Source organism: Triticum aestivum, chromosome 3B (assembly GCF_018294505.1).
Source record: "Triticum aestivum cultivar Chinese Spring chromosome 3B, IWGSC CS RefSeq v2.1, whole genome shotgun sequence".
Classification (NCBI taxonomy): Eukaryota; Viridiplantae; Streptophyta; class Magnoliopsida; order Poales; family Poaceae; genus Triticum; species Triticum aestivum.
In genome coordinates, this window is record NC_057801.1 from 92024264 (window position 1) to 92168442 (window position 144179).

Consider the following 144179-nt stretch of genomic DNA (forward strand, 5'->3'; position numbering starts at 1 on the left):
TGGAAGGCAAGCTTGGCGATTCGGATGTGTAGATCTCCTTCTCTGTAACCGACTCTGTGTAACCCTAGCCCCCTCCGGTGTCTATATAAACCGGAGGGTTTAGTCCGTAGGAGGAGAACAATCATGATCATAGGCTAGCTTCTAGGGTTTAGCCTCTACGATCTCGTGGTAGATCAACTCTTGTAATACTCATATCATCAAGATCAATCAAGCATGAAGTAGGGTATTACCTCCATCGAGAGGGCCCGAACCTGGGTAAACATCATGTCCCCCGCCTCATGTTACCATTAGCCTTAGACGCACAATTTGGGACCCCCTACCCGAGATCCGCCGGTTTTGACACCGACACCCATAAGCATGTGGGTAAGTTCTTGCTGCTTTGCTACACTGTCTTTGAAAACATTGATCAATTGTTGTTCCGCACGAATCTACACCTCTGATTCCTCCACCATTTCCATCATTGCTTCAGCCATTAATTGGTTCACAAACATACATTTTTTCCATTGCATTCGAGACAGAGGGTACTGAACAGATTCATATGGTGATTTTGGCAGGCTTGTATTATTGATAGTGGAGAGTGTCTCGACTACTGCATCATAACATAAATTAGGAGGGGAACCAAATAGATTAATCATGAGTTATTGCCATATTACCTGGCCTAAATTTATTGGAAAGAAACAATGGGGTTGCCTTGCTGTTTTCAGAGTTTGTCTTCTTATCTTCAACAACCTGCACCAAATTAACACATTAGCATTGCTATCATTGGCCAAGTCAGATGATATGAAAGCAACATTGACAAAATGAATGTTTGGGCAACTAGCCTACACCAAATTAACACAATATGGCACAGCTATCATCAGCCAGGTAAGGTAATACGATAGCAACATTGACACAATGACGCAGTTGCACACACCCAGCACACAACACACCCAGCACGCGTGTACACCGGTGTTGCCACCGGTTGAGATGGATAGCGAGGCAGTCAACAAGTGGAGGCAGCTCGAGCCAAAACCACATCCGACGAGCCTGGACTTCATCAGCAGCCTACCCAATGACATGCTGCTCATCATCATCGGCCTCCTCCCCACCAAATCTGCCGTGCAGACCGGCCTGCTCTCCCGGCAGTGGCGCCCCCTATGGCCCCGTGTCCCCCTCAACCTCACCGTTGACAGCTGCCTCTGCAATAGGGATTGCAAACGCATGGCCGCAGTCTCCAAGATCCTTTCATCGCACCCTAGGCCAGCCAGACGCCTTGACATCCGCATGTTCAGTACCAACTGCAAGGTCCAACCCAAGTTCGACAAGTGGTTCTTATCCCCCGCCCTGGATTAGCTCAAGGAGCTCAACTTTGAAGCTGGACGATGTCGCTCTCTGCCGTCCGTGCTCCACCTCATGCCAACGCCGTGCCGCGCCAGCTTTAGCTCCTGCTATCTTCCCCAAATTAATGTCGCGCCCGCCCTTCTTCTCCCTCAACTCAAGCAGCTCGACCTCTTCGACATTGTCATCTCGAAGAAGGCTATGGAGCACCTGCTCCGCAGCTGTACTGCGCTCGAGTACCTTCATCTTGAGCAGATCCATGGGTTCATTAGCCTCCACATCACCTCGAGGAATCTCCGATGGATTTATGTGTCTTGCTGGCCCTGCAACAAGACATCAATTGGGAAGAGATCACTCCAGCTGTTCCATGTTATGGTCATTGAGAATACGCCTTTCCTTGAGAGATTGCTTGTATCAGATCTAGAAGGTCCAACAAAAATCAGGGTCATTAACACGCCAGAATTGACAGTGTTGGTGTACTCGTCTACCAAATTCTCCGAACTCTTTATTGGATCCGTAATCGTTCAGGTACAACAGTCATCTTCTTCTCCGTATTCTTGAAATTCACATTTTTAAATTTCTTCTTGATGTATTTACGACCGTCTTCCAAAAAGTGATTCCCACAAGCTTGACCCAGTCTATGCGCACACTGAAGATCTTGGCAATAAAATCTACCAGCCCCAATCTGGATCAAGTTGTTGGATTCCTTACATGCTTTCCGTGCATGGAGAAGCTACTCATCAAGGTAAAACTTCTTTCCTATAAGTGAACTGTAATCACAACGTAGCTCAATTTTTTTCATAATTTTCCCAAATTACGATGACAAGTGTAGTGTTCAAAACTGCATCTACGCACTGCACGAAAGAAATGTTTTTAGTATTTTTTCTCACGTGATCACCTGCATCATTTTTTGTTGTACTACTATAGTAGCCTAGGCTAGTCATAGTGGAAAGTAACTTAGACTAGTAACTCTATGGTTACCCTAAGAGCAAGTACTACCTCCGTCCTGATTTACTCTTCCTATTTTGTAGTATCAAAATTTGACCATAGATTTAACTGACAAAATGTTAATGCATGTCACTAAGAACTATATCGTTGGATTCGTATTTGAACATAATTTCAAATGGTATAATTTTTAGTGACATGCATTGGCATTTTCTTAGGTAAATCTATGGTCAAAATTTTATACTAAATACGAGGTAGTACAAAATTGGGCTATAACAGCCCTCCACTATGTAGGCCAAAACACGTGCCAAATTCACTTGTGATGCATTTGGCATCGATGCCCCTCCATTGCTCACCTGGCGCCCCAATCTGGATCACCTACTTTGCTCCGATGCCAAATTAACTCACGCAATGAGAAAAATACTTGCGTGGGAGAGAGAGGACTGAGGCAATAAGAAACACTTGTTTGGGAGAGTGAGAGGCTGTTGTAGTTGGTTTGATTGATTTGTTTATACATGTGAATCTGTGTGCACAGCGGTGCCAACGCTCTCACATCGCGAGAGTGGTGCCAAAATCTTTTGATTTGACATCGTTGCGTATTATGTGGCATACTTTTGAGAAATATGGCATCAGCCACATAGTGGAAGGCAACAAATGCCCAAGCTCTTCACGTGATCCTAGGTAAATGAGAGGAAAGAGAAAGAGAGAGAGAGAGAGCGAGTGAAAAAATATCACTAGCCAGCCAACCCTATCGTATGAGTGAATGATATTGGTACCTCTTGATGACACGACAATCTTATAAAGCCAGCTGCTCTAATATGTTCTCTTCTTTTGCAGATAAAAAAAGACCCGAAAGTGAAAAATGTGCTGCACTATAACAATCTCATAGAATGCCTTGATCTCCATCTTACAGAAATTGATTTGATTGACTACTGAGGCAACACATCTGAGATTAAATTTGCCAGGTTCTTTGTTCCGGAGGCAAGTGTGCTCAAGGTAATGAGGTTTGGCATTCTCTGGCGCAACAATGAATTGCGTGCTGATCACCGCAAGCATTTAAGCCTAAATGACAAAGTCTCCGCAGAAGCTGAATTTGTTTCTGAAACATTAAGTGGCCAGAGACTTGAAAACTTATTTTCCCATTAGTGACTTGTCAGGGCGGTGGATTTTAGTTTGTACGATAATGCTGCATCCACCTAAAGTAACAAAAGTTCTTACGTAAACTTCCTAGTAATTCCCTCTTCGTAGGTGCAGCATTACTTCTAACATTTGTAATATCAGTTTGAAACTTGTAATATTGCCGTGTCCTATTCCTGCATTTTCAAAATCCTGTGAATCAAACAGGTCCTGAGTTGGTGATGATGTTGTGCCTGCCATCTCTCACCAATAGCCGTCGGATTTAGATCTGATGCATACAAACCAAACTTCTGTAGTTTTGCAAAAAGATGCCCGCACTTGTTCCCTATTTACAAACAACTCCTTGTCTGTCACAATCAACCTTATCTCCTCCCCACCACATCTAGAAGGCTATGGAAAAATCTGGCGCGATGGTCGCTGCCGGTGCCATCCACCCCCCAATCCTGGTGTTCCGTGCAATGCACGGGCATCTACGCATGGGAAATTATGTCGAACACGACTAGTTGTAAGTAGGCTAGCTGTACATCCATGATGATAGTGACTGCAGACAGTGACGCTGACTATGGTATGCCGAACACGGCGCCTATACTCAGGTGTCATCTCCGGCACAGGGTCTTGTCACTTCACTGCAAGGAGCAACACGTAATAATTTGACCAATGGGTAGTACAGTGCTACTACATTGGTAGTACTACTACTAGTACTAGCACCACCGTCTGGATTTAGTAGTACTACCACGTCCATCTGGATTTTAGTATTTGACTAGCAATATCTAGTAATGCATGTCACAAAAAATGTACTACTCCCTCTGTAAATAAATACATGGTGTATTGTTTTATTCCTATCGGCGAGAGCACTTAATGTCTTTTTGCTAATTGATAGGATTACATGCAATGAACTAACCACTTCATGTCATGTTTGGTAGTCTCAAGTCATTGAAAGCATGCACGACCCACATGTCTCATTGGTTGATATCTCACGAAATAAGAAACAAGGAGGGAGTTAATGTACCGTGCCTAAGTGTTTTGGGATTATTTGGTTTTCGTAAGGTACTTACACAACATTTTTTGTTACATGCATTAACATTTTATTAGTTAAATCAAAGGTCCAAACTTGGCGCAAAATGCAAAGGGGACCAATAAACCAGTAAACATCAAACTTCTCTCGTTTGGCCCCAACTAGAGGTCCGGTGAGATGACTATACTGCACCGGTACAGAGGGGGACGCAACTTCATTGACTTACTGCACCTGCCTTTGGGTGCATGACACGTGGGCCCAACGGGTGGCTGGCCCACCTGTCATACAACCAAAGGCAGGTGTCGTAGAGGGTTGAGGAGTAGATGGCCAACACGCACGTGAATTCAACACAGTCTGCACTTCTCATATAAAGGCTCCCCGCCAGTCCAATCTAGTACGAAATCCTACGCACCTACGCATGCTAACCAAGGGCAAGACTGATCACTCCAATCGCAAGATCAGTTGACTAGAAGCTAAGCTAGACCCATGGAGGCGATGAGCGCGAGCATCAGCCGACTGTGCCAGATGGTCCACGATGCCGGCCTGCGGCCCGACACCGAGGAACGTCTCCAGGTAGTGCTTGAGACCGCCATGGCGAGGGGCCACTTGGACGACATCTTCGTCTCCTTGTTCGATGAGGTCCTCGTCGGCTTCCTCGACAAGTTCACCATCGTCAAGAAGCTCGCGGACGACCTTGACGTACGCCTCCAGCTGACGCGCCCAGGCTCTGCGATGCCCGCCACCCTCAACGGCCACTATGGTGACAACCTCTCCGATGCACTGGTGGCCCCGCGACTGCCTGCCGTTGCACCGGAGAATGTGCACCTAGAGGTCGCGCTCGCCACGCAGCGCCTGGCGCAGCAATACACCATCGATATAATCACCCACGTCTATGCGCAAATCGTCCACAAGGACTACTACATGCAAGAGGAGGACGATGGACGCTGGCCTTCTTGGTCCGTAGGGCAACCTTGGATGACATTGTTCAGAAGCACGTTGAGCTCGCCGCCAACGCTGCTGCTCCTCACACGCTGGTTGGTGACCTAGCGCACTAGGGCGTGAGGATGTCGTTGCTGGATCCGTATGTATTTTTATCTTCCCGTCAAATCCATGTAGTAGTATATGGTACCACTAGTAATTATCTTATCTTTCGCATCAACTTCATAGTTTTCGTAGGTACTCCATGCATGAACCGCGCTAGAACCAAACTTCTCATTACTCTAGGGAAAATCGTTATTTCTATCTATCAGTCGCGCCAGGGAGCAGAACCAAATTTTACAAGTTACAAGTTCAAAAGGAAAAAGCCTACCGTGTTCGTGTTGCACCCCCACACGGTTGGTCCGGCACACCGCTCAAGGGGGAATGCGTGCGGTGTTGCATTTTCACTTACAAGTGGGACCGCAGTTAAGCAAACCGACTATCGGCAAACCCCCACCCCGCCCACCACACGATGGCAGAGAAAACAGGAGGGAGAAGAGATGGTTGTAGCACGGACTCCAAGAAAATTGGTGTCGGATGGGACTCATGTGGGTGGCGTGTGCCGTACTGCTAGACGTGAATGCTAGTTATGGCCCATGCCACCCCACTATATCGAGCCTATATCAAGGTGCTGGTTATGTAGAACAAATTTCCTGGAGTCCGTGCTTAGCCCTCCTCTATCTCTCTTCTCAGCCAGCCAGCAGACGCACGGAGCCCATCATCTGTTTGCTCATATGCGGTCCCACATGTCAGTGAAAACACAAGATGACCCACTGAACCCGCACATCTTTCACCTCGACGTGCTAGTGATGAAAAACAAATCCAATAAAGATCTTCGGTGGCCGCTTTTGGAGTTACTCAAGAGTAGTAAGATTCTATTTACAGTTTAACCCAAGATGCACATCACGTGGCTTCAACTACCACTCTATTTTCTTGCATGACACGACCTGGATGTTGGATGTCCCACGTGTCGGCAAAAGGAGGAAGAACTCGACCAAATCTTCGACTGTTCTCTCGGATTAGACTAGTTGTGCTAACTTAAAATTTTATTGTGTAGAATGGATGCAAGTTTTGGTATGGGAAGAAGAGTACATCGATATATTGATAGAGCGCAATTTAGTAGATGTTCTAGCACTTTTAGCTAGCATAGAGGCTAGATATGAGACTAGTGCACTTGTTGATAGAATATAGGCTAGACATGAGACTAGATGCAAGGAAGCAACATCTACTTCTTTACACTCGAAGAAGAAAGAAGCACGCAAGATCGAGCCTTCGCAGATCAACAATGAATGCATTGAGAAGTCACTAATCCAACTTACAGGAGCAGTTATGGAAGTTGGATATCTTCTAAAATGTATTCTTGTGGTTCTTGTTTTCTTTGGTCTTGCTTTTCTAGTCAAATTTTGGTGATGTATTTCCATGTACCAAAAATCAATGATGAAAAAAAGATATGTGTTTGCAAAGAAAAATGTACGCGTTCAGGATGCGTCCGCGCGTTGGGCGCATGGCCACCGCATCCGAGAAATGGCCCGGACACGGCCCCATTACCCTACCCAAACGGACAGAATCCGGGCAAAACGGAGGTCTGTTTGGGGTCGTGCATTGGAGTTGGCCTTACAAGTGGGACCGCAGTTGAGGAAACCGACTATCGGCAAACCCCCACCTTGCCCGCGTGCGATGGCTGAGTCAGAGAAACAATGAGGTTGAAGAGATAGTTGTAGCACGGACTCCAAGAAATATGGTGTCAGATGGAAGTCGTGCTGGTGGCGTGTGCCATACTCCTGGACGTGAATGCTTGTTCTGGCCCATGCCACCCTACTATATAGTAGTAGTATTGAGGATTCGAGGTGCTGGTTATGTACAGCAAACACATTAACATATGGCCCACCTCACACTATGGCCAAATTTCCTGGAGTCTGTGCTTGGTTAAAAACTATTCTTTGTGAGGGTGGGTGGCTGCTCTCAAGTTTAAAACTTGTTGTATTACGTATACATAGACGTAGAGATAGTGCAGCAATTCTGAAAGTTTGAACCCAAACATCAGAATGCAATTTCTACCGGGCTCATCCGAGGACCTAAGATAATGGGATTCGCAGCTACAGTAAAAACACCCGCCCGATGTGCGAAGCAAGTGAATCTAGTACAAATAGTGTTCTATTGTGGATTGGCCTCATCAGAATGCACGTACAATTATGTATTCAGAAAATATTTTTTTGCCTCATCGCAACACCCACTCAGAGAAGCGACTCGAAAGCCATTCATAAATTTAATAAGTTTATCACAGGCATATCATTTTATTACATACAACAGGTCATCAACCCACAATGACAACGAGGATACATTATAAATACTAAAGTTTTCATCACACAACAAATAACAACCCAATCTCCATTTGTGCCTGCCCAAGCCTTGCCCTCAAGCGATGGCATGTTAACATCATGCGTATCATTATCAAGCGGCATCAACTTGCACAAGGCGAGGCCTCTGTCGTCCGCGCCCATGCGAACATGCTTATAGTAAAGAAGACAAGGGAGATAAAACCGCTCCTGGACCCTTGGGTTCCTTGTAATGATGTTATTAGTTGAGTCGAGAATGGTCTTGAACGAACCTGCCATGCTAGCCGAGGTGATGACGTTGCACCGATCAATGAGTTCCTCCACCATGTCATCTTTTAGATCGGGGCAAGAATAATGGGGTCGTTTCCAGCCTGTTCCCTCCATGGAGAAGACGATCGAACAATGGCAGAAGGAAAGGGTGAAGGCAAATGGAGGAGGGAGGAAGAACATGCGGCAGTAGTTCCAAATTGAGAGGGAAAGGCGAAGAGTCAGTGAATGGTTGCCAGTTTGCCACGGTACACGAAGAGGCATCCCGGCCTACACTTCCGTTTGGAAATAATAGAAAAGGACCCACCATCGTCTCACTGACATGTTGGAATGGGTCCACATGTCAACGAAACATGGTGTGTAATTTCTCGTGCAAAATGCGATCTAGCCGCGTTGGCCTGAGGTGCCACATTAGTTATCAACCTTTATTTTTTTAACATACAATCTGAGTGGATAGCTCCTGTGGTCATCACACGTGAGCGGATATATAGGTGGGCTAGGTGGGCAGGCGGCAACAATCTAAGTGCTAAAAGAGTTGATCCAATGTTTGGTTTTGTTTGGATTTTCCAACTATGACCATTGGATAGAGTGAATCAATGGCTTACGTTCAAAGTTATTCTCATACTATAGAATGGTATAGGAACGTGGAGAGATTTGGTTGGTTTTATATCGCTAAATAATACAAAATATTATCAGTGCAGACGCTCCACCACGAGGTTTGTTGCTCCTTCTCGGTCATCGGGAATCTATGTTCTTCTACTCTTTCATTTAAGACATGAGCTTTGTTCATCATTTTGCCGACACGCGGGACATCTATATGCCTCCATTTTAAAAATCATACTATATGCCTCCATGACACACGGGACATCTAGCATCAAGGTGGTGTGTCATGCAAGAAAATGGAAATATGCAGTGCGTAAGTGAGTCATGCACTTCGATGGCACCTAGTACTACGCAATATTTTTTCTCCTCGATGGCACGTGAATAGTGCACGTACTCAGTGGTAGAGCACGGGATGGTAGCCATGGACATGGTCAACCCTTTTTGAAGAGAGTACTAATCAATAACTTTGATGTGTCCCATCAACTCGCAAAATGACGAGAAGCTTGCTTACCTTCTCCCTCGCCAACGCGTGCACGATGGCTCGCAACACGAGGAGAAACTTTTGCTTACAAGTGGTGGACATGCAACAGTTCATTTGGTGTCAGATTGCCAGAAGTACTACTGTAGTACCATCATTATTGTTCGACTTCCAGAAGAGGATAAGAGCCAAGCGCAAGGTCACCTACTAACCTAGTACAGTACTATTATAGCCAAAGTTGGTCCACCTTTTTAGAGCATTGTTAATTAATATAGGCGGCTCTTGCAGCGGCACATCATTTAGAGCAAGTACTCTCTTCGTAGGAACAAAGGAAGTGAAACAAAAGTTGGAGTGGATGCTAGATTGCCAATTAAAACATGATTACATATCAAAAAAAATACTATAGCATTCTATCCTATGAATCAAACAACCAATGTAGGAAAATTATGAGGGGCGTCTCTCCAACAGTGTTCCTCAGCTCGCACCTAGTATCATGGTGGTCGGACTTGGAGTCATTCGTATGGTACACGTGGCATCTCAGATTTGGACACAAGGTGACGCGACCTCTCACTTCGGCTGCCATTTGAAGCGGCGCGCTAGTGGAGGACTAGCATACTCCAATATTAGGTTGGCTCTATGTGATGTGGCAACTTCATATACTAACCGGATGCTGGCTATACTACTACCGTACTACGGTACTCATACTCCAAGAAGTGACTCGAAAACCATTCATAAATTGAGTCTATGACATGCATTTGCAAATGTACCATTCATTACATACAACAAGTCATCAACACACAATGACAACGAGGATACATGTTGGATTATTCATTATTTCCAACAAAACATTCTAGTAAATACTAAAGTTCTCATCACACAACTAATAACAAGCAATGAAATGAACTTCAACTCAACCAATCCTCGGCGTTGGAAATGCTTGCTTTGAACCATAGGTGCTCTGGGAAAGGCCAGCTATTATCAATATCGAGAGCAATGCACGACTAATCATCCAGGTTGAAGCGGCATATATCAGGAGTAGGGTAGGGAACCACCACAATGTCTGAGGTATAGATACAATTGCTTCTCATAAATGGTAGTAACGTTGTGTCAACAACAGCTGGATCACCTTTAACCATCATTGGATAGTTTGGTCCAAGGAAGAGCGACTTTTCTCCAAGAAATACTGAACCATGGAGAAGGTGCTGGCGCTAGCACACTAGTATCCACCCCGAATACCCTGCAACGAGTGTTGGAATAGGTCCGGAGGGGGCGACTGTCGGTGTCAAAACCGGCGGATCTCGGGTAGGGGGTCCCAAACAGTGCGTCTAAGGCTAATGGTAACAGGAGGCGGGGGACACGATGTTTACCCAGGTTCGGGCCCTCTCTATGGAGGCAATACCCTACTTCCTGCTTGATTGATCTTGATGATATGAGTATTACAAGAGTTGATCTACCACGAGATCATAGAGGCTAACCCTAGAAGCTAGCCTATGATTATGATTGTTCTCGTCCTATGGACTAAACCCTCCGGTTTATATAGACACCGGAGGAGGCTAGGGTTACACAGAGTCGACTACAGAGAAGGAAATCTACATATCCGAATCTCCAAGCTTGCCTTCCACCCAAAGGAGAGTCTCATCCGGACACGGGACAAAGTCTTCTATCTTGTATCTTCATAATCCAACAGTCCGGCTAAAGCATATAGTCCGGATGTCCGAGGACCCCCTAATCTAGGACTCCCTCAATAGCCCCTGAACCAGGCTTCAATGACGATTGAGTCTGGCGCACAGATTGTCTTCGGCATTGCAAGGCGGGTTCCTTATCCGAATACTCCAAAGTAGATCTTGAACACAAGAATCATGTCCGGCTCTGCAAAAAAAATTCCACATACCACCGTAGAGAGTATAATATTTCACGAATCTAATCTGCTGACAGTTTCTTCATAGCGTGACATCACACCGCGGCCCAGTTATTATTCAAACCGTTTTATCAGCCTGCCATGACCCATTTTGCGAGGCAGTTTCATTGGAACATCTTGTCGAAGCAGAGATCATGTCCCCTTATCACGGGATTCTCATCAATACGGGTGTGGGTAACCCAACCGAGCCATCAGCACGACACTTGGGGAATAAGCGAGTTTTAGGGCATGTGGGGAGGCACATGATCTGCCTTTATAAAGGGATAAGGATTTCCCTCTCTCACCCACGCCTTCTCCTTCCTCTGCTCATCCATTCTCGAGCTCCAACGCTCAAGCTTTCGCCTTCTCCGCAAAAACACTCTGAACATGTCCGGCGTGGGAGGCAAGTGGATGGCCTCCTCTGTTAAGAAGGAGGACATCAAGAAGCTCCTGGAGGCTGGATATTTGTCCAAGGACATCGCACATCGGCTTCCGGCCAAGGGGCAGGTTGTCCCTACCCCGGAGCCCCGGGAAAGGGTAGTATTCCTCTCCCACTTTCTCCGCGGGCTGGGATTCTCCCTCCACCCATTTGTCTATGGACTAATGTTCTACTACGGGCTAGACTTCCATGATTTAGCCCCCAAATCCATCCTCAACATCTCGGCATTTATTGTCGTGTGTGAGGCCTTTCTCCGCATCCCACCTCACTTCGGCCTATGGCTGAAGACTTTCAACGTGAAGCCAAAAGTGGTGAGCGGCCAACAAGCGGAGTGCAGAGGCACCATTGTGGGCAAGATGGACAATGTCACCTGGCCCGAATGCTCCTTTGTGGAGACCGTAAAGGGGTGGCAATCGGCATGGTTCTACATCACCGAGCCGCGCGACACCAACTGGGCGGCGACCCCCAAATTCCGATCCGGCGTCCCCATGTGGCTCACTTCCTGGAAGGAGAAGGACCTATCCTGGGGCACAACGGAAGAACTGACTGGACTCCAGACATGTGTCCAAAACTTGGTGAGCAAGAAAATCAAGCTCGTCAATGTGATCCAAGTCATGCTCTTCCGCCGGATTCTTCCGTGCCAGAGACGGATTTGTAGTTTGTGGGAGTTGACCCGGCCAAACATCAGACGCTGCTAGAGCTCTTCGGCATGACACACGAAGACATCTGGAAGGTGCTTTTCAAGGCTAGCGAGATACCCCCGCCCATGACCGAAGATTGCGTGCTCAGTGCAAAACGCTGAGCTAATCCGGTAAGTTTTCATATTCGCAAGACATGCCTTTTTACTAACATGTCCGCAGGAGGAATCTAAGCCTCCATGCCAATCCTTCAGGACTAGGTAGTGGTAGCAGAGCAGATCAACTGTTCGGCTTTGCAACCTGAAGATCCAGAATCACCTCTCCTGACGAGGATGCTATTTCCGGCGCCCTATGAGGTACCGGAGAAGAAGGCCAAGAAGTCGGCCACGGGGACCAGAGATGGTCTCCGGTTCAAGGGTGCTTCAGACATTACGTCCGAAGACACCGAGACGAACTCCTCCACCGAAGATGACGAGGAGGAGGAGGAGAAAATCCACCCCCCCACTGGGGGGAGGAAGAGGACGACCTCCACACATGGGGAGGCCGAAACGTCCAAGAAGGGAAAACTCTCCTTCCGGACTACTCCACGTAGCTACCAACAACGGCGAGGAGTGGGAGCCCAGGGTCAAGCCCCTGGCCAAATCGTAAGTATCCCTGGTCTATTTGCTTTATCACTTCTTACCGTGCCAGACATGCACCTGCAGTCCAGCCAAATCTAACATCAAGATATCCTCCTCTTCGGAGGGATAGTTGGACCCGGCAGCGATGAACAACGAGTCTCTTCCGACGGCTTCATCCCCCAAGGCTACGGACAACACCGAGGTGTTGTCTCGAAGGATACCGGACCAAGGGGAGACCATTCTGGAGATGCCGGAGGGTGAAACCCCGGCTGCCGAACACTTGGGGGGCAAGGCCCCCACGGACACCAAGATTGGGGGCCGCAGCCAGTTTGGCCCCCAGCCGAATTCAGCTCCTGAAACCCAAGTGGTTCCGGATTCAGGAAAGTGGGCCCTCCCTTGCAAGGGGGGCGAGCCGTCCATACCGATGACCTCCGTCCATCCCAAGGCACCAGACAGGTTGCTGGAAGCGCTTTGTGGCGCTTCCATTGATGAAGAACATCATACTCTAATGAGTATGGTGATTGAGAAGATCCAGTCCGCCAAGAGCGGACTGACCGAAGCCTGCGCTAGCCTTCTAATAGGCTTTGAGGTATGTAATAAAAATGTGAAAAATGTGACAGTGTAGACAGTAGCCCCTGATGCTCTGTTAGGTGTTCGGAAATAAAAGCTGAATAGAGGATCAAATAATAGTCGCAGGAGTCTAACAAAAGATGTCTTATGTGAGTAAGCAGGCGTCGCTGCTAGCTGCTGCCGCTCGTATTGCGGAAGTCTCTGGACTAAAGTAGAGCCTGGAGCGGACCGAGGGAGAGCTCGGCCTCGTGAAGAGGCAGCTGGAGGAGAGCCAAGGTATATAGTACCCTGCCTGTATACCTATGAATGATAAATGGTTCGTGCCGATGAAAGTGTTATGAACTGTTGTAGGGGCCACGACCGAGGTGGCAACCCTGAAGAAGGCGTCAGCCAAGGCTGAAGACAAAGCGGCCAAGGAACGCGCGGCGTGCGAGAAGCAGGAGGTCCGGGTCTGCGAGGTGCAGCAAGAGCTCCAGGATGCCGTCAAGAAGTACGAATCCTTGGAGCGTGACTCGAAGACTCAAGAGTCTGAACTTGCCAAGGCCCTCCAGAGCATGCAAGACGCCAGACCCGAAGCCCAGAGGGCCCTCTAGGAAGTCTAGGCGGCCCAAAAGATTGCGACGGGTAAGGCTTTTCTTATGCAAAGCAAGCATGTGAAGGAAACATTCTTTTTACTTACCCGACTTCGGAGTTCTCCAGGAGCGTTTGCGGATCTGCCGCGCAACATATCAGATGCCGCAGAGTTCTACCGAGCCGAAGAAGGGAGCTCAACGAAGAAGTTGTTCTGGTCTCAGTACCTTGGGCCAGAACATCCGAGGCCCTTGAGCGACCAACTGGAACAGCTAGTCGAGCTGCACAAGGCGGCCGAACTGGCCATGAAGGACCTTATAGTCCAGTTATGGCCTACCGAGCCCCTGCCTAGCAGCTACTTCAGACTCGTGAAGTGGCTTGTGAGTGCGTGGCCACGACTTGATGTCATAAAGTGGTCGGTGTGCATCGAGGGTGCGCGGATGGCATTTGCCCATGCGAAGATGCATTGGGCAAAGATGGATGCCACGACGGTGATGACTGAGGGACCGCCAAAGAGCAAGGAGCACCGTCGTCCTGAACTGTATTATGACAGTGTCCTAGAGGGATCTCGCCTTGTGGCGGAGCAATGTGCGAAGGATGTAATCTTTGAATGAATACATTCATTTTATCCTATCCTGTAATATAAAACAAGTTCGCTACGCAATATATATTGCTTGTTTATTCAAATTGTCCCTCCTGTGCGTCCGTTTATGAAATTTGAGAGTTGGCCAGTCGTCGGCTTCCGCCCCCATGTAACTAGTACATGGGTGTTCGGGATAAATCTAAACACTCTTTATCCAATTCTTCAGTCCTTTAAGGAGGTGTTTAGCGCAACAAACAAGGCAATCGGACTATACGGCTTTATCACTCTCACTTAGCCATAGGAGTTCTATAACTTTAAATTTTGGCGAAGCCCCTAGTATTCAGAAGGCCGAACTTGGGGCGCTATACACGCCTAAATCGGGCAAAACCCGATTCCTTGCATGAAGCGGAAAAAACCTTTAAGGATTTTGAGACCTCTCGAACAGCGACCAGCTCTCGCCGCATCATGGCAGTCAGTTTTCGGCTTTCTCTACTGAGGTGCAAGTCCAGAAGAACCGGGACACAATCCCAGTAGTTCTCCCTGTGCCACCTTAGCCGATATAGCGTAATGTAATGTAGCAAAACATGGGAGTCGGGCAAACCCAACATTTGACCAAAGACATGATTCACAGCTAATGCATATAATGCTATAAGTTTGGGGTGCCGAACTATACTACAAAGTGTTCGGACTTTCTTGCCGTGTTATGGGGTACACTGAAGCCCCTAGTGAATTAAAGCGTACCAGATTGTACGAATGCAGAAAATACAAGGACAAGGAAAAAGTTGAGTAAAGAGCAAACACTTCAAGTTATTTTCCATTGTAATTTGAATAATACGTCAAAGTGAATTTGTACCACTAGTGCGAGAAGCGAATAAGGCTATTTAACATGCCATTACCAAGAGCGGGCTGCGTGCGGGTATGTAAACATGAATAACGATCATTAGCAGAGACCACCTGGGACTTCCCTTATACGTCAAAGCCCCTGTCTTCTCTTGGTGTATCCTTCCACGATGGGTCTGATGATCAGGTTATCAGAAAAAGCCTCAAAGAAGAGAAAACCTGAAAGGAGAAGAAAAAGTGAAGGTATGCGGATCCAGGAGCGGTTGAGGCGCGGTGTGGACCGTAATTTAGCTGTGCCTCCGTCTATGCCCATGGTATTTTAGGTGCGTAGTTGTGTACGCGGGGCATGAATTTTGTCGCTTGATTGGGACTAGAACGGAGGCCGAATTGCTAGGTGAGCTCTAGGCGAGCCAGACGGTTCTGCTGCAGGGTAGTTCAGACTCGTTTGAGGTTGTCCGGGGTCTTTATTGCCGAATTGAGGCTCTGCCTAAGAAGGCTGCTCTGCCTTTAAAGGTGGTTTTGGTGGGCTTGATCCTTGAGGGATCAATGCCCATTTTGCACATTGTGTCTTGATAAAGGAGGTTCAGACTGCTGCCACCGTCCATAAGGACTCGCGTGAGGTGGAATTCATCGATAATGGGGTCAAGGACTAGTGCGGCTGAACCGCCATGACGGATACTGGTCGGATGGTACCTGCGGTCGAAGGTGATCGGATGGGAGGACCATGGGTTGAATTTTGGGGCGACCGGCTCCAGCGCGTAGACGCCCCTTAGTGCGCGCTCCCGCTCCCGCTTGGGGATATGGGTGGCTTATATCATATTGACCGTTTTCACTTGAGGAGGAAATTTCTTCTATCCCCCTATGTTCGGTGGCCGGGGCTCCTCATCGTCATCGCTATGCAGCCCCTTTTCCTTATTTTCGACATTTAACTTACCGGCCTGTTTAAATACCCAACACTCTCTGTTGGTGTGGTTGGCTGGTTTATCGGGGGTGCCATGGATTTGACATGGACGATCGAGGATGCGGTCCAAACTGGACGGACCCGGGTTGTTTCTTTTAAATGGTTTTTTCCGCTGATCGGACTTTGAGCCACTGAATCCGGCATTGACGGCCGTGTCTTCGGCGTTATCGCCATTATTTCGATGCTTGTGTCTGTTGTGTCAGGATTTGCCGTTGCCATCCCTGGCGTCTGAAGCACTAGGCTTTCCTGATGTGCTGTTGCTACGGGCTAACCAACTATCCTCGCCCGTGCAGAAGCGGGTCATAAGTGTCGTAATGGCTCCCATGGATTTCGCCTTCTCTTGGCCGAGGTGTCGGGCTAGCCACTCGTCACGGATGTTATGTTTAAAGGCCGCTAGGGCTTCGGCATCCGGACAGTCAACAATTTGGTTCTTTTTAGTTAAGAACTGAGTCCAGAATTTCCTGGCCGACTCTCCCGGCTGTTGGGTTATGTGACTTAAGTCATCAGCGTCCGATGGTCGTACATAAGTGCCCTGGAAGTTGTCAAGAAATGCGTCTTCCAGGTTCTCCCAACTGCCAATGGAGTTTTCGGGTAGACTGTTCAACTAGTGCCGAGCCGTCCCTTAAGTTTTAGTGGGAGATACTTGATGGCATGAAGATCGTCACCGCGGGCCATGTGAATATGGAGAAAGAAGTCTTCAATCCAAACCGCGGGATTAGTTGTCCCATCATATGGTTCAATGTTTATGGGTTTAAACCCTTCTGGGAATTCATGTTCCATTACTTCGTCAGTGAAGCATAGGGGGTGTGCGGCGCCACTGTGCCGAGCTACTTCATGACGCAGTTTGGATGTAGCTGGTCTGCTGTATTCGGCCCGGGCGGATTTGTATGTAGTGTATTCGGCGTGACGGTCATCGTCACATGTTGAGTTGCGCCCCTGTGATTCGTAGATCGATCTTGGCTGTCCTGCTTTGTCTTCCAATTCGTACCGCAGGTCATGTGTGTATCCCCGAGCCTTTGTGTTTCTATTTGTTCAGTGACAGGATGCGGGCTGGTGTTCAGACTGATAGGCCGCTTTATCCTGGCCATGTGGTGGTCGGTCAGCCGCATCATGTGCTGGTAGCATGGGCTCTAGTGCCTCGTCCTTCAATTGAGGTAGCAACCTGTGCCTGGGGTAACTTTTGGTTGGGCGCTCGAGTCTGTATTCCTCGGCTGCCAGGACCTCAGTCCATCTATCAATTAGCAGATCTTGATCAGCTTGAAGCTGCTGCTGCTTCTTCTTTAGGCTTTTTGGAGTGTCTATAAGCCGACGCTTCAAGCGTTCCTGCTCGGCAGGATAATCAGGCACGGTTAATTCGTCATAGCCGAGGCTCACCTCGTCATCGGAGAGAGGCACGTAATTATCATCTTCCGAGTCTTCATTCATGGCCTATTCATCAGGGATGGCTTGCTCGTCCTCCCGTCCGACCTGTTTGAAGCTTGGCTGGGCGGGGTCGTCTTCGTTATCTTCGGCATCGTTCGGAGTGATATTGTCTCATGTGCAGGTATTGCTGTTTTTACCATGGCGTGGTTTAGAGCGACGCCGCTGACATTGGCGCTTCGGCTGCTTCTTCGGAGGTTTATCCTCACCTGTATCCTTTTTGTCCTCGCCATTATCTTCTTTGGGGGTATCCACCATGTAAATGTCATATGACGAGGTGGCTGTCTAGCGCCCTGTGGCGGTGGTTCCTCTTCTTCTCCCGCATCGTCGTCCATACCGTTGATGTCTTCGGAGTCGAAGTCAAGCATGTCAGTTAAGTCATCGACAGTGGCTATCAAGTGGGTGGTGGGTGGGTGACAAAGTTCTTTGTCGTTCGCTTCCAACTCAAGCCGGACATAGTTCGACCCAGAATCTCCTGACAAGGAGAGAGATTTCAATGAGGTTAACACATCACCCAAGGGCGAGTGTCAGAAGATGTCCGCGGAGGTAAACTCCAGGGACGGGCGCGGGCACACGCGGTTCGGATCCTGTATCCGGAGATGAGTACGAGGGTTCGATGGCACAGACCTCGTTAGAGGTTAGATCTGTGTTTGGCTCAAGCGCCATAAAGTACGCGACCTTCATGGTAGGGTCCAGCCCCCCGTCCCCAGACGACGCGATCTGTTCTGGATCTAGGGCCAGGACAGTCACAGGCGCTGTCTCCTGAGCATAGTCCGATGACATATTTAAGTCATGGTCATCGTGGCTACAGGGAGAGGCTGTCATAGGTTCGAATTCGTTACAGATTAAGTCTCCGCGGATGTTGGCGATGTAGTTCAAGCTTCCAAACCTGACCCGTTGGCCAGGGGCGTAGCTGTTGATCTGCTCCAGATGGCCAAGCGAGTTGGCCCGCAGTGCGAAGCCGCCGAATACGAAGATCTGTTCGGGGAGAAAAGTCTCGCCCTGGACTGCATCGTTGTAGATGATTGAAGGAGCCATCCAGCCTTATGACGACGTCATAGTGGAACTCTCAATGAAATCACCAATGTCGGTGTCAAAACCGGCGGATCTCGGGTAGGGGGTCCCGAACTGTGCGTCTAAGGCTAATGGTAATAGGAGGTGAGGGACACGATGTTTACCCAGGTTCAGGACCTCTCTATGGAGGTAATACCCTACTTCCTGCTTGATTGATCTTGATGATATGAGTATTACAAGAGTTGATCTACCACGAGATCGTAGAGGCTAACCCTGGAAGGTAGCCTATGATTATGATTGTTCTCATCCTACGGACTAAACCCTCCGGTTTATATAGACACCGGAGGGGGCTAGGGTTACACATAGTCGGTTACAGAGAAGGAAATCTACATATCGGAATCGCCAAGCTTGCCTTCCACGCAAAGGAGAGTCCCATCCGGACACGGGACGAAGTCTTCTATCTTGTATCTTCATAATCCAACAGTCCGGCTAAAGCATATAGTCCGGCTTTCCGAGGGCCCCCTAATCCAGGACTCCCTCAGCGACCATGGGAGACAACACGTGCTCCCTCAATAGTAACAATCTCAGTGCACTATATACAGACAAGAAGAGGTGATCCATCGGAATTAGTTGCCAGGCGCCACTGAGTATAAGTCCTGCTCATTTTCATGCTCGTGATCATCACCATCGTCATCTCCCCCTTGGTTATAATTTTTTCTAGTATAGGTGGTGGAATGTTCAGAGGACCTTGGAAACACAAGAAGAAGGTTAATTAGTAAAGGGAAACTTGCTAACCTGCATGCATTTGGATGAAACAATTATAATTACGATGGAAGATAAACGTACCGAAACTACGAGGATCCCATGCAAAAACAATGCCACGAGTGGTGGAAGCAAACACAAGATCCTCGTATTCAATTGCATCATAGTACTCATCATCCATGCACAAAAACTGATTTTTGAGCAATATCCATGGACGAACCGTGGAATCAGTAACGACGGCAACAAGCTTGTCTAAGATAGCAACAACTTCATAGTTCTTGTAATTCCAAGAGCGGTTGGGAACTCGACAAATTGCTATCTTTTGTAGACGACAGCCACCATGATCATATTTGAACGTATGTGGATCATCTGTGTGCTCAACCTCAGGGCACTCTGAGATTTTTGGAAGTGGAATCCGCTGACGAGTGTACACATTCACAAGTTCCCACTCGCAATTGTACCCAATATAAACAACCCAACCTCCATTTGCACGAGCCCAGGCCTTACCCTTAAGCGATGGCATCTTAACATCACACGTATCATTATCAAGCGGCATCAACTTGCACAAGGCGAGGCCTCCGTCGTCCGCGCCCATGCGAACAGGCTTATAGCAAAGAAGATAAGGAAGATCAAACCGCTCCTGGACCCTTGGGTTCCTTGTAATGATGCTATTAGTTGAGTCGAGAATGGTCTTGAACGAACCTGCCATGCTAGCCGAGATGATGACGTCGCACCGATCAATGAGTTCCTCCACCACGTCATCTTTCAGATCAGGGCAAGAATAACGGGGTCGTTTCCAGCTTGTTCCCTCAATGGAGAAGACGACCGAACAATGGTAGAAGGAAAGGGTGAAGGCAAATGGAGGAGGGAGGAAGAGCGTGCGACATCAGTTCCAAATCGAGAGGGAAAGGCGAAGAGTCGGTGGACGATTGCCAGTTTGCCATGGTACACGAAGAGGCGCCCCGGCCTACACTTCCGTTCGGAAATAGTAGAAAAGGACTCTCCATCGTCTCACTATCATGTTGGAATGGGACCACATGTCAACGAGACATAGCGTGTAATTTCTCGTGCAAAATGTGATCTAGCCGCGTTGGCCCGAAATGCCGCATTATTTCTCAACTTTATTTTTTAATGGCGTGTGTTGGTGTCAAAACTGGCGGATCTTGGGTAGGGGGTCCCTAACTGTGTGTCTAAGGTTGATGGTAACAAGAGGCGGGGGATACGATGGACACCAGAGGGGACTAGTGTTGTACAATGTCGGTTACAGAGAAAGGAATCTACATATCCGGTTGCCAAGCTTGCCTTCCACGCTAAGGAGAGTCCCATCCGGACACGGGAGAGAATCTCCAGTCTTGTATCTTCATAGCCCAACACTCCGGCTCATGTAACATCGTCCGGTCGTCCGAGGACCCCTTAATCCAGGACTCCCTCAGTAGCCCCCGAACCGGGCTTCAATGACAAGGTGTCCGGCGCGCAGATTGTCTTCGGCATTGCAAGGCGGGTTCTGATGTCTACTACACAACCTTCTTCTTGTAGACGTTGTTGGGCCTACAAGTGCATAGGTTTGTAGGACAGTAGCAAATTTCCCTCAAGTGGATGACCTAAGGTTTATCAATCCGTAGGAGGCGTAGGATGAAGATGGTCTCTCTCAAACAACCCCGCAACCAAATAACAAAGAGTCTCTTGTGTCCCCAACACACCCAATACAATGGTAGATTGTATAGGTGCACTAGTTTGGCGAAGAGATGGTGATACAAGTGCAAAATAGATGGTAGATAAAGGTATTTGTAATCTGAAATTATAAAAACAGCAAGGTAACTAACAGTAAAAGCGAGCGTAAACGGTATTGCAATGATAGGAAACAAGGCCTAGGGTTCATACTTTCACTAGTGCAAGTTCTCTCAACAATAATAACATAGATAGATCATATAACAAGCCCTCAACATGCAACAAAGAGTCACTCCAAAGCCACTAATAGCGGAGAACAAATGAAGAGATTATGGTAGGGTACGAAACCACCTCCAAGTTATTCTTTCAGATTGATCTATAAAAGAGTTCGTACTAGAATAACACCTTAAGACACAAATCAACCAAAACCCTAATGTCACCTAGATACTCCATTTTCACCTCAAGTATCCGTGGGCATAATTATATGATATGCATCACACAATCTCAGATTCATCCAACCAACACAAAGTACTTCAAAGAGTGCCCCAAAGTTTCTACCGGAGAGTCAAGAACGTGTGCCAACCCCTATGCATAGGTTCATGGGCGGAACCCGCAAGTTGGTCACCAAAACATACATCAAGTGGCACATGATATCCCATTGTCACCACAGATAAGCACGGGAAGACATACATCAAGTGTTCTCATAAAAGACTCAATTCGATAAGATAACTTCAAAGGGGAAACTCAATTCATCACAAGAGAGTAGAGGGGGAGAAACGTCATAACATCCAACTACAATAGCAAAGCTCGGGATACATCAAGATCGTGCAATAGAGGGAACATGAGAGAGAACACGAGAGAGAGATAAAAAACATAGCTACAGGTACATACCCTCAGCCCCGAGGGTGAACTACTCCCTCCTCGTCATGGATAGCGCCGGGATGATGAAGATAGCCACTGGTGAAGGATCCCCCCTCCGGCAGGGTGCCGGGAAGGGCTCCCGAGAGGTTTTTGGTGGCTACAGAGGCTTGCGGTGGCGGAACTCCCGATCTATCTTGATATTCGATGGTTTTAGGGTACGGGGGAATATATAGGCGAAAGAAGTCGGTCGGGAGGTGCTCGATGGGTCCACGAGTCAGGGGGCCGTGCCCTATAGGGGGGGGCGCCCCTCTATCTCCTGGGCTCCTCGAGGATCTTCTGACTTGATCTCCAAGCCTCCAGGATGATATTCTTCCAAAAAATCACGATGCCGAAGGTTTCATTCCGTTTGGACTCCGTTTGATATTCCTTTTCTTCGAAATACTGAAACAGGCAATAAAACAACAATATGGGCTAGGCCTCCGGTTAATAGGTTAGTCCCAAAAGTAATATAAAAGTGTATAATAAAGCCCATAATCATTCAAAACAGGTAAAATAATAGCATGGAACAATCAAAAATTATAGATACGTTGGAGACGTATCAAGCATCCCCAAGCTTAATTCCTGCTCGTCCTTGAGTAGGTAAATGATAAAAACAGAATTTTTGATGTGGAATGCTACCTAGCATGATCCTCAAAGTAATTTCACTTTATTGTGGCATGAATGTTCAGATCCAAATGATTCAAGATAAAAGCTTATAAAATATAAAAAATAATAATACTTTGAAGCATACTAACAAATAATCATGTCCTATCAAAATAGCATAGCCAAAGAAAGCTTATCCCTACAAAATCATATAGTTAGGCCATGCTTCATTTTCATTACACAAAATACTCCCATCATGCACAACCCCGATGACGAGCCGAGCAATTGTTTCATACTTTTTAACGCGCTTCAGCTTTTTCAACTCTTACGCAATATATGAGCGCAAGCCATGGACGTAGCACTATGGCGGTATATGGTGGTGGTTGTGAGGACAAAAAGGGAGAAGATAGTCTCACATCAACTAGGCATATTAACGGGCTATATGGAGATGCCCATTAATAGATATCAATGTGAGTGAGTAGGGATTGCCATGCAATGGATGCACTAGAGCTATAAATATAAGAAAGCTCAACAAAAGAAACTAAGTGGGTGTGCATCCAACTTGCTTGCTCACGAAGACCTAGGGCATTTTGAGGAAGCCCATCATTGGAATATACAAGCCAAGTTCTATAATAAAAAATTCCCACTTAGTATATGAAAGTGACAACATAGGAGACTCTCTATCATGAAGATCATGGTGCTACTTTGAAGCACAAGTGTGGAAAAAGAGATAGTAGCATTGTCCCTTCTCTATTTTTCTCTCATTTTATTATTATTATTATTCTTTTTTTGTTTGGCCTTTCTTTTCTTTTTCTTTTTGGCCTTTCTCATCATTTTTTTTCTTTTCTCATTTTTTTCTTTTGTAAAGTCCGAAGTCTCATCCCGACTTGTGGGGGAATCATAGCCTTGATCATCCTTTCCTCACTAGGACAATGCTCTAATTGAAGATCATCACACTTATATGGATTTACAACTCAAGAATTACAAATCAAAGCTAGAACAAGATATGACTCTATATGAATGCCTCCGGCGGTGTACCGGGATATGCAATGAATTAAGAGCGACATGTATGAAAATTATGAAGGTGGCCTTGCCACAAATACGATGTCAACTACATGATCATGCAAAAAGCAATATGACAATGATGGGACGTGTCATAATAAACGTAACGGTGGAAAGTTGCATGGCAATATATCTCGGAATGGCTATGGAAATGCCATAATAGGTAGGTATGGTGGCTGTTTTGAGGGAGGTAAATAAAGGGTTTATGATACCGGCGAAAGTTGCGCGGTAATAAAAAAGGCTAGCAAAGTGAAAGGATGAGTGTGCATATATCCATGGACTCACATTAGTCAAAAAGAACTCATATACTTATTGCAAAAGTCTACTTAGACCTTGAAGCAAAGTACTACTACGCATGCCCCAAGAGGGATAGATTGGTAGGAAAAGACCATCGCTCGTCCCCGACTGCCACTCATAAGGAAGACAATCAAAAGAGCACCTCATGCAACAAATTTGTCACAAAACTTTTACCATACGTGCATGCTACGGGACTTGCCAACTTCAACAAAAGTATTTCCCAATTTCATAATTACCCACTAGCATGACCCTAACATTACTACCTTTATATCTCAAAACAATTATCAAGCATCCAGTTGACCAGAGCATCCAATTCACTTCCTATGATAGTTTTCATTCAAATTACCATGCTGTTTTAAGACTCCCAAAATAATATAAGTGAAGTATGAGAGTCTAGAAATTTCTTCAAAATATAACCACCGCCGTGCTCTAAAAGATATAAGTGAAGTACTAGAGCAAAATACAAACTACTCCGAAAGATATAAGTGAAGATCAAAGAGTAGCTAAATAATTATGCAATTATGCAAAGACTCTCTCTCATTAAAGAATTTCAGATCTTGGTATCTTATTCAAACAGCAAGCAAAGCAAAATAAAATGACATTACAAGGATAGCACAACTCATGTGAAGAAGCAAAAACTTAGGCTCAACCGATACTAACCGATAGTTGTTGAAGAAGAAAGGTGGGATGCCTAACGGGGCATCCCCAAGCTTAGATGCTTGAGACTTCTTGAATAATTATCTTGGTGTGCCTTGGGCATCCCCAATCTTGAGCTTTTATGTCTCCTTAATTCCTCTCATATCATGGTTTCTCTTGTTTTTATCAAAAGCTTCATTCACAACAAACTCAACAAGAACTCGTGAGATAGGTTAGTATAAACCAATGCAAAAACTTATCATTTTCTACTGTAACAAATCACTTAAATTATTATTCAACATTGCATACTAAATGCCTCTGCATATTTAATATTCCTATCATCAAATAGAATCATTAAACAAGCAAACATATGCAAACAATGCAACCATAACAGCAATCTGCCAAAACAGTACAGTCTGTAAAGAATGCAAGAGTATCAATACTTCCCTGACTCCAAAAATTATGAACTAAAATTCCCACTGTAATAAATTTATCAAAGCTTAATATGCAAAAAGATTCAACGTTATACCATTCTCTGAATTTTCTAGGGACTTTTTGCAACAGTGGTAAACTTTCTGTTTTCAAACAGCAACATGTATACTAGCAAAATAAGCATGGAAAAGGCTATCCTTGACATTTTTATTGAAACTAAAGATGCAAAACATTATTCTAACTAACAGCAAGCAAAAACTAACAAATAAATTGACGCTCCAAGCAAAACACATATCATGTGGTGAATAAAAATATAGCTCCAAGTAAAGTTACCGATGAACGAAGGCGAAAGAGGGGATGCCATCCGGGGCATCCCCAAGCTTAGTCTCTTGGTTGTCCTTGAATATTACCTTGGGGTACCTTGGGCATCCACAAGCTTAGTCTCTTGCCACTCCTTATTCCATAGTCCATCGAATCCTTACCCAAAACTTGAAAACTTCAACCACACAAAACTCAAAACAAAACTCGTAAGCTCCGTTAGTATAAGAAAATAAAACCACCACTTAGGTACTGTAATGAACTCATTCTAAATTCATATTGGTGTTAAACCTACTGTATTCCAACTTCTCTATGGTTCATACCCTCCGATACTACTCATAGATTCATCAAAATAAGCAAACAACACAATGAAAACAGAATCTGTCAAAAACAGAACAGTCTATAGTAGTCTGTATAAAACGTATACTTCTGTAACCCCAAAAATTATGAAATAAATTGGTGGACCTGAGGAATTTGTCTATTAATCATATGCAAAAAACAAATCAACCTAAAAGCACTCTCCAGTAAAAAATGGCAGCTATTCTCGTGAGCGCAAAAGTTTCTGTTTTCTACAGCAAGATCATATAGACTTCACCCAAGTCTTCCCAAAGGTTCTACTTGGCACTTTATTGAAACAAAAGCTATAAAACATGATTACTACAGTAGAACAATCATGTGGACACACAAAAACAGTAAGGGTAAATATTGGGTTGTCCCCCAACAAGCGCTTTTCTTTAATGCCTTTCTAGCTAGGCATGATGATGACAATGATGCTCACATAAAAGATAAGAATTGAAACATAACGGGAGCATCATGAAGCATATGAATAGAACATTTAAGTCTAACACACTTCCTATGCATAGGGATTTTGTGAGCAAACAACTTATGGGAACAATAATCAACTAGCATAGGAAGGTAAAACAAGCATAGCTTCAAAAATTTTAACACATCGAGAGGAAACTTGATATTATTGCAATTCCTACAAGCGTAAGTTCCTCCCTCATAATAATTTTCAGTAGCATCATGAATGAATTCAACAATATAACCAGCACCTAAAGCATTCTTTTCATGATCTACAAGCATATAAAATTTACTACTCTCCATATAAGCAAAATTCTTCTCATTCGGAATAGTGAGAGTATCATAAAAGACTTGGACACTAAAAATTGTTTCCACATTAAAATAGTAATGTTCAGAAAAAGGGTAATCATAATCATGAAAAGTTTTGTAAATATAATCATCACTACTTTTTATAGTATAAGTTTCATCACAATAATCATCATAAGTAGCAACTTCGTTCTCATCATAATCGATTGAAACCTCTCCCAAGATAGTGGAATCACTAAATAAAGTTGACACTCTTCCAAATCCACTTTCATATTCATCACAATAAAATTCAACATCCTCCAAAATAGTGGGATCACTAATTCCTAAAGTCGACACTCTTCCAAACCCACTTTCATCAATATAATCATCATAAATAGGATGCATGCTATCATCATAATAAATTTGCTCATCAAAACTTGGGGGACAAAAAATATCATATTCATAAAACATAGCTTCCCCAAGCTTGTGGCTTTGCATATCATTAACATCATGGATATTCAAGGAATTAATACTAACAACATTGCAATCATGCTCATCATTCAAAGATTTAGTATCAAACATTCTATAGATTTCTTCTTCTAGCGCTTGAGCACAATTTTCCTTACCATCATTCTCACGAAAGATATTAAAAAGATGAAGCGTATGAGACAAACTCAAATCCATTTTTTGTAGTTTTCTTTTATAAACTAAACTAGTGATAAAACAAGAAACAAAAAGATTCGATTGCAAGATATAAAGATATACCTTCAAGCACTCACCTCCCCGGCAATGACGCCAGAAAAGAGCTTGATGTCTACTACACAATCTTCTTCTTGTAGACGTTGTTGGGCCTGCAAGTGCACATGTTTGTAGGACAGTAGCAAATTTCCCTCAAGTGGATGACCTAAGGTTTATCAATCCGTAGGAGGTGTAGGATGAAGATGGTCTCTCTCAAACAACCCTGCAACCAAATAACAAAGAGTCTCTTGTGTCCCCAACACACCCAATACAATGGTAGATTGTATAGGTGCACTAGTTCGGTGAAGAGATGGTGATACAAGTGAAAAATAGATGGTAGATAAAGGTATTTGTAATCTGAAATTATAAAAACAACAAGGTAACTAATCGTAAAAGTGAGCGTAAATGGTATTGCAATGATAGGAAACAAGGCTTAGGGTTCATACTTTCACTAGTGCAAGTTCTCTCAACAATAATAACATAGATAGATCATATAACAAGCCCTCAACATGCAACAAAGAGTCACTCCAAAGCCACTAATAGCGGAGAACAAACGAAGAGATTATGGTAGGGTACGAAACCACCTCCAAGTTATTCTTTCGGATCGATCTATAAAAGAGTTCGTACTAGAATAACACCTTAAGACACAAACCAACCAAAACCCTAATGTCACCTAGATACTCCATTGTCACCTCAAGTATCTATGGGCATGATTATACGATATGCATCATACAATCTCAGATTCATCCAACCAACACAAAGTACTTCAAAGAGTGCCCCAAAGTTTCTACCGGAGAGTCAAGAACGTGTGCCAACCCCTATGCATAGTTTCATGGGCAGAACCCGCAAGTTGGTCACCAAAACATACATCAAGTGGCACATGATATCCCATTGTCACCACAGATAAGCACGACAAGACATACATCAAGTGTTCTCATAAAAGACTCAATCCGATAAGATAACTTCAAAGGGGAAACTCAATTAATCACAATAGAGTAGAGGGGGAGAAACATCATAAGATCCAAGTACAATAGCAAAGCTCGGGATACATCAAGATCGTACCATAGAGGGAACACGAGAGAGAACATGAGAGAGAGATCAAACACATAGCTACTGGTACATACCCTCAGCCCCGAGGGTGAACTACTCCCTCCTCGTCATGGATAGTGCCGGGATGATGAAGATGGCCATCGGTGAAGGATCCCCCTCCGGCAGGGTGCCGGGAAGGGCTCCCGAGAGGTTTTTGGTGGCTACAGAGGCTTGCGGCGGCGGAGCTCCCGATCTATCTTGATATTCGATGGTTTTAGGGTACGGGGGAATATATAGGCGAAAGAAGTCGGTCGGGAGGTGCTCGAGGGGTCCACGTGACAGGGAGGTGCGCCCTGTAGGGGGGCTCGCCCCTATCTCCTGGGCTCCTCGAGGATCTTCTGACTTGATCTCCAAGCCTCCAGGATGATATTATTCCAAAAAATCACGATGCCGAAGGTTTCATTCTGTTTGGACTCCGTTTGATATTCATTTTCTTCGAAATACTAAAACAGGCAATAAAACAGCAATATGGGCTGGGCCTCCAGTTAATAGGTTAGTCCCAAAAGTAATATAAAAGTGTATAATAAAGCCCATAATCATTCAAAACAGGTAAAATAATAGCATGGAACAATCAAAAATTATTGATACGTTGGAGACGTATCAGGTTCCTCCTTCGTATACTCCAAATCTTCCTTCGAACACAAGAAATGTGCCCGACTCTGCAAAACAAATACCACACACAACCGTAGAGAGTATAATAATTCACGAGTCCAATCTGCTGACAGATTTTTACAACATGACATCACGTCGACGCCCGATTATTATTCGAACCGTTTTTTAGCCCACCACTCCATATTTCAAGGTGCGGTTCTATTGGCACGTCTTGTCAAAGCAGAGATCATGTCCCCTTATTGCGGGATTCTCATCAATACGGGTATGGGTAATCCTACCGCTCTGTTTGCATGGCCCTCGGGGATAAGCAAGTTTTTAGGGCAAGTGGGGAGGCACTTGATATTCACTGCCTTTATAAAGGGATAAGGATCCAACTATTTCACCCACGCCTTCTCTCCGCTTCCCCATTCTTGAGCTTCAGTGCCCAAGCTCTCATCTCTTCCGCCCCCAAAAATCACTCCATCCATGTCCGGATCCAGAGCGCATGGCAAGTGGATGGCCTCCTCTGTCAAGGAGACAGATATCAAGAAAGTCCGGGAGGCCGAGTATGTAGCCAAGGAGATCGCACACCATCTCTCGACCGAGGGACAGATCGTCCCCATTCCGTAACCCCATGAGAGGGTTGTATTCCTCCCCCATTTTGTCCGCGAGTTGGGATTTCCTCTCCACCCATTCATTCGTAGACTCATGTACTACTACGGGATAGATTCCCATGATCTGTCCCCAAATTCTTTCCTCAACATCTTGACATTCATCGTCGTGTGCGAGGCCTTCCTCCGCATCCCTCCACACTTCGGACTGTGGCTAAAGATCTTCAACGTGAAGCCGAAGGCGGTGGGCGGCGGGCATGCCAAGTGCGGAGGTGCCATGGTGAGCAAGATGCCCAACGTCTCATGGCCTTCAGGTACTTTTAATGAGTCCGTCAAAGGGTGGCAACAATAGTGGTTCTACGTCACTGAGTCACGCGACACCACCTAGGTCACGGCTCCCGAATTTCGATTCGGAGCCCCAATGCGGCTCATGTCCTGGCCCAAGAAGGGCCTAGACTGGTCTTCGTCAGACGAACTGGCTACGCTCCAAGCACGCATTAAGGGCATGGCGGACAAGAACATCAAGCTTGTCAACGTGCTCCAGGTGATGCTAGTTCGCTGGATCCTTCCATGCCAAAGCCGGACTTGCCATCTATGGGAGTTCGATCCGGCCAAGCACCAGACCCTGCTGGAGTTCTTCAGCACAACGCACGAAGACATCTGGAAGGTGCTATTCAAGCCCAGCAAGTCATGGCTGGACTCGACCGAGGATCGTGGATACAAATTGACCCGCCCCACAAGTTTGACAAGTCTTTACATGTTTTAAGGCGTATCCTTTACTCGCATATTTGAGGGAAAACCTAATATTTCCCTAATGATTCTCCCAGGGCTGGGCGAAGAAGGTGGAGCATATTTAATGTCCGGCTCCGCTTCCCGAAGAATCAACGGGCCCACTTCTGACGAAGATGCTGGTTCCCGCGCCCTATAAGGCACCTAAGAAGAAGGCCAAGGAGACCAGGGGCGGTCTCTGTCGCAAGGGCACTTCGGACGTGACATCCGAAGACGCCGAGGCTCACTCCTCCGCCATCGAAGAGGACGAGGAAGAGGAGGAAGAAAAAGAAGAAAGCCCCCCCTGTGAGGGGGAGAAAGAAAAGGACGGCCTCCACGCGTTTGGAGGCTGAAGCGTCCAAGGAGGGGAAAGCTTCCCTTCCGGACAATTCCACCACAACCACCAACAACAGCCCGGAGTGGGAACCCAAGGCCAAGCCCCTGGCCAGATCGTGAGTACTAAGAAACCCGGACACATTCATATATCCAGCCTTACTATTGCATAATATTAATATGTTGAGTCGCACATTTTGCAGTCCGGCCAGGTCCAACGTTGAGCGATCCTTATCGAGGACTCGCTGGACCCAGATGCGATGGACAGCGGGACCCTCCCGATGGCCTCCTTGCCCAAGGCCATGGATAATAGCAAGGTGTCATCCCAAAGGAACCCAGGCCAGGGAGGGGCTCAGGAGACCGCCCGGGCGGCGCTAGAGGGTCAAACCTCGGCAACCAGACACATGGGGGAGCAGACCCCCATGGACACTGATGGCGGGGGCCATACTGAATTCGGCCCCCAGTCGAACACAATTCCGAAGACCAATACAGCTCCGAAATCAGGCAAGCAACCTGCTTCAAAATAAGGGGGTGTGCCTACTCAGCTGGTGACCTATGTCCACCCAGAGGTGCCGGATACTTTGTTGGAGGTGCTGCAATGCGCTTCCATCATTGAAGAGCACCGTACCCTTATGGGCATGGTGATTGAGAAGATTCAGTCCGCGAAAAGCGGGCCGACCGAAGTCTGCACAAGCCTTCTAACAGGCTTTGAGGTAAGCAATGAAATTAAACATAAAAAGAATATCACAATATAGATAGTAGCCCCTGATACACTATTCGGTGTTCAAAAATAAAAGCCGAACAGAGGATCAAATAAGTTCTGTAGGAGACTAACTATAAAATTTCTATGTGAATAAGCAGGCGTCGCTATTAGCTGCAACCTCCCATGCTGCCGAGGTCTCCTGACTGAAGCAGAGTCTAGAGTGGGCCGAGGAAGAGCTCGGCCATGTAAAGAAACAACTGGAGGATAACCAAGGTATGGAATAACCTTTTTTGCATGCAATACAGATGAATAATTTATTTTGACTAAAAAAATGTCATGATATATATTAGGAGCGGCTACCGAGGTCGAGGCTCTCAAGAAGGCGCTAGCCGAGGCCGAGAAGAAGGCGGCCAAGGAGCAGGTCACTCGTGAAAAGCACGAGGCCAGGGTCTGTGAGGTCCAACAAGAACTCCAAGAAGCCGTGAAGAAGTGCGAGTCGTTGGAGCAGAGTATTGCGGATAAAGAATTCGAACTCACCAAGGCTCGCCAATCCACACATGATGCCCGGGTTGAAGCCCAAGGCGCCCTCCAGGAAATCCAGGAGGCCAGAAAAATCGCGGCGGGTAAGGCCTTTATTATGCAGAGCAAGTATGTGAAGAAAAGGTTCCTTTTACTGACCCGAATTCAGAGTTCTCCAGGGGTGTTTGCGGATCTACCACGCAGCGTGTCTGACGCCGCAGAATTCTACCGAGCCGAAGAGGGGAGCTCTACGGAGAAGCTATTTTGGTCACAATATCTTGTGCCAGAACATTCGATGCCCTTTATCGATAGCTGAAACAGCTGGTCAAGATGCATAAGGCGGCCGAACTAGCCATGAGGGATTTAATAATCTGGCTATGGCCTGCCGAAGCTATTCCCAGCAGCTACTTTGGACTCGTGAAGCGGCTTGTCAGAGCCTGCCCACGGCTTGATGCCATAAAGCAGTCGGTCTGCATTGAAGGCACGCGAATGGCCTTCGCCCGTGCCAAGCACTACAAGAAATATGTCAACTTGTGACCTTGACTATTGGTCACTAAAAGGTCATTGTTTTTCATTTGTGACATTTTTGTGACCAAAAACAGAAGGTCAAAAGCTAGCGGAGAAGGTCAAAAGCTGGCGGTCGTAAGCTGAAATTAAGGACCTTCTCTGTGAGAAGGTCGTAGACGTTTACGACCAAAACAGAAGGTCATTGAATCCATGACCTTTTGTTTTGGTCACTGGCTTTGTGCCCAGGCCATGTCGGATCCAACATGGCAGTCTGACGTGGCAAAACTACGACCAATTGAAAAGGTCAAAAATTAGAATCAACCCAGTCCATTTCGGTGGTTTAGATGGGCCGAGCCCATTAAATTAGCCTTTTTACATTTTTTTCCTATAAATTTTAGTCAACCACATGGGCCAGGCCCATCATTTTAGCCTTTTTATTTTCAGGGCCGTGATCCTTTTTTAGACCATTTCTTTTTTGGGTCGCATCTATTTCTCAATTGGGCTTCGGCCTTTTTACAGTCCATTTCCTTAATTTTTAGTTTTCCCTTAATTTTAGTCTTTTCCCTGTGAATATTATTTCGAAAATGCCCTTTTTATATGCAAAATACAATTAGGTCCCACTTGTCAGGTTCTAATTAAAGACAAACCAAGTTTCAATTTCCACACAATTATTTCAGTGAGAACATCAAAGAAATGAAAATTGTCAAACCACATGCCAATTTTGGCTAATAGCACAATCTTTACATAATTCATTTCACCATCACATGCGATACTATCACAACATATAACTACTACTACAAATATACTCCAGACTTCGTCACTTTCAAGCCAGAGCTCCTTCAATGAGAGGAAACACCAATTCTGGATATGTTCGTACAGGCTGAACAAAGGCATCTAACAATAAACCAAAAGAGTTAGAAACAAAATAAAAACAAAATATAGAAAGCAGTTAGGAACTAAATCATGAAGCATCTCTACATGTAACATGTAACAGTAATAACCACAAGAACCAGCTCACAGAAACAACACAAAGACAAGAACGCACAGTTGTTGCATGAATACCAAAACTCCCAGAATGGTTCTAGAAGTTGAACGCAGAAAATGATTCAATCTTAGATGGTTCATTGAGCATGGCACGAACAAATTAAGATAATAAGATATATGTTCTACACTAATTTTACACAAATCATTATCAATTTCAATTTACAACAGACTCAAAACAAAACACCATAGCTTCTGCGTTACACAGGGAATCAACACAATAATATATGTGGCTCATCGACCAAGTAACAAAAGAAAATAATGGGATGGACCGTAGACTTATCTAGTCGGAGAAGATAGCGTTGATGCAGTTGCAGCACGGCTGCCTCAAGACTGTGAATGTGGTGCCATGGTCGGGGTTGATGTGCTCCAGCAAGGTAAGCATCATGGCCTCATCAGGATTGTGAGAACAACCGAGCAAGGTGTGGGTCAGCAAGAATGAAGGGAATGTCATCAATGCTGGAGCATTAAACTAGAAATGAACAATTCTACTTTTATATCGAACCAATGATCATGTTCAGCCAGCAACAAATGTATGGAAGACCACAATATATAATAATATAAACAGGCCATATAGAAATGCGAAGTTACAAAAACTACATGACAAATATGATTTGCCTCTGGTGTTTGCCAAACAACAACAACAACACTAGTACAAAGGTGTTGTAGTGTACATGTGAACAGAGATATTCTACAAAACTAGTCAATTTGAGGGAACCACAACTAGTAGATACGACAATAGCAGTAGTAAAGATTGTGGTAATAAGTATGCAAGGAATAAAAACATGGGACAAATATTGATAGCAACAAAACATGTCCAGGAAGGTCATCCAATGGTTTCAGCCACATCCTAATAAACATGCGGCATTCTAATACTAATTCTCTCATTGGGTTGCAATTTCAACATACATAACAGAAACTTCATGACCAACACCAGCAACACCAATACATATGTGATCATCAACCACATAAGCACAAGCATGCAAACACACATCTCATCCAAACCTAAAACTAGAAACAGTAGCAACCATTCATTTTTTACAAATGAAAATGGTCAAATTCTTGGGAGGATTCTTCATTTGGTGAACAAGGAGGCTATGCTCACAAACACTATTGACTAGTTTACTGAACAACAAGCGAATTGCAAAAAAAGAGCAGCGGTAACTTGACAAAAAATGCTTATTGGGTGCAAGCAACCTTGTGCGGGGTTGACAACATCGCCGTCGAGGTCCAGGTCGTTGTCCTCCTCATCCATGGAAGGACGGCACCTGCTGCATCCAAAGCAAACAAATAAATAAGCAAGGATTAATAAACAGAGCAAGCAAGAATTTAACTTATAATGCTATGTATTGCCCTGCTGCATATACATATCAATTGTGTCATGATGGGGGGTTCAGAATGTACACAACATATTTATGTCAAATGGTTGATTGTTTAGAGAAGTTAAACTAAGTGCAGGTCACCCAAAACTGTATTTCTTGCAATTCAAACAATACAAACAACATGGAGATGGTTGCACAGATACAAATCAATGTGGTAGCAGCAAAATTGACCAATCTGGAGCTCATCTTCTCTCTCTCTCTCTGTGTGTGTGTTTGGTAGTAACTAAATAAATAAATAAACTGGACTTGTTCATACAAATCCTTCTTGAATTCCTTGACACAACCAGGATTTGCATCAACTATTCCTCAACTTTGCAGCAATAGCAAGCAAAGGAAGATGAGAGGGAGATGGAGATGCTACCTCTCGTGGTGGGTCGGCATGGACATGCTTGAGCTCAAGGCAGGACCTCTTGGTAACCCTAGGAGCAGAGGAGCAAACCCCTCCTGCCCCTCCTGTTCGAGCAAAGCACAACACAAGAACCCACCTCCTGCATCTGAGGTTGGTTCTCCAAAACCCACCTCCTGTAGCAAGATCCATGGGTGTCATGCAGAACAAGAAGAATAGAGCAACATACACTGCGGTCAGTGTTCATCCATGGCTGCAAGATCGGATCGAATCAAAGAGAGAAGGGAAAGGGAAGGGCTACCTTGAGGATCAAATATAATCAGCACCGCCACCTTGAGCTGCTACTGCTGCTGAGCGTCATCGTCCTCCCCTGCATGGCTGCATCTGCTGTGGTCACTGCTGCTGCTTGTCCTTAGGCTGAATGGAAGACGATGTTGTTGCCGCTGCTTGTCCTTGTGTTGGGACCCTGAGGAATACTTGGCGTCAGGGGTAGCTTGTCCTCCTCTCCTTTCCTCGTCCGTGGAGGTCACCTACAGCCCCAGATCGAATCAATTGAGCAAAGGGGGAAATGTTGGAATCAGAGATTGAATGAAGGAAGGGGTTTGGATCCAGGAAATAGAGAGCTCACCATGCCATGGCCATCGATAGAGGTTACAGGAGGGAGGTCGTTGCTGCCGCACACGAGGACACAACTAGCCCAACAACATCACCACCATTGGAGCCCTCACCACTGTCCAAGCTTTATTAAGCTCCCTGCAAACTGCATTTCGCGTTCAAGAATCAATAATTGGAGTTGCAAAGTGAATATCCTAGGGCATCGAAGCCGAGGAGTTATTGAAGAAATTATGTACGCTTGTATTTACAAGAACAACAATTGGGCGTTTTGTATGAGTAATGAAAGCATAGATGATTTTTTTAGATCCACAAACCCAGGCACAACAAGTTTGTTTTTACCAGACTGTCAACATATATACAATATTGCAGTTATGTTTACAATCAGGTAGACAAACTTGGCATATGCACAACAAATAAAATTTGCCAACATGATTAACTGGTGATTATGTAGGAACAGTAGTAGTAAGCGGCACGACGACGCGGTGAAAGGAAACAATAACTGGTGATTAACAATACAGTACATGATCTACACAGTTAACTGAAGTGTTGCTATCTGAATCCATACAGTTCACTGAATGATGATCCAACATTGATGGGCTTATGCCATATCAAGTAGACAGATGACTGTATATGCCATACCTAAAATGATTCCTCCATACAACATTTATGGGCTTACACACCATATCGGTATATAAATCTACCACGTTTCCAAGAATGATCATGTACAAATTGGTGGTACTAAGCACAGATAGATGAATTCCATATGAGGCATGAACTCAACACTACAGCAGGCCAAAATTCACTAGTTCATGCTAGATTTCTCTACAATAGCAGTAGCAATGGCACAAGATGCTGAAACATTGGACTAGCCCAGGGGTCCCCAGAATATAATTTAGCAAGCCATACACAGCAAGGGCGTCGAGAATCAAGAACTGCTAGGAGCTTCCCGAGAAGTGCTGAACAAAGGGAGAAAGTGCAGGAGCGTAGGCTGTATTACCTTGGACGGGTCGCTGACGGCGTGGGCGAGAACGTACTCCCAGAACCAGCACGGTCCATGCGGTGCACCGTCATCTGCTTCTCCACCATCACCTCCCTGCCAATTCCCGGAAGCCCACCCCACGAATCGCATCAAATTCAGTTCGGATCAGTCCAAGGGTTGGAGGGATCCGGCCGGAAAAGGTGGGGGCAACGAAAATCGGAGGGTTGTAGCGTGGAGATTACCCGGAATCGGAGAGGAGCAAGATGCACTGCAGCATTCCACCACCCTTTCGCGGCTGGGCGCGGCGGGGTGGTGCGAGGATCTTAGGAGCGACCGACGGAAGACGCCGTACCGGAGAGAAGAAGCAGGAGCAGTGGAACGAGGGCGAACCTGAACATGACTTGGCTACTGCTGTAGGATGGTGGGAGGCCGTGGGGAGGTCGTCGAGGTGGGATGGGCATGAATCAGGAGGGGAATGGAAGATACAGAGAGCTGCGCGGGCTCGATGCGGTCGAAGGGCGGGAAGTCGAAGTGGGCGCGCAACGGGTTGCTGCTGCTGTAGGCATCCGCCATGGCGTCGGGGGCGGCTGTGGATTAGGCGGAGCAGGTGGGGGCGGCGGCGGGTGGATGGATCTGAGGTTGGGGAGATAAGGAGGTCGACGGCGGCGAGGATGGGGGAGGATGATGGCGAGGTAGGGGATGGATCTGAGGTTGGGGCAGAGAGGGAGGTCTGGGTCGGGGAGAGGGAGATCTGGGAGGAGGTGGCGGCGGCGAGGAGCCAAGGAAGGAGGAGTGTGGGTTAGGGTTTCAGTAGTTGGGCTGCAGTTGGCTGAGGGGGTGGGGGCTGCCGTTCGATCCGAAAGCATCTGACGGCGGTTGATGCATGATCCGCGTGATATGCTCGTGGACCAATCAGAACGTAGCAAATCATTTGATGACCTTATGACCATATAAATTGGTCATGGTTGATTCAAGATAAAAATTTTCATTTTTCAGTGCTCAAAATGAGTTTTTTGTGAAAGTCCTATCAAATATTTATCCAAATTATATTATATTTTCACAAGTTTACATCTTGGTTTTGCAAACAATATTGACAAAGGGAGTTTTTATTTCCTTTGCACAAAAAAAATCAATTTTCCATTTTCCGAGTGCCCAGAATGAGTTTTTTTGTGAAGGACCTACCATATATTTGTTGTAAAATTGGACCAAATAAATTTCATAAAATACTAGGACATATTTAATGCATAATTGACCAAAATGGTTGGGTGTAAAAAGTTTTGATCCACCTCTGGTGAAAAAGACAAATTCCCATCGATTTAGTAGGAAGCGGGTTAAATTTGAACTGTAGCTACCTCGTAGTTTGCTCTTTATTTTTTCCAAAAATCATTTCTAGGTACATAAGTATCTATTTAATCATAGAAACACTAAAAAAATTCCAAGATTCAACCACTAGCTAGGAACGGTCATTCCCGCCGTTTTGACCGCATTTTGAAACGGGCATAAAAAATTCAAAAAAAAAATCAAAAAATTGGAAAACCTCCGCATTGTGTCATTATATGTGACCAAGTTTCCAGAAAAAATAATAAACTTGTAATATGATAATTATTTTAAAAAAGTGTTCTCAGAAATGAGCTATCATGCATGAAGATTCATGGCTTTCAAGCCAAATGATCAATCTTACGGCCACATTCATGGCATAGTTTGTTCAAATGACCTCATATCATGGAAAAGGGTGCATCTTGAAATTCCAAACAATGTTGCCTAAGGAAGTTTTCATTTTCTTTGCACGGAAAATTCATTTTCCATTTTTTCGAGTGCCCAAAATGAGTTTTTTTTGTGAAGGACCTACCAAATAATTGTTGCAAAATTGGACCAAATCAATTTTATAAAATACTAGGCCATATTTAATGTACAATTGATCAAATGGTTGGGTTTCAAAAGTTTTGATCAACCTCTGGTGAAAAAGACAAATTCCCGCCGATTTAGAAGGAAGCAGGTTAAATTTGAACTATGGCTGCCTCATAGTTTCCTCTTTATTTTTTCCAAACATCATATCTAGGTACATAAGTATCTATTTAATCATAGAAACACCAAAAAAATCCAAAGATTCAACCACTAGCTAGGAACGGTCATTCCCGTCGTTTTGACCGCATTTTGAAACGGGCATAAAAAATTCAAAAAAAAATCAACAAACGGAAAACCTCCGCATTGTGTTATTATATGTGACCAAGTTTCCAGAAAAAATAATAAACTTGTAATAGGGTAATTATTTTAAAAAAGTGTTCTCAGAAATGAGCTATCATGCGTGAAGATTCATGGCTTTCAAGCCAAATGATCAATCTTATGGCCACATTCATGGCATACTTTGTTCAAATGACCTCATATCGTGCAAAAGGGTGCATCTTGGAATGACAAACAATGTTGCCTAAGGAAGTTTTCATTTTCTTTGCACGGAAAATTCATTATCCATTTTTTCGAGTGCCCAAAATGAGTTTTTTTTGTGAAGGACCTACCATATATTTGTTGCAAAATTGGACCTAATCAATTTTATAAAATACTAGGCCATATATAATGCACAATTGACAAAATGGTTGGGTGTCAAAAGTTTTGATCCACCTGTGGTGAAAAAGACAAATTCCTGCCGATTCAGTAGGAAGCGAGTCAAATTTGAACTGCAGCTGCCTCATAGTTTGCTATTTATTTTTTCAAAAAATCATTTCTAGTTACATAAGTACCTATTTAATCATAAATACATGGTTTTGTGGCGATACGTCGAGGTTTGGACGGTGGCCGAGGGCCCCAACTCTAGAGCGCGTAAACTCGCATGCCCGCCGCATGGTCACCGCGTGACCGTGGCGTTGCCATGTGTTTTGGGCGGCCTAGGCATGTCTAGTGGGTTGGGTACTCCCCAGGTAGGTGCTATGAAGAAAATCACAACATAAGATTCTCATGAGGAGACCGATCGATGCTCAAACATGAATAAGCAGCCAAGTGTTTGATTAGCGGTACAGGAAATGCACATGGCTGATGGGTGTGAGTTTTGGCTAAGGATGATTAGTTACTAAGAAGACCGTCTTCGCAAATTTTCAGCTCAAAAGGAGGATCCTAGGTGGTACTTGCTTTGGAAAGTACCACACAGGACATAAATACGAATGTTGAAGCTGGGCTCAAAATAATGAATGGATTGAGCTGGCATTTGGTGGAGGATGGTTATTTGGGCATAGGAAAGCACTGTAGAAAATGGATACCATTTGGACATGCCAAAGTGGTACTTCCTTCACAAAGTGTTTTTTTTGAACAGAATAGGAAAATGAATATTTTTGAATTATTTTTGAACTAGGCAAGGAAGGGTTTTTACATATTTGACGAAGATATGACCCAAAGAATTTATGAGATTTTTTGGGGAAATTTAGGAATGACAGAAATATAGGTTGCTTCACAACCTAGGGCATAAACTTCCACATGGACATGACACATAGGCAAAACTGATGAGGTGGCGCCTAGTCATAGCAACCCACTACAATTTACAAGGTTATGACCATCTATATTGGTCATGATCAGCTAGAAATAAGGCAGCGAACCAGTGCTTTCTGCTTTATGACCATTTCGTGTAAGGAAATTATGACCTTTCTGACCAAAATGGTCGTAATGGTTTAGGGTTTGGAGCCCCCCGAACAGCTTTTGACCAATTGGTCTCAGATGGTCATAGATCTATGACCAATTCTTCCAGGGTCACTAACAAAAGGTCACTAGTTGACATATTTCTTGTAGTGAAGATGCACTGGGTGAAAATGGATGCCACGAAGCGGATGACAGAGGGACCGCCCGCAGGGAAGGAGCACCGCAAGCCCTAGATGTACTATGACAGTGTTTTGGAAGGATCCCGCATTGTGGCGGAGCAATGTGCCAAGGATGTTATATTTCCATGAATATATTCATGTTATCCTGTGCTGTAATATGAAACGAGATCGTTATGTGATATAATTATTGTTATTTTAAAAATTTACCTCATGTGCAGCCGTTTTATATTAAATATGAGAGTTGGCTAGTCATCGGCTTCAGCCCCCACGTAGGAAGTACGGGGGTGTTCGGGATAAATCTAGACACTCTTTACTCCAGAGTTGTTCCTTAAAGGAGGTGTTTAGTGCAACGAACCATGCAATCGGACTATAAGGCTTATCACCCTCACTTAGCCATAGGAGTTTGACAATAAAAATGTAGGTGCAGCCCCTAGTGTTCATAAGTCCGAACTTGGGGTACTACAAACACCTAATCGGATAAAAACTGATTCGTCGGATGATGCATTAAATATCGCGCAATGCGGAAGAAATCGCTAAAAATTTTGTGACCTCTCGAATAGCTGACCGGCTCTCGCCGCATCATGATAGTCAGTTTTCGGCTTTCTCTACTGAGGTGCTCGTCCGGAAGAACCGGGACACAATCGCAGTAGTTCTCCCTTTACTACCCTAGCCGATATAGCGGAACATAAGGTAGCAAGCACAGGAGCCGGGCAACCCAACTATTGACCCAAGACATGATTCGGAGCCGATGCATATAATGTTATAAGTTCGGGGTGCCGAACAACCATAAAAGTGTTCGGACTTTCTTGCCGTGTTATGGGGCACAATGAAGCCCCTGGCGAATTTAAGGCATACCAAAGTGTACAGTTGCAATTGACAAAAATATCAAAAAATGAAACAACAAGTTAATGTCATATAAATAGAGCTGCAAATTGTTTTCATTGTAATTGAATAATACGTCAAAGCGCATGTGTACAAGTAGTGTGATAAACAGTATGACTTCTTAACCTGCTGAGACCAGGGGGGAGCTTCGTGCAGGTCCAAAGACAGATAGAATGATCATCGAGAAGAATATCTAGAGATTCCCTCATGCGTTCGAGCTACTTCCCTCCTTGGTATGTCCGTCCTTTGATAGGTCCGGCAATCAGGTCGCCAGTAACGGCCTAGACAAAAGTAACCTGAAAAAAGAAATTTTAAAATAATGTGTGTCCAGGGGCGGTTGAGCCGCATTGTGGAACCCAACTTAGCTGTGCCGCTGTCTATCCCCATGGTATTTTGAGTGCGTAGTTATGTACGTGCGGTACGAAGGCCGCCGTTTAGTCGGGGTTGGGACGGAGGCCAAATTGCTAGTCAAGCTCTTGACGAGCTAGACTGTCTTGCTGCAGGGTAGTTCAGACTCGTTTGACAGTGTCTGGGAGCTTGGCCGCCGAATTAAGGTTCGACCTGAAGAGGTCGCTCTGTGCTTTTGCTGCGAGGGCAGCGGTGTGCTCCTCAATACGGAGGGAGCGTTCCGTGTTTCCATTGACTGTTATGATAACGCGTGGACTGGGCATCTTGAGCTTGAGATAAGCATAGTGTGTCACCACATTGAATCGAGCGAATGCGGTTCGTCAGAGAAGTGCATGATATGTTGGAAATATGCCCTAGAGGCAATAATAAAAGCATTATTATTATATTTCCTTGTTCATGATAATTGTCTTTATTCATGCTATAATTGTATTATCCGGAAATCGTAATACATGTGTGAATAACAGACACCAACATGTCCCTAGTGAGCCTCTAGTTGACTAGCTCGTTGATCAACAGATAGTCATGGTTTCCTGACTATGGACACTGGATGTCATTGATAACGAGATCACATCATTAGGAGAATGATGTGATGGACAAGACCCAATCCTAAACATAGCACAAGATCGTATAGTTCGTCTGCTAGAGTTTTGCAATGTCAAAGTATCTATTCCTTAGACCATGAGATCGTGTAACTCCCGGACACCGTAGGAGTGCTTTGGGTATGCCAAACGTCACAACGTAACTGGGTGACTATAAAGGTAGACTACGGGTATCTCCGAAAGTGTCTGTTGGGTGACATGGATCAAGACTGGGATTTGTCACACCGTATGACGGAGAGGTATCACTGGGCCCACTCGGTAATGCATCATCATAATGAGCTCAGAGTGACCAAGTGTCTGGTCACGGGATCATGCATTACGGTACGAGTAAAGTGACTTGCCGGTAACGAGATTGAACGAGGTATTGGGATACCGACGATCGAATCTCGGGCAAGTAACATATCGATAGACAAAGGGAATAGCATACGGGGTTGATAGAATCCTCGACATCGTGGTTCATCCGATGAGATCATCGTGGAGCATGTGGGAGCCAACATGGGTATCCAGATCCCGCTGTTGGTTATTGACCGGAGAGTCGTCTCGGTCATGTCTGCTTGTCTCCCGAACCCGTAGGGTCTACACACTTAAGGTTCAGTTACGCTAGGGTTGTAGGGATATGTATATGCAGTAACCCGAATGTTGTTCGGAGTCCCGGATGAGATCCCGGACGTCACGAGGAGTTCCGGAATGGTCCGGAGGTAAAGATTTATATATAGGAAGTCCTGTTTCGGGCATCGGGACAAGTTTCGGGGTTACGGTATTATACCGGGACCACCGGAGGGGTCCCGGGGGCCCACCGGGTGGGGCCACCCATCCCCGGGGGCCACATGGGCTGTAGGGGGTGCGCCTTGGCCTGCTTGGGCCAGGGGCACCAGCCCCACTAGGCCCATGCGCCTAGGGTTTCCAAGGGGGAGGAGTCCTACTAGTGGAAGGCACCTCCTAGGTGCCTTGGGGGGGAGGGAAACCCCCTTGGCTGCCGCACCCCCTAGGAGATTGGATCTCCTAGGGCCGGCCACCCCCCCTTGGCACCCCTATATATAGTGGGGGAGAGGAGGGACTTCATACCTGAACGCCTCGGCCTTTGGTTGCCTCCTTCTCCCTCCCCAACACCTCCTCCACCTCCATAGTGCTTAGCGAAGCTCTGCCGGAGTACTGCAGCTCCATCAACACCACGCCGTCGTGCTGCTGCTGGTGCCATCTCCCTCAACCTCTCCTCCCTCCCTTGCTGGATCAAGAAGGAGGAGACGTGGCTGTTCCGTACGTGTGTTGAACGCGGAGGTGCCGTCCGTTCGGCGCTGGTCATCGGTGATTTGGATCACGTCGAGTACGACTACATCATCACCGTTCTTTTGAACGCTTCCGCTCGCGATCTACAAAGGTATGTAGATGCATCTAATCACTCATTGCTAGATGAACTCCTAGATGATCTTGGTGAAACGAGTAGGAAAATTTTTGTTTTCTGCAACGTTCCCCAACAGTGGCATCATGAGCTAGGTCTATGCGTAGTTCTTCTTGCGCGAGTAGAACACAATTTGTTGTGGGCATAGATTTGTCAACTTTCTTGCCGTTACTAGTCCTTTCTTGCTTCAGCGGTATTGTGGGATGAAGCGGCCCGGACCAACCTTACACGTACGCTTACGTGAGACCGGTTCCACCGACTAACATGCACTAGTTGCATAAGGTGGCTGGCGGGTGTCTGTCTCTCCTACTTTAGTTGGAGCGGAATCGATGAACAGGGTCCTTATGAAGGGTAAATAGAAGTTGACAAATCACGTTGTGGCTTTAACGTAGGTAAGAAAACGTTCTTGCTAGAACCCTAATTCAGCCACGTAAAACTTGCAACAACAATTAGAGGACGTCTAACTTGTTTTTGCAGCAAGTGGTTCGTGATATGATATGGCCAAAGTTGTGATGAATGATGAATGATCTATATGTGATGTATGAGATGTTCATGCTATTGTAATAGGAATCACGACTTGCATGTCGATGAGTATGACAACCGGCAGGAGCCATAGGAGTTGTCTTTATTCTTTTATATGACCCGCGTGTCATCAAGAAACGCCATGTAAATTACTTTACTTTATTGCTAAACGCGTTAGCCATAGTAGTAGAAGTAATAGTTGGCGAGCAACTTCATGGAGACACGATGATGGAGATCATGATGATGGAGATCATGGTGTCAAGCCGGTGACAAGATGACCATGGAGCCCCAAGATGGAGATCAAAGGAGCTATGTGATATTGGCCATATCATGTCACGTTTATTATTTGATTGCATGTGATGTTTATCATGTTTTGCATCTTGTTTACTTAGAACGACGGTAGTAAATAAGATGATCCCTCACAATAATTTCAAGAAGTGTTCCCCCTAACTGTGCACCGTTGCGACAGTTCGCTGTTTCAAAACACCACGTGATGATCGGGTGTTTTATTCAGACGTTCACATACAACGGGTGTAAGACAGATTTACACATGCAAACACTTAGGTTGACTTGACGAGCCTAGCATGTACAGACATGGCCTCGGAACACAGAAGACCGAAAGGTCGAGCATGAGTCGTATAGAAGATACGATCAACATGAAGATGTTCACCGATGTTGACTAGTCCGTCTCACGTGATGATCGGACACGGTCTAGTTTAACTCGGATCATGTAATACTTAGATGACTAGAGGGATGTCTAATCTAAGTGGGAGTTCACTAATAATTTGATTAGTTGAACTTAATTATCATGAACTTAGTCTAAAATCTTTGCAATATGTCTTGTAGATCAAATGGCCAACGTAGTCCTCAACTTCAACGCGTTCCTAGAGAAAACTAAGCTGAAAGACGATGGCAGCAACTATACGGACTGGGTCCGGAACCTGAGGATCATCCTCATAGCTGCCAAGAAAGATTATGTCCTACAATCACCGCTTGGTGACGCACCCGTTCTCCCTGCAGAACAAGATGTTATGAACGCTTGGCAGGTACGTATCGATGACTACTCCCTCGTTCAGTGCGGCATGCTTTACAGCCTAGAGCCGGGGCTCCAAAAGCGTTTTGAGAGACATGGAGCATATGAGATGTTCGAAGAGCTGAAAATGGTTTTCCAAGCTCATGCCCGGGTCGAGAGATATGAAGTCTCCGACAAATTCTTCAGCTGTAAGATGGAGGAAAACAGTTCTGTCAGTGAGCACATACTCACTATGTCTGGGTTGCACAACCGCTTGACTCAGCTGGGAGTTAATCTCCCGGATGATGCGGTCATTGACATAATCCTCCAGTCGCTTCCACCAAGCTACAAGAGCTTTGTGATGAACTTCAATATGCAGGGGATGGAAAAGACCATTCCTGAAGTATTTGCTATGCTGAAATCAGCAGAGGTAGAAGTCAGGAAGGAACATCAAGTGTTGATGGTCAATAAAACCACTAAGTTCAAGAAAGGCAAGGGTAAAAAGAACTTCAAGAAGGACGGCAAGGAGGTTGCTGCACCCGGCAAGCAAGCTGCCGGGAAGAAGCCAAAGAATGGACCCAAGCCCGAGACTGAGTGCTTTTATTGCAAGGGAAGCGGTCACTGGAAGCGGAACTGCCCTAAGTACTTAGCGGATAAGAAGGCCGGCAAAACAAAAGGTATATGTTATATACATGTAATTGATGTGTACCTTACTAGTGCCCGTAGTGGCTCCTGGGTATTTGATACCGGTGCAGTTGCTCACATTTGTAACTCAAAACAGGGGCTGCGGAATAAGCGGAAACTGGCAAAGGACGAGGTGACGATGCGCGTCGGGAATGGTTCCAAGGTCAATGTGATCGCCGTCGGCACGCTGCCTCTGCATCTCCCTTCGGGATTAGTTTTAAACCTTAATAATTGTTATTTAGTGCCAGCTTTGAGCATGAACATTGTATCGGGATCTCGTTTAATTCGAGATGGCTACTCTTTTAAATCTGAGAATAATGGTTGTTCCATTTTTATGAGAGATATGTTTTATGGTCATGCTCCTATGGTGAATGGTTTATTCTTTATGAATCTCGAACGTGATGCTACACATGTTCATAATGTGAGTACCAAAAGAAGTAAGGTTGATAATGATAGTCCCACATACTTGTGGCACTGCCGCCTTGGTCACATAGGTGTCAAACGCATGAAGAAGCTCCATGCTGATGGACTTTTAGAGTCTCTTGATTATGAATCATTTGACACGTGCGAACCATGCCTTATGGGTAAAATGACCAAGACTCCGTTCTCAGGAACAATGGAGCGAGCAACCGACTTATTGGAAATCATACATACTGATGTGTGCGGTCCGATGAGTGTTGAGGCTCGCGGTGGCTATCGTTATGTTCTCACCCTCACGGATGATTTAAGTAGGTATGGGTATATCTACTTAATGAAACACAAGTCTGAAACCTTTGAAGAGTTCAAGGAATTTCAGAGTGAGGTTGAAAATCAACGTGACAGGAAAATCAAGTTTCTACGATCAGATCATGGAGGAGAATACTTGAGTCACGAGTTTGGGGCACACTTAAGAAAATGTGGAATAGTTTCACAACTCACGCCGCCTGGAACACCTCAGCGTAATGGTGTGTCCGAACGTCGTAATCGCACTCTGTTAGATATGGTGCGATCTATGATGTCTCTTACCGATTTACCGCTTTCTTTTTGGGGCTATGCTTTAGAGACTGCCGCATTCACTTTAAATAGGGCTCCGTCGAAATCCGTTGAGACGACACCGTATGAATTATGGTTTGGGAAGAAACCTAAGCTGTCGTTTCTAAAAGTTTGGGGATGCGATGCTTATGTCAAGAAACTTCAACCTGAAAAGCTCGAACCCAAATCGGAAAAATGCGTCTTCATAGGGTACCCAAAAGAAACTATTGGGTACACCTTCTACCTCAGATCCGAAGGCAAGATCTTTGTTGCCAAGAATGGGTCCTTTCTGGAGAAAGAGTTTCTCTCGAAAGAAGTAAGTGGGAGGAAAGTAGAGCTTGATGAAGTATTACCTCTTGAACCGGAAAATGGCGCAACTCAAGAAAATGTTCCTGAGGTGCCAGCACCGACTAGAGAGGAAGTTAATGATGATGATCAAGATACTTCTGATCAAGCTCCTACTGAAATTCGAAGGTCCACAAGGACACGTTCCGCACCAGAGTGGTACGGCAACCCTGTCTTGGAAATCATGTTGTTAGACAACGGTGAACCTTCGAACTATGAAGAAGCGATGGCGGGACCAGATTCCGACAAATGGCTAGAAGCCATGAAATCCGAGATAGGATCCATGTATGAAAACGAAGTATGGACTTTGACTGACTTGCCCGTTGAACGGCGAGCCATAGAAAATAAATGGATCTTTAAGAAGAAGACAGACGCGGATGGTAATGTGACCATCTATAAAGCTCGGCTTGTCGCTAAGGGTTATCGACAAGTTCAAGGGGTTGACTACGATGAGACTTTCTCACCGGTAGCGAAGCTGAAGTCCGTCCGAATCATGTTAGCAATTGCCGCATTCTATGATTACGAAATATGGCAAATGGACGTCAAAACGGCATTCCTTAATGGTTTCCTTAAGGAAGAATTGTATATGATGCAGCCGAAAGGTTTTGTCGATCCTAAGAATGCTGACAAAGTGTGCAAGCTCCAACGCTCGATTTATGGGCTGGTGCAAGCATCTCGGAGTTGGAACATTCGCTTTGATGAGATGATCAAAGCGTTTGGGTTTACACAGACTTATGGAGAAGCCTGCGTTTACAAGAAAGTGAGTGGGAGCTCTGTAGCATTTCTCATATTATATGTAGATGACATACTTTTGATGGGAAATGATATAGAACTCTTGGACAGCATCAAGGCCTACTTGAATAAAAGTTTTTCAATGAAGGACCTTGGAGAAGCTGCTTATATATTAGGCATCAAAATCTATAGAGATAGATCAAGACGCCTCATAGGTCTTTCACAAAGCACATACCTTGATAAGATATTGAAAAGGTTCAATATGGATCAATCCAAGAAGGGGTTCTTGCCTGTGTTGCAAGGTATGAAATTGAGCTCAGCTCAATGTCCGACCACGGCAGAAGATATAGAAGAGATGAGCGTCATCCCCTATGCCTCAGCCATAGGTTCTATTATGTATGCCATGCTGTGTACCAGACCTGATGTAAACCTTGCCGTAAGTTTGGTAGGATGGTACCAAAGTAATCCCGGCAAGGAACACTGGACAGCGGTCAAGAATATCCTGAAGTACCTGAAAAGGACTAAGGAAATGTTTCTCATTTATGGAGGTGACGAAGAGCTCATCGTAAAGGGTTACGTCGACGCTAGCTTCGACACAGATCTGGATGACTCTAAGTCACAAACCGGATACGTGTATATTTTGAATGGTGGGGCAGTAAGCTGGTGCAGTTGCAAGCAAAGCGACGTGGCGGGATCTACATGTGAAGCGGAGTACATGGCAGCCTCGGAGGCAGCACATGAAGCAATATGGGTGAAGGAGTTCATCACCGACCTAGGAGTCATACCCAATGCGTCGGGGCCGATCAAGCTCTTCTGTGACAACACTGGAGCTATTGCACTTGCCAAGGAGCCCAGGTTTCACAAGAAGACAAGGCACATCAAGCGTCGCTTCAACTCCATTCGTGAAAATGTTCAAGATGGAGACATAGAAATTTGTAAAGTACATACGGACCTAAATGTAGCGGATCCGTTGACTAAACCTCTCCCTAGAGCAAAACATGATCAACACCAGAATTCCATGGGTGTTCGATTCATCACAATGTAACTAGATTATTGACTCTAGTGCAAGTGGGAGACTGTTGGAAATATGCCCTAGAGGCAATAATAAAAGCATTATTATTATATTTCCTTGTTCATGATAATTGTCTTTATTCATGCTATAATTGTATTATCCGGAAATCGTAATACATGTGTGAATAACAGACACCAACATGTCCCTAGTGAGCCTCTAGTTGACTAGCTCGTTGATCAACAGATAGTCATGGTTTCCTGACTATGGACACTGGATGTCATTGATAACGAGATCACATCATTAGGAGAATGATGTGATGGACAAGACCCAATCCTAAACATAGCACAAGATCGTATAGTTCGTCTGCTAGAGTTTTGCAATGTCAAAGTATCTATTCCTTAGACCATGAGATCGTGTAACTCCCGGACACCGTAGGAGTGCTTTGGGTATGCCAAACGTCACAACGTAACTGGGTGACTATAAAGGTAGACTACGGGTATCTCCGAAAGTGTCTGTTGGGTGACATGGATCAAGACTGGGATTTGTCACTCCGTATGACGGAGAGGTATCACTGGGCCCACTCGGTAATGCATCATCATAATGAGCTCAGAGTGACCAAGTGTCTGGTCACGGGATCATGCATTACGGTACGAGTAAAGTGACTTGCCGGTAACGAGATTGAACGAGGTATTGGGATACCGACGATCGAATCTCGGGCAAGTAACATATCGATAGACAAAGGGAATAGCATACGGGGTTGATAGAATCCTCGACATCGTGGTTCATCCGATGAGATCATCGTGGAGCATGTGGGAGCCAACATGGGTATCCAGATCCCGCTGTTGGTTATTGACCGGAGAGTCGTCTCGGTCATGTCTGCTTGTCTCCCGAACCCGTAGGGTCTACACACTTAAGGTTCAGTTAGGCTAGGGTTGTAGGGATATGTATATGCAGTAACCCGAATGTTGTTCGGAGTCCCGGATGAGATCCCGGACGTCACGAGGAGTTCCGGAATGGTCCGGAGGTAAAGATTTATATATAGGAAGTCCTGTTTCGGGCATCGGGACAAGTTTCGGGGTTATCGGTATTATACCGGGACCACCGGAGGGGTCCCGGGGGCCCACCGGGTGGGGCCACCCATCCCCGGGGGCCACATGGGCTGTAGGGGGTGCGCCTTGGCCTGCTTGGGCCAGGGGCACCAGCCCCACTAGGCCCATGCGCCTAGGGTTTCCAAGGGGGAGGAGTCCTACTAGTGGAAGGCACCTCCTAGGTGCCTTGGGGGGGAGGGAAACCCCCTTGGCCGCCGCACCCCCTAGGAGATTGGATCTCCTAGGGCCGGCCACCCCCCTTGGCACCCCTATATATAGTGGGGGAGAGGAGGGACTTCATACCTGAACGCCTCGGCCTTTGGTTGCCTCCTTCTCCCTCCCCAACACCTCCTCCACCTCCATAGTGCTTAGCGAAGCTCTGCCGGAGTACTGCAGCTCCATCAACACCACGCCGTCGTGCTGCTGCTGGTGCCATCTCCCTCAACCTCTCCTCCCTCCCTTGCTAGATCAAGAAGGAGGAGACGTGGCTGTTCCGTACGTGTGTTGAACGCGGAGGTGCCGTCCGTTCGGCGCTGGTCATCGGTGATTTGGATCACGTCGAGTACGACTACATCATCACCGTTCTTTTGAACGCTTCCGCTCGCGATCTACAAAGGTATGTAGATGCATCTAATCACTCGTTGCTAGATGAACTCCTAGATGATCTTGGTGAAACGAGTAGGAAAATTTTTGTTTTCTGCAACGTTCCCCAACATGATAGCCACTGCAGAAAGGGACGATATCAAAGATTAACTCTTTGCTTCGGAAGTTATCCGGGGATCCGAAGACCACTTCTAGTGTGATTGAGCCTGTACAGCGGACCTCTATGCCTGGGATGACACCTTTAAAGGTGGTTTTAGTGGGTTTGATTCTTGAGGGATCAATACCCGTTTTGTGCATTGTATCCTGATAAAGCAGGTTCAGGCTGCTACCACCGTCCATTAGGACTCGTGTGAGATGAAACCCATCGATGATTGGGTCGAGGACCAGTGCGGCTGAACCGCCATGACGGATACTGGTCGGATGGTCTCTGTAATCAAAAGTGATCGGGCAGGACGACCATGGGTTAAATTTTGGGGTGACTGGCTCCACCGCATAGACGTCCCTGAGCGCACGCTGCCGCTCCCTCTTGGGGATATGGGTAGCGTATATCATGTTCACCATTTTGACTTGGGGGGGGGACTTCTTCTGACCCGCTGGGTTCGGTGGCCGGGGCTCCTCGTCATCATCCTTGCTTTGCGGATCCTTCTCCTTGTGTTCAACATTTAACTTGCCAACCTGTTTAAACACCCATTATTCTCTGTTAGTATGGTTGGATGGTTTATCAGGAGCGCCGTGGATTTGGCATGGACGATCTAGTATACAGTCCAAATTGGATGGCCCCAGATTTCTTCTTTTATATGGCTTCTTCCGCTGACCGGACTTGGAGCCACTGAATCCGGCGTTGACTGCCGTGTCTTCGGTGTTGTCACTGTTGTTTTGACGCTTGTGTCTGCTATGTTGGGGCTTGCCATTGCTATCTCTGGCTTCAGAAGTGCTATGTTTACTTGAGTTGTTGTTGCTACGAGCTAGCCAGCTCTCTTCCCCCGCACAAAAGCGGGTCATAAGCATCATAAGGGCTGCCATGGACTTTGGCTTTTCTTGGCCGAGGTGTCGGGCGAGCCACCCGTCATGGATGTTGTGTTTGAAGGCCGCTAGGGCTTCGGCATCTGGACAGTCGACGATCTGGTTCTTTTTTAGTTAAGAACCTAGTCCAGAATTTCATGGCTAACTCTCTGGGCTGTTGGATTATGTGACTTAAGTCGTCGGCATCCGGTGGTCGGACATAGGTACCTTGGAAGTTGTCAAGGAAGGCATCTTCCAGGTTCTCCCAACTGCCGATGGAGTTTTCGGGCAGATTGTTCAACCAGTGCCGAGCTGGTCCCTTGAGTTTTAGCAGGAGATACTTGATGGCGTGGAGATCATCACTGCGGGCCATATGAATATGGAGAAGAAAGTCCTCAATCCATACCGCCGGATCTGTTGTCCCATCATATGATTCAATGTTTATGGGTTTAAACCCTTCTGGGAATTCATGTTCCATTACTTCATCAGTGAAGCATAGGGGGTGTGCGGCGCCTCTATGTCGGGCCACGTCATGATGCAGCTCGGGTGGAGCTGGTTTGCGGTATTCGGCCCAAACAGGGTTGTATTTGTTACGTCCGGCAAGGTGGCCGTCGTTATGCTTCGGGGCGCACCCCTGCGATCCATAGATCGATCTGGTCTGGCCTGCTCTGTCTTCTAAGTCATGCCGCAGGTCATGTGTGTATCCCCGAGCTGTTGTGTTTCTATTTTTTCGGTGAGGTAGTGCGGGCTGGTGTTCGGACTGAGTTGCCGCTTTGTCCCGGCCACGTGGTGGTTGGTCAGCCGCATTATGCGCTGGTAGGATGGGCTCCAGCGCCTCGTCATCAAATTAAGGCAGCAATTTGCGCTTCGGGTAACTTTTGGTTGGGCGCTCGAGGCTATATTCCTCGGCTGCCAGGACCTCAGTCCATCTATCATTTAGCAGATCTTGATCAGCTTGAAGCTATTGTTGCTTCTTCTTTAGGCTCTTTGCAGTGGCTATTAGTCGGTGCTTAAAGCGCTACTGCTCGATGGGTTCCTCAGGCATGATAAATTCTTTGTCGCCGAGGCTCACCTCGTCCTCGGAGAGCGGCTTGTAATTATTGTCCTCCAAGTCTTAATTCATGGCCTGTTCGTGAGGGCTGCCTCACTCGTCCTCCCGTTCGGCCTGTTCGGAAGTTGGCTCAATGGGGTCTTCGTTGTCTTCGGCATCGTCCGGAGTATTATTTTCACCTGTGCCGGTATCGCTGTTTTTTCCATGGCATGATTTAGAGTGGCGCCACTGACGTTGGTGCTTTGGCTGCTTCTCAGGAGGTTTATCCTCGACTGGATCATTTTTGTCATCGCCACTGTTTTCCTTGGGTGTATCCACCATATATACGTCATACGAGGAGGTGGTCGTCTAGTGTCCTGTGCGCGGTGTCTCTTGCGTTTGCTCTTCTCCGGCATCGTTGTCCATACCGTCGATGTCTTCGGAGTCATAATCGAGCATGTTGGTTAAATCTTTGACAGTGGCTATGAAGTGGGTGGTGGGTGGGGATTGAAATTCTCCGCTCTCAGCTTCCAATTCGAACCGGATACAGTTCGGCTGAGAATCCCCAGATAAGGCAAGGGCCCTCAATGAGTTTAGCAAATCGCCTAAAGGCGAGTGCCGGAACATGTCGGCAAAGCTGAACTCCAGAGTCGGCGCCTGATCGACAGGCGTGGATGCACATGGTTCAAAACCTATGGCCGGAAATGGGTCCGAGGTCCCGATGACACAGTCCTCGCTCGAGGTCAGATCTGTGTTCGGATCTAGTGCCACTAAGTCTGCGGCTTCTGTGGCGGGTTTGAGCTTCTTGTCCTCTGATGGCGCAACCTCCTCCGGATCTAGGGCCAGAGCAGTCACAGGCGCTATCTCCTGAGCACAGTCCGATGAGAGATTTAGGTCATATTTATCGTGGCGGCAAGTTGCGACTGTCATGGGCTCGAATCCGTCGAATATCAAGTCTCTATGGATATCGGCGATGTAGTCCAAGCTTTCAAACCTGACCTGATGGCCAGGGGCGTAGCTGTCGATCTGCTCCAAGTGGCCAAGTGAGTTGGCCCGCAGTGCGAAGCCCCGGAATACGAAGATCTGTCTGGGAAGGAAAACCTCACCCTGGACTATGTTGTTGTAGATGATTGATGGAGCCATCAAAAACCTTCTGGTGACGACACAGCGGAACTCTCAATGAAAGCACCACTGTTGGTGTCAAAACCGGCGATTCTCAGGTAGCGGGTCCCGAACTGTGTGTCTAAGGTTGATGGTAATAGTAGGCGGGGGACACGATGTTTACCCAGGTTCGGGCCCTCTCTATCGAGGTAATACCCTACTTCCTGCTATATTGATCTTGATGATATGGGTATTACAAGAGCTGATCTACCACGAGGTCGTAATGGCTAAACCCTAGAAGTCTAGCCTATGAGGATTATGATTGTGTCTCTACGGACTAAGCCCTCTGGTTTATATAGATACCAGAGGGGACTAGGGTTGTACAACGCCGGTTACAAAGAAAGGAATCTACATATCCAGTCGCCAAGCTTGCCTTCCACACCAAGGAGAGTCCCATCCGGACTCGGGAGAGAATCTTCAGTCTTGTATCTTCATAGCCCAATAGTCCGGCTCATGTAACATAGTCCGGCCGTCCAAGGACCCCTTAATCCAGGACTCCCTCAGCTTGCCATTCAGTTTTGAAGCACGACTAACTGGTACTGTATGCAGAGAAAATATAAACTACTCTACCACTACTCCACCTCTAGTACTACTAGTATAAAAAAGATATATAGGCTGGAGCTTCAGCGCTTTCTTGCTAAGGGCTGCCCACTTGCTTCTCACACTATCACCCTCTATGCAGATCTAAAAAAGATGGCCTCTCTCTCCTTCCTCACCGGTGGTCACAGATCTGCCGGGGAAGAAAAGGACGTGCAACGTTGACGCACTCGTCGTCGGCGAGCGAGGTCACGCACTGACGACAAGGCCGTCCTCTCAGACCTAGCGCCCGCGCGGGATGTCCTCCGTCCCCAAGCTCGTTGCCGTAGTGTGCGCGGAGGACGACGACCACGAGCGAAGCCACTTCCCGCCGACCCTCGGGTATGCTACCTCTTTTCGAACCATACCCTTGTTCTATTGCCCCATCTGCCACGTCGCTGCATGTGGATCTTTTTTCACTCCACCATCTTCCCAATTTGCTATGCTCTGCTGGTCACGCAGACGAAAACCTTAATTTGCACTATTAAAGGAAACCCTACTTCATGCAGACTAATCCATGTCTGGGTTGAATAAGGAAAGGAAGGGAGACTATACTGTCCAAGAGAGTAGGCATCGAACCTGCATCTTGGTTGAAAAGGGGAAAATCAGTAGCTAAGGAACGAGTCTCGTGTCTCTTGGTTGAAGAAGGTTAGAAAGGCATGACAACACAATAGAGAATGACCAGGTCGATCGGTTTGTTCTCCTCACATAGGAAAAAGGTGGCTAAAGAGAATAAAAATGGGACGTAATCCACATATGCTGCCTGGATATTTGTTGCTCTGGGCAACCATACCTCCCTCACCACTCTATGCCTCCGTGGGCGTACGTCGTACTAGTGCGCCCACTGTCCGAATGGGCCTCCGATGCTCTTATTGCCACTTTTTTGCTGTTAGTATAACGCCAGCAGTCAGGTCAAGCAATTCTATTGCTAAAGTGATGCCACATTTAGCTAATGCCGCACTCAGTCTAATGCCGCCGATAAATTTAAGCAATGCCATTTAATGTCACTGGATTATTTCAGGGTTAGCTGTTGATTGTGGATGTATTAAAGATTTTTCAGCTAAGGCATTCTAATGCTGTTGCACAACCAGTATACCAACAATGAATCTTGTTACTACCTTCAGATTTTTGCACTGTTAATGCTTATAGATTACATACCTCACTTTCATGAGATGAGTCAATTTTTTTGTACAGTGTCAAGAGGAAAGGTCAAGAGTGGGCACCTCCTCCTCTGGCTATTCTCTTGATTCATTCGATCAAGTTTTTACGTTTGACGGATTATCAAGATTGGGATAGCAATTTTTAGGTCCCCTCGAGTTCGAAATGATATTTACCTTGAAGGTACATGGTTTGCAATTCTTTTATACTGTCATTAGTTAATAATGCTAGTTACCTTCAAACTTCTGTATTTGGTTTAATGCTCATGCACATCTAATATACCAATGCTGAAACTTGTTACATTTACATTTTGTATTGTTAATTCTTATAGAAATCTTCCACTGCTAGAGTTTATTGAAACCTGTTTAGTAAAACCATTGTACTGTACCCTGTAATAAAATAACTACTCTACTGTTGCACCAGCCACTAAATTAGTGTATATTTGTAGTATTCGAATGGTGTTGCATTAGCGTATGGACATAAATAAAGTGTGGCAAGCTTTCCCAGATATGTGCTCAAGAAAACTACTACCTGTTTTTCTAAATACTAGACGTTTGGGTACTTTAAATTGAACTGCGAAAACATCTTATATTAAGGGACAAAGGGTGTAGAGTTCACTCAAATTATCCCGGTAAAGCTAGTCACACCTTTGTTAGAATTAATGTTTATTATGTTATCGGAGGAGGTCTCTATGTTTGTCTCTAATGCCTTTCAACTACATACCTGACATCATGATGTAATGTTAAGTCATTTCCTTTTGTACAGTGTCACTGAATTGTCAAGACGGTGATGGCATTTTATTTTAGTTGAATTGCACAAAATATGCTTAAAAGAAGTGGAAAGGTCAGGAATTGATCATTCTTTCAGAAAGAACTATATATGTCTTCCTGACATCAGCCACTGTTGCCTTATTTATTCCTTCAAACAAGTGGTTAGAAATAGTCTTGCTACCTTTTCCCATTAAGAAATTGGAATGCTTATATTTGTGAGTCTATGCTTCAACTAGTGCCACTTTTATAGTAATCACACTTTCAATATCTATGCAAATAGGGATGCTTGATTTTAGTGGAACTGCACAAAAAGTCCAAATGGTTCAACATTAGGAGCATGTTTTCTTCCAAACGTTTATATCCAATTGGTGGCTACTATCATGCTACTCTTTTTGTACTGTCATTAGATAGTAATACTAGTGGTTTGCATGTGAATTTATTGGCAGGGTGGACCTACATTGGATGTACAGGACAGGATTCAATGATTGGATGCTCAATTTCGGTTGTATCGATTTCACCTCTTCCATCACTGTGAACATGGATATCCTTGGTCGGATGAAGAATAGGCGCTATATTTCTGCTCTGAACCAGCAAATCAATTCAGTATGAAATTGTCCAGGGCAAAACATGACTGTATCAAATTGTCCAGTGCAAAACATGACAGATGCTAAGCGGAAGAGACATGTTTAAACCGAAAATACAAGGTGGGGTATATGTTTATTAGCTGCTTGATATTTGTGCAGACAGAGATGTCTGCCTGTTGCTATTTGGAAAACAAACAAAGTGACCGCAATTTCGGTTGAACTTCACAAGAGAATAGTATAGTCACTGCATGCAGTGCCATTTGAAAATAGACACAGAAAGATTGGATAGTCACTTCATGGACTGCAGAAAAGTAGTATTGTACTATTTATTGGCCAACACTAGGTGCTTCATTGCTTTGGTCTGATTATACAATGGGCATCATTTTTCCTAAGTTAAAGTTTGTATTCTGAAAATAGTCTTGCCGTGTGATCGAGAGAAGACCAAATCATATAGCAGTGGATGTTCCTCCATCATGTGTGGTTCATTATCATAGTTCCAGCTATTGGTGAAACCACTTACGTTCACAAGAGGAATTGTAGACTTCACAAACAAATTTGTCTTTCAGTCTGTATTGAATGTTGGCGAAGAGAAGCATCCATGTTAGTAGGAAGAACAAATGTTTTTTCTAGACCTTTGCTTTTGGAGCTACATATTTGTATATGATCTGTGAATCATTGAGATGCGTTAACATGTTGATCTTATGTATGGGAATCATACTAGTTGGTTTTAGTTGCGACGCAAGATCCAAAGTGGCTGATCTTTGCTTTTTGAGCTACATATTTTTATATGATCTGTGAATTATTGAGATGCATTAATAGTTCTTTATTTCTGTTTGCTCAGTGTTTACAAGTTACTGATCGATCACTAGCTAGCCTACTAATGCACTCCTGGCAGTTTTAGTTGCGACTGTGGCAGTTTTTTTGAATAAAAATGCCTACCTCTGAAGAAACTGACAAGCTGCTCTGAAGAAAATGCCATGCGAATCTGAAGAAACAGCCAGCAAAAACTTTCGCAAATGCCTTATCTCCCAGCTAACGTTCATCAGCTAATGCGATCGTACATGTACACCATCCGACCTACTCGATCCTACACATACACTATCCAACCTACTCGATCCTACACGGATAAATAGCGGATCACACACGTACTACCTCCTTTCCGGTTTGCGGGTCTCAATTCAAGAAACAACCTACTCGATCCTACAAGAATAAACAGCGGATCACGCACGTACTAGTACCTCCTTTCCGGTTTATAGGGCTTAATTCAAAAATCTCACCAACCAAGGTACTCCCTCCGTCCGGGTTTATTAGTCCCGTGAGCCAAAGCAGCAAGACCAAGGCATGGCAATAATCAACTACATGCAGAAGTTTAAGCCTAATTAATTCCAGCGATTTAAGTGGCTGCATGCGTGCCCTCGGCTGCGACTCATGGCATGCTGCTCCGTGTACTGGCAGCGAGCGATTCTGAGTGCCTGCATGCAGCCGGCCGTAATTAAGGCAACTAACTGATGTGAAAAAAGATGCACTTTAATTGTTGCGTCATGCCGGCGTGCGACCCAGCACAGATGGGATGGGACGACACTGTCATAATTTTAGTTTCTCTAGTTTTCCACGGCAAGCTGGCACGCTAAGCCATGCCTGCTTATGCATTGATTTCCGATGACCATCACGCTACCTTCCGCCTATAAGTATTGTTTCCCGGCCTTCTCCGGTGGCACCGTGACCCAACTCGCCCTATCCTCATAAGGCCCCACTGGCCCGACGTCGCTCGCCACTTATCCTCGCTCTCGCCATGTCCGCCATGCCCCCTCCCGTCCGTGATAGGCGAGGCCGGAGGCGGTCACCGCCAGAACTAGTGTTTGGTTTTTCACCGGAAGGCAGATGGAGGGAGGAGGCATTCTATTGGTCTTTAGATGGTAATGCAGAGATCGAGGACTTGTTGGAGCACGACCGCCTGGCGGAGGAGCAGGAGTTGTTGGAGCGCGACTGCCTGGCGGAGGAGCAGTGTTTCGCTGATTTGTGCCGCCAGCGGGACATGGAGCAGCATCGCACCGACGCTCTGAGTCGCGAGCAGAGCACCCACAACTGGGCCGACTACATGGAGGCTGGCGCCCGGCAAATAGCCCTGGAGGCTGTCGGGCACGCACGTGTTCGCGATGCCGATTTTTACTACTAGCTCGTCAAGTGGGTTTCCCGCTTAGAAGCCGAAGCTTCGGTGGACCACGCCGACATGGAAAGGGCCAACGCGCGTGAGCAACGCGCCCTATCGCACCGCTGGCAAGTCCGAGGCGAAGTGGAGGATGCTGATGCCGGTGTTTAGCGTGTACTGTAGATGGCGGCCGGCATCATCTGGTTAGCTAAGAGTAAGTTAGTACTTGTACGCTACTAGAGTATTAGTGGGAGTAGATAGTTAACTTGGCTATGATGGTTGTCAACATGGAAGTTCAGTACTCTATATGTGGATCAGACCTGTTACCTTGCTCTAAATGTTGAACTTTCCATTTGAATGTATGGAATGGGTTGTTATTTTTTTCAATGGGTTGTATCTGTCTGCCATGGGTTTAGAGGCTGACTTGTGGGCCTACCAAGTTGACGCGTACACAATCAATAGATGATTGTATGTGGAGAGGATGACAGCAGGGACCCCCAAGGTCATGGCAGTACGCAAGCAAGTGCCTCCTTATTTCAAGCCAATAAAAAAATGGCTCCTCCTAATGGATTTCTGACATCTGGGTCCCATGCCATTGTCAACGTAGTCAATAAACGATAGAATTGCACAACGAGCGGCTGACACCAGGGACCCAGCAGCTCGCCCAATTATTTTTGTTTTGGGTTAATTTGATAAATGCCACTCCAAATCTGGTGTTTCCGAGAAATGCCACTGCAATTTCCAAACTTTGAAAAATGCCATTTCCAGTGGCATTTTTTGAAGTCTGGAGTGGCATTTTTCAAAGTTTGCAAATTGCAGTGGCGTTTTTCAAAGTTTGCAAAAATTGCAGTGGCATTTTTCAAAGTTTGGAAATTGAAGTGGCATTTTTATGAATCGCCATAAGTGGAGTGGCATTTATCTAATTTGTTTTTGAGACGGAAGCAGGTTGTCAACTGGGCTGTGCGGGGAACTCTGGCCTGTCTAGACAGCCTTTTCTTTTATGTTTACCACAGACCGGCCCAGTAGTTTTTTTTCTTTCTGAAAATGGCTAGCCTAGTTTTTCTGTGATTTGTCAAGTAAGTCGCTTTGTACCCCTAAAAAAAGTAAGTCACTTTGTCAGGCCTGTTGGGCTACAAATCTTTCAAGACGAGGAGAGCTTCATTTGGTTGGCCGAGAAAATGGCCTATCAGTAATGAGAAATGTGTTGTACATTTTTAAAACACATCAAACCGACAATTAGTTTCAAATTTCTTTTTTTCATTTCGAGGTTTTAAATTGCATTGATTTTTATGCACGGACAATTTGTTGGATTTTATATTGATATACATTTATTTTTAAAATCAGTTTTAATGTGACTCGAAATTTCGGGATTAAAACCAGTTCGGACCGCACCGAAATATGCAAAATTTCGTATACTTTTTTAATCATGGCCACAATATGGGCTGTAATGCTAATAAAAATAATACGGGCTCCAATAAAAACCTTAAGAATTAGCAAATGGGCTATAAATTATTAGAAATAATGGCAGATGGGTTGTATGCTGTTTTCCATAGATTTGAGGCTTTCCTAAAAAAGGTTGACACACAAGAAGTGACTATTGGATGTCCATCCAACGACCGTCGTCCTTCTTCAATCTCTGCTCTTCCTGCTCCAGCCGCTCAAACAAGCGCTGGCGGGACTTCCTGTTCCCTTCGCCCGCGGCAGGCTATGCTGCCGCGCGGGCCTCACCGCCCCATCGTACTCCCTTTGCTGGCCTAGCCATCCCTCTACCCACCCACACTTGCTATTATTATCCGGCGACAGCAGACGAACCAGTAAACCCTCATACAGTCATACTCCCCTTCGCGTGGGAAACAACTGCCGAGTCTTCTCTGGCTCCGGGTCATTCCCTTCCTAGGCCTCGCCGTCATCCACCACCCTGGTGCTCTCAGCGTGGCGTGGTCAACATGGTCAGCGACTGACATGCATCTGAAGTGGAGTGTACGTGGAGAGGCTGACAACTGGGTCCACAGCCGCATGCAAGGAAATGCCTCCTTATTACGCACAAAATAATGATTCCTCCACCTGACATCTGAGACCCACCGAAAGGGCCTCTATATTTCGCGAAAAAGAACATTACCGCTGTTGACGCTCGGACCTACCAGATATATCTTCGCACGCAAGGAAGTGCCTCCTTATTACACACAAAAAAAATGAATACTCCCCCTGCTAGCTGGGACCCAGTATAGTGGGAGGCTGACTTGTGGGCCTACTAAGTTGACGGGGACAGAGGGCTTTGTCAACTTAGTCAATATGCATGATTCTAGCTTTAGTGACCGTACGATGTCCATCCAACGGCCGTAGTGCTTCTTCAACCTCTGGTCTTCTTGCTCCAGCCGCCCAAAGCAGCACCAGTCGTACCGCCTGCTCTTGACTCTCATGGCCGGCTGTGCTGCCGCGGAGGCCTCACTAGCCCCTACTACTCCCACAGCTGGCCAGGTTATCCCTACACTCACCCACACCCCCTGTTATTCTGCAGCGATGACAGCCTCACACCGCAGCTAAACCAGTGAACCCTCATACTCCTCTCCACATGGGCATCCACTGCCGCGTCTTTCCTGCCTCCGCACCGTCCCCTTCCTAGGCCTCGCCGTCGTCCACCGCCGTGGTGCTCTTGGCGCGGCGTGGTCAATGTGGTCAACAATCGACTTCCATCGGAAGAGTACTGTACATGGAGAGGCTAATAGCTGGGTCCACGATAGACGCAAGGAAGTGCCTCCTGACTGCTGGGACCCACCAACTACATCATCACACGGAAGGAAGTGCCTGACAGTCGGGACCCACCTGGTCGAAGCGTATGTAGCGTTGTCATTCTAGTCGCGAACGTGTACGTACATACTGGTCGATGTAGAGGCGCGCACGTGTCCTAGTAGAGGCATGCACGTGTTGTAATAGAGGCACGCACGTGTCATAGTACAGGCGCGCACGTGTCGTAGTAGAGGCGTGCCTGTAGCATATACACTTACGTACAACGACCAGGCTGCAAGAAAGTAAATACGACCATGTACATACATACGGGCGGGGTCTCGAACGCCTACTCGTGCATAACTATGGCCAGGTGAGGGAGTTCCGAACTAGGGGGTTTCCGGATAGCCGAACTATCATGATCGGCCAGACTCCAAGACTATGAAGATACATGATTGAAGACTTCGTCCCGTGTCCGGATGGCACTTTCCTTGGCGTGGAAGGCAAGCTTGGCGATACGGATATGTAGATCTCCTACCATTGTAACCGACTCTGTGTAACCCTAGCCCTCTCCGGTGTCTATATAAACCGGATGGCTTTAGTACATAGGACGAACAACAATCATACCATAGGCTAGCTTCTAGGGTTTAGCCTCCTTGATCTCGTGGTAGATCTACTCTTGTAACACACATCATCAATATTAATCAAGCAGGACGTAGGGTTTTACCTCCATCAAGAGGGCCAGAACCTGGGTAAAACATCGTGTCCCTTGTCTCCTGTTACCATCCGCCTAGACGCATAGTTCGGGACCCCCTACCCGAGATCCGCCAGTTTTGACACCGACATTGGTGCTTTCATTGAGAGTTCCTCTGTGTCGTCACCGATAGGCTCGATGGCTTCTTCGACCATCATCAATGACGCAGTCCAGGGTGAGACCTTTCTCCCCGGACAGATCTTCGTATTCGGCGGCTTTGCACTGCGGGCCAATTCGCTTGGCCATCTGGAGCAGATCGAAAGCTACGCCCCTGGCCGTCAGGTCAGATTTGGAAGTTTGAACTTCATGGCTGACATCCGCGGGGACTTGATCCTCGATGGATTCGAGCCACAGCCGAGCGTGCTGCACTGTCACGGCAAGCATGATTTAGCTCTGCAGCCGGACAGTATCCTGGAGGCCGCACTCGAACCTGCTCCGATCTTCAATTCGGAACCGGCTGCGCAGATCGAGGATGGATGGCTAGACACCGCCTCGGGGGCTGCAACCTCTACAGCGATAGAGCCGAACACTGACCTTGTCCCTCATAAAGCTCGTGACTCTGAGGTGCCGGACTCCTCGCCGGACTCCGAACCTCCCGCGCCCCCTCCGATCGAATCCAATTGGGCGCCGATCTTGGAGTTCACTGCAGCGGACATCTTTCAACACTCACCTTTCGGCGACATCTTGAGTTCGCTAAAGTGTCTCTCATTATCAGGAGAGCCCTGGCCGGACTGCGGTCAGGGCGGTTGGGATGCGGACGACGAAGAAATTCAAAGCCCACCCACCACCCACTTGGTAGCCGCTGTCGATGATCTAACCGACATGCTAGACTATGACTCCGAAGACATCGACGGTATGGACGACGATGCCGGGGACGACCAAGAACCAGCGCCCACCGGGCACTGGAAAGCCACCTCATCATATGACATATACATGGTGGATATCCCAAAAGATGGGAATGGTGAAGGAACAGCGGAGGATGACCCCTCCAAGAAACAGCCCAAGCGCCAGCGTCAGTGGAGCCGCTCTAAATCCCGCCATAGCAAGAACGAAGATTCCGGCACCGGAGATAATAATACACCGGACAGTGCTGAAGACAACCCACTCCAGCAAGATCTAGCGCAGGAGGACGGAGATGCCAGCCCTCATGAGAGAGCGGCAGAAGAAGAGGTAGAATATTATATGGCTCCCTTCGGAGACGAAGCAAGCCTCGACGATGATGAATTCGTCGTGCCTGAGGATCCCGTCGAACAAGAGCGTTTTAAAAGCAGGCGTATGGCCACGGTGAACAGCCTCAAGAAAAATCAGCAACAGCTTAGAGCTGACCAAGATCTGCTAGCCGACAGATGGACTGAAGTCCTCGCGGCCGAAGAGTATGAGCTCGAACGCCCCTCCAAAAGCTACCCTAAACGCAAGCTGCTCCCCCGATTAGAGGAGGAAGCGTATGAACCCGCATCACCAGGAGACAATACGGCTGACCGACCACACCGTGGTCGCGACAGAGAGGCCTCTAGGCCCTTCACTAGACCCGTACCCCGGCATCGCTCGAAAAGCACAAGGCCACAGGGGAACGCTCCGGACTTGCGAGATATATTGGAGGATAAGGCAAGACAATCAAGATCGATCTATGGATCGCGTGGGTGCCCCACGGTACGTGACGACAACCGTCGCGCCGGACACAGTAAGTCCGGCCGGGCCGAACAAAACAGACAAAGCTCTTTTGAGCTCCGTCGTGATATCGCCCAGTACAGAGGCGCCGCACACCCACTATGCTTCACAGATGAGGTAATGGATCATCAAATCCCCGAAGGGTCTAAACCCGTGAATATCGAATCTTACGATGGCACAACAGACCCCACGGTTTGGATCGAAGACTATCTCCTTCACATCCACATGGCCCGCGGTGACGATCTTCACACCATCAAATATCTCCCCCTCAAGCTTAAAGGACCAGCCCGACATTGGCTTAACAGCTTGCCAGCAGAGTCAATTGGGAGTTGGGAAGACCTGGAAGCCGCATTCCTCGATAACTTCCAAGGCACGTATGTGCGACCACCAGACGCTGATGACCTAAGCCACATAATGCAGCAGCCAGACGAATTGGCCAGAAAATTCTGGACACGGTTCTTAACCAAGAAAAACCAAATCATCGACTGTCTGGATGCGGAGGCCCTCGCGGCCTTCAAGCATAATATCCGCGACAAGTGGCTTGCCCGGCACCTGGGACAGGAAAAGCCAAAATCCATGGCAGCCCTCACATCACTCATGACCCGCTTCTGCGCGGGTGAGGACAGCTGGCTAGCACGCAGCAAGAACCTCAGCAAAAATTCTGGCAGTCCAGACATCAAGGACCATAGTGGCAGGTCGCGTCGTATCAAAAACAAACGCCACATTAACGGCGATAATAGTGAGGATACGGCAGTCAATGCCGGATTCAGAGGCTCTAAACCCGGTCAGCGGAAAAAGCCATTCAAAAGAACTGCTCCGGGTCCATCCAATTTGGACCGAATACTCGACCGCTTGTGCCAGATACACGGCACCCCCAAAAATCAGCTAACCACACCAATAGGGACTGTTGGGTATTCAAGCAGGCAGGCAAGTTAATTGCCGAAAACAATGACAAGGGGCTGCATAGCGATGACGAGGAACAGACCCGGCCGCCGAACAATAGAGGACAGAAGGGTTTCCCCCCACAGGTGCGGACGGTGAACATGATATACGCAACGCACATACCCAAAAGGGAGCGGAAGCGTGCACTCAGGGATGTATACGCAATGGAGCCAGTTGCCCCGAAGTTCAATCCATGGTCCTCCTGCCTGATCACTTTTGACCGAAGGGATCACCCCACCAGCATCCGCCATGGCGGATTCGCCGCATTGGTCCTAGACCCAATCGTCGATGGATTTCACCTCACCAGAGTCCTGATGGACGGCGACAACAGCCTGAACCTACTTTATCAGGATACAGTGTGCAAAATGGGCATAGACCCCTCAAGGATTAAACCTACCAAGACAACCTTTAAAGGCGTCATACCAGGTGTAGATGCCAATTGTACAGGTTTAGTCACACTAGAAGTGGTCTTCGGATCCCCGGATAATTCCGAAGCGAGGAGTTAATCTTCGACATAGTTCCGTTCCGCAGCGGCTATCATGCCCTGATCGGACGTACCACGTTTGCAAAGTTCAATGCGGTGCCGCACTACGCATACCTCAAGCTCAAGATGCCAGACCCTCGAGGAGTCATCACGGTCAATGGAAACATTGAACGTTCTCTCCGAACGGAGGAACATACAACGGCTCTCGCGGCAGAAGTACAATGCAGCCTCTTAAGGCAATTCTCGAGTCTGGCCGTTAAGCGGCCGGACATAGCTAAGCGCGCCCGGAGTAACCTACAACAAGACCACCTGGCACGTCCCAAGCACGCGTAGCAGTGTGGCCCCAGCCCCAGCCCCTGTAAAACGTCAAAACAGGTCCTTCACGTACACCATTACGCTCTGAAGATACCATGGGCATGGGGAGAGGGGCACGACCACGACATGCCCAGACTGCGGCTCAACCACACCAGGGGCTCTCAAGTGTGTCATTCCTTTTTTTTTCTCTTTTTCCTTTTTTAACCCACATGACTCCGTTCGTCAGAGGCCCTGTCCGGCAGCAAACCTGCCGAACTCACGATGCAACAGCAAGGGAAGAATAAAGGCTACAACGAATATCCAGGTGGTCTCCATTACGAGCATTAAATCTGTTTTATACACCACTCCGCAGCCTACCCCTAGAGGGGGACATGTTTAACAGTCTCGTCCTTTGCTTACCGCACTATTTGTATCGTTCTGCATTCACAACAGCTCTTCTTGAATAAAACAATGCAACACCTTTTTGCTTATAATTGCATTTTATTTTTATACATATGTTCATTTACGGCATGTTGCATCCGTACACTTTGGTACGGCTAAAATACACCAGGGGCTTATGTTTCCCGCATCGTGGTGTGATAAGTCCGAACACTTTCACAAGTGCGGCACCCCGAACTTATAGGACTATATGCATCGGCTCCGAATCATGTCTTGGGTCAATAGTTGGGTTTGCCCGGCTCCCATGTTTTGGTACCTTACGTTCCGTTGTATCAGCTAAGGTAGCACTGGGAGAACCACTGCGATTGCGCCCCAGTTGAGCTGGGTTAACGCCTCAGTGGAGAAAGCTAAAACTGACCGTCATGATGAGGCGAGAGCCGGTCGCTGTTCGAAAATGTTTTTTGCGAGTCCTTAAAGACTTATGCCGCTTAGAGCGAGGAGCCGGATCTTGTCCGGCCCAGGCGTGGATAGCGCCCCAAATTCGGCCTTCCGAAGACTAGGGGCTTCGCTGAAATTTAAAATTATAGAATTCTATGGCTAAGTGAGAGTGTTCAAGCATTATAAGTCCGGTTGCCTTGTTCGCTGTGTTGAGCGCCTCCCTAGATGGACCCAAAAATGGGAACAAGAGTGCTCAAGTTTATCCCGGACACCCCAGCACTCGTGGCATGGGGGCTGAAGCCGACGACTTGCCATCTCTCAGATTTGATAAACAGCCGCACAGAAGGTAATATTTTAAATTAACAAGCATTGCTTAGCGCATATGAACTAAGTTTTCAGTGCACATGATAACAAAATGCAAGTCTACTCAAAAATTACATCTTTGGAGCACTCCCCCGCAATAGTGCGGGCGCCCTTCTGCACACTCTTATAATACATCTTGGGCGTGCGATGCTCCTTGCCCTCTGGTGGCGGGTCCGTCACAAGCTTTTGGGCATCCATCTTGCCCCAGTGCACCTTTGCGCGGGCAAGGGACCGACGGGCACCCTCAATACAGGCGGAGTGCTTGATGACTTCAACCCACGGGCACGCATCCACCAGCCGCCGCACCAGGCCGAAGTAGCTCCCAGGCATGGCCTCCTTAGGCCACAGCCGAATTATGAGGCCCTTCATGGCCTGTTCGGCCGCCTTGTGGAGCTCGACCAGCTGCTTCAGCTGGTCGCTAAGGGGCACCGGATGTCCGGCCTCAGCATACTGAGACCAGAAGACCTTCTCCGTCGAGCTCCCCTCCTTGGCCCGGTAGAATGCGGCAGCATCGGACACGCTGCGAGGAAGATCTGCGAACGCTCCTGGAGAGCTCCGAATTCGGGTAAGCAACAGGTAATTAACACTCACATGCTTACTTTGCATGAAAAATGCCTTACCCGCTGCTATTTTCTTCACCGCCTCAATCTTCTGGAGGGCCTTGTAGGCTTCGGCCTTAGCGGCTTTGGCACTCTCAAGAGCCGTTGCAAGCTCAGACTCTCGAGTCTTCGAGTGACGCTCCAGGCTCTCTTGTTTTTTCACGAGATCCTGGAGCTCTTGCTGTACCTCCGCCACCCGCGCCTCCTGCTTCTCTCACTCGGTGCGCTCCGCGGCCGCATTGCGTTCAGCTGTGGCCACCGCCTCTTTCAGGGTCACCACCTCGTTAGTGGCCCCTGCAATACCCACATTATCCTTGTCATTCTTATCGCAACCAAAATCCTTTTCTGTAAGGTACAATTTTAGTAAGGTGTTACTCACCTTCCTTGTCCTCGAGCTACTTCTTGGCACGCCCGAGCTCGTTCTCGGACCGCTTGAGGCTTTCCTTCAATATATTGACCTCCGCAGTCAGTGCGGCAGAGGTCAGCAGCGCAACCTGCAATTCCATATTGACATATTTATTATGACTCCTGCGTATATCTTTTTAGATCCTCAGTCCGGCTTTTCTTTCCGAACACCGAACCGAGCATCAGGGGCTACTGTCTATGCGGTACCATTTTATACATATTGAAATTCTTACCTCAAAGCCTGTTAGAAGGCTGCTGCAGGCTTCGGTCAGCCCACTCTTGGCGAGCTGAACCTTTTGAATCACTGCACTCATAATAGTGCGGTGTTCCTCTTCGATGGAGGCGCCGTTGAGCGCCTCCAGCAAGTTATCCGGCTCCTCCGGTTGGACGGAGGCTGCCGGTGTCACGGTCTTACCCTTCTTACGAAGGGGTCGCCTGCCGGACTCCGGAGCCACTGTGGGTTCCGGGGCCGAGTCCGGTGCAAAGTCCGGGAGGTTGTCCTGCGACACCCCCGGGGCCTCCTCCTCTTGGTGGGTCCCTTCCTGGGATCCCACCTCGGCATCATCCGCATCACGGGGGGTGGAGGCCGTCGGAAGATAATCCATATCCGACGCACCTAAGGACCCGCTCGACGAAGTGGGAAGATCATCCTTAGGCAGATTGCAGGGTTATATGTTGCATTAGAAAGACATTATGTGGCGGAAAAGAAAAACCTTGAAGTTATTCGGGAGTCCGGATACTTACGATCTCGCCAGGGGCTTGGCCCTTAGAGGCCAGTCCTCGTCGTCGTCACTGGCGTTGGTGGAGCAGTCCGGGGGAAGAGTTTTTCCCTTCATGGACCCTTCGGCCTCCCTTGTTAGGAAGGCCTTCCTTTTCTTCCTTCCCCCCGCTGGGGGAGAGGCTTTCTTCTTCTCCTCCTCGCCTTGGTGGAGGAGTCGGCCTCGGATTCATCATCCGATAGCACCTGAAAACGGGAACTCTTCCGAGTCCCCGTGGCCTTCTTCTCCGGCACCACGTGGGATGCCGGAGCCAGCAGCCCCGTTAGGTAGGCGTCCGCTGGATCCTCTAGTAATGGGGCCGGACAGATAGTCCGTTCGGCCTTCGCCAACCAGTCCTGTCAAAGGTAAAGGGAGTTTAGATCCCGCATAGAGTCAAACTATGGAAAACAAATGGCAAAATCACTTACCTCGTCAGCTGGACGTTGCGAGCGGAATCCGCGATCTTCGGTAGCAGATGCGGGAGCCTCGACGCCTTTGAACAACACCTTCCAGACATCTTCGTACGTAGTGTTGAAGAGCCCGCTCAGGGTCTGGTGCTGCGCCGGATCGAACTCCCACATGTTGAAGCCCCGTCGTTGGCACGGGAGAATCCGGGAGATGAGCATGACCTGGACTACGTTGACAAGCTTGAGCTTCTTGTCCACTAGCTTTTGGATGCAGGCTTGGAGTCCGGTCAGCTCCTCCGAATCGCCCCAGATCCGGCCACTCTCTTTCCAGGAGGTGAGCCGTGTAGGGATGCCGGATCTGAATTCGGGGGCCGCTGCCCAATCAGGGTCATGCGGCTCGGTGATGTAGAACCACCCCAATTGCCACCCTTTGATGGTTTCCACAAAAGTGCCCTCCAGCCAAGTAACATGGGACATCCTGCCCACCATGGCGCCTCCGCACTCCGCTTGGCTTCCCTTCACAGCCTTCGGCTTGACACTGAAGGTCTTGAGCCACAAGCCGAAGTGGGGCTGGATGCAGAGGAAGGCCTCGCACACGACGATAAATGCCGAGATGTTGAGGATGAAATTCGGGGCCAGATCATGGAAATCTAGGCCGTAGTAGAACATGAGCCCCTGGACAAAGGGATGAAGTGGGAAGCCCAGTCCATGGAGGAAATGGGGAAGAAATACTACCCTCTCATGGGGCCTGGGGGTGGGGTTGAGCTCTCCCTCGTCGGGGAGCCGGTGCGCGATGTCGCTGGACAAATATCCGGTGTCGCGCAACTTCTGGATCTGCCCCTCCGTGACGGAGGAGGCCATCCACTTGCCTCCCGCTCCGGACATAGTTGGAGAAGGTTGAGGTGAGAAGTGCGGACTTGGGCGCTGGAGCTCGAGTTCGTAGAGATGGATAAGCCAAGGAGGAAGAAGGCGCAGGTAAAAGGGTTGGATCTTTATCCCCTTATATGGGCGGACAAAAACATGTGTCCCCACCAGCCTGGTAAAACTCGCTTATCTCCCAAGCGTCACAATCAATGGCGCGGTTGGGTTACCCACGTCCGTATTGATGGGAATCCCGGAATAAGGGGAACACGATCTCTGCTTCGACAAGACGTGCCAAGGAAACCGCCTCGCTAAATGCGCTGAGGTGATACAATAAAAACAATTCGAGTAAAGGCTTGGTAATGGTGTGACGTCACGCCACAAAATACGTCAGCAGATTGAACTTGTGTAGTCATATTCTCTCTACGGTGGTACGTGGAATTTATTTTTGCAGAGCCGGACACTATCTTGGTGTTCACAATCTTCTATAAATTATTCGGAGGAAGAACCCGCCTTGCAATGCCGAAGACAACATGCACGCCGGACTCATCGTCATTGAAGCCTGGTTCAGGGGCTACTAAGGGAGTTCCGGACTAGGGGGTGTCCGGATAGCCGAACTATCATGATCGGCCGGACTCCAAGACTATGAAGATACAAGATTGAAGACTCTGTCTCGTGTCCGGATGGGACTTTCCTTGGCGTGGAAGGCAAGCTTGGCGATACAGATATGTAGATCTCCTACCATTGTAACCGACTCTGTGTAACCCTAGCCCTCTCCGGTGTCTATATAAATCGGATGGCTTTAGTCCATAGGACGAACAACAATCATACCATAGGCTAGCTTCTAGGGTTTAGCCTCCTTGATCTCGTGGTAGATCTACTCTTGTAACACACATCATCAATATTAATCAAGCAGGACGTAGGGTTTTACCTCCATCAAGAGGGCCCGAACCTGGGTAAAACATCGTGTCCCTTGTCTCATGTTACCATCCGCCTAGACGCATAGTTCGGGACCCCCTACCCGAGATCCACCGGTTTTGACACCGACACCAGGGCTCGTGTACATGGCTGGGTCGAAACAGAGAAAGTGCATCGTTGTCGTGTTCATGGGGAGCCAACCAGCTGGGTCAGAATGGAATGCGTCGTCGTGTTCATCGAGAGGGCTTGTACGGAACAACCGATGGAAACGAGGCCTGGCGTACCACACAAGGGAGGAAACGACCTTGTGTTCAACCGGCCAGGATCGAAATGGGATCCTGTTCATTGGGAGGGGTCTGGCGTACCGCAAAATGGAGGAAACCAACTTCTGTTGGACCTCCTATAGTCGAAACATGGCCCTGTTGATCGGGAGGGGTGTGGCATACCACAAAACCGAAGAAACAGACTTGTGTTTGAAAGTGCAACTATCCCGAAGTGGTTTTGGTAATTCATAACAACATATAGCTCATTGATCTAATGCTATTCCAAGACTATTATTTCAGGAAGCTCAATGAATGGCATGGCATGGATGATGAAAGTGGATCCCTCAAAATATCAAGGACAAAGGATTGGCTCAAGCTCAAAAGCTCAAGACTCTACATTTTATATTTCAGTGATCCAAGATCACATTGAGTCTATAGGAAAAGCCAATACTATCAAGGAGGGATGAGGTGTTGCTTAATGAGCCTCTTGCTTCATGTGCTTAGTGATATGCTCCAAATACCCTCAACTACTTTCTCACATCCACATTTGACCTAAACCTAAAGCCAAAATCGGTCACACCGATTCTTTCTATCCGGCGCCACCAAGTTCAAATATCATAGCCACTACCACAAACCCTAGGCAAATCGGTCTCACCGATAGGGATCTCGGTCTCACCGAGATGGGATTGTAATCTCTCTGTTTCCCTTCGTAACGTTTTGGTCTAACCGAAGTGAGCGATCGGTCCCACCGAGATTGCAATGTAAACTCTCTGTTTCCCTTTTGTAACATGTCGGTCTCACCAAAAAGAGAAAATTGGTCCCACCGAGTTTACCTGACCAACTCTCTGATTAGCTAATTACCAAAATCGGTCTTACCGAGTTTGTGTAATCGGTCTCACCGAGATTACGTTATGCCCTAACCCTAACCATATCGGTCATACCGAGTTGCATTTCGGTCCCACCAAAAATCCTAATGGTCACTAGGTTTACTAAATCCGACTTACCGAGTTTGTTGATTCGGTCCCACCGAGATTGGTAAATTGTGTGTAATGGTTAGATTTTGTGTGGAGGCTATATATACCCCTCCACCTCCTCTTCATTCGTGGAGAGAGCCATCAGAACAAACCTACACTTCCAACTTACCTGTTCTGAGAGAGAACCACCTACTCATGTGTTGAGGCCAAGATATTCCATTCCTACCATATGAATCTTGATCTCTAGCCTTCCCCAAGTTGCTTTCCACTCAAATCTTCTTTCCACCAGATCCAAATCATATAAGAGAGAGTTGAGTGTTGGGGAGACTATCATTTGAAGCACAAGAGCAAGGAGTTCATCATCAACACACCATTTGTTACTTCTTGGAGAGTGGTGTCTCCTAGATTGGTTAGGTGTCACTTGGGAGCCTCCGACAAAGATTGTGGAGTTGAACCAAGGAGTTTGTAAGGGCAAGGAGATCGCCTATTTCGTGAAGATCTACCGCTAGTGAGGCGAGTCCTTCGTGGGCGATGGCCATGGTGGGATAGACAAGGTTGCTTCTTCATGGACCCTTCTTGGGTGGAGCCCTCCATGGACTCGCGCAACCGTTACCATTCGTGGGCTGAAGTCTCCATCAACGTGGATGTACGATAGCACCACCTATCAGAACCACGCCAAAAACATCCGTGTCTCCAACTGCGTTTGAATCCTCCAAACCCTTCCCTTTACTTTATTGCAAGTTGCATGCTTTAATTTCCGCTGCCTATATACTCTTTGCATGCTTGCTTGATTTGTGTGATGATTGCTTGACTTGTCCAAAGATTGCTAAAATCTGCCAAACTCTAAAATTGGGAAAAGGTTAAGTTTTTAATTGTCAAGTAGTCTAATCACCCCCCCTCTAGACATACTTCAAGGTCCTACAAGTGGTATCAGAGCCTTGGTCTCCATTTGCTTTGATTTCCATAGCTTTTGGTGGTCATAGCCTTGGTTTCACAACCTAGGAGAGTATGGCGTCTAGCGAGGGAAATTATCACCGTAGAGGTCCTTACTTTGATGGAACTAATTTTGCTAGTTGGAAGCATAAGATGAAAATGCATATTCTCAGACATAACCCTGCCATTTGGGCCATTATTTTTATTGGCTTGCAAGGTGATTTCTTTGATGGGAGAGAGCCGAACCGTGAAACTAATGCGGAAGAATTGAAGATGCTGCAATACAACGCTCAAGCTTGTGATATCATCTTCAACGGATTGTGCCCTGAAGAATTCAACAAAATCAGCCGTCTTGAGAATGCAAAGGAAATTTGGGACACTTTGATTGATATGCATGAAGGTACCGACTCCGTCAAGGAATCCAAGTTGGATGTGCTCCAAAGTCAGCTTGACAAGTTCAAAATGAAGGATGGTGAAGGTGTCGCTGAAATGTACTCTAGGCTTGCTCTTATCACAAATGAGATTGCCGGCTTAGGGAGTGAAGAGATGACCGACAGATTCATCATCAAGAAGATCCTAAGAGCATTGGATGGAAAATATGATACCGTGTGCACATTGATTCAAATGATGCCCAATTACAAGAATCTCAAGCCAACGAAGGTCATTGGTAGAATTGTTGCTCATGAGATGTCACTCAAGGATAAGGAGGAACTTCACAACAAGTCAAGTGGTGCTTACAAAGCCTCATGTGAAGCCCCCACATCATCAAGTGATAAACAAACCTTCAATGAAGAATTGAGCTTAATGGTGAAGAATTTCAACAAATTCTACAAGAGTAAAAGCAAAGAAAGAAGCTCTAAGTCAAGGTCCTAAAATGACAAAAGATCTTCCAGTCGAGAGCGCAACTGCTACAATTGTGGGAGACCTGGACACTATTACAATGAGTGTACGACACCCTACAAAAGAAGAGAAGATTCTCCTAAAAGAAGAAGTAGAAGAGAAGAATCACCGCCAAGAGAGAGAAGGAGTAGAGATGATCGTTATGAACGAAGACCCTCACGGACAAGAAAAGATTCGGAAAGGAAGGACAAGTCATCAAAGAGCTACACAAAACGAAGACATAAAGCTCATGTTGGTGAATGGGTATCCGGTTCCGACTCTGAACAACACTCCGAGAGAAGCTATCACTCCGATTCCGAACATACTCAAGATGAAGGTTTTGCCAGTCTAGCACTTGTGTCAATCAACTCCTATGACATATTTGACTCACCAAATGAAGGAATTGGAAGATGCTTCATGGCCAAAGGTCCAAAGGTAACACATCCTGAGTATGTTGATTTCAATAGTGACGAAGATGACTTGCTAGGTGATGATGATTTACTTGTTGACAACTCTAGTGATGAATACTATGATGGAACGTCAATTAATCATGCTAAACAAGATAAAACGAATGACAATGATAAGGAGAAGATTGAGCTTCTAACTAAAGAACTAAACACTCTTAAGTTAGCTCATGAAACTATCTTCGAAAATCATTGAGAACTTTTAAGGGCTCATGAGAAGTTACGCTTTGAAAAGCTCAATCTTAGGCAAGAGCATGAGTTCTTAAAGGAAATCAATGATGATCTTCGCAAGAAAAGTTCTTCTTATATTGCCAAGCATTTACTCTTATCTACTTACATGCCTCAAGTCAAGTCTAGTAACAAGAACAAGAAAGATTCTTCCTCTAGTAGTAGCAATAACAATGCTAAATCCAATATTGTTGCTTATAGTAGTTCTCTTGATTCCACTAATGATTCTCTTAGCCAAGTTACACTTGAGCAAGAAAATAGCTTATTGAAGGGAATTATAGAGAAAGGTGTATACAAGAGTCTTGTCGGGAGTAAGCAATTCGAGGAAATTGTATGCAAGCAAGGAAGGCACCGGAAGAATCAAGGTGTTGGTTTTGAACGAAAGTTGAATGCCAATGGAGTTGAGTGGGAAGAAGATCAATACCCCAAGACAAAGTTTGTTCCTCAACAAGAGAAGTATGATCCTACTTCTTTCAAGGGAACACAAGCTCAAGATGATCTTCCACCACAAGACCATAAAGGCAAGGACAAGCTTCAAGAGGAGATTGATGCATTTGAAGAAGCACCTAAGGCCTTGGTCAAGTGGGTTCCCAAGACTACGTCAAGTTCTACTTCATCAAGTACAACCACAACTCCAAGGATTCCCATCAAGATGATGTGGATCCCAAAGAAGAAGAACTAGAGAGTTCTTGAGGGTGACTCCGCCAACATTCTTCACTCATATCATTACGGCAAGAGCAAGTGCAATCAACTTCCACATCTTGCACTAGTTCAAGGAGTCACAAACCCTCATGGTGGTAAGGCAAGGGACAAGGTAACCAAATGATTTCATGGACATCATCTTGTGTGTGCATCACTCTATGTCTAAGGATATTCTTGTTTTGTTCCTTGTGGGACTAACCCATGTAGGTATGTTGAAAGTGCAACTCACTCCAAAAGATTGCTCCAAATGATCTACATCAACATTGAGCATCCACATCTTCAACACCTACATGAAGTCATCATCGACAAAACCCAAGGTTAGTTCATCCCTCTAAGGGGGCATCTCACATCTAGGGGGAGCTTAACTCTAAGAATTGAGTCAAAGCAACTCTAATGGCGTGAACACATCAATGCATTATGTAAAAGTGGTAACCCCACTTGAGCTTAAACGATGAGTATGACCTATGATCAAATGTTCTCATTTGACTCATAAGTCAATATACTCATATATAGATGACCTAGTCATCGCCAATTGTTTGATAGATGCTAGAATTGGTTGTGCATGCTTTGCCACATATTTCATTTGTCACTTTATTGTGTGAGCATGCTGGTTGCATATTTTACTCATTCGAGGACATCCACTTGTTCTTTTGATTGATTGGTTTCCTCTTCTTTGGACAAGTGGATGGACAAGAATGCCTAAGAACCCTCTCTAGCTATCTATGCTTATCTCGTCTCAAACTCTATTCATGCTACATCACAAAATTTGATCAAGTCAGATTCGAACCACTCTGTGTGAGGAGCACTCGGAGTCCCCGATTCGTTAGAGACTTAAACTTCCAAAACTTCTTTGTGATTCTCGGTCTGACCGATTCCTCCATTTCGGTCCCACCGAGATCACTAAGTCGATCTAGGTTTTCAATCTCGGTGCAACCGATATGAACTTTTTGGTCACACCGAGTTGCTGTAACTGTTAACAGTTATGCATCTCGGTGCCACCGAGTTGTTCAACTCGGTCACACCGACAGTGTCAGGCTATATATATAGTCACAGGCAAAAATTTGGAAATTCCTCCAAACCCCTTTGCCCGCACGTAGCTCGCTCTACCTACTAGGTCTACGGATCTTCGACTTCGTTGCCAGCCGCCTCCTGTCGCTGGTCTCCGCCGCTGTCAACGGATTTCTTCTCCGCCGTTGCCGCCGTAGCGAGTTCACCGCCGAACTAGGGTACGAAGTTGATCACAGTGCTTTCCTCATCTGATTCTCAGCACATTGTGTTCGTAATGCATCTTGCCACGATTGAAACACTCCAATCCAGTCAATGTGATCCTTAGAATAGATGTGATTCGAAAATTTAGGGTTAGGTTTCCGCCGAAACCATCTCGGACCCACCGGGTTGAAAAACTTGGTCCCACCGATTTGGCTAACGCCATTGCACTAGTAAGTTCGGTCTGACCGAGAATTACAAATCGGTGTGACCGATTTTAGAACTTTGTGAAACCCTAGCAGACTCGGTGCCACCAAACTGTGACTCGGTCTGATCGAGTTCACTAGTTTAGGTTCCAAAACTGCTTCGGTATCACCGAGTTTGAAAATCGGTAGATTCGAAATGCTTTCTGTGGAAACTAAAACTAAGTTTTTGAATCATTCTTTTGCAAAAATCTCTGCATTTTGTGATGCTCATCCACTCTGTCTCATCTATAACTATTCACAGGGTCAGCAGTCAGTGATTTGCAGCATGTCAGACCAAAGTGATAGTCAGAACAAGTCAGCAGAGTAGATTCACATGAGTGAGGGCACTAGTCCCTCAAGTACTTCAAATGAAGGGAGCAGAAGCACTCCAAGAAATTTTCCCAAAGCAGCCACAAGAGCTAGAAGTAAGAGAACCTCAGACTCAGAGGATGAGGACTATGTGGCAGCAGAAGATGAGGCTACTTCCAAGAAGGTAGTGCTCAAGAAGGTGCTCAGTTCAACTGCAGTAAAGCCAAGCATGAAGATCAAAAGGCCAGCAAGAAGACAACCAATGTCCAAAGCCAGAGGATCAACTCAAATACCTGAAATGCCTGAAGAGGCAGCTGCAGAAGGAAAGAAAAGGAAGGAAAGGGTCAAGAAGACCATGGCCAGAGTTTTTGGTCAACCTTCCATGATGGAAGAGGAAGAAGAGGTTGCCACACCAGCACCAAAGGCACAAAAGCTGATGGGTGATGCTATAAAGTCAGGGGCTGCAACATCAAAGCCCAAAGAAGCACCCAAAGCTGCCTCCAAGCCCAAGATTGCACCAAAGAGAAATACCAGGAGTATACCAGTAGCTGAGAAGAACAAGGCCCCAATGCCTGAGGTTGCTGCTGAGGAAGATGAAGAAGGGCAGATCCTAAGGAAGCTCAAACCCAAGATTCCAGACCACAATGATGCTCATCCGGTGGCTGAGAACATGAAGATCAGGAAAGACTCAGGGTTGAGGCTATGGAGAGAGTCAGATCCATATGCCACCAGGAGAAGGACTGTTGTAGATTATAGGTTCCACGCCAAGGAGCAGCAGGACTTCTATGAGGCAATCTTGTTGGACAAGAAGCCCATAGTGTGTGATATGAGGTGGGTCGACTGGACCTACATGAAGGAAAATGAAGAACACTATCCTGGAGTGCAAGACAGTTTCATTGCTTGTGGAGTTGCAGATTTTTTTGGGCAGAAGCTCACCAACTGGAATGATGAACTCATTATGCAATTCTACTCCACGGCACATTTCTATCCAGATGGCAGAATAGTTTGGATGTCTGAAGGAACAAGATACGAGTCAACCATTGAGGAATGGGCAAGTCTGATCAAAGCCCCAAAGGAGAGTGAAGATGACTTGGATGTATATGCCAAGAAGAAGATGGGACACAATACTATGTCACATATGTACAAGGAGATCCCAGACAAAGCCCTTAAGACTTTCTCGTTTGGGTCAGTCCATTTTGTTCTGTCAGGGCTGCCTACGATTAACTGGATCTTAAGGCACACTCTTTTGCCCAAATCAGGTGACCACAACATGATAAGAGGATCTTAAGGCATGCAATTAACTTGCTTCACATTTTTGATGTGCCCCAGAAATTCAAGGTCATGAGCCTTATGGTTGAAACCATTAAGAGTGCTGCAGCAAATCAGAAGAGAAGTTGTGGATATGCCCCACAGATTCAGGAGTTGATTAACTCAAAGATGGGCACAGGAAAGTATCAGTTGGATAAAGAACATTTTGCTCTCTATCCAGACTTTGAGGACAATCAAGTTGTCATGAATGAGAATGAACCATCATCAGTGCAAGCTCAAGAGAAGAAGGAGAAAGCAAGGAAAGAGAAGGCTGCCAAGATGCCAACTCAAGAGGAGGCATCTGAGTATTTCTTGAAGAACAAGCAAGAGTAGCTTGGTTACTTGATAGCATCAACACTGAGGATTGAGAAGGGGTTGGCCACCCTAACTCAGAACTAGGAGAGCCCGGAAAGGATCATGGAACAAAAATTCTATGATCTTGATGTCAAAGTAACTGAGATTCAGTCTGTTGTGGAACAACTTCAGGATGACATGCAGGAGAGGAAGGGCAAGACAACTACAGATGCATTTGCCAGAGTGCCTAGAGCTCAGAGGTCAGCTGTAGTGCCTGTAACAGACACAAGAGCCACATCATCTGCACCAGCTACAGCTCCTACAGCTCCAGTGCAACCAACTCCAGCACCAACTCCTCCAGCTCCCTCTATATCAACTGAAGTCTTCGTCCAAGGAGCCATCTCTACACCACCACCTGAAGACCAAGCCTGAGAGACGATATAGCCCTATGCATTTTCTATGAACTTTTTGGTAACTTGTTGCCAAAGGGGGAGAAAAATGTATAGATCATAGGCTTCGAGAGAGAGATTTGCTGTTTGTTGTTCTCTCTTGTCTTCTTGGTTAAACTTGTTTGCTTTTGATTGCTTGAGATACTATGCAATTACCTATGAGACATTGATGATCATGTGTTTGATCATAAGCTACACTTATGCTTGATTATATGTTATTATCTTACCTATCCTTATATGATCATTCACTTTGCTTGGTGATGAGTGCGTGTATTTAATCTTTATTATTTTGAGCGCTCCACCAAGATGTATGTGACATGGAAGAGTAACCCATGAGCCTAATTCCTTGTGCATTTGCAGTCCAAAGAAAATCTTAAACTATGCACAAATTTAGGGGGAGCTCTTGCTTATCACATACTTCTCAAAGCGACGATGTTTTTCAATCTTATTATCATGTGTCAAAGCTTTGATCTATATGTTGTCATCAATTAGCAAAAAGGGGGAAATTGAAAGTGCAACTATCCCTAGGTGGTTTTGGTAATTCATAAAAACATATAGCTCATTGAGCTAATGGTATTCCAAGACTATTATTTCAGGAAGCTCAATGAATGGCATGGCATGGATGATGAAAGTGGATCCCTCAAAATATCAAGGACAAAGGATTGGCTCAAGCTCAAAAGCTCAAGACTCTACATTTTATATTTCAGTGATCCAAGATCACATTGAGTCTATAGGAAAAGCCAATACTATCAAGGAGGGATGAGGTGTTGCTTAATGAGCCTCTTGCTTCATGTGCTTAGTGATATGCTCCAAATACCCTCAACTACTTTCTCACATCCTCATTTGACCTAAACCTAAAGCCAAAATCAGTCACATCGATTCTTTCTATCCGGCGCCACCGAGTTCAAATGTCATAGCCACTGCCACAAACCCTAGGCAAATCGGTCTCACCGATAGGGATATCGGTCTCACCGAGATGGGATTGTAATCTCTCTGTTTCCCTTCGTAACGTTTCAGTCTAACCGAAGTGAGCGACCGGTTCCACCGAGATTGCAATGTAAACTCTCTGTTTCCCTTTTGTAACATTTCGGTCTCACCGAAAAGAGAAAATCGGTCCCACCGAGTTTACCTGACCAACTCTCTGGTTAGCTAATTACCAAAATCGGTCTTACCGAGTTTTTGTAATCGGTCTCACCAAGATTACGTTATGCCCTAACCCTAACCATATCGGTCATACCGAGTTGCATTTCGGTCCCATCGAAAATCCTAACGGTCACTAGGTTTACTAAATCGGTCTTACCGAGTTTGTTGATTCGGTCCCACCGAGATTGGTAAATTGTGTGTAATGGTTAGATTTTGTGTGGATGCTATATATACCCCTCCACCTCCTCTTCATTCGTGGAGAGAGCCATCAGAACAAACCTACACTTCCAACTTACCTATTCTGAGAGAGAACCACCTACTCATGTGTTGAGGCCAAGATATTCCATTCCTACCATATGAATCTTGATCTCTAGCCTTCCCAAAGTTGCTCTCCACTCAAATCTTCTTTCCACCAGATCCAAATCATATGAGAGAGAGTTGAGTGTTGGGGAGACTATCATTTGAAGCACAAGAGCAAGGAGTTCATCATCAACGCACCATTTGTTACTTCTTGGAGAGTGGTGTCTCCTAGATTGGCTAGGTGTCACTTGGGAGCCTCCGACAAAGATTGTGGAGTTGAACCAAGGAGTTTGTAAGAGCAAGGAGATTGCCTACTGAAAGTGCAACTATCCCTAGGTGGTTTTGGTAATTCATAACAACATATAGCTCATTGAGCTAATGCTATTCCAAGACTATTGTTTCAGGAAAGCTCAATGATGGGCATGGCATGGATGATGAAAGTGGATCCCTCAAAATACTAAGGACAAAGGATTGGCTCAAGCTCAAAAGCTCAAGACTCTTCATTTTACATATTAGTGATCCAAGATCACATTGAGTCTATAGGAAAAGCCAATACTATCAAGAAGGGATGAGGTGTTGCTTAATGAGCCTCTTGCTTCATGTGCTTAGTGATATGCTCCAAAACCCTCAACTACTTTCCCACATCCACAAATGACCTAAACCTAAAGCCAAAATCGGTCACACCGATTCTTTCTATCCGGCGCCACCAATTCCAAAAGTCATAGCCACTGCCACAAACCCTAAGCAAATCGGTCTTACCGATAGGGATCTCGGTCTCACCGAGATGGGGTTGCAATCTCTCTGTTTCCCTTCGTAACATTTCGGTCTAACCGAAGTGAGCGATCGGTCCCACCGAGATTGCAATGTAAACTCTCTGTTTCCTTTTTGTAACATTTCGGTCTCACCGAAAAGAGCAAATCGGTCCCACCGAGTTTACCTGACCAACTCTCTGGAAAGCTTATTACCAAATCGGTCTCACCGAGTTTGTGTAATCGGTCTCACCGAGATTACGTTATGCCCTAACCCTAACCGAATCGGTCTCACCGAGATGCATGTCAGTCCCACCGAAAATCACTAACGGTCACTAGGTTTAACGATTCGGTCCCACCGAGTTTGGTAAATTGTGTGTAACGGTTAGATTTTGTGTGGAGGCTATATATACCCCTCCACCTCCTCTTCATTCGTGGAGAGTGCCATCAGACTAAATCTACACTTCCAACTTACCATTTCTGAGAGAGAACCACCTACTCATGTGTTGAGGCCAAGATATTCCATTCCTACCATATGAATCTTGATCTCTAGCCTTCCCCAAGTTGCTTTCCACTCAAACCCTCTTTCCACCAGATCCAAATCCTATGAGAGAGAGAGTTGAGTGTTGGGGAGACCATCATTTGAAGCACAAGAGCAAGGAGTTCATCATCAACGCACCATTTGTAATTTCTTGGAGAGTGGTGTCTCCTAGATTGGCTAGGTGTCACTTGGGAGCCTCCGACAAGATTGTGGAGTTGAACCAAGGAGTTTGTAAGGGCAAGAAGATCGCCTACTTCGTGAAGATCTGCCGCTAGTGAGGCAAGTCCTTCGTGGGCGACGGCCATGGTGGGATAGACAAGGTTGCTACTTTGTGGACCCTTAGTGGGTGGAGCCCTCCGTGGACTCGCGCAGCCATTACCCTTCATGGGTTGAAGTCTCCATCAACGTGGATGTACGATAGCACCACCTATCAGAACCACGCCAAAAACATCTGTGTCTCCAATTGCGTTTGAATCCTCCAAACCTTTCCCTTTACTTTCTTGCAAGTTGCATGCTTTAATTTCTGCTGCCTATGCACTCTTTGCATGCTGCTTGAATTGTGTGATGATTGCTTGACTTGTCCTAAAATAGCTAAAATCTGCCAAACTCTAAAATTGGGAAAAGGTTAAGTTTTCATTGGTCAAGTAGTGTAATCACCCCGCCTCTAGACATACTTCAAGGTCCTACAAGTGGTATCAGAGCTTTGGTCTCCATTTGCTTTGATTTCCATAGCTTTTGGTGGTCATAGCCTTGGTTTCACAACCTAGGAGAGTATGGCATCTAGCGAGGGAAATTATCACCGTAGAGGTCCTTACTTTGATGGTACTAATTTTGCTAGTTGGAAGCATAAGATGAAAATGCATATTCTTGGACATAACCCCGCCGTTTGGGCAATTATTTGTATTGGCTTGCAAGGTGAATTCTTTGATGGGAGAGAACCGAACCGTGAAGCGAATGCGGAAGAATTGAAGGTGCTGCAATACAACGCTCAAGCTTGTGATATCATCTTCAACGGGTTGTGCCCCGAAGAGTTCAACAAAATCAGCCGTCTTGAGAATGCAAAGGAAATTTGGGACACTTTGATTGATATGCACGAAGGAACCGAGTCCGTCAAGGAATCCAAGTTGGATGTGCTCCAAAGTCAGCTTGACAAGCTCAAAATGAAGGATGGTGAAGGTGTCGCTGAAATGTACTCTAGGCTCGCTCTTATCACAAATGAGATTGCCGGCTTAGGGAGTGAAGAGATGACCGACAGATTCATCATCAAGAAGATCCTAAGAGCATTGGATGGAAAATATGATACCGTGTGCACATTGATTCAAATGATGCCCAATTACAAGAATCTCAAGCCAACGAAAGTCATTGGAAGAATTGTTGCTCATGAGATGTCACTCAAGGATAAGGAGGAACTTCACAACAAGTCAAGTGGTGCTTACAAAGCCTCAAGTGAAGCCCCCACATCATCAAGTGAGAAACAAACCTTCAATGAAGAATTGAGCTTAATGGTGAAGAACTTCAACAAATTCTACAAGAGTAGAAGCAAAGAAAGAAGCTCCAAGTCAAGGTATTATCATGACAAGAGATCTTCTAGTCGAGAGCGCAATTGCTACAATTATGGGAGGCCTGGACACTACTCCAATGAGTGTACGGCACCCTACAAAAGAAGAGAAGATTCTCCAAAAAGAAGAAGCAAAAGAGAAGAATCACCACCAAGAGAGAGGAGGAGTAGAGATGATCGTTATGAACGAAGACCCTCATGGAGAAGCAAGGATTCGGAAAGGAAGAACAAGTCATCAAGGAGCTACACAAAACGAAGACATCAAGCTCATGTTGGTGAATGGGTATCCGGCTCTGACTCCGACAATCACTCCGAGAGAAGCTATCACTCCGACTCCGAACATACTCAAGATGAAGGTGTTGCCGGTCTAGCACTTGTGTCAACCAATTCCTATGACATATTTGATTCACCAAATGAAGGAATTGGAAGATGCTTCATGGCCAAAGGTCCAAAGATAACACATCCCGAGTATGTTGATTTTAATAGTGATGAAGATGACTTGCTTGTGGATGATGATTTACTTGTTGACAACTCTAGTGATGAATACTATGATGAAACGTCAATTAATCATGCTAATCAAACGAATGACAATGATAAGGAGAAAATTGAGCTTCTAACTAAAGAACTAAACACTCTTAAGTTGGCTCATGAAACTATCTTCGAAGATCATCGAGAACTTTTAAGGGATCATAAGAAGTTACGCTTTGAAAAGCTCAATCTTGAGCAAGAGCATGAGTTCTTAAAGGCAATCAATGATGATCTCCGCAAGAAAAGTTCTTCTTATATTGCCAAGCGTTTACTCTTATCTACTTACATGCCTCAAGTCAAGTCTAGTAACAAGTACAAGAAAGATACTTCCTCTAGTAGTAACAATAATAATGTCAAATTCAATGTTGTTGCTTCTAGTAGTTCTCTTGATTCCACTAATGATTCTCTTAGCCAAGTTACACTTGAGCAAGAAAATAGTTTATTGAAGGGAATTATAGAGAAAGGTGTTTACAAGAGCCTTGCCAGGAGTAAGAAATTCAAGGAAATTGTACGCAAGCAAGGAAGACACCGAAAGAATCAAGGTGTTGGTTTTGAACGAAAGTTCAATGCCAATGGAGTTGAGTGGGAAGAAGATCAATACCCCAAGACAAAGTTTGTTCCTCAACAAGATAAGTATGATCCTACTTCCTTCAAGGGGACACAAGCTCAAGATGATCTTCCACCACAAGACCACAAGAACAAAGGCAAGGACAAGCTTCAAGAAGACATTGATGCATTTGAAGAAGCACCTAAGGTCTCAGTCAAGTGGGTCCCCAAGACTACGTCAAGTTCTACTTCATCAAGTACAACTACAACTCCAAGGATTCCCATTAAGATGTTGTGGATCCCGAAGAAGATGAACTTGAGAGTTCTTGAGGGTGACTCCGCCAACATTCTTCACTCATATCATTTTGGCAAGAACAAGTGCAATCAACTTTCACATCTTGCACTAGTTCAAGGAGTCACAAACCCTCATGTTGGTAAGGCAGGGACAAGGTAACCTAATGTTTTCGTGGACATCATCTTGTGTGTGCATCACTCTATGTCTATGGATATTCTTGTTTGTTCCTTGTGGGACTAACCCATGCAGGCAAGTTGAAAGTGCAACTCACTCCAAAGGATTGCTCCAAATGATCTACATCAACATTGTGCATCTACATCTTCAACACCTACATGAAGTCATCATCGACAAAACCCAAGGTTAGTTCATCCCTCAAAGGGGGGATCTCACATCTAGGGGGAGCTTAACTCTAAGAATTGAGTCAAAGCAACTCTAATGGTGTGAAGACATTAATGCATTATGTAAAAGTGGTAACCCCACTTGAGCTTAAACGATGAGTATGACCTATGATCAAATGTTCTCATTTGACTCCTAAGTCAATATACTCATATATAGATGACCTAGTCATCGCCAGTTGTTTGATAGATGCTAGAATTGGTTGTGAATGCTTTGCCACATATTTCATTTGCCATCTTAGTGTGTTTTGGTGCATATTTTACTCAATCAAGGACATCCACTTGTTGTTTTGATTGTTTGGTTCTTTCTTATTTTGGCCAAGTGGATGGACAAGAATGCCTAAGAACCTTCTTTAGCTATCTATGCTTTTCTCGTCTCAAACTCTATTCATGCTACATCACAAAATTTGATCAAGTCAGATTCAAACCACTCTATGTGAGGAGCACTCGGAGTCCCCGATTCATCATAGACTTAAACTTCCAAAACCTCTGTGTGATTCTCGGTCTGACTGATTCCTCCATTTCGGTCCTACCAAGATCATCAAGTTGATCTGAGATTTCAATCTCGGTGCAACCGATTTGAACTTTTCGGTCTCACTGATTTGTTGTAACTGAACACAGTTATGCATCTCGGTGCCACCGAGTTGTTCCACTCGGTCACACCGACAGGGTCGGGCTATATATAGACATGGGCAAAATTTTGGAAATTTCTCCGAAACCCTTCGCCCGCGCAACAGCTTGCTCTGCCATCGTGGTCTCCGGATCATCTCCTCGTCGCCAGTAGCCTCATGTCGCTGGTCTCTGCCGCTGTCAACGGATTTTGTCCCCGCCGTTGCCGCCGTAGCAAGTCCACTGCCAAGTTAGGGTATGGACTTAATCTTTGTGCTATCCACGTCTGATTCCTAGCACATTGTTTTCATATTGAATCTTGCCACGATTGAAACAATCCTATCCAGCCAAAGAAGTTCATATATTAGATATGATTCAAATTTTTAGGTTTAGGTTTCCGCCGAAACCATCTCGGACCCACCGAGTTGAAAAACTCGGTCTCACCGATTTGGCTTATGCCATTGCACTAGTGACTCTCGGTCTGACCGAGAATTACTAATCGGTGCAACCGATTTGAGGATTTTGTGAAACCCTAGCAGTCTCGGTACCACCGAACTGAAACTCGGTCCAACCGAGATCATCAGTTCAGGTTCCAAAACTGCTTCGGTATCACCGAGTTTGAAAATCGGTGGATCCAAAATGCTTTCTGTGGAAAACTAAGACTGAACTTTTGAGTCATTCTTTTGCAAAAACCTCCGCATTTTGTGATGCCATATTTTCTATCTCATCTATAACTCTTCACAGGGTCAGTAGTCAGCTTTTGCAGTATGTCTGATCAAAGTGACAACCAGAACAGGGCAGAAGAGCAGATGGACTTGAGTGAGGGCACTAGTCCCTCCAGTACTTCAGATGAAGGGAGCAGAAGTACTCCTAGCAATTTGCCTAAGGCTGCAACTAGGCAAAGGAGGAAAAGAACTTCAGATTCATAGGATGAGGACTACAAAGCTGAGGAAGATGAGGCTACTTCCAAGAAAATGGTGCTCAAGAAGGAATATGGCTCAGCAAAGGATATAAAGCCAGGCATGAAGATTAAAAGGCCTGCAAGAAGGCAACCTATGCCCAAGGCCAAAGCATCAACTCAACTACCTGAAAATCCTGATCCCAAAGAGCCAGCTGATGAAAGCAAGAAGAGGAAGGAAAGGGTCAAGAAGACCATGGCCAGAGTTGTTGGGCAACCTTCCATGATGGAAGAGGAAGAGCCTGTTGCACCAGCACCAAAGGCACCAAAGCTTATGGGTGATGCAATCAGATGTGGGGCTGCAACATCTAAGCCCAAGGAAGCACCCAAAGCTGCCCCCAAGGCCAAGTCTGCACCAAAGAGGAATACCAGGAGTATTCCAGCTACTGAGAAGAACAAGGCCCCAGTGCCTGAGATTGCTGAGGAGGAAGATGAAGAAGGACAGGTTCTAAGAAAGCTCAAGCCAAAGATACCAGACCACAATGATGCCATCTTGTGGCTGAGGACATGAGAATCAGGAAGGATTCAGGGCTGAGACTGTGGAGAATGGCAGATCCATATGCCACACGGAGAAGAACTGCTGTTGATTACATGTTCCATCCAAAGGAACAACAGGACTTCTATGAAACAATTTTGTTGGACAAGAAGCCCATAGTCTGTGACATGAGGTGGGTTGACTGGAAATTCACCAAGGAAAATGAATAGCACTATCCTGGAGTGCAAGACATCTTTGTTGCTTGTGGAGTTGCAGATTTTGTTGGGCAAAAGCTCACAAATTGGAATGATGAGCTTATCATGCAGTTCTACTCCACAGCACACTTTTACCCAGATGGAAGAATTGTTTGGATGTCTGAAGGTACAAGGTACCAGTCCACTACAGAAGAATGGGCAAGTCTGATAAATGCCCCAAAGGAAAATGAGGATGACCTAGACATTTATGCAAAGAAGAAGATGGGTCACAATTCAATGGCACACATGTACAAGGAGATCCCAGACAAAGCCCTAGAGACTTTCACTTTTGGATCAGTCCATTTTCTGTTGTCAGGGATGCCTACCATAAATTGGATTCTGAGGCACACTTTGTTGCCCAAGTCTGGTGGCCATAACATGATCAGAGGGCATGCCATGAACATGTTGCATGTGTTTGATGTGCCACAAAAGTTCAAAGTCATGAGCCTGATCATTGAAACAATCAAGAGGACTGCAGCAGATCAGAAGAGGAGCTATGGATATGCACCTCAGATTCAAGAATTGATAAACTCAAAGATGGGCGCAGGAAAATATCTATTGGATAGGGAACATTTTCCACTCTATCCAGACTTTGAGGACAATGAGGTTGTCATGAATGAGGATGATCCATCATCAGTTCAAGCTCAGGAGAAGAAGGAGAAGGCAAGGAAGGAGAAGGCTGCCAAGATGCCAACTCAAGAGGAGGCATCTGAATATTTCTTGAAAACCAAACAGGAGCAGCTTGGTTACTTGATAGCATCATCTCTGAGGATTGAGAAGGGGTTGGCCACCCTAACTCAAAACCAGGAGAGCCTGGAAAGAATCATGGAACAAAAATTCTATGATCTAGATGTCAAGGTAACTGAGATTCAGTCAATTGTGGAGCAGCTGCAGGATGACATGCAGGAGAGGAAGGGCAAGACTACCACCAATGTGTTTGCCAGAGTGCCCAGAGCCCAGAGGTCAGTTGCAGTGCCAGTGACAGACACTAGAGCAACTCTTCAGCACCAGCTACTGCCCCTTCAGCTCCAGTGCAACCAGCTTTAGCATCAACTCCAGCACCCTCTACATCAACTGAAGCCTTCGTCCTTGGAGTTATCAGGACACCACCACCAGAAGATCAAGCCTGAGAGTCGATATAGCACTATGCATTTTCTATGAACTTTTTGGTAACTTGTTGCCAAAGGGGGAGAAAAATGTATAGATCATAGGCTTCGAGAGAGAGAGAGTGTTGCTTTTGTTCTCTCTTGCTTTATTTAGTGTTTTTCAATCTTTGATTGCTTTTGGTTGAGATACTATGCTTGTGAGACATTGATGATCATGTGTTTGATCATAAGCTACACTTATGCATGTTTGATGATATTATCCTATCTATCTTATGTGATCACTCACTATGCTTGGTGATGAGTGCATGTATTTATTGTTTATCATTTTGAGTGCTCCACCATGATGTATGTGACATGGAAGAGTAACCCATGAGCCTAATTCATTGTGCATTTGTAGTCCAAAGCAAATCTAAAACTATGCACAAATTTAGGGGCAGCTCTTGCTTATCACATACTTCTCAAAGCGACGATGTTATTTAAATTTTATTATCATTTGTTGAAGCTTTGATCTATATGTTGTCATCAATTACCAAAAAGGGGGAGATTGAAAGTGCAACTATCCCTAGGTGGTTTTGGTAATTCATAACAACATATAGCTCATTGAGCTAATGCTATTCCAAGACTATTGTTTCAGGAAAGCTCAATGAATGGCATGGTATGGATGATGAAAGTGGATCCCTCAAAATACTAAGGACAAAGGATTGGCTCAAGCTCAAAAGCTCAAGACTCTTCATTTTACATTTTAGTGATCCAAGATCACATTGAGTCTATAGGAAAAGCCAATACTATCAAGAAGGGATGAGGTGTTGCTTAATGAGCCTCTTGCTTCATGTGCTTAGTGATATGCTCCAAAACCCTCAACTACTTTCCCACATCCACAAATGACCTAAACCTAAAGCCAAAATCGGTCACACTGATTCTTTCTATCCGGCGCCACCGATTCCAAAAGTCATAGCCACTACCACAAACCCTAAGCAAATCGGTCTTACCGATAGGGATCTCGGTCTCACCGAGATGGGGTTGCAATCTCTCTGTTTCCCTTCGTAACATTTCGGTCGAATCAAAGTGAGCGATCAGTCCCACCGAGATTGCAATGTAAACTCTCTGTTTCCTTTTTGTAACATTTCGGTCTCACCGAAAAGAGCAAATCGGTCCCACCGACTTTACCTGACCAACTCTCTGGAAAGCTTATTACCAAATCGGTCTCACCGAGTTTGTGTAATCGGTCTCACCGAGATTACGTTATGCCCTAACCCTAACCGAATCGGTCTCACCGAGATGCATGTCAGTCCCACCGAAAATCACTAACGGTCACTAGGTTTACTAAATCAGTCCGACCGAGTTTAACGATTCGGTCCCACCGAGTTTGGTAAATTGTGTGTAACGGCTAGATTTTCTGTGGAGGCTATATATACCCCTCCACCTCCTCTTCATTCGTGGAGAGAGCCATCAGACTAAACCTACACTTCCAACTTACCATTTCTGAGAGAGAACCACCTACTCATGTGTTGAGGCCAAGATATTCCATTCCTACCATATGAATCTTGATCTCTAGCCTTCCCCAAGTTTCTTTCCACTCAAACCCTCTTTCCACCAGATCCAAATCCTATGAGAGAGAGTTGTGTGTTGGGGAGACTATCATTTGAAGCACAAGAGCAAGGAGTTCATCATCAACGCACCATTTGTTACTTCTTGGAGAGTGGTGTCTCCTAGATTGGCTAGGTGTCACTTGGGAGCCTACGACAAGATTGTGGAGTTGAACCAAGGGGTTTGTAAGGGCAAGGAGATCGCCTACTTCATGAAGATCTACCGCTAGTGAGGCAAGTCCTTCGTGGGTGACGGTCATGGTGGGATAGACAAGGTTGCTACTTTGTGGACCCTTCATGGGTGGATCCCTCCGTGGACTCGCGCAACCGTTACCCTTCGTGGGTTGAAGTCTCCATCAACGTGGATGTACGATAGCACCACCTATCGGAACCACGCCAAAAACATCCGTGTCTCCAATTGCGTTTGAATCCTCCAAACCCTTCCCTTTACTTTCTTGCAAGGTGCATGCTTTAATTTCCGCTGCCTATACACTCTTTGCATGCTTGCTTGAACTGTGTGATGATTGCTTGACTTGTCCTAAAATAGCTAAAATCTGCCAAACTCTAAAATTGGGAAAAGGTTAAGTTTTCATTGGTCAAGTAGTCTAATCACCCCCCCTCTGGACATACTTGAAGGTCCTACAAGTGGTATCAGAGCTTTGGTCTCCATTTGCTTTGATTCCATAGCTTTTGGTGGTCATAGCCTTGGTTTCACAACCTAGGAGAGTATGGCGTCTAGCGAGGGAAATTATCACCGTAGAGATCCTTACTTTGATGGTACTAATTTTCCTAGTTGGAAGCATAAGATGAAAATGCATATTCTTGGACATAACCCCGCCGTTTGGGCAATTATTTGTATTGGCTTGCAAGGTGAATTCTTTGATGGGAGAGAACCGAATAGTGAAGCGAATGCGGAAGAATTGAAGATGCTGTAATACAACGCTCAAGCTTGTGATATCATCTTCAACGGGTTGTGCCCCTCCCTCCTCCTCGCGGTCTCCTCCACCGCGCTCAAGATCTCGGCAGCGACGTGCCTAGCGCGTGGCGTGTGGTGGGAGGGGGTTGGGATCGACGGGAGGAGTGGGAGGAGCCAGGTAGTCGGGAGGTGCTTGGTGGCGGCGGTGGAGGAGGGGACAGAGGTTGGAACCGAAGATTGTAACTGGAGAACTCGATCTGATAGCAGAAGCTTTCATTTTCTTGGCGGAATGGCGGAGGAGAAGGGGACGCTGCAGGTGATGAGGGGATGGGTCGTGGACCACAAGCTGCGGGCCGTAGGTGCACCGCGGGGAGTTCCCCTTCCGCTGCCAGAGCTTCTCGTCTCTTTTTTCACATCGTTCCTTGCCATGTGATTAAATTGAATCTAATCCCCTTTCTCGTCATGTGGGTTTTGCAGGGACGCTCTCACTCACGGGATCGCGGGATCCATCGCCTACAACTGGTCCAGGCCCGACATGAAGACCAGCGTCAAGCTCATCCACGCTAGGTCCATTTCCTCTGTCTAGGGGGAACTGTTGTCAATTATGCATTTCATCTGTGTTGATTGTCTCTAGTCCTAGCTTGGAATCTATGCTGAATTTGGTTTACTTCTGATAATGATGTGATGCACGAGCTGTGTTGGGGATATGACTATTGGGTATGACAGGCGTAACCTTCAGAACTTTAGGTGTGCCATGCTTAGTGCCGGCTCTGCGTAATGAATGTTTGCCTAAGGATTTCAAGGGTCCTTGCAAGGTGCCTAACTACACAGCTGATTTACCTCTTGAGGCATGGGTTGAGAGTTATGAGATGGCCATGGAACTCTTGGATGTTAGTGATGCTGCGTGTGCTAAGTATTTCACCATGATGTTTGATGGAACAGCTCGTACTTGGTTAAAAGGGCTGCCTGCTAACTCCATTGGGTCATGGCCCGAGTTAAAAGCCTGGTTTATTCAGAATTTTAAAGATACATGCAAGCATCCTATGTCAATTGTGGATCTGGACGCTTGTATCCAAGAAGAGGGCGAGTCAACAACCCATTGGGTGCGCCGGGTCTCGACTGTCCTGCACTCATCGAATTGCATCAATGCTGGCTCAGCATCTTGATGTTAGAGAAGAATTGCCGATTTATGCCCCTTAAACAGAAGTTGGGGAGGCTCAAGCGCCACTGCAGCGACATGGGGGAGTTGATGGCGGCTCTGGTTAAGTATGCCGACTCTGATGGTACGAAGGACCCCGAGTCTGATGATGAAAAGCCGGGAAAGGGAAAGAAGTGTGGCAACACCAACGGGCAGCATCATAACCTGGCAAGTTAGGGGGGCAATGGTAAGCGCAAGGCTGATAATACTTTGGATTTTGTGGCCAATACCAACACGCAGAATTGTAACCAGCATCGTAAGGGGAGGCCAGCTCAGTCTGGAGGAGGAGAAGTCAACCTAGAAGTAGTGATGAACCATCCGTGTCCAAGGCACGGAACAAAAGAAAGGCCATCTAAACATTTGTGGAAGGATAGCTTTACCATGAAGCAATTCAAAGAGCCTCATCTTTTCCTGCACGACCATGGCCTAAATGGCGGCTCAGGTTCCTGCTCACAAGGTCCGGGTTATGGTGGTGGCGGTTCTAATTCCGGTTTCCAGGGCCACCAAAACCATCAAGGTAATCAGGGTGGTTATAATCAACAATCTGGTCAGGGGCTCAGCAGCAGTAGAAGTGTGGTTATCAAAGTAATCTGAAGCAGTTGAATAGTGGGCTGTACCGTGTCTTCACCACAAGTTTATGCAAGCGGGATCAGAAGCTCCATAAAAGGGCTATGAATGCCGTTGAGCCGGCAGTTCCACGTTACTTGCGATGGTCTGAGAAGCCCATTATGTGGAGTCGAGAGGATCACCCGCCCCGGGTTGATAATCTGGGTCACTTGGCTTTGGTGGTGGCGCCTCAAGTTGGTGGATACAAATTCACTAAGGTACTCATGGATGCGGGTAGCAGCACTAATATCCTTTACTATGATAATTTTTGTCGCATGGGGTTGACTAACAAAAGTCTTAAGCCGTCCAATACTATTTTCCATGGAGTGGTGCCTGGTAAGTCGGCGTATCCTGTAGGCAAGATTGCTCTGTATGTAGCCTTTGGGGATGAACATGATTCTAGGGCCGAGAGACTAACCTTTGAATTGGTCAAGATTAAAAGCCCGTATCACGCTCTGTTTGGACGGCCGGCTTATGCCAAGTTCATGGCACGACCTTGTTATGTTTATCTGCAGCTCAAGATGCCGGGTTACAAGGGGACCATCATAGTGCATGGAAGCTAGAAAATAGCTTTGGAGTGTGAAGAAGGAGACGCTGCTTATGCCGAGTCTGTCTGTGCAACAGAGGAATTGAAGTTCTACAAAGACAATGTTGATCCGGCGGATATGACATCTTTGAAAGAGCCAACTACAGACCATGATCCGGTATTGTAGTTTAAGTCGGCCGATGACACTAAGCTAGTTGACTTTGTTGGTCATTCATCCAAGCAGTTCAGTATCAGTGCTAACCTAGATCAAAAATAGGAAAGCGCGCTAATCGAGTTCATCCGTGAGAACCGGGACATCTTTGCATGGAAACCTTTTGATATGCCGGGTGTACCGAGGGAACTCACTGAGCACACTCTTAATATTGATCCAAAGTTTAAGCCGATCAAGCAATTCCTTCGACGCTTCAATGAGGAGAGGCATAAGGCCATTGGTGAAGAAGTGGCCCGGCTCTTGGCAGCTGGGTTCATTATTGAAGTCTTTCATCCTGAGTGGTTGGCTAATCCGGTGCTGGTACTTAAGAAGAATGGCAATTAGCGTATGTGTGTGGACTACACGGACTTAAACAAGGCCTGTCTGGCAGATCCTTTTGCTCTCCCTCGTATTGATCAAATCATTGATGCTACGGCGGGTTGTGAGCGTTTGAGTTTTTTGGACGCTTATTCTGGTTATCATCAGATCAAGATGGCAGTTATGGACTAGGAGAAGCTGGCTTTCATCACTCCTTTTGGAGCCTTCTGTTATGTGTCTATGCCTTTCGGGCTCAAGAGTGCCCAGGCGACCTACCAACATTGTGTGCAGAATTGTTTTCATGATCAGACTGGGCACAATGTTCATGCTTATGTGGATGATATTGTGGTGAAATCCAGAAAGAAGGAAACTTTGATAGATGATTTGAAGGAGACTTTTGACAATCTCCGGGTCTATAAAATGATGCTTAACCCGACCAAGTGTGTTTTTGGTGTGCCAGCAGGCAAGCTTTTGTGCTTTCTAGTTTCTCAACGGGGTATTGAAGCTAACCCGGAAAAAATTAAGGCTATTACTTCCCTGGCTAAGCTGGCATTTGTCAATGATGTTCAGCGTTTGGCAGGTTGTATTGCGGCTTTAATCCGGTTCATAAGCCGGTTGGGAGAGAAGGCTATCCCTTTGTATCAGATGATGAAAAAGACATATAATTTTATCTGGAGTGATGCTGCTAATGAGGCATTTGAAGCCTTGAAGAAACAGCTGGCGGAGCTGCTGGTTCTTGCTGCTCCTATTGATAAAGAGTCGTTGTTATTACACGTTGCTGCTAATGCCCGGGCTATCAACGTAGCTATTGTGGTGGAACGGAAGGAAGCAGGCAAGGAATATCCGGTTCAGAGGCTGGCCTATTACATCAGTGAAGTGCTTATTGAATCCAAGCAGAGATATCCGCATTGGCAGAAGCTTGTTTATGGGGTGTTCATGGCTATTCGAAAGCTCAAGCAGTATTTCTTCGGTCATTCTATCACTGTGGTTAGTTCTGCCCCTTTAGGGGATATTATTCAAAACAGAGAAGCCACAGGTAGAGTAGCCAAGTGGGCTATTGAGCTTGGACCTCATGGTTTGAAATATATGCCTCACACAGCCATACAATCTCAGGCACTTGTGGATTTCATCAATGACTGGACAGAGCTGCAGATGCCTGAAGAGAAGTCAGATAACACATATTGGACTATTCACTTTGATGGTTCCAGGCAATTAGAGGGCTCGGGGGCTGGAGTTGTCTTAGCTTCCCCTTGAGGTGACAAGTTTTGTTATGTTTTAAGGTTGATGTTTCCTTGTACTAACAATGCAGCTAAGTATGAAGCCTTGCTCCACGGTCTTCGGATGGCTAAGGAGATGAATTTAAGCTGGGTGAGATGTTTCGGCGACTCAGACTTAGTGGCTCAGCATGTTTCGGGCAAATGGGATTCTAAGGATCCACTCATGGTAGCTTATCGCCGCGAGGTTGATGCTATTGCTGGGCACTTCAAGGGTTATCAAGTGGAACATATTGATCGCAAGAAAAATGAGGCGGCTGATGCCTTGAGCCGGTTGGGGTCCCAGCGTAAGCCGGTACCACCTAACACTTTCTCGGATGCATAATCCCTCAGTTAAGTTGCCTACAGAGGAAGATCTTGCTATTCCTGACTCGGAGGAACAATTGGTGGCGGCTCTTCACGCTATTCCTGATTGGACAGTTCCATATTTGGCTTATATGACCCAGGGGTAGTTACCTGAGGATGAAACCTTGGCCAGGCAGATAACCCGACAGTCTAAATCAATGACAAATATCAATAGAGAGTTACACCATTGCAGTGTTACTGGGGCGTTTCAACGTTGTGTCTCTCCTGAAGAGGGTCATGAAATTCTTCGCGAGATTCATGAAGGAGATTGTGGTCATCATGCCAGCTCTAAATTTCTCGTGGCTAAATCTTTTCATCATGGATTTTATTGGCTGACGGCTCATGCTGATGCAGAGGATTTGGTCAGCAAATGTGATGGTTGTCAGAAATTTTCACGGCGAGCTCACGTGCCGGCTCAAGAATTGAGGATGATTCCAATTACTTGGCCGTTTGCAGTTTGGGGGCTTGATATGGTTGGGCCTTTCAAAAGGTCCAAGGATAATAAGACCCACCTTTTGGTGGCAGTTGACAAATTCACAAAGTGGGTTGAAGCAGAGCCGGTTAGTAAGTGTGATGCGGCAACAATAGTTCAGTTCATCAAAAAGGTGATTTTCCGCTTTGGTTTTCCCCACAGCATTATAACTGATAATGGCACTAATCTATCCAAGGATGCTATGAAAGAGTTTTATCAACGTGAGCATATTCGACTTGATATATCCTTAGTGTCTCACCCCCTATCCAGTGGTCAGGCTAAGAGAGCCAACCAAGAAATTGTGAGAGGCATCAAGCCCCGGCTTATGGTTCCTTTGCAGAGGACACCGGGTTGTTGGGTGGAGGAGTTACCCTTAGTGTTATGGAGTATCGATACTACCCCCAACAGGTCTACGGGTTACACACCTTTCTTCATGGTTTACGGAGCAGAGGCGGTTCTCCCTAATGACATCCATCATGACTCACCCCGAGTGGCGGCTTACGTTGAAGCTGATAATGGAAAGGCACCTCAGGATGCACTTTATCTGTTAGATGAGGAGCGTGACCTCGTGGCAGCTTGTTCGGCGATTTACCAACAAGATCTGCGTCATTATCACAGTCGCCGCGTTAAGACCAGAGCCTTTCAAGAAGGTGATTTGGTGCTCCGGCTTATTCAGGATCAAACTGATATGCACAAGCTATCTCCACCTTGGGAAGGACCCTTTATGGTCAGCAAGAATATGAACAATGGGTCATACTACCTTATCGATGTTTGAGACCACAAGGACTCACGCACATCGGAGGAGGAGACCCACCGGCCATGGAATATTGCCCATCTTCGGCCTTATTACACCTGAGCCACCGGCTCTTGTGATGTACATATTTTTGACAATGTATATATTATGATGAATATAATAAAGCCGGCATGCCTGATAATTCAGGGCCTCTGCCGTTTTACTTCTTCGAAACCGAGTCTTTATTATCATCTTACTTAAATAGGCTTGACGACCAAATTACAGGGACCAAAGAGAGTTGGATGCACATCACAACTCAAACATAGGTACCCGCTGAGCACAACTTAGAAATATATCACTTGAGGGCTTCTTTTTCAAAGAACACAACTGAAATTACCCTCTTGATAGGCATGGATGCCAGGTGTATTCACCAAAAATCTGGGTTATCTGGCCTGTATCCAAGATGCTCTTCGACCAGGTAATCCTGGATGACCCGCCCTGTTCTTAACAAGTCATTCTTTTAAAGAGACCCTCAACTTGTTAAGGTTAAGACATTGATTGGGTCATGAAAGAGCCAGATTACAGAATGCAAGGAGAAGATTAGGCTGATAAGCCACCTTCTTTGAAACTTGGTTAAACCGGCCTGTTTTGCACGATGCTATTCCGACCCCGCCATACTCTCGATAAGTTAATCTTTTAAAGATCCTGAACTTATCCAGGTTAAAATATCGATTGGGTCATGTGAAAGTCGGCTCACAGAAAGCATGGATACTCCAGCAGCTATCATGCTAGTTCATTGAAGAAGAAAATTTTGGCTTGGCGGCCTATAAAAGTCTCGTATTTTTTTGATTTCTTTTCCGTTTTGGATTTGTATCACTTCCTTTTTTTCTTACCACATGGTTGTTACAAGCTGGGCCAAGCAGCCTTGTCTATGTCTCATATTTGAGCATTGTTTGGTTTTTTTAACCCAGCGTGGATGTGGATTATAAGTCGCCGGTGTATGCTGCTTTTATGTACTTAGAAGCGCGGTTCTCTAAGTCTTGGGATATTACCACTTCCTGCATATGGCATTGTAAGTCGGCAATATGTGACAATTGAACAGGGCATTATGTGCTCAAAATTTGGGTTATCACCCTTATTGCACTGGTATCATAAGTCGGCAGTACGATTAAATATCACAAGTATGCTATTTTTTGTTATGATTTTATATGGTTATGATTAAACCAGCCGTGGTTATGCACTGTTCTAGTCACCAATGGCTTTATATAGAGTATTATTACCCGTCCTACGGTAGACCGCCAGGACACTTGTGATCTATTTGTATGCAGGAATAGACTCAAAATTATAAGCACTATAAGCATAAGTAGCATATCCTCTGTTGGCGGATCAGCAGTGTTGCCCAAAACACAACATGCACGGCGGCACGGCAGATCAGTATTTTACTAGCCTATTACAAGGCAGTTGATGGCCCAGAAGAATAATTGTTTTCATAGTTTCACAGAGAACACATGCTAAACCGGCATGTGGCTTACTGATCTTGGCCTTGATGAGTTGAAGGTTGTGGATCATCCAACATCGGTTCATCCTGTTCTTCTTCACCCATTGGCTGGAAATAAGTGGTTGCCCAGTTGATCCTAGTCAAGGCTCTAAATACAGCTTCATCACTTATAAGAGTGGATGGGTCAAGATCAGGGGCGAAAGTATGCTTACGGATGGGCGGAGTCAGATCCTGTGACTCGTGAATCGACGCCTTTACCTTCTTGTTATCGGCATCATAAACTGGTTGGTAATGTGTAAGATTGGTATCTTCGCCTAGCTTACTTGCCAGAGGGCGCATTTCCCTTGCCATGGTGGCAAAATCTTCTACGCTAAAGGGTGACACGACTTCTTTGACACTAGGGCAGCCAATTGCTAGGTCTGCCAGGTCAAGATCAGCCTATCATGCCTTGGCCCAGGTTAGTGCAGTAAGTGCACCGAACCTTGCAGCAGATTTCTTCAGCTCTTCGATCCTAAAGGGCATCACAGAAAGCTTCTCCAATGTTTCCTTGATAAGGATGGAGGGTTGCTTCTTGTGTGCAGCTATACAGATGACCCATTGCGTGCCTGTATATAACTGCTCTACAAGTGTGTAGGCGGCTCTCAACTTTTTGCGCATACCTATGCCAAGGTGGGCAACTCTGGAGCCTGCATCAATAAGGAAGTTATAAGCCGGGTGAATAATGATCTAAATACATTCAAAGTAAGTACTGAGATGAAATTACTTACCAAAGATGGCAGCGGTCATGGTATTGATATGATGTTTTAAATCGGCGAGCTCTTCAGCTACTGGTTTAAGAGCTGCTTCAACATCTTCCGCTCTCTTTAACAGAGCTGACTTCTATGTTTCCCAGCTAGCCTGATCATATTTGAAATCTTTTTTCAACTTCTCCATATCTGCTAAAGCAGTGGTTAGTTCAACTTTGGCTTTGGAAGTTTCTGCCTGCTGGGATTTAATGTTCTCTTGAAGATCAGCCACTTGGGATTCTTTGCCATTAAGCCCGGTCTGAAAGATACAAATAATGATTAAGGATGGTTATGAATTTATTTGAAGTCCCAAGCATAATACAAGTATTTTACTTGGCACTTGGGGGCTAATGCACCTGGCTCTTTTTAAGACAAAATCATGATGATCTGATTGTTGTATATTGAGTATGGCCGATTCATGGGAGCTATATAACTAAGTTTTTGCATTTAATGTTGAGACCTGGGGTATCTACACAGATTAAGCCGGCCCTTGGGGGCTACAGACGGAAATCAAAGATTTATTGTCTAGAGACCCGGCTTATCTTGATAGATTAAGCCGGCCCTTGGGGGCTACACATGCAAGATTGAAGTATTGTTATTCGAAGTCCCGGTTATGTTGAAAGCATAAACCGACCCTTGGGGGCTACATGATTTTGATCTAGGGAAATTAATGGCGTTTATAACACATGCTATTCTACCATATCCAGCAAACTTGGCGGCTAAGGCAAGCATTATTATATGAATAAAAGGGGTATTGTTTACCTCAAAACGCTCCTTCATCAGATTTACCAAGCCGGCTTCATAATCACGACTAGTGTAAAGGCGGTTTAAATACCCGGAATGAATTTCTTGAGCGCTGAGTTGAGCATAACTGTCCAGATAGGTTAACCATTTGCCCTTATCAGCAACAGAGAATTCCTCCTTGGCAGTGTGTTTTGACAAAACAGTGGTTGGCCTGGCGTTGTATAACCTTGACCGGTTATAGCAACACCATCATCACCAGCTTTATCTTCAGTATGTTTACAGGGCTTTGCTTAGCAGGGCTAGCCGCCTTAGCAGGGCTTGGTGGATTGATAGTTGCGTCCACATCCATCGGGTCAATATCAGCATTGTGATCAACCACAGGCGGTTCATCAACTACGGTTTCGAAAACTTCATGAGAGGTTCCTACTGATTGCTGCTCCAGCTTAGAAGGATTCACAAGATTTTTCATCACCTTCGCCTTCTTGCTGGGCTTGGCTATGGCCCTGTAAATAAAGTGCAAGGTAAGGTTAGTACAATAGTTGAGTGGGTGATTGGAAATAGATGTTTAGTAACATTACCCTGGCACTGGTTTGAAGGCTGGAACGTGAGTTCCCATTGAGTCGCTAGAAGAGGAATGAGATGTTCCCTGATAATCGGAATCGGAGCGATTAAGAGGTTGTCGGTAAAGACCGGCCCTGGGATAAATTAAACCGGAAGTGGCTGAGACCTCTAGATGACGCTTGCGAGGGGCAGGAGTATTTGGTAAGCCGGAAGAAAGGATCCCACTGCTACTGTTTCGGGTCGTACGACGAGCTTCGTGTTGCTGCTTCTTCAAAATAAAGTTGGGATCCAGATAAGCTAAAGGATGAGAAAACCTTACTTTCCGGTTTGCCTGGCGAGTTTTCCGTTTAGGCATAGACTCTGAGCCGGAGGAAAGAACAATTACCTCATCATCACCCATGGCTGGCCTCGGCTTCCTCCTAATAACAATCATTGTCAATGAGATGTATAAAAAATGAGCCAAGAGAGTCAAGTTCTACCTCCGACTCATCATCATCACCGTCATCATCCAAATTTAAGTTGGCGGGCTCGGTGGTATTCTTCTTGGCAGGCTTCTTAGTGATCTTGGTTTTGGTACGAGCCGGTTTGGCCGGATTGTCCTGTGGTTTCTTCTTCCAAAAGGAAGAGTTAGCCTGTTGAGGTCAAAAAGATCATAAGTGGGCAATATTAGTGAAAGTATGATTGAACAATTATACGCCACTTACAAAGGGCGGTTTGTTCAAAGTGCAAAAGGGACTAAGCCCCTTCTTACTGCAATCTGCCCAGGATTCATTTAGCAATGCCTTGGTGGCCTCAGTGATTTCTGCATCTGATAATTGAATGTCACAGTGGCGTTGGGGATCTTTCAGATCACCAGTATACTCACAAATTAAGCCAGGACGACGGCTTAGCAGCAAGATCCTCTAGGAGACCCAACACCGTACAAGGTCAATGTCAGTTAAACCATTAGCCATGAAGGCTCTGAGCTTTGAAAAAGTGGGGGCGTACTTGGCCCGTTCCTTTTTGTTGATCCGTGGGGGGAGTGGATGTGCATTGCTAAACCGGTGGTCGCGGTAACCCGACAGGGGATTCTCGTCGGCTGGAGAGGTGTTTCGATAGTAGAACCAAGTCTGGTTCCAATCTTTGGGATGACTCGACGGCTTGGCATAGGGAAAGTTGGTTTCTTTCCTCTTCTGAATTGAAACTCCATCAAGCTCCAAGCTGGGCCCGTCAGTGAATTCTATTTGACGATTTAAATAGTAAAACTCTCTAAACAATTCAACCATTGGCTCCTCTTGAAGATAAGCTTCACAGAATACTTGGAAGTTGCAAATGTTGGAGACGTAATTGGGTCCAATATCTTGAGGGTGAAGTTGGAAAAAATGAAGTACATCATGGAAAAACTTTGAGCCGGGTGGGCTAAACCCCCGGATCAAGTGGTCAGTAAAAACAATCACTTCACCATCCATGGGCTTAGCAGGATTTTCTTCACTCGGGACCCTCCAGTGGAGGTCCTCTTTCTTAGCCAGGGTGCTAGTTGCAACAAAATTGTTCATCTCTTCTTCAGTGACCCGGGAGCGGACCTAGTTGCAGGCTGTGTATGACTTAGTCATTTTTTGATGATCTAGAAAGAAGAATTTGCCGGTTTAAGATCATATGGTAAGCTGACAATCAATTTAAAGGCATATAATCATGAAATATGCATACAAGGGTGTTGAACCGAGGATAATATCAAAGCTATACAAGTAAGATATTGCCGGCTTAAGAGGGGACTAGTGGTATCCGTGGGGTTACAGATTTTTGAGCTAAGCCGCCCACACAGTTATTAATTTCCAGATCTAAGAGTGGAAAAGTGGCTAAGTGTTGGAAAATATGATTTCATAGATTGATGTTATAATTTTGGATCTGAGGCGCTTCAAATAATGGAAAATATCTAGACCTAAGTTACAACAGTGGGGCAGTTCATGTATCCACATTGGGTTTCTCACGCAAAGGGGATGCTGTAAATATAAAAAATGAGTGATATAACTGATGATGTGCAGGAGGAATATAAAGTTTGGATCAAAATCTCGAACTACAGCAAGGAACAACGAAAAAGCGGAGATGAACTTCGATGAACTCATGGAAACCCTAATGAGATCGACAGAGAGAGGAAAGTAGAAAACTCACCAGGGTTGCAGAACGGCAGAGGCGTGCAGACGAACTCTGGTCGATTCAGGTTGATGTAGCGGCCGTTGTCGAAGCAGTGGTGAAGGTCGACGGCGGCGCCAGAGCTCGGGCACTGAGGCGTCATGAGGAAGAAGACATGGACGAAGATGCAAGGGGGGAAAGTGACTGTGACCCCTCGCCCTATTTATAAGGCTAGAAGGATAAGTGACATGTGCGGGAATCGAGGAGACCAAAAAATGGATATGTGACGGCGCCGACGCCTCGATTTTTGAAGCTTCATTATAAGAAAAAAAGATATTAAGATTTAGGCTTTGTGTAAAATTAATGACAGGCAACGTCACGGTGGGTTACTGACGGTGTCCTGGACTAGGGGGTACTCAGCGCGTCATCTCCCGATCTGTTAGATTGGGCCGAGGACCCCCATGGCCGTATACTCATGGGCCAGTCCGGACGGCTGCTGCATACAAGGAAGATTCCACAAGACTTGATGATCAAGACAAGGACTCCTCCCCCACCGGCATATTTGGCTAGGACTCATGTTATCCTAGGCCTCTGGTGCATTATATAAACCAGGGGCATGCTAGTCGATAAAAAACAACAATCATACCATAGGCTAGCTTCTAGGGTTTAGCCTCTCTGATCTCATGGTAGATCTACTCTTGTACTACCCATATCATCAATATTAATCAAGCAGGAGTAGGGTTTTACCTCCATCGAGAGGGCCTGAACCTGGGTAAAAACATCGTGTCCCTAGTCTCCTGTTACCATCCGCCTGGACGCATAGTTCGGGACCCCCTATCCGAGATCCGCCGGTTTTGACACCGACATTGGTGCTTTCATTGAGAGTTCCTCTGTGTGTTCGGCAAAGGGTCGATGGCTCGCCTGCAGATCAACTGCGACTTCGGCATCTTCGTCACCAGCTCGACTGGTCACCTTGGTTCGACCAAGGACTGTGCCCTGCCTCCGACCGTCATGTTCGAATGAGGGCCTTCATCAGCATCAACTACGATCTCTATCAAGATCATGGAGGAATCATCCAGGGAGCCCGGGGGCTCGACGTCAACATTGCCCTTGGGCGACCGTGCTGTTTTTCTGGACAACGAACTTGTGTCCTCTGTCACCACCTCCTCGAGCGTCGGTTCGACGATTGCTTCGGTGGAATAGTGCAGAATTGAATCTACAACAACCCTAGAAAATTTCGTCGAGTTTCGATGGAGGAATCTCTGGTAATCCGTGACATACCGGAGCCTTGTCAAATCTAAACGAGGATCTGGATGAGTTTAGGGCGTGGTGTCTAGCTTCTAGCTTGGACGTCCTTTGGAAGATCCAACCGTTGATCGGCTGTGGAATTACTATATCTACCACCTCCCAAAATTTCAGCTCGATCCGACCGTCCAAACTCCGGGAACCTTCCGATTAGTGCATCACTTTTCGAATCTGTTTTCTGCGCGAAAACGAATCCGACCCGAGTTCGTCTTTTTTATGAACGGGAATTCAGACATCCTTTTTGAAGGAAGTTTTGTATGGGGTATCGTGTTTTGTTCCCGAACACATCCCGCTAACCTTAAAATCTTTTGAACATGATCTTCAACATCATGCTGGTGTCAATCTAGTCCGACAATATTGCTCCACGGCTGCCGACCTGCGCTAGACACGTCGTCACTTTGTCGAGCCGCGCTCAACTTCTTCGGATCATCATCTCGGCAAGCCAAACAAGAGTTCGGCATCGCGAAGGATAAATCATCACCAACATCGCCGCCCCATGGATTACACGGAGCGGGCACACCTGCATCGCCGCATGGTCACTTCATCAAGCCGGCATCGACCATTTCACGACCTGCATCGGCAGGGCTGCACTGTTGCTTTTTCAAGCTGGTGTCCATCACGCCGACCTACTTCGACTCATCGGCTGACACCGAGGCTTCATCATGTTAGTTGGACCGGGGGCTTCATCATCTCTTCATCAACCTACTCTGGAGACTTCGGCGTCGCTGGCCGACCAGCTCCGTCACATTAGCTGGACTGAGGGCTTTGCCTCGGCGAGCCAACCTTTGCCAGCATCGCCATGCCATTGCTTTATCGCCTATCAGGCGATAGGTGTGCGGATCGAGTCCCAATTTTGGGAATCACCTTTCTTTGGATTGCTACAACAAATAAGCCAGGTGCTATTAATCCTAGTTTTTTTTGCTTGTTTGGGTTCATTTTTCCCAACGAATTATTACTCTGGTTTATCCATCATATGTACGCAGGTCTATCAAATGGTGGCCACATTAACGACGGTCGCATGGTGGTTCGGTCAGTTTCCGTACATAGTCCGGCGAACGCCGCATCTGGAACTCGAACCGACCTGTGAATTCAGGCCTTGCCATGCCTTTACCGCATCACGCCGCCGCCCTGCATTGACATTGACTTCGGTGCCAGGCCATATTTCTTCTATTACTCACTTTGCATAAATTATTTGTTATGCAACGATTTTTTTATTATTATTACTATTATCTCCGGTTTGCACTATTTTTTGGCGTCACCTCGGCTGGACGGGGGGCTTCGTGAACACTTCATTACCCCATGTTGGGGACTTCGGCATAACCCTGCCGTCCTGCATTGACCGTGCTATGTCACCACTTCGGAGTGCCGAGCTCTTTGCTCCACCACCTCGGGACCGGCTTGGGGGATGGAACCTTGTCCCACATCAAGCTCGGACCGCGTCATCAATACCTAACACATTAACTAGCTAAGTTGCCTTCATGCTCAAAGTTTTAAATTTTTAACTTGTGTACGGTTCGACCAAGCATTATTCTTTTTTGGAAAAAAGTTGCTTGTAAAAATTCCCTTGTCCAAAATTTGTTTGTGACGAGCAAATTCAAATACCCCGTTTACTTGGGGGCTTCCTTCATGAAGCTTTTTCCTCTTGCATATCACTATACTTGTACGGCTTCGTTCCTTGTTCATGTATTACGCCACAATATGCACCATATTGACTTAAGCGATTTGCAAGCTGGGTTGCCTGGCTCCTGTGCTTACCCCTACATTCCCGATTGTTCGGCTAGGGAGTAAAGGGAGCACCTCTGCGATTGTCACGATCGGGTCACCCGAGCCGGACCTCAGACTGGGTGAAGCCGAAAGCTAGCGCTCTTATTGTTTTCAATCATGGTAGGCACACAATGGAACTCATGAGTACAAAAAATCTATTGCACAAAGTCTCATAGTAATAATGAGCACCGAAGAAATGTATCGGTGGGGGTACTATTTTCTTCAAAGATGCTTCTTACACTTTGTTAGTAATATAGCATAAGTTCCCTGAGCGTGCTTTGTCTGTTACAGCCTTATGGCCTGATTGCCTGGTTATCGGAAACACCGTCGGTATTCTCGACAGGTGGAGTACATAACACTTTTCGGCCCTTGCCGAAGAGGGAGAAGCCGATGGTCGGTTAAGACGCTTATAAAGTTCGGGTGAACATAGATATGATACAAGTACTTCGGTACATACAATCATTCTTTTACCCAAGTCACTTGGGGGCTCTTATGTTTATTTGAGCCGTTTTATAATAAGTGTTTTTCTTCTTAGTCATTGCAAAGTTTTTATTATTATTTATCACTCCTTTTTTCGACACAAGTGTGCGGTCACTAGCCGGGGAGCCTAATTTCTCTCTCACAGCCGCTAGAGTTTAGTTTGCTAAACTGGCCTAGTAAGAAGTACTCCGCCTTCGGGATAGGAGGTTGAAGCCGTAGGCTGACCCTCTTGAAGTTTTGAGATAGGATGTGTCATGTTAAAGCATGGCAGAAGCACCTTTTTTTTTTTCTAAAGTCCAATTTTCGGATTGGCACCGAACACGTGATCTAGTTCGGGCATTAACCTTTTGAATAAGTTTTTTGGCTTTTCGAGCCCATGGGACTTTTAAACTATTTGTGTGTTTTCAGCACAAGTCTCGCAGTGCAACGCCGGACACCTTTAGAGATTTGGCAAAAACATTCTCGGATATTGCTCTATATGCATCGGTTTTGAATTGTGTCTTCGGTCAATAGTTGGGTTGCCCGGCTCCTGCGCTTGCCCCCTATGTTTCGCTTTGTTCGGCTAGGTGTGCAAAGGGAGAACCACTTTGATGGTGCTTCCAGCTCACATGGTTAAGCACCTCAGTGGAGAAAGCCAAAAAATGACTGTCACAATAAGCGTAAACTGGTCAGCGATCCGATGACTGTGTTAAATGATGCACCATTCATAACATTGGCCGAAGTGTTTACGACTTGACCTCAACTGTTGCCGAACACTACCGGGGGCTAGTAACTGGCCTCCCAAACTAAATCATCAATATTTTGCTCTTACATTAGAGCTGAGGTTTCATGATCATGCTTAGCATGTCAACCAAAAGAAAGGAACCGATAGCAGAACTATTTTCTTTGGAAGACATTCCCTATGTTAAACATCAATATAACATATCTCTCTGCGTACTTTGTTTATAAAACCGTATGGCCAGATTGCCTTGTTTGTCGTAAATCTTTGCCCTCATAAAGGCTTTATAAAGTAGGACAAACACTCCTCGGCTACTGGCCGAGGAGGTTGAAGCCGATGGTCGGTCAACAAAGTTTTGTACAATGCGGATCCGAGCATTAATGACATAAAGTACTTGGATACATAGACTCATTATACATAATTTGTGATTTTACTATGGATATCGATCCTTAATTCGGCCACCCGTGCCCCCATTAAGGCTCGGGGGCTACTGGTCTTCGGGCTTATTATTTGCAAATATTAAAGGGGCACATCGATCCCCTGATCTGGTGTTGCCACCCGACCAGTGTCTCAGGGGCTACTGCATTGCCTGTTCTATGCAGAAAATTTTAAGTGCAATACAGTTTCCGAGGAGATTTTGATCCTCAGGTTGGTCGGCCGCACCCAACCTGAGTCTCGAGGACTGAGCACACCGCTTTTTGTGTCCCGAAGTATTCTGCCGAGCTAGGACTTGATCCTCTGGCCGATTTTGCAAATCAACCTGAGTCTCAGCGGTTACTGGGATCAGCGGTCTCATGTCATCCTTCAGGTGCATCTCGGGTTTTAGACCGATACACACCTTGAGGGCTACTCTCTATATATCTCGTCGGAGAATAAATTGCATCAATAAAAAACATTGACCAAAAATCAGCCCATGACCGAGGTGCTTAACCACCTCAGAAGCAGTTCGGCATATAGCTCGGATGCAAGTGGCTGGCTCCTTAGAGGGCATTTCCGACATTAAGCTCGGCTAAACTCCTTCAACTTTTTTGGACCAAGATGATCTATGACATCTTGGATATAGTCCGGCGTTGGAGCTTGGACACAGTCCGGCGTTGGAATTCGGATACATTTCGGCGTTGGAGGTCGAAAGCAGTCCGGCATTGGTGCTCGGCTGCAAGAGATACCTTGAATGCAGTCCGACGTTAGAGCTCGGACACAAGAGGACACTGCCTCCTGGGAACAACTTCGAACCTGAGGTGTGGCATAAAACTAACAAGGCATTGATAAAGGCCGGAAACTTAAAGGGGCTCCTCGGATACCTGACGTGTAAACTCGTCGAATGCATTTCGGCGATGCTCAAGATAGAAGATGAGAAGATTTGTTGAACCAGTTTTCAAGACCGGTAACCGAAGATGAAGAACAATTCCGAAGAATCGAGGAGCATCCCTAACTGGAAGACCGGTTCAGGGGGCTATTGACGGTGTCCTGGACTAGGGGGTACTCAACACGTCATCTCCCGATCTGTTAGATTGGGCCGAGGACCCCCATGGCCGTATACTCATGGGCCAGTCCGGACGGCTGCCGCATACAGGGAAGATTCCACAAGACTTGGTCATCAAGACAAGGACTCCTCCCCCACCGGCGTATTCGGCTAGGACTCATGTTATCCTAGGCCTCTGGTGCATTATATAAACCAGGGCTAGGCTAGTTGATAAAAAACAACAATCATACCATAGGCTAGCTTCTAGGGTTTAGCCTCTCTGATCTCGTGGTAGATCTACTCTTGTACTACCCATATCATCAATATTAATCAAGCAGGAGTAGGGTTTTACCTCCATCGAGAGGGCCCGAACCTGGGTAAAAACATCGTGTCCCTAGTCTCCTGTTACCATCCGCCTAGACGCATAGTTCGGGACCCCCTACCCGAGATCCGCCGGTTTTGACACCGACAGTTACCATAATCGCAGGAGGTGACGTCATGGTGGGTTATGAGATATCGCAAGGATAAAGGAAGAAGGAATTTTCTAAGTGTTGAAGATTGACATGAACAAGTTCAAATCAATCTGGCGCCTAATGTTGGGGATATGACTATTGGGTATGACCCGCCCAGGAGGGGCTGGGTTATACCAATGGCGGTTCATCAATACAAAGCCCATGAAGATGTTGAAGATGGTGGTTCATGAAGCAAGGGCCCAAGGCCGAAAGGCGACTTAAGGTCCGTAGGGGTAAACTGCGACATATGTATGACTTATATTGTAAGGCAAGTATATTTAGTCGCCGAGCCGGACACATTGTTTATGAGACAGCCGGGACTCTGTGAGCCGCTGGGCGTCAACCTGTGTATATAAAGGGACGACCCGGCAGTGATTCAGAGCAAGAAACAAGAGATCGAAAGCTAGGTCAAGCGGAACCGCTCCCTGGTAATCGAGACATAAGCAATACCACCTCAAACTAAATTGGGCCTTTACCTTCATCGCAAGGGGCCGAACCAGTATAAACTCATGTGTCCTTTGTCCCGTTTAACCCCTTTAAGCTAACCTAGTTGCGATGGATCCATGACTAACTCCTCACACTAGGACATCTGCCGTGACAATTCCACGACAAGTTGTGTGTTAATTTTGTCTGCCAAGTTGAAATCGATTTAGCTCCATCGGCAGTGCCTGTGGAGTTGTGGTTGTGGTGGGTAAGGACTACTGAAGTAATGGGGTAATGGGTAGTTGTGGTGTGCCCTGCTCTGTTGGTAAACAACAATGCGGGTATTCGATTCTTCTGGAGTAGTATGTCACAAGGATGACATGAATTCGTAGGACAAGATGTGGTTATAGGTTGAACAAAATGCGAAAACAAAGAAACAAAAATTTCTTTCCCTATAATCAGTGGCACCTCAGAAAGGAGTATTATGCCTAGACAGAGCATGGTTTCTCAATCAAGTTTCTTGCTGCACACACTACATTCTAAATAGATTTATTAACTTGATCTTAGAGCTATTTATGCAACAATATCACAAAACTGACAGTGATGTGGATTTGTTAAGGGAGGTAGCTGCTTTTATGTGATTAGAGGCATAAACAGTGCCGTTTTAATTTTCCAGTATGTCTTTGGGGTAATAATGTCATGGAAGTCCCTGGTATAACTCATATGAGTGCTTATATACTCACATCATGGTCGACACGGTGTCAGTTGTCAACTAGCTGTAACCCATATTAGTGCTTAGCCATAGTGCACTCTGGCTTCTAGCCACAGTGCACTACAAATTATTAAAATTACAAAGTGTACACAACATTGCACCTTACACATTCTTTTCTTGTGAAATCAAATGCCATGACTGAGCATTCTTTTATCAACTTGTTGTACACTCGCTCTGCTTGAGGCTACCTTATAACTTGTGCCTTTTAACTTGATGTACATAACATGCAAATTTTTACTGTATCACATTCACACATGATACTCTTACACTACAAAAAAATACACTTCTATGATGATACGTGTTTGTCACAATAGGTCGCGTTTTTTGTCATGCATGTACATCCATGACGATTTTATGACAGAATCAAGATAGTCATACCTGTGCTGTCGTAGAAGTGTTCCATGACATTACCAAAATTATCATCATGGAAGTGTCCACTTCCATGACGATAAATCGCGCGTCACAAAAGTGCTTTAATCAAGGGTGACCAACACGTGGCATCCACCGTAACGGAACACCGTTAAGCTATCAGGTCGGGTTTTGGATCCGATAACCCGTTAACAGCCCGGACCAATGGGAAATTTCCATGTGTAAAATTCTTATTGGCCGGACGAAACACGTGTCAGCTTGTCAGTGGGTCAGATAGGTGCCTATGATATGTCGACACGTGCCACAGCCCACCACTGGCCCATTTAGCTTACAAAGCTGGCCCGTTTGACTTGGTCAAAAGTTAACAGGCTGGCCCATGAAAAGCCTATTAACGGTCTCTTTGCAAATAGCCCATTTTACGGCCCGGTAACTCACGGCCTGTTAGGCCCTAATGGAAATCGGCCCAACAATGTCATGTGGGCCGTCGAATATAACACCCGCCCATTTCACTTTCGTCCCATGTATGGCCCACGATGTCTTTCAGCCCACTTGAGGTCTTCGTATCTTTAGGCCCTTTAGAGGCGCACGGTGACTCTAGCCCATAATGAACAGTAATTTTCTTTGTACCCATTAACGGTCCGTGATTCACATGGGCCGTTTCCAGCCCGTGTTAGCTTTCGGCCTATTGACGGCCCATACGTTCTTGGGCTCCTTTCCAGCCCTTGATTACTTCCGGCCCGTTACTGGCCTGTTCCCCTAATGGGCCAAATTCGACCCATGGCAAGAGTCGGCCCGTTTCTGGCCTGTTAACCCGTTGCGCCGTTTTCATCCAGTCCTATATTCTGGCCCATTAACAACCCATTATGCATGTGAGGAATTAAGCCTTTGCTGTCCTCCATCCTGTTAACGGCCCATTACCGGGCTGGGCCGATACCAATTACGCATGTTTACGGCCCATGCAGGCCCATTTATCGACGGCTCGTAGGAGACCCATGGATCCTACGGCCCGTAGGAGACCCATGGATCCTACGGCCTGTATATGGCCCATGGTTGTTGCTGCCACTAACAAACCAGGGAAAAAGTAGACTAGGAAATAAATAAGGCCAAAACTAACGCTAGGCTATTAAGGCGATTGCATAGATTACATCCACTCGGCATCAAAGATCGCCACCAGTGCAAATATGGGGAACACCCTAAACTATACAAAAAGGGCTTGCTGTTTTCTTCAGCCGGTGGCTGCACGTTAAGAACAAATTTTGTATCGCACCAAAACAAATTACAACTATGTAACAAAAGGAATGTTGGCATAAAACTTAACAGTCTAGCAGATAAATGCACCAGCAGAAGTTCAGAAGCTCAGTTCATTTGACCTGACTGTTACGTTTTCATGTTGTATTGTCCGATGGAGCACCATAACCCTCGCCTTCATTTCCCCTAGGCTCCTGAACAACATAGCAAATGTGTGATAGTCTGGTTTCAAAACCATGCATATCTTGACGACATCGAACAATGTCTCTCCTTGTTTCACAAAGGGTCTCTGTTAGGGAATGGACTTGTGTCTGGAGCGCAGATATAACATTGCTTTGAGCTTGCATATCTTGATCATGAGGCAGTTTGGATGAGATTGCCTTAACAACCAACCCAGTATTACGTAGGAACATGCTTTTGGCACTGTTAGTGGACATGTACTGACCCACTGCAGCAAGAGCTGACATTGCGGTTATAGTTGCCTCTCCACCTTCCGAAGGTGGTGGTTCCACCATTTTTTCCATAGCTCGCTGAAAATTTGAGTTTTTACATTAGTAGTACCAGAATAGAAGATATTAAGGAGGCAGCAAAACTAAACAAAATAGCTTTGGTCTATATACAGAACTTATTCTGGTGAACCCATGTAAAATATTTGTTGTATTTTATTGCAAAGTACATAATAAAACCAGGTTCCAAACATATGACCATGTACCATCGCTAATGTATTGTCAATTTTTCACATTGTATTGAGGGCTAAGGATAAAGATACGAAGTTTATAATACAGTAAGCATAGTGACATCATTCATATCACAAAACAACTGAGAACAGACAAACAGGCAATTGTAACATTGTGTGGGGAAGTCCAGCACGGAACTAGATTACGGGTCAAGATCAAAGGAACATCACTCCTCTCGTTTAAACCTTGTAAGGTGCAATGATACGCTAAGACAATTGTGTATAAAATTGAAAAGAGTAATAGTCATTGGCTGCAAACCATGCAGTTCAAGGCACAAGTCAGAGTAAGTAGTTGTTAAAAGGCATGAGGATTAAGGACTTACAACAGCGGCTTTGACTGGTGTAGTCATGCCCTTCTTCTTGCTGGTGTGACAGTCCTTGAAGATTTCCACATCATTTGGTTCGGGTACTTTTTGGTCATTGCGGGCTTTCCTCTGCATTTCGAACAAGTCAATATAGATGTGATAATATGGTATAGTGAAAAGAGTGAAACAACAGCTAATTACAAGAGCGTCGTAGTGTGCAATATAGCTACGAGATCCTGTCGTCTGTTGGAATTTCACTTTCATACGGTTGGCCTTGTTCTTTGAACAGTTCACCTACAAGAAGATAGATTTGTGTGGCACATGCGTAAATAGGACTTCAACATGTGATCTGATCCCATATATATATATAATATACCTGATACTTCGGATCAGACCAGTGTTTAACAAGGCCCCTCCAGTCTTCATCTAATATATTTTCCACTGGAGATGTTTGGGAAAGTTCACTGTTAGCCTTGCCTTCAAAGTGAGTTTTCCTCAAGTTATACCGATACTGTCATAGAGCAGACTTGAAAACATTGGTGCAAGTTTGTATGGTTGCATCATCTTGGCTATCCAAACTTGAACCTCATCTGTTGAAAATTATGGGAGTCTCATTATCAGCAACCTAGAAAGTATGGGACAGAGCAAGACGATATTACTAGTTCACATACATAACCATACTTACAGATAAATGGTCGAGGAAAGGTGTTGAACTGGGTTTGGTCTTTGTCATTCCTGTACTGAATCCATGTTGGGAGGATACGTACATGACACCTAACGGTAACCGCTGCCTCTGATACTAACTTAGCTGACTCTGTAGCATCACGTGGCCTTTTTAAACCTACCTCAAAATGGATCTCCATTTTCCTCCTCTAGATTTAATTAACCTATCGAGCATTATCCCTGATGTTTGTTTCCTCTTGCGCCTAGATGCTAGTCCAACAACAAACATAGGAAGTGTTAGTGTACATCAAACTGTGAGACTACATATAAAGAAGCATGCAACTGTAAGTTGACTCCAGTAACTACCTTCTTGCTGTTGAAGCTCGCAAGGTTCATCTGATATTGCCAACTCGTCTTGTGTCAAGAGTGCTTGGGAAGTAGTGTCAGGTGGCAAGGGAGCTTGGGAACATGCTGCTAGCTTAGTTGACGCACGAGTAACTCGTGCAGCTGATAGTACTCTGGGTGTGTTGCAAGAACTAGGGCTATCTCTACTTGTTTGGTGGCAGCTATTTGTTTCTGTTTGGCTTTTTTGCAGCTCGTGTAGCATGGGATGCCCTGTTTATAGAATTTTCCGTCAGACTTTGACCTTCTATTGCACCATTAGTACCAGCAGAATCTGCAGGATTCATCCACTTCTCATTCCCTGCCATTCTGTGTTTCTTCCTCTTTCTCTGTGCCATGTTAAGTCAAGCCGACAAGAAAAATGAATAACAATTTAGTTCTTTAGAACAAATTACTGTGCGATGCAGACGAACTGAACTTTGATGTTAGACAACCACATGATAGGAGGATGTAATATGTACGAAAAATAGGACGGAAGAGATAACCAGAACTATGATGTGTAAACTAAGCAAAAGACATTTCACCAAATTAGAAGTAATGCAATAGAAGGTAGACACCATATGAAAGATGCTACAAATATCGCTCTGCCAAGTTAACAGTGTCTCATCATAAATGGCGTTTAAACAAATGTGAAGTAGTACAAGAAATAAATCATATGCAAGATGCAAACAACATCACACTACCATGTTAGAGGTCTCTCGTCATTAGTGCCATTGCATATTCACATCATTGCATATTCACAGCTTATGATGTGTAAACTAAGGAGAAGGCATTTCAACAAATTAGAAGCAATGAAAGCTAGACACCATATGAAAGATGGAACGAATATCACTCTACCAATTTAAACTGTCTAGTCATAACTGCCATTTCAACAAATTAGTAGTACAAGCTAGAAATGAATGCGAGATGTAACCTATATCACACTCCAAAGTCAAACGTGTCTTGTGATAAGTGATTGTTGCAGGTTACACAACAGTAGTAATTTGATGTAAGAATATGGTGTGATAGACAGATATTGTATGTTCTAGAAACAGGAACACGTGTCTTATTCAAGTATAATGTGTAAAGTAAGCAGATGGAATTCAACAAAATTAGAAGCAATACAAGCTAGACATCACACATAACATGCAACCACATATAACAGTGCGAAGTTAGAGGGAGCACCGGTGATGGTGCACTAGGGGAGACGTGCTCATCATAAACATAGCTTTGTTGAGTATCTATGCATGTGTTGCCTTGGAAATCATCTTGGGGGTGTGGAGGAGTAGAAACTGTAGAGGCCCTCTGTTCGGAAGGAGCACCTTTATCCGCTGCCTTGCTAACTTCCTTCCGCTTTATTGATTTTGAATTGTCAAGTAAAACCAACAATAAAAAGCAATAAAATTCTCTCTTCAGAACTCATTCATGCATGATACTGACAATCACTACTTTGATGTAAGGCAAACACATGATACCAGGATGGAATATGTACGAAAAACAGGACGGCATGGCATGTTCACAACTATTTGTGTAAACTAAGAAGAAACCATTACAAGAAATAAGAAGCAATGCAAGCTAGACACCACATGAAAGATGCAACCAATATGACTCTGCCAAGTTAAAAGCGCCCCATCATAAATGGAATTTCAACAAATTAGAAGCAGCGCATGCTATAAATCATATGAAAGATGCAACTAATATCGCACTGCATATACTAAAGGTGTCTCGTCATATTGATTGATGCGGGATACAAAAAAACAACAGTTTTATGTAAGGACATGCTTAATAGACAGATGTACTATGTGCTAAATACATGAAGACATGTCACAGTAACAGGTATAATGTATAAGCTAAGAAGACTAGCACATGCAGTTTAACCAGATTGGAAGAATTACAATCTAGACACCATATGCAACATGCAACCACATAACACGTTGCCAAGTTAGATCAAGCACCTGCGATGCTAGTGTAGTGGAAATGCGGTAATCAACTACAGAGCTACGTTCACTATCTTCATCTAGCCTTGCTGTTTCTTGAGAATCATGTTGGGAGGCTGACGCTGCATTCTTTAAATGAGGAGTAGTCCACTTGTGTGACTGGCTCATCATAAGTGACTGATGAGGGATACACAAGAACATTAGTTTGATGTAAGAACATGGTTAATACACAGATGTACTAGCATGTACAAAAAACAGAAAGGCATGTCATGTTCAAAGGTATAATGTGTAAGCTAAGCAGATGCAATTTAACCAAATTGGAAGCAATACAAGCTAGACAGCCGGCTAGAGTGGTGAGCATGATCATCTAGGACCTGAGAGCCTGGTGGGAGGCGGGCAGCTTCACCACCATCGCGGCTTTTTAGTTAGCTTCCAGGTGATGCCCGTCTTTCCTGGGCTTGTCACTGGCTTGGCCAGTGCCCTGACTAGCTATTTGTCTTCTGGTGCTCACGGGATGGTGGTTCATGTAACAAATATATTTCCTTATCTTAATAAAGACCGAGTTCAACCTTTTGAATACAAGCTAGACACCATATGGAACATGCAACCACATATGACACCGTGAAGTTAAAGCAAGCACCTGGGATGGTGGTTCATTGCGAGCGAGGTCATCAACTCCAGAGCTACGTTTACCGTCTCCATCTACTGACACTGCAGCCTTTATAGCGCTGTAACGTGCCGTGCCTACCCGCGTAGCAAGCTGGAGCAACGTCTCTCTTTTGTTTTCTACTTCCCTCGAGGCAGATTCTGAAATACCCTTGCATAAAAACACAATAGTGAGAGTATGGGTGAAGTGTGTGCAGAACTAGTGCACTGTAAAAGTAGCAGATAGCAGGTGGCTGAAATATAAATGACAGGAGACATATGATAGCTCTACAACATTGCATGGCAAACAAAGTTAGATTCTACTCCGTATGATTTTGTAATATATGAGCACAGGAAATGCAGGTACTCCTCCAGCACACCACCACATGTGGTCATATCTAAGATAACAGTTGACTAAAAATAAATAGGTTAGTTGTTTTTTTAATGAACCGTACGATCTATAAGGAACGGGAAGATGGCCTTCGTCTACCTCCCGCCAGTCACTGTTGAGGATCTTTCTTGAACCGCCAGCGACCACCGGCACAGACCCCTGCCTCCGTCGCCCGGCCCTCCGCGACTCACACCACCGCCGTGCTTGGCAGCGCCCCCAGGCCATCCCTTTAATCCCGGCCGACCTCCAGTCTCTAGATCGGTCGCCATTAGATCTAGGCCGCACACGCCCCTAAGATAAACACCAAGGCGCTGCTTCCCCGGCGTAATAGGCGTACTAGCTCCTGTTATGCTGGGGAATGCTTCCGTTAATTGGGAATCAACTGGCCAGAAATTGAAATTCAGGGGGGCGATGGACCTCTAGCTAAGGTGAAATAGTATATGAGGAGAAACCTTGTGCATCGCGAGTTACTATGAACATCTAGTATGAAGAAGAAACAGTCAACTAGTGTCTTCTGTGGGATGAATACCGTGCAAGCAGACACGTAAGATTTGCACGAATAAGGGAAGAGGAGTACCCGTATCGGTTGCCAGTGTGGTGTCGATATGTCGCGGTGATCTTCTTGTTTTTCCCGGGGGAACCGATGTTTTGGAGAGCCGTGGTTCCTTGGAAAAACCCATGGCCAAATTGTTGAATGTGTTGCCATGGCCGTATATCGGCGGAGGGGAAGCAAATCCGAGGCGGCGAAGGATGGCGTAGCAGGAAAAACTCCGGTGTGGTGGACGGTGGCGAAGTTGGAGCGACAGCGGTGAGGCATAGGACGGCGTGGTTGAACTGGCTCGGGTATGGAATTTTTGGGCTCGGCTTCAACTACTAGCCATGGAGGGCGTTGCGGTTGAGGTTGCGGTGGACGCTAACATCGGGGTATCGGCTCCGGCGTGATGGAGGATGGCGGCGGTTGATGGGTGGGATGGGGTGGAGGACGGAGGACGCCGGGGTTTCGCGACTGGTGGAGAGGTGTTTTGGCACCCACGGAGTACGAATGGGGAATCAAACGGGTGGGCGGGGGGACGAGGGACGGGGGGAGAACCATGTTTCGGTCTGGGATGCGCTTGTTTTTGGCTTTTTTGAACAGGAGATGGGACACGCTTGTTTGAAATTTTGGGAAAGTACAAACTTTGCCCCCCTCTTAAGTTTCGGACCTACTCCGCGTCGGGGGTAGGATGGTAATCCCAGGTGTCCCAAATAGTGGCCAGGAGAGATTTCGGCCGCGCGCATGTGTGCTTAGGCGGCCATTGTGTATGAATGTTTTTTGGAGGCGGTTGCGTGGCATCTAGATGATGCTACAAACCTACCCCGGTTTAGACCTTTGGACGTCGGGCCGGTAGGTTTCACGGGTTGGAGTTATTAGAAAAGTAATTTCCTTGTACTACCAAACATTGGCCTCACGCGGTTTCGGGCGAGTAGAGGCTCTTTTGGCGCTTCGTTCGAAATTTTGAAACACAAGCATTCACGTTTAGACTACTATTGAACTATGAGGATTGACCTAAATAGACAATGTTATATTTGACCTTGTATGTTTGAAAACCTCATTAAATTATCCGCTTCTTTTTGAAATTTTGACACTTGAAAAATCCTATAACTACGATTATTTTGGAATGAAGGAGCTAAATTTGAATCTTTTTTGTACACGACTACATATGCTATTATGTACAAAATCAGAGCAAAGATTGGTGCCCCCATAAATTAGGTATGATTTACAAATGCCATGATATCAAATTCAAATAATTGAATGGACTTCATGTTGAATTCGATTTTTTAAACCACCTTAAGTTGAATTCAAATGTATGCTAGTTCATAGGTAGCTATCTATAATGTTCATTGTGTAACTTTCATATGTATAATGTGCTTTACATACAAAACATGATATACTCACGTTTATACTCGATTGCTAACTATGTGGATCAATTGTGTCGAATAATAACATAGACATGCTCAAATTTGATAGAATCTAGATGTCTGATGGATCAATGACCGTTCCTTATGTGAATTGCAAATATCATGATCCCATCATAATATCTGGATACAATTTATATCTTTAATCAATGTGTAGAATGGTCTTTTACGTGTAGTTTCACTCTCCATCGGTGGTGTCTCACACATGCTCACACACTCTCTCCCGAGGTGTCTTTCTCGCACACATGCTCTAGATATAACCCTCCCTCCCTCTCGTAACCATTTACAACTGTTTTCACTAACCTTTATCACAAGCACTCTTCCTCTCACAAGCATACACACACACAATCCCCATCGACCCTTTCTATATACATGGACCTGCCTACGTGTCTCATGTACGCACATTATATTTAGGCATGTCTCTCACGCATTGTCTCACACCTCTCTTCCTAATCGACGAGTATGATTCTAGCAGAGCATTCTATAGGATGCCCCTTAAAGTTAGGTTGGATGAATAGTAATATCAGAGCTAAAGGGGTTACCTTAGTCTGAGAACCTAGGGTTACAAATCCTAGTCGTCTTTGTCAGTGGACACGGAGTCCTTCACAATTCTGCTATCTTTGTCTTGTATGACTAGTCATCCATGGGTCTTCCTAAATGCGTCACGGGCCGACCAATGTGGCGCAGGACGGAACCGAACGAAGGGCCTCACCTCGACCCACCGGACCTCACGCGGTGACACACCCTCTGCCCCCACGTCTCATTATCTTCTCACACCCACACATACCAACACAAACACCACACACAAAACATTTCTCCTGGTGCCTCTATCCCCTCCCCCCTTGCATATACACACTCAAGGGAAGGGAATCTCTCGTCGTGATGTGATATTCGTCTCTCTATCTGTAGACCACTCTCATTTCTCGTGCTATCTCTCCCACACCCCCACCAGCCCCTCTATCCATGCCTCTCTCGAATATGTAATACACACACATACCTCTCTAGGCCCCGCCAAATGCATCGACTACACATTCACACATGTTACATCACGTACCCCATTGATCTAAAAAGCCCGTTCTTCACGTTTAGTTCGCGTACAACATTCCTTTTGAATAAAGTGTGGCCAAAAAATTATTTTAGAGTTTTTCTACATATATACAACATTACAGAGTTATATGGAGGAGTACGAACGCTAATTTGCATTGCATGGTGCCCACAATGATATTTATTCCGCACTGTGAATTTGTATATTTTTATACTATATACAAAGTTAGTCATAATAAAGAGAAATGAAGAGCATCTCTCTCTCCATCGCATATCCCCCTGTACGCCCCTTTCACGTATGCACACAAACTATTTCCAGGTCCTCTAAAAGTAAGCCCCCTGCACATTCACGCATGTTTCATCTTTCTCTTGCGATATATACAATGACGATCATTACGGTCACCATTTACATTTAGTGGTTATTATACAGTCACGGGCTCACCGTACAACTCTGTATTTGCTCAAGACATGACCAGTTGACCAGTTAAACGCTCCACGTGGCACCTCTAGTGTTGCATCACATTATCTCACTACCATGGCGCCCACCTGTCGGCTTGTATCTACTCTACATCTACACTCTTATAAAATACACTCTTATAAAAACAGAGTTGGTGATGATGGTGTGCCTACCATCCTGCAATATAGGCCGTCCAATTTATATCTGACGGATAGGAAAGAAACTATGGAAATTTTGCTAAAAGGTACCCACACACCTCTCCACATTTGCAAATAAGGCCTTCCCTTGTTCATCCTTTTCTCTCACAAGATAAACTAGTCATACAAATGCATCTTGATGTTACGTGCAACGCACGGGCATCTTGCTAGTAAGAATGAAAACAAACGACAAAAAAATATTTGGACGGTGGTTCGAAGTCATGACCGCGGGCACAGCGGACAGGTGGCCTTGTATTGGTATGCTAAGCTGTCTGTTTTAAGTTTTAACACACAGGAGCTGGTGTGGTGATTATACACACACACGCACGCATGCACACGAACTGCATGCACGCAACACTCACACAAACACATGCACCCACGCACGCACGGAACACTCACACGTACACATGCAGCCACGCACGCACGCAACACTCACATGCACACACACTCACACGCACACGCATGCATGCACACACCAGTACACCACACCACCAACACACACTCTCACACTCAAGTGATCAACCTACACGTGCATGCGCACACATCAGGCCCTGACAGACACATACACAACCAGGTGATTCCCGCGCACGGGTTGGAGTCTGGTCACGCCTGCGTAAATTTGTGTTTATCTGACCTTTTTCCTATGCGAACCAACAGGTGGGACCCACAAGGAACTTGGTCAACTTAACTAGTCAACATGGCGCCACGCAGACTATTTGGCCGGTCAACAGAGTGCAATCCGATGCTGAACCGTGAGCAAGTGACCGTATAATCACCGCAAAACGTATATAGTGACCGTAATCAGCTTATTCTGAAGTTCGGTGACCGTATTACGCTTTTCTCTCTATAGGCCCTCCAAAACTACATCTCTACATGTTCTCGCATGTTACATGTAACTAGCAAGATGCCCATTTGTTGCACGGAACATCAATATGCATTTGTATGAGTAGTTTACCTTGTGGGAGAAAAGGATGGACGAGGGAAGGCCTTATTTGCAAATGTTGAGTGGGTGTGGGTATCTTTTTGCAAAATTTCCATTTTTCCTTCCTATCCGTCAGATATAAATCAGACGGCTTATATTGCAGGATGGTAGGCACACCATCATCACCAACTCTGTTTTTTATAAGAGTATAAGTAGAGACAACTATGCAATACAGCACTACTACTACACTCTAACACAATAAATCATACTCCCTCCATTCCTAAATATAGAGTGTATAGTTTTTGGCACGGAAATTAAAGAACGCACGTGGAGGGAAAATTTCACAAGTTTTGGGCGAGATTGCACATGACTAATTGACATGAGAAAATAGAGGAGCTTGCCCTTTATAAGGAAATGTAATCAAATCCCTTAAAAATTTATTCAAACGAGTGGTAAAACGCAATGCACCTTATATTTTGGACTTTTTCTCAAAAATCTTTACACCTTATATCAAGGAACGGAGGGAGTATGTGTTTTTAGTTTTACTAGATATGATATTGTTACTTAATTATTCAGTTTGCATACATTAAAATTGCCTTTGAAATGTATGGCCAGTATCATCTACCGCGCGGGAAATATCCCGCGCTTTCTTGTTTAATCGGGTTTGTATCGATGGATCGTGCGAAACATCAAAACTATAGTACTATACAGTACAAGTGACAGTTCTGGGCCGTCGTGTCGTGTACTCCTCCGTCGTAAGAGTGGAGCGCTCGCTTTCATAAATCTTCTAGTCCCTTTCGCCGATATGTGGGACATCAAGCTACCGGGTCCACGTGCCATACCGGAATACAGTGCAGAGCAGCCGGGGTGAAGCACCCCAGTCATGGCGCCGGCGTACTAATGAGCAATGAGGCGTAAAATCACAAAGCTGCACCTTTCCCGCAGTTAAGTTGGAGGGACGAAGTAATAATGCTAAAAAGAAGAAGTTGGAGGGACGAAGCAACCATCATTTCACTCGTTGCTGAATCCGCTTCTCCTTCATCTTCTTCAACTTAACCACGTGTTGCTTCTGCCGTTGTTCTGCCTCATGTGGGACGTGGATCGGCTTGGTAAAGCACTAACACGTGGGACCGCATGTTAGGAAACCACCAGGACAACGTCCTCTAAAAATAAGAAACCTCCCCCGCCATCCGGAGCCAAAAAGATTTTGGCATCACTTCCTTTTTACTAATCTTGATTCTATAATTTTTTAGATCAATATAATTGAGATTTGTATAGATAGCACACAGGAGCAAAACCAAGTGGTATGGTTAAGGGCATCCACAACGTGTAGCCAAATGTGAAAAATAGCTTTTGGCATCATGGGAACCATTGTGGACGGTGTTGCCAAAGCCAAATAGATGGAACAAAAGCTCCCTAATTGATTGATTGAAGGAATAGAAAAATGCAAATTCTCTCCTCTTTCTCCCATGCTTGGACGCATGTAGTACAGTATGAGCACAGAGTCTACTCCCCTGTCCCTTCTATCACAAATCACAAAGCAGTGAGGCGTCAAATCACAAAAGCACGGATGAAGCAACCATCATTTCACTATTTGCTGACTCCGCTTCTCCATCGTCTTTTTCGAGAAACCATCTCACCGCACTAAGCTAGACGGACGACACTATTGTGTACTAGTAGTACTAGTACATTTACGCGTCCTTTGGTTCAACGGACTTCCTGGATGCAAATAAGGCGGTTGTCTCGCCTTGCAGGCGGCACTTGTGAACGACTTACCGTGGTCTCCCTCAAGGCCTCAATGGTGTTCTCCATCGAACGCACTTCGCCAAACCACAACGTTCGAGATATCATCGACATCACCGCAATGGGGAAGGAAGTCAAATATAGTTACTACCTCCATTTTTTGTACACAAGGCCAGTATATCAAAATTACAATTTGCAAAAGGCCACTAACACTAATCAAGGCAAAATTGATGGGGTTTGCCTCGTACTAGCAACCAAGGACATTATTATCCCCTGCATGCATGCGGAAGTGAGAAGGTTGGTTTGCATGGCGCTACATTAATCAAGCGATGAGGAGTGAGATGGTTAGCTCTTTGGTCTTTGGAGAAAAAATACGCATTAATTGACACATAAAACGAGGATTTGTATCGATTAAATACTGCAAAGGAAAACCCACCTTTCTTTTTTAACACTAGTACTCCTAGTATGTCCTGTTTGGGTCTAGGCCTTGCTTTGCCATACTTCGCCACACATTTTTGCAAGCTTGCCCAAAGTTTTCAAAATGAGATGGAGGTACACTTGCGCACGGCTATCGCGGTTGCACCGCACACTCACACGGTCGCTCCTACACGCCGCGGTCGCATCGCACCCTCACACAGTCGCTCCTGCATGCCGCAAACCCAACCAAGGGAACGCACCCTCACTGACACGTGTTGTCGCATGTGAACAAACCAAACTCAGCCATCCTACCGCTGACACATAATTTTCGTTCATAGAGTATGTTTATCCAACCGCATGTTGGGGAGTACCCGTACGGCCCGTGCGGTGGTCTGTTGGCTGTTGGGGAAGAAGAAGAGGTGAGGAAGAAGGGTTAGGAGACGTAGGATATTCATCCAACCGCCTGAATTGGTAGACTGACCCAAGTCAGGCGACTTGCATAACAAATATATGTTTTTAACAACAAAAGATCCATAAAACAACAACATAAAGAAAAACTATCACTGCTCGCGGAACGAGATGGCCTCGTCGTCTTTGGCTGCCGGCGCGAACCATCCGTAGCTGCCGACATGTGTCTCCGCACCGTGGTTGTCCTCGGCCTCCAGCTACTCGTTCACGCGGAGCGTGTGGGCACTCTTCACGGACGAGAGCACAACCCAGTTGAAGTCGAGGACGTCCGGTTCCGCCTGCAGGAGGGCCTCGATGGCAGCGGCATCCACGCGCTCCGCGTAGAGTCGAGCCTCCACCGCCCGGTTCAAGTCCAGGACATCCGGTTCCGCCTGCAGGAGGGTGTCGATGAGAGCGGCATCCGCGTGCTCCACGTCGAGTCGAGCCTCTGTCGCCCGGTTCAAGTCCAGGACGTCCGGTTCCGCTTGTAGGAGGGCCTCGATGGTAGCGGCATCCGCGTGCTCCGCCTCAAGTTGAGCCTCCGCCGCCCGGTTCACATCCACGATATCTGGTTCCGCCTACATGAGATCCTTGATGGCAGCGACATGCGCGCGCTCCGCGTCGAGTTGAGCCTCTGCCTCCTGGCCCTCCTTTAGTATCGCCATGTTGAACCGCTGGTCCACCTGCACCATGGGGGACTTGCACGCCGGCACGAAGTCGACGTCCATCGTCTCATACCCATCGGGGCCCTTCTGCACCGCGACCTCCGCCATGAACATTGGATCGGCTTCCTCCTCCTCGTAGCTTGGCTCTAGAGAACTCGGGGATTGGCCCGCCGCAAAACGAGCTTGGGAACGGAGGTCTGTGGCGCTGACCGCCGCCGCGATTTCTGCGCGGCGCTCCGGCGTCAGCATCTTGTAGTAAGTGATCTTGCGGTGCACCATGGCTTTCCGGTGAACTAGGGGACGCTTGATGCAGGCTAGTGGATCGAAAGGTGGGGGAATGGGCTGGAGATTAGGTGTGGTTTTAGGGAAGTGGCTGGCGTAGGCCGAGCAGCGAAGGTTCTGGTGTGAATAGTGGTTCCGGTGATGACCGGTCAATCGATTTTGACTGTACATCGCTCTTGTCGCGTTCGCGTTGCAGCCCGGCACGCTGGACCCTCCACGTCGCTCACCGAATGGAACGCGCTTCGTCTTGCATTTTCGCTCGCTTGTGGGACCGCAGTTGAGAGCAAACCGACGTCCCTCCCCCTCCCCCGCCCGTGTCATTTATTATACTACCACTCCCTCCATTTTATGCAGAGTAAATAAAAACAGAGGGAGTATACTACGGATGAGGATCACCTGACGTGGCCGAACCCATTGAGTAACTGACATGCGGGGCCTAGCAAGCATGGGGTCCGCCATTAAGTGACCGAAAGGGAGGGTAAGACAGGGATACCTACGTCAGAGGATCCACTTCCACTACTACTCCCTCCTTCCATTTACTATACAGGGCCTAATGCATTTTTCCAGGCTAACTGACCAAATGTTAGAGTAATAATATATGACATACAACTTACACAAAGCATACGGTAAAATTCGTATGTGAAAGGAGTTTCCAATGATATAATTTCACATTATACATCTCATGTACTATTAATCTTGTCAATAGTCAAATGTGGTTTTAAAAACGCATTAGAGCATGGTTAATAATATAGCCACTCGATGGCTATGAGGGACTGCCATGTCATCTATAGCCATCATCTATTATATGCACTCATACGGTAGTGTGGGATATAAGGTTGGCTATTTTCCACACAAAAAAGGTTGGCTATTGTTTTAGTACTTTTTCCCATCTCCTCTCTATCTCTTTCTTCATATTTATTGTATTTATCTAGGAATGCGTATATAGCTAGTCTCTTGCATGAGAGCTCGCTCACCTTACTTTTTCACATCTCTCTCCTCCACATAGGCCATATATAAATGGAAGGAGGGAGTACTACTATGAGCACTGCATACTCTAGTACAGATGTTGTCAGTACTCCACGTGTACTATTAGACAAGGAGCTTAAAAAAGTTACTATTGGACTGGCTATACGTGGCGAAATCCTAGTAGGAAGAGCATGCGTGAGAACAAGCACATTCACGTGGTTGAAAACAAATTGGAAACCATCTAGAGTACGTACGAATCTAAAAATATTGATTGGGCGTTGTTGAATGTTGATACTTTTTTGATCAAAGTAGAGATACTTTGACAACACATAAAACTTATATGTAAACTACAAAGGATAGGAGGGAGTATATTGTACGTTCAAAAACGAAATGAACATTGAATACCCTTTATATATGATTTGCGGATGCTATGATCACCGGTTCAAAATTTTGAATCCGCCTTAGGTATCACGTGCCCCCACTCGTTCTCTCTCGATTTCATCTTGGGGACCAGAGATTGATTGAAAGAGGACTAGGGTGGGTACATGCGAATGATACTCGTCGGAATGTTCAAATGAAGCATGCGGGAGGATGGACTCGACCGAAGGGTGACATGATCGACGGAGAAGAGGGTTGGAGAGGAATGAGAAATAAGCAAACGCCACATGATTATACTTGAACGACTCAAATAAACAACAAGTTTTCTCGCTTGGCCTACATAGTGAAAGGCCTAATGTGCAACACGGAGCACTGACGCTCGAATATAGCCAGAAAACAGGGAAACCGACATGTGGGGCACACCCGTCGGGACGACGTAGCGCAGACTAGTCCAATGGAGGAGCTGGCCCACGACCTCCTTGCCAACCGACAACCGTTCATGTGGGTCATTGGGGCCAACAACGTGGCGCAGCTCCAGCACCGCCTCTGGACACGGCGACCGCGGTGAGCGACACACTCATATCGTCGCTAGACACGGTCGGTTTCAGTGTGCCGAGGGTGGCGTTAGTGCTGTGGCACGACCAACACCCCATCAAAGCATTGGGTAGCCAAAATTTTGGTTGAGGTGTTGGTTGCCCATGATTTGGCCGACATTGGCAAGAAAAATGAACTAGAGTTGGCATGCCAAAAAAATTGGGTCTTGGGAAAAATGAACTAGATTTGGTCTTTGTTTGGATGGTTGCCATTTTTTTGGTAAGGTGCACTTTGGCCACAATCCAAACACACCCCAACACCCGGCTCGTCGAGGATGCACGGGGCGCCGCGACGCGTCCGCAGAGTGGTGTAGCGCGGCCAATTGCATCCTCAGGACCTCAGACCATGCCGGGTCATCTTGCTTTTTCAATGACATGCGGGGATCACATGTGAGCAAAGGGCATCTCCAACGTTGCTACGACCACAGCTGACTACCCTGGCACACCAAAACCCTCATTCCTCGCGCCGTGCATTCCCAGCCGGCGCCAGCTGCCCGCATTCATGCCATCCGTTCGTATGTCTTTGTTAAGAGGATCGGTGCCCGAGGAACTAACTCCAGTGACTTAATGACGCACCCGGACGCTTGGCCTCACCGGAATGCACAACTTAAAGCGACAACGCCTAGCTAACCTCCACACCATAGTGCATCGTCCTCCTACCTGGCACCACATCCTCCATGACCGCAAGTGCGAATGCTCTGCGACAGAGCTTGTCTTCAGGGATGAAGCTCGAGGTCACCACCCTTGCTCAAGTCGCCTCTCGCGACGCAATAGTGGCGTAGCCGGACGCAGACATGACCGCACAAGCGGTGGCCACGCTGGTGGCTGCTACGTCTTGAGCTTGTGTTGGTTTTCCTTGAAGAATAAAGGGTGATGCAGCACAGTAGCGTAAGTATTTCCCTCAGTTTTTGAGAACCAAGGTATCAATCCAGTAGGAGGCTCCTCACAAGTCCCACGAACCTGCACAAACAAACAAAGAACTCGCAACCAACGTGATAAAGGGGTTGTCAATCCCTTCACGGCCACTTGCGAAAGTGAGATCTGATAGAGATAATATGATAAGATAAATATATTTTTGGTATTTTATAATATAGATGCAGAAAATAAAGATGCAAATAAAAGTAGATTGGAAACTTATATCATAAAAGATAGACCCGGGGGCCATAGGTTTCACTAGAGGCTTCTCTCAAGATAGCATAAGTATTACGGTGGGTGAACAAATTACCGTCGAGCAATTGAGAGAAAAGCGAATAATTATGAGATTATCTAGGCATGATCATGTATATAGGCATCACGTCCGTAACAAGTAGACCGACTCCTACCTGCATCTACTACTATTACTCCACACATCGACCGCTATCCAGCATGCATCTAGAGTATTAAGTTCATAAGAACAGAGTAACGCATTAAGAAATATGACATGATGTAGAGGGATAAACTCAAGCAATATGATATAAACCCCATCTTTTTATCCTCGATGGCAACAATACAATACGTGCCTTGCAACCCTTTCTGTCACTGGGTAAGGACACTGCACGATTGAACCCAAAGCTAAGCACTTCTCCCATGGCAAGAAAGATCAATCTAGTAGGCCAAACCAAACCGATAATTCAAAGAGACTTGCAAAGATAACTCAATCATACATAAAAGATTCAAATATTATTCATAGATAAACTTGATCACAAACCCACAATTCATCGGATCTCGACAAACGGACCGCAAAAAGAGATTACATCGAATAGATCTCCACAAGAGAGGGGGAGAACATTGTATTGAGATCCAAAAAGAGAGAAGAAGCCATCAGGCTAATAACTATGGACACGAAGGTCTGTGGTAAACTACTCACAACTCATTGGAGGGGCTATGGTGTTGACGTAGAAGCCCTCCATGGTGGATTCCCCCTCCGGCAGAATGCCGGTGATGGCTCCAAGATGGGATCTCGCGGATACAGAAGGTTACGGTAGTGGAAATATTTCTTCGGTGGCTCCCTGGATGTTTTCGGGGTATGTAGGCTTATATGGGAGGAAGAAGTACGTTGGTGGCCGCCCGAGGGGCCCATGAGACAGGGGCACGCCCAGGAGGGGTGGGCGCGGCCTCCTATCTCATGGCAGCCTCGGCTGCTTCTTGGATTGCACTCCAAGTCCTCTGGATCACGTTCGTTCCAAAAATCACGCTCCCGAAGGTTTCATTCCGTTTGGACTCCGTTTGATATTCCTTTTCTTTGAAATACTGAAATAGGCAAAAAAACAGAAATACGGGTTGGGCCTCCGGTTAGTAGGTTAGTCCCAAAAATGATATAAATATGTAAAATAAAGCCCATAGACATCCAAAACAGGTAATATAATAGCATGGAACAATCAAAAATTATAGATACGTTGGAGACGTATCAAGCATCCCCAAGCTTAATTCGTGCTCGTCCTCGAGTAGGTAAATGATAAAAACAGAATTTTTGATGTGGAATGCTACCTAGCATAATTCTCAATGTAATTTCTCTTTATTGTGGCATGAATGTTCAGAACCAAGTGATTCGAAATAAAAGTTCATATCGACAAAGGAAATAGTAATACTTCAAGCATACTAATAAAAGCAATCATGTCTTCTCAAAATAACATGGCTAAAGAAAGTTCATCCCTACAAAATCATATAGTTAGGTTGTGCTTCATTTTCGTCACACAAAGATGTTCCCAACTTCTATACCCCCGATGACAAGCCAAGCAATTGTTTCGTACTTAAATAATCTCAAACTTTTTCCACCTTCACGCAATACATGAGCGTGAGCCATGGTTATATCACTATGGGTGGAATAGAATAATGATTTGGGGATTGTGTGGAGAAGACAAAAAGGAGAAAGTCTCACATTAACAAGGATAATCAACGGGCTATAGGAATGCCCATCAATTGATGTCAACATGAGGAGTAGGGATTGCCATGCACCGGATGCACTAGAGCTATAAATGAATGAAAGCTCAACAAAAGAAAACTAGTGGGTGTGCATCCAACTTGCTTGCTCACGAAGACCTAGGGCATTTGAGGAAGCCCATCGTAGGAATATACAAGCCAAGTTCTATAATGAAAAATTCCCACTAGCATATCAAAGTGACAACCTATGAGACTCTCTACATGAAAACATGGTGCTACTTTGAAGCACAATATATGAGACTCACTACATGAAGAACAAGGTGCTATTTTAAAGCACAAGTGTGGAAAAAGAGATAGTAGCATTTCCCCTTTATTTATTTTCTTTTTTTTCTTTTCCTTTCTTTCTTTTCTTTCTTTTCTTTCTTTTCTTTTTTTTCTTTTTTTCTTTTTTTTCTTCGGCCTTTTTTTTTCTTTTGGCCTTTCCTTTCTTTCTTTTCTTTTTGGGCAATCCTCTAATAATGATGATCATCACACTTTTATTGATTACAACACATGAATTACAACTCGAAACTAGAACAAGATATGACTCTATATGAATGGCTCCGGCGGTGTACCGGGATGGTGTAATGAATCAAGAGTGACCTGTATAAAAAATTATGCATGGTGGCTTTGCCACAAATACGATGTCAACTACATGATCATGCAATGGCAATATGACAAAAGTAATGTATGTCATGATGATGATGAATGGAATGGTGGAAAGTTGCATGGCAATATATCTCGGAATGGCTATGGAAATGCCATAAATAGGTAGGTATGGTGGCTGTTTTGAGGAAGATATAAGGAGGTTTATGTGTGATAGAGCGTATCATATCACGGGGTTTGGATGCATCGGCGAAGTTTGCACCAACTCTCAAGGTGAGAAAGGGCAATGCATGGTGCCGAAGAGGCTAGCAATGATGGAAAGGTAAAAGTGTGTATAATCCATGGACTCAACATTAGTCATAAGAACTCATATACTTATTGCAAAAATCTACAAGTCATCAAAAACCAAGCACTAAGCGCATGCTCCTAGGGGATAGATTGGTAGGAAAAGACCATCGTCGTCCCCGACCGCCACTCATAAGGATGCACAAGCCAGGTACACTTCAGGCTTCAAATTTGTTACACAACTTTAACCATACGTGCATGCTACGGAACTTGCTAACTTCAACACAAGCATTCTTTAAATTCATAATCACCCAACTAGCATGACTTTAATATCACTACCTCCCTATCTCGAAACAATTATCAAGTATCAAGTTGATCATAGCATCCAATTCACTTCTTATGATAGTTTTTATTATACCCAACTTGGATGCTCATCATTCTAGGACCAATTTATAACCATAGAAAATACCATGCTGTTCTAAAAGACTCTCAAAATAATATAAGGTAATCATGAGAGATCAACAATTTCTTCAAAATTAATCCACCGCCGTGCTCTAAAAGATATAAGTGAAGCACTAGAGCAAAAACTAGCTAGCTCAAAAGATATAAGTGAAGCACATAGAGTATTCTAATAAATTTCAATCAAGTAGGCTTCTCCCAGAAGGTGTGCTACATCAAGTATGATTGTGGTAAACTAAAAAGCAAAGACTAATATAATACATGACGCTCCAAGCAAAACACTTATCATGTAGCAAATAAAAATATAGCTCCAAGTAAAGTTACCAATGAACGAAGACGAAAGAGGGGATGCCTTCCGGGGGCATCCCAAGCTTAGGCTTTTGGCTATTCTTGAATATCTTGGGGTGCCTTGGGCATCCCCAAGCTTAGGATTTTGCCACCCTTTATTCCATAGTCCATCAAATCTTTACCCAAAACTTGAAAACTTCACAACACAAAACTCAACAGGAAATCTCATAAGCTCCGTTAGTGAAAGAAAACAAAACCACCACATAAGGTACTGTAATAAACTCATTATTTATTTATATTGGTGTTAAGTCTACTGTATTCCAGGTTCTCTATGGTTCATACCCTTACATACTAGCCATAGATGCACAAAATAAGAAAACAACACACGAAAAACAGAATCTGTGAAAAACAGAACAGTCTGTAGCAATCTGTAACTAACGCAAACTTCTGGAACTTTAAAAATCCTACCAAAATAGGACGTCCTAAAAAATTTGTTTATTGAACAGAAGCAAAAATAATCAATGAAAAATCTCGTTTCTGTGATTTATTGAATTTTTTCTCGTGAGCGCAAAGTTTCTGTTTTTCAGCAGAATCAAATCAACTCATATCATAGGTTATCCTATAGGTTCTACTTGGCACAAACACTAAATAAAACAAGAAAACACATATAAACATAAATTAGATACACATTTTATTACTAAACAGGAACAAAAACAAGAAACACAAAGAAAATTGGGTTGCCTCCCAACTAGCGCTATCGTTTTAACGCCCCTAGCTAGGCATAAAAGCAAAGATAGATCTAAGTAGTGCCATCTTTGTTACTTGATTCAATAGAGCACTTATAATGTTTAGGGTTTTCTATCTTTTTAGCAATGATAAAACCTTTAGGCAAAAATTCAAGAAATTCGTTTGCAGCAGAAGGTTCCTTAACGATAGAGAGACAATTGGGATGAACATTTATGGATTTGAGATCCGCGTCTCCCTTATTAGAAGATTCACCCTTATTTTTAGGAACATAAATAAACTTGGTAGTTTTGGTAGGGGGTTTTGGAGTGTTTTTCATGGAGGAAAACATGGAACCTAAGTTAGTAATGATATCCTCAAGTTTACCGATTCTTGCATAATCAAGATCTATTTTTTTGTTAACTATAGGTTCTTTTTCTTTAAGATTTTTCAAAGTAACTCCAACCCTAGATCCGTATTGGGTAATTTGATTATGAATCTTTTTATCCAAATTTTCAATTAACTCAACAGTGGCAATTTTATTTTCAATGATCTCGAGCCGTTGCATAACATGTTCCAAAGTTAAAATAGTTCCATTAACCAAAAGAGGTGGTGGACCAAACAAATCTAACATAGCATTATAAGCTTCAAACGTGTGGCTTTTCAAGAAATCCCCTCCGGCAATGGTATCAAGAATGCATCTATTCCAAGGAGTAATGCCTACATAAGAATTGCGAAGAAGAACGGAAGTAGAAAGCTTCCTAATGGATTTATTTTGAGCATTGCAAATTCTATGCCAAGCATCTTTTAAATTTTCTCCCTCCCTTTGCTTAAAATCGAGAATTTCATGTTTAGGACTAATAACAAGGATAGGAGGACTAGCCATAACGACAAGGTAAACGATCTAACACACGAGCAAACAGAAAAGAGGCGTGCGAAAGAGAGAGGAAGAAGAAGGCAAGCGGAAAAGAGAGGAGATTAGGAAAGAGAGGGCGAATAAAACGGCAAGGGTGAAGTGGGGGAGAGGAAAACGAGAGGCAAATGGTAATAATGTAAATGCGAGGGAGATGAGTTTGTGATGGGTACTTGGTATGTCTTGACTTGAGCAAAGACCTTCCCGGCAACGGCGCCAGAAATCCTTCTTGCTATGTTTTGATCTTGCGTTGGTATTCCTTGAAGAGGAAAGGGTGATGCAGCACAATAACATAAGTATTTCCCTCAGTTTTTGAGAATCAAGGTATCAATCCAGTAGGAGGCTCCTCACAAGTCCCACGAACTTACACAAACAAACAAAGAACTCGCAACCAACGCGATAAAGGGGTTGTCAATCCCTTCATGGCCACCTGCGAAAGTGAGATCTGATAGAGATAATATGATAAGATAAATATATTTTTGGTATTTTATAATATTGTCAGATTTCGGGTTCCGGCAGACCCTTAAGGTTCGTACTCTAGGGTGCGTGCGGAGATCAAACCTCCTACCTACTCACATCTCGTCGCCTCGCAAGGATCTAAACTACACGCAGAACAACACAAGGGACATGAGGTTTATACTAGTTCGGGCCACCATTGTGGTGTAATACCCTACTCTAGTTTGTGGTGTGGTGGATTGCCTCAGGGGCTGATGATGAACAATACAAAGGAAGAACTGCCTTGCGAGGGGAGGAGTTATTGTTGAGGTGATGCCTCTTGGGAAGGATTCAATCCGGGTCCCTTTCTTCTGTGGTGGCTATCCCTATTTCTAGAGCGAGGCCCTGGTCCTCTTCCCAACTATTGAGCGGGAAGGGCGCCAACAATTTGCCATTTTGAAGGGGAACATCTAGTACACTTATCCTGGCTAAAGTCGGTCCTCGCCTGCGAAAGACTCTGACGGTGACGCTGGCTTGGGATCCATGATGACCTCCATCCTGCCGTTCTGCTGGTCTTGGTCTTGTTGCACCGAAGTGGTTGCCTTTGCTTGATACTCTTGCCTGCGCTTGCCCCCTTTGCACCAAAGAGGAAACAAGGACTCTGCGTAGGCCGGCGCCCGCCTGGCTTCGGTCGCCATGGCTTGCGCCATGGGCACCTCGTGAGGTACCCTGCCTTGATCTCTTCGCCTCCTCGCGAGCCAGCCTGACGAGGTTGTGCCTGAGGAAGCTTCCTGTCGTCCGCCCCGCGAGGCTTGGCCCCTCGCGAGGGTCTTGAGCACGTGTTGATGAAGATGGGCCGTACTGGGGCACTCCTTGAGCCACGCCGTAGGCCGCAGGTAGGCAAGTCTGGGTACCCCCATTCCCAGAACGCTGACAGTAGCCCCCAGGCCCAAGGCGCGCCTGGACTTGGCTTAGTAGAGAAGCGAAGGGGCAAGTGCAAAGCGCCGCGGGCCCCAACAGCCTGTGGCCTTGGGCGCCGCGTGGCGGTTGATTAGACTTGGGCGTCCCTGCTCCCCCACGATGCCTCGGTAACTGCATGACTTGAGAAGTCCCTGCATGCAAAACGGGTCATTATTACCTGTGATCGTGGAGGCCGGTGGTTGGCCTCCCCCGGCTATATGTAAGGAACGACGCGAGCCCTTCCAGTCCATCCCTTCCTGCTACTCCCCTTCTTCTTCCTGGCCGCTCGTCATCCCCATGGCCCCGCTGAAGAGGTTCTCGGCCGCGGAGAAAGGAAAGGCTCGCCAGGAAGGGCCTGGCTCTCCTCCGGCCAAGCATGGCCGGGGCCACCCTCGCAAGCACCCTACGACCCCCGCTGCGGCTCCCCGTGCCCATGGAAGCAGTCCTCTGCGCGGCGGTGGGTGCTCGACTGCCGACGAGAGGTACGCTGGGGCTGCGCGACCCCCTAGGCCACGCTCCCGCTCGGTGGAGGTGCTGTCGGAGTTCATTGTGTGGTCGGCGGACCCGACCGACACCTGGCTCCAGCTCCCCCGCTTCTTTGTAGGTGAACTTCCGGCTGGTGCCCCGGGCGGCCTTTGGCTTCAGGCAGACGATTGCTGCAGCAAGGCCTCCTGGGCTACTCTGGAAGTCTCCACCGCCGGGGAGGCGGCCTTGACCCGCGGCTGGCAAACATTTGCCCGCGCACGCGGCCTGAGCCGACGGTGCACTCTACACTTTAAGTTCGACAGCGATGCCACCCTCTACGTGAGGGTGTTCGGGGAAGACGGCTGCCGCGCCGGATGCTGCCCCGAAGACGATGACCGCGGCCATGCACCAGCCCCGGCGTTGGTCGGCATGAAGGTGGTGGGAGGCGCGCGGGCAGCGGCGCCCAAGGCCCGCCAAGCTTTGGTGACTCCCCATCGGACGATAGCTCCTCCAGCGGTGGTCGCGACCACCCCCCTCGCCGCCGCGCTCGCCTGGGAGAGGGCAGCGGGTCGGCCCGACAACGTGCCTCGGTGAAGTGTGATACGGAATCCAACTGAGCTCCAGAGGCAGTACGAGCCCTTGCTGAGAGTTGATGCCGGGTAAGTCGTGCCCGTTTTGCTTTTTTTTCTTTCCCGCGCAAAAAGAAGGTAGTCTGGTGCCCCACGGGGGCGTGTTGAACTGTTGTTGTTTAATTGGCGCGTTGTTTCTACTGTTTCTGTGCTATGTTTTCATTCCGCGTGTTTATGCGTGGAAATTACTTAGCTTGGGGGGGGAAGCTTGTTGCGGTCCTCGCCTCCCGAGTCTAGGGCCTTGTCGTGCGCCTTGTGTCCTGCAGGGGTTAGTCGGTAGGGATAGTCTCCAACCTTGGTAGCAGGGACGGCCAACCCAAGTCCCGTGATCGTGTCGCGATGCCCGTGGGGCACAGACTGGGAGGGGTGCTCCCGCAGCGGACTCAGATAGGGAAGTTCCAAATCATCGGGGAAGAAAACACTCGCGAGGGTGCCCATGTTCCTCCCTCGTGAAACTTTGCGCGAGAGAAAACGAAGCAAACAAGTGAAATGGACGAAGGGTCACGAGCTCGAAACGGTAACAGCTTCAGTAAAACTTCAAATAGAAACAAACAAGCCAACTGCAGAAAGCAAATGAAAGAAGCTGCCTCCAGCACCTAATCTAGTCTTCGACATCTTCTCACCAGCACGGAGCTAAGTGCTGCCACTGGGCGTGGGCGAGAGCCCCCGAGGCCCGAGGGCGGCACTCTGGAGACTCCGGGGTGTGTACAACCCCACTCATTATTATGTGAGAGTGTCACGGGCGGCGAGCTTCATAGGCGTTTGCCTTCTTCACAGGCACCGGGCCTTTTCCCAAACACAGCAACTTCACAGGCATTCGCCTTCTTCACAGGCACCCGGCCTTTTCCAAAACGCGGCAACTTCACAGGCATTTGCCTTCTTCACAGGCACCGGGCCTTTTCCAAAACGCGACAACTTCACAGGCATTCGCCTTCTTCACAGGCACCGAGCCTTTTCCAAAACACGGCAACTTCACAGGCATTCGCCTTCTTCACAGGCACCGGGCCTTTTCCAAAATGCGGCAACTTCATAGGCATTCGCCTTCTTCACAGGCACCGGGCCTTTTCCAAAACGCGGGAACTTCACAGGCATTCGCCTTCTTCACAGGCACCGGGCCTTTTTCAGGGGTAAAATCTTTGGAGGTGTTGAATGTTCCACGCATTCTGGACAGGTACCCCTCCTAGGTCTCCAAGCGCGCGGAGCTGGGCCTGGAAACATGAACAACCTTGAATGGGCCCTCCCACATGGGAGAAAGCTTATGCAGCCCCTCCCTGGAGAGAACCCGTCTGAGCACGAGGTCCCCTACCTCAAGAGTCCTGGGATGGATGTTGCGGCAGTGGTATCGCCTAGTGCTTGTTGGTATCTTGCTGCTCGTAGCGCGGCTTCTCGGCGACGCTCCTCCCCTAGCATGAGATCCGTCCCCCGCATGGCGTCCTACTGCGCCTCGTCGAACGCCAGGACCCGTGCGGAACGATGCCTGACCTCATGAGGGAGAACGGCTTTAGCTGCATAAAACAGAAAGAACGGGGTCTCACCAGTGGGTTTGGTTGCGTTGTGCGGATGGACGACAACACGGATTGGAGCTCGTCGTACCAGCCCCTGCTGCAAGCTTCTAGCTTCTTCTTGAAAGTTTTGGTTTTGAGGCCCCTCAGGACCTCCGCGTTGGCTCGCTCATCCTGGCCGTTGCTCCGGGGGTGCACCACCGAGGCGTAGCATATCTGCGTTCCGAGGTTAGCCCAGTATGTTTTGAAGAGATTGCTGGTGAACTGCGAACCGTTGTCGGTGATAATGCGGTTAGGCACCCCAAATCGGCTCACGAGGCCCTTGATGAACTTGACTGCTGAGCCCGCGGGTATGGTGCGGACGGCTTCTACCTCGGCCCACTTGGTGAACTTGTCCACAACGATGTAGAGGTAGCAGTAGCCCCCTGGTGCCCGAGGGAATGGGCCCAGAATGTCTAGCCCCCAAACTATGAATGGCCATGAGAGGGGTATGGTCTGCAGTCCCCCGCTGCTGGTGGATCTGCTTGGCGTGGAACTGGTAGGCCTCGCAAACCTTCACCAGCTCAACGGCGTCGTTGAGCGCTGTGGGCCAGTAGAACCCGCTGCGAAATGCCTTGCCAACAAGGCTGCGCGAGGATGAGTGGTGCCCACAGTCTCCGTCGTGTATGTCTGCCAGCAGCTCCTTCCCTTGCTCTCTGGGAATGCAATGCAGGGACACGTCGTTCGGCCGCCTTTGGTAGAGCTCCCCATCCTTGACGCTGTAGGCCGTGGCCTGCCGTGCCACGCGCTCTGTGTCCTCCTCCTTCTCCGGCAGAGTCCCTTGCGTTAAGTAGACCTTGAATTCAGTTATCCAGCATTCTTCCTGAGGCTCCAACGCCAGAAGCAGGCGTGCCCCCGAGGCCGGGCCACAGGCCGGGGCTCCCTAGGAAGGTGGCTGAAGGAGTTCCTCCCTAGGCTGCGCCGTGCTTGATAACGTCGGCGTCGCCGAGGGTTTGACGAGCCGCTCCTCGAAGACGCCCGGCTCCTGAGGTAGCTGCCTGGATGCTCTCTTGGTGATGTCGTCAGCCTCCTGATTGGTACCGCGAAGCACGTGCTGCAACTCCAGCCCCCAAAATTGTTTCTCCATCTTGCGGACCTCAGCGAGGTACGCTTCCATATGCTCATCCTTTGGCTCCTACACTTTGTTGGAGAAGTTGACGAGGAGTTCCGAGTCACCTTTGATGGTGATTTGCTTTACTCCCAAGGCAATGGCTGCTCTCAAGCCCGCTATCAGGCCCTCATATTTTGCTATGTTGTTGGAGACCTTCTCCCCATGCTGGAAACAGAGCTGCACGGCATAGTAAAGCTTGTCTTGAGTGGGGGATATGAGCACTACACCAGCCCCTGCGCCCTGCCGCGCGAATGCTCCGTCGAAGTACATCACCCAACCATATGGCGCTTCACTCCCTGGGGAGAGTGACCGGTCATCGCCCAGTTTGAGCCCTGGCGCCTCTGTCCATTCTGCCATGAAATCCGCGAGCGCAGCCCCCTTAATGACCCTGGTAGTGCTGAATTCTAGCTAGAATGCATGCGGTTCGATGTTCCATTCGGCAACCCTCCCCGCTGAATTGGGGCTCCTGAGCACCCTTTCCAGGTGATAGGCTGAGACGACCTTGATGGGATGCCCCTGAAAGTAGTGCCGCAACTTGCACGAGGCTACCAACAGTGCAAGGAGTAGCTTCTGAGGCATTGGGTACCGCGCCCTTGCGTCCCGCGGCACCGTACTGACGAAGTACACCGGATGCTCGACGAGATTGAGGGTGTCGGCGCGGCCCGCGTCCTCCGGAGGCCGGGGCGCCTCTTGGTGCGGCGCGGCTCTCAGGCCTTGGTCGCCTGAAGGAGCCTCCTCTTCTCCCGATGCGCTCTCTTGGCGGGGCTGATCTTTCTCTGCTGCGGTCGTGGCCTCTGCGAGGCCTTCCGTGCCCTGCTCTGCCTCGGCCGGGGGTGCAACGGCGGCCGAGGCCTGACGCTCCTTTTGGACTGCTACCAGGGCTGCGCTGGTGGAATAAGGGGTGGCTGCAAGGTAGAGCACCAGGGGCTCCCGAGGGCGAGGGGCCACCATCACCAGGGTGCTGGTTAGGTACCTCTTGAGGTCTTGGAATGCTTTGTCGGCCTCTTCAATCCATTCGAAGGGGCCTTTCCTGTTCACCAGCTTGAAGAAAGGCAGCGCCCGCTCTCCCAGCTTGGAGATGAAACACCCTAATGCAGTTACGCGCCCGATGAGCTTTTGCATTTCCCTGAGGGTCTTTGGCGGACGCATGTCCTCGACTGCCTTGACCTTCCCTGGGTTAGCCTCAATGCCTGTGTGTGATACGAGGAAGCCTAGGAGCTTGCCCGAGGGGACTCCAAATACACACTTCTCTGGGTTGTGCCGCAGGTCCACTTCCCTGAGGCTCGCGAAGGTTTCCTCCAGTTCTTGTATTAGGGTCTTCGCCTCCCGAGACTTCACCACAATATCATCCACGTAAGCTTCAGCGTTCCTCCCAAGCTGTCACCCCCGAGCGATGTGCATCAACCGCTGGAAGGTTGCGCCTGCATTGCACAACCCGAACGACATGCAGGTGTAGCAGTATACTCCACATGGGGTTAGGAAGGCCGTCTTCTCCACGTCCTCCACCGCCAATTTGATCTGATGATAGCCCGAGAAGGCATCCAGGAAGCACAGTAGGTCACACTCGGCGGTGGAGTCAATGATCTGGTCGATGCGGGGAAGTGGGAATGGATCCTGCGGGCAGGCTTTGTTGAGGTTGGTGAAGTCGACACACATGCATTCCTTTCCCCCCTTCTTTGGCACGATGACAGGGTTGGCCAGCTAATCTAGGTAGCGAACCTCGCGGATGACCCCTGCTGCTTCTAACTTGCGGGTTTCTTGGATGATGAAGGCCTGCTTCTCCGTGGACTGCCTCCGTGCCTTCTGCTTCACAGGGCGCACGTTTGGGACACACGTTGAGATGGTGCCGAATTACATCCCTCGGGACTCCCACTAGCTGACTAGGTTCCCACGCAAACACCTTCCTGTTTGCGTGCAGGAAAATGACCAGGGCCTTCTCTTGCTCAGGCTCGAGGTTGGTGCCAATTGTGAAGGTAGCCTCGGTGGGCTCACACTCGTTGACCGGTACCTGCTTGGTCTTCGCCTTGTCTTAGCTGAACAGCTGCTTCTTCTTGGCCGGTGCAGCCCTTTTGGGCTTGGGGACGGCTGAGACGGCAGGCTGCACCACTGCTGCAGTCTTGAAGGCAAGCTTGAGCGCTTGCAACGCATCTCCGGTGTCTCCGGACACGGTGAGGACGCCGCTACTCCCAGGAATCTTCATGAGGTTGTACGCTGGGTGAGTTGCGGCCATGAATCGGGCTAGTGCTGGGTAGCTGAGGATGGCGTTGTATGGGAGGCCGATGGGGACGATGTCGAAGTCGATTAACTCCGTGCGGAAGTTGTCGTAGGTGCCGAAGGTCACCGGGAGGCGGATCTGTTCCAGGGAGCCGGTGGAACCGCCTCCGACACCCAAGAAGGGCCTGCTAGGCTGAAGCCGTTCCGGCAGTACGCGGAGGAGGCTGAAGGCTTCCACCGAGAGCACGCTGAGGCCAGCACCACCGTCGATGAGGGTCCTGATGACGGCCACCTAGCAGATGGTGGGGGTGCACAGCATTGGGAGCACGCCCGAGCAGGCTGAGTTGGAGGGGTGATCATCCGAGCTGAAGGCCAGACCAGCTTTAGGCGCCGCCCAACCCGGAGGAGCCCCATGCTGCGCGGAAGCAGCACCTATCTGGCGGACGAATAGCTTGATGTGGCGGCCTGAAGGTGGCGCCTGCGAGCCACCTAGGAGAGTTGTGATGACCAGGGGCGCCGGTGCATCGTACTGGGCGAGGAAGAGGCCGCACAGCTCCCCCCAAGAGGCCACGGAAGCCGTTGGCAGGTGGAGCAGCCACATGCACGGGACGCCGGTGAGGGCCATGGGAAACTAGTTAGCCATGACCCTGTCATCGCCCCCAGCCTTGAGGACGGCCTCCTTGTACGCCAGCAGGAAAACCAGCGGATTGGCCATGCCGTTGTAGTGCGGTGGCATCTCCGGCTTGAACTTGTTCGGCCACTGCACCTGCCGCAAGGGGAGGCCAAGGCTCGGAGCCCCTGGCCCCCGTGCTGGTGCTGGCAGCCGGAGCGGGCGGCGCGTTGCCCATCATGAGGGAGAAGCGTGGTGTTGGCGGAGAGCGGGTCGGTGGACGGGAAAGCTCCGGCGCACCCCTACCTGGCGCGCCAAATGTATGATTTCGGGTTCCGGCAGACCCTCAAGGTTTGAACTCTGGGGTGCGCGCGGAGATCAAACCTCCTACCTACTCACGTCTCGTCGCCTCGCAAGGATCTAAACTACACGGAGAATAACACAAGGGACACGAGGTTTATACTAGTTCGGGCCACCATTGTGGTGTAATACCCTACTCTAGTTTGTGGTGTGGTGGATTGCCTCAGGGGCTGATGATGAACAATACAAAGGAAGAACTGCCTCGCGAGGGGTGGAGTTCTTGTGGAGGTGATGCCTCTTGGGAAGGATTCAATCCAGATCCCTTTCTTCTGTGGTGGATAGCCCTATTTATAGAGCGAGGCCCTGGTCCTCTTCCCAAATATTAAGCAGGAAGGGCGGCAACAATTGGCCATTTTGAAGGGGAACATCTAGTACACTTATCCTGGCTAAAGTCGGTCCTCGCCTGCGAAAGACTCTGACAGTGACGCCGGCTTGGGCTCCACGATGACCTCCATCCTGCCATTCTGCTGGTCTTGGTCTTTTTGCACCGAAGTGGTTGCCTTTGCTTGATACTCTTGCCTGCACTTGCCCCCTTTGCACCAAAGAGGAAACAAGGACTCTGCGCAGGCCGGCGCCCGCCTGGCGCCCGCCTGGCTTCGATCGTCATGGCATGCGTCATGGGCACCTCGTGAGGTACACTGCCTTGATCTCTCCGCCTCCTCACAAGCTAGCCTGACGAGGCTGTGCCTGAGGACGCTTCCTGTCGTCCGCCCCGCGAGGCTTGGCCCCTCGCGAGGGTCTTGAGCATGTGTTGATGAAGATGGGCCGTACTGGGCCACTCCTTGAGCCATGCCGTAGGCTGCAGGCAGGCAAGTCTGGGTACCCCCGTTCCCAGAACGCAGACAAATATAGATGCAGAAATAAAGATGCTAATAAAAGTAGATTGGAAACTTATATGATAAAAGATAGAACCGGGGGCCATAGGTTTCACCAGAGGCTTCTCTCAAGATAGCATAAGTATTACGATGGGTGAACAAATTACTATCAAGCAATTGATAGAAAAGCAAATAATTATGAGATTATCTAGGCATGATCATGTATATAGGCATCATGTCTGTAACAAGTAGACCAACTCCTGCCTGCATCTACTACTATTACTCCACACATCGACCGCTATCCAGCATGCATCTAGAGTATTAAGTTCATAAGAACAGAGTAACACATTAAGAAAGATGACATGATGTAGAGGGATAAACTCAAGCAATATGATATAAACCCCATCTTTTTATCCTCGATGGCAACAATACAATACGTGCCTTGCAACCCTTTCTGTCACTGGGTAAGGACACCGCAAGATTGAACCCAAAGCTAAGCACTTCTCCCATGGCAAGAAAGATCAATCTAGTAGGACAAACCAAACCGATAATTCGAAGAGACTTGCAAAGATAACTCAATCATACATAAAAGAATTCAGAGAAGATTCAAATATTATTCATAGATAAACTTGATCACAAACCCACAATTCATCGGATCTCGACAAACACACTGCAAAAAGAGATTACATCGAATAGATCTCCACAAGAAAGGTGGAGAACATTGTATTGAGATCCAAAAAGGAGAATAAGCCATCTAGCTAATAACTATGGACCCGAAGTTCTGTGGTAAACTACTCACAACTCATTGGAGGGGCTATGGTGTTGATGTAGAAGCCCTCTGTGGTGGATTCCCCCTCCGGCAGAACGTCGTCGATGGTTCCAAGATGGGATCTCGCGGATGCAGAAGGTTACGGTAGTGGAAATATTTCTTCGGTGGCTCCCTGGAGGTTTTTGGGGTATGTAGGCTTATATAGGAGGAAGAAGTACGTCGGTGGCCGCCCGAGGGGCCCACGAGACAGGGGGCACGCCCAGGAGGAGTGGGCGCGCCCTCCTATCTCGTGGCCGCCTCGGCTGCTTCTTGGCTTGCACTCCAAGTCCTCTGGATCACGTTCGTTCCAAAAATCATGCTCCCGAAGGTTTCATTCCATTTGGACTCCGTTTGATATTCCTTTTCTTCGAAATAATGAAATAGGCAAAAAACAGAAATATGGGTTGGGCCTCCGGTTAGTAGGTTAGTCCCAAAAATGATATAAATGTGTAAAATAAAGCCCATAGACATCCAAAACAGGTAATATAATAGCATGGAACAATGAAAAATTATAGATACGTTGGAGACGTATCAGCGGCCGACGACGGGAGCACCGTCAGCCACGCGTCCTACTTGCTGCTGTCCAACGTCCGGCACCGCCGAGGTCGGGGACTCCTCCGAGGATGAGTAGGGCATGGGAGGTGGCAGGGCCTGGTGTGCCAACTGGCCGGTCTGTGTCCCGTGTTCTACTCTTCCTCGCTAGAGACTGCACCTTCACTTCACGAGTCTTGAACCCCACCCCCGTACATAGAGATCGCAGATGGAGGACGTCAGTCGCCGCCGTAGAATAGGTTTAGGGTCGGGTTTCTTCTATTTTTCTATCCTGTAAAAGTTCGAAATGTAATGAAAATATGTCGTGTTTGCATTAATCTCGGCCGGTGTATATGAACTTTCACAATAATATAGTATATTGTAGGAGTACTAGCAAGATGCCCGTGCGTTCCACGGAAGATCAAGATCTTGTGGGAGAAAAGGATGAACAAGGAGTGTGGGTAAATTGTCATAGTTTCATTCCTATCCATTAGATATAGATCGGACAGCCTATATTGCAGGATGACAAGCACACCATCATCACCAACTCTGCTTTTTATTGAACCGAGACAAATCTAACATGCGAAGTAAAATAAACACATA